This window comes from Spea bombifrons, chromosome 6 (genome assembly GCF_027358695.1).
Source record: "Spea bombifrons isolate aSpeBom1 chromosome 6, aSpeBom1.2.pri, whole genome shotgun sequence".
Taxonomy (NCBI): domain Eukaryota; kingdom Metazoa; phylum Chordata; class Amphibia; order Anura; family Pelobatidae; genus Spea; species Spea bombifrons.
The window spans coordinates 27,765,932-27,910,110 of NC_071092.1; the positions used below are offsets into that span (position 1 = coordinate 27,765,932).

Here is a 144,179-nt window from a genome sequence, read left to right on the forward strand (position 1 = left end):
GAGAGTGATGGGTGTTATGCTGTACCATTTCCAATGTATTTTTCATTATATAATTATGCTCTAAAGTACATCATAACTCCCATCACTCTATACTGTTCCATACAGTGGCAGAGCTGGGAGACAGAGGCCTTGCACCCCCACCGCAGGACTCCTGAAAGGTAAGTGAACTTCAAAGAGGGAGAGGGTAGATAGTTAGGAGGGGTAGATAGGGAGAAGGGAGTGAGAAGGGGTAGATAGGGCAGAAGGGAGCGAGAAGGGGAAGATAGGGCAATCATACTCCTATCATGCCAAGTCTGCGAGTGCCTCCTGGAATCTGGGTATGCCTGGGTATGATAGGAATGTGATTGCTGTTAACAATTAACAATATATATATATATATATATATATATATATATATATATATGTATTGTTATTTAATTGTTTTGTCCTATTTTGGTGTGTTACTTACTTTAAATAAAAGTGTTCGATTTTTTTATGGTGTGTGTGTGTGGGGTCATATTCAGTTTCGGCCACGTAGTTTTAAAGTGTGTGTGTGGGGGGGGGTGCCACATACAGGATCTGCCCCGGGTGCCAAATACTCTAGGTATGCCCCTGCTGTCCCTCGCAAATTCTTTCAAGATTGTATGCTCCCCAAACATCCAACTTGTTTAAAATATGGCAACATCAAAGTACGTCAAACAAATTAACAATAAGTGGAATAGGATAGATGTTTTTAGTAGTTATGCTGTTTAAACCCCGATAATCCATACAGGGTCGTAGCGTACCATCCTTTTTTTTACTACAAATTTCGAGATCTGGCTCCCGTGAGTGAAGAAGGGCAACGGGAAAAAATCCCTGTGAATTCTCCTTGATATATTGATCCACAGCGTCAGTCTCTGGTGCAGATAAGTGGTAAACCTGCCCTGGGAGGGACAGTTCCGATCAAAAGTTCAAAGGGGCAATCACATTAACGGTGTGGTGGAGGTTGGTCAGCCTCCTACTCATTGACAACATCAGAAAACTTTTAAAGTAAAGGAATTTTGGAAATATCTATGGAAACCGTGGCCACAGTCCTATTAGAAACAGAAGGATAGTGGGCACTACATTTGCACAGCCAGGCAGCAATCTCCTGAGAGTGCCAATTAATAATGGGATTATGTAGCTGAAGTCAAGAATACCCCAACACCACAGGTGATCACAGGGAGGATATAACATTCAAAACCAAATGTTTGGTATGAACTACCCGACTAATAAAAGCAAATGACAAATTCAGAATAGTTGTTAACCATAGGTACGTTTTGCTCCCAGAATGATGATGCCCAGGCAGCTCAGTCAGGGAGTATATATATATAATATATACCACTCGAGCACAGCTAGACACAAATAAATGCAGAGTCATCTCGAAATGAGTAGAGCATTGGCTCGGGAAGCCTCTACAGCCGGAAGGATGTAACAAAGTGTCAGGGTTAAGCAAAGAGACTGGGACACCAATGTGTCCTGCAGCACGGAATTTGATGGCACTATTTAAAACAATAAATAATAATAATAATGGTATCGGTGTTTGGGCCAAACTGGATCAGTCCTAGCGAGTACGTTTGCGCAAATTGATCCATCCGGTAATTCAAACTTTCTAGGAATCCAGGTACATCAGGAAGAATTTACAGAAGGGGTTTATTCGCTGCATTATGTCAATCATTTAAGCTGCATATCTATAAGAAAAGTCTATCCTATTCTGCTTATTAGTAAACTATTGACAGGCTTTGAGGTTGAACTTGTGAGGGATGTGAACAGAAGATGGCACCTAACATGCATTCCAGCCACTTTTGGCAATTTGATTCTTTCCTTTGACCTCTCTTCTCTACTGGAGTAGACTGTCACAACTGGAATCCTTGTGGTTGCGCAATATTGAACGCGGGAACAGACGATGTCATCAGGCTTTCTGACCCAGCGTGACCCCAGGTGACCTCATTTTCATCCAGAATCCCCATGTTAGCATGGAGCCTTCGGTTGGATGCATTACATCTGACACAGTAACCCGCAGCTCTGTGAACAGGCCTGGAGTTATTATCACTCAGTTAAGAACAATTATTTCAGATTACCAAATAGTGATTATCACTCCACCTACGAACAATCATCTCGGGCAACCCACAAGTAATTATCACTCCGCCCTGCGATAGAATGACGCTGATGTAGGTGTATGAATTGGCAGGAACTGTAATACTAATCTATGCTCCTTAATTATAAATGACGCATCGCAGGTTTTACGATACCTTCATCCGTGTTATTAGTCTTAAAGAATGAGCTCAAGACGGCGTGATCCCAACAACCTCATTATTTATTGTTTTGTATAGCGCCATCATGCTCCATAGCGCTGTACAATGTGCATAACAAGTACTGTATAAAATAACAGGCGAGGAGGGCCCTGCTCAAAGGAACTTACAATCTAGAAATAAGGTAGCAGGTTGTCACTTAGGAAGTATGCTTAGAGCCACCCTGAGATTTCACGGACTCCCTCAGGGCAAGCGTCAGGCTGTGACGGAGGTCATCCCCATCGTACAGGGTCGACTTTTTCGTCACCCGCTTGTCTTTATTGTCGGGCTGGCAGAAGCGGATTTAAAATGCCTCAAGGAGTCGCTGCGCGTGTTTATAACGAGCAATTCCAATACAAAGCTGCGTGCAGAAGAACGCGGCCGAACATTCTACCGGTTACCCCACGTTATGAACTTCGCCTCAGAACCATTCCCTTTCTACAAGGCCCAGCGTCCCCTCACGGTGAGACGCGCTAACGCTTTACACGTTAACACCTAGGGCCAGGCCTACTCCACAAACACAACTCTCAGCCGAGAACCCGTCCCCGCCAATGACAGCGTCGCGTCCCCAGCTCGCGCTCTCCCCATTGGCCATTCCAAATGTCGCGCCTTCCCCTTCGTTCTATTTTGACTGTGCAGAGGGTGAGGTGGCGGTTAGAGTTTGAAATGGGCAGGACGGGTGGGCGCGGATTAGCGGGTGGGTGTGGCCTTCGGGATAGAACCAGAGCGGAGTACAGTACGGTGCTTGCCGAGGGTACCGGGGCCACCGGACAGAAGAGGCGGCGGGCCGGCGTGACGTTAGGGAGTGAGTATTTGTTTACTTGTACTTTCTTACGTCTTCGGCTTCGCCTCTCAAAGGTTGCTGCGCTCCTGGCTGGGCAGGGGTTAACTCTCTGGACTCTTACCCTACTTTGTCACTTGGAGTGGGTGGGCTCGGGAGGCCGTGTAACCCCCTCAGTGCCGGTGCCTTTCGTGATGCGCAAAACAATGACACACGAGTAATGAGAACTTCCTACACGATCAGCGTTATACCGACACCGAAACTCTGCAGGTGAAACAGAAATCACGGGCTGACACGGGTTAATAATTCCGCCAGTGCTGAAGGGGTGCGCAAAGGTAGTTAATGGTGTCACGGGGGATTAACTCTTTAAGGCCCGGTGGGCATACCAGCATTCGGTCCTGTGTATTGATCTGCAGGCAGGCAGTGTTGGATTTCTGAACACTGCATGGAAACTTCTTAACCAAACCCGTCCTGAGATGTAATGCTCTTATTTATTTTGAAGCACTTTGATCTTAGATGTAAAGGGCTGGTTTGAAATACTTTTGTGGCGGAATGTAACCGTTACACATAATATTATGTGTAAATAAAAACAAAGACTAACTAGATCTCCGCGGTTCCCGACTTCTTAGACATTGCTGCTTTAGCACCCTTTCCCCCGCTCTATTGTATACATTTTAAAACAGGTGTCTGTACAGAGGTGATCATCTTCGTCATACTACCTGTATGTGAACAGATAATGTAATGTCAGTCTGTCTGTGCATTCCATCTGAAAAAGAGACCTCTGAGGTTCCAAAAGCTCATGTAACGTTATGTCATTTTCTATGATGGCCCAATACAAGTTATTCATTTGGACTAAATACTCTTTTCTGAGCATGGGAGACATCCCTTGAGGCCGTGCGACTTAAATGGTGCTCTGGAAGCCTGTAGATCTGCATGATGGAAGAGATCTGCTTGGGTATTGAAAAGGTTTAATGAACAATTCTTACCGGCGCAGTCAAAGTGTAAAAAGCTGGCCTGCAGCATGAAGAGTTTGTGTGTCTGCATTTAAATGGCCCTTGTGGACAACCCCTATTATGCGAGATTCAGAGAGGAGCTGTCCAGCTAGAGGGTAGATTTTTACTCTCTCTGATCCCCCATTCGTATTCTTATTACATTTAATTCAGAGATCCCGCATAAATACCAAAGTGCCGCTATGCTGAGGGACAATACAGAGTTAACAATATGAAATTTTGCGTGTCTGTGACACATATAACACGCCTGCGCAGGACACGGCACTGTTCTCGGGAGCTTACATAGAATATACAGCGCTGCTCTATAAAATAATAAATAATAATAATATAACAACGGATAAGGACCATTCAGCTCAACTAGTCTGCCCATTATCCCTGTTCTAAAATCCTCAAATTTAAGTCCTTGGTCGTATGCCCATCATTGTGTCAGCCTCTACCACTTCTGCTGGGAGGCTGCTCCGCTTCCCTTTGCCATCTATTAGGAAGTTAAAGGGAAATGAGACAGCATGTTATGGATTATATATAGAGCTAGTTGGAGGGTGCACATTTTTAATACGCATCTCCTAACCGGTGTAACTATTTTTTGGGAGCTCCTAAAATGCGTTATAATGTGTGTTTGTTTAACCCCTTTAACACCAGGGGTTTCTGAAACAAAAGATCATTTTTGTTAAATTTTTCTGACAATAAACCCTCTCTTTAATATTTAATGCACACACGCACATTATATACTGACTTTCAGGACGGAAAATTACATTTCTTTACATTTACACTAAATATAGTAATATATCTAATATTTTTTTCTCTATTAAGTTAAATTGTTGATTAGTCAGCTTTCATAATCTTCTGTATATCGTTACATGTTGTGCTTGAAGATGACATTACCTCTATCACAGAGAATGCCAGATGCCCGGAAACAAAATGATTAAAAAGTTCAAAAGCTGCCGGTAAATATGTTGACATCAGTAGATGACTTCATCAAGTTGATGCTATGAATACACACTTTTTTAACTAAAAACTAGCCAATTTTTTTTTTTTAAAGTTAGCTGTAATTTGATTATTAACAGAATACAGAAAAACTGTGGATTCTGATAATTCTGGTCCAAAGTGTCAAAAGTAGGGCAGTCACCATAGCAACCTATGGAATGTCCATAAGTTTACATCACTTTTCACCACCGGGCTTCATGTTTAACCCAGTAGTTCATACAGTTGTAATTGAATGTTCTCTGTGTTCTAGATGCCGATGGTAATATCAGGCTCATTATTGTTTGATCTGTCATCACAATTGACCATAGTTATGTCAACATAACGTCTAGACCATTGTGTTCAATGACTTCCTTTATCCATAAATACTAACGCCAATCTCCAGTTGTCATGGGACAATAGAGCCAATCCCTGTATATATTGGAGAAGACATGCAGGACTCAACATGCCGGCTGGTGGCATCTTTTTCGGGGTTCCTCAGACCTCGTTTTTTATTGGCTGACCTGTAGGCTTCATATACAGTAGCGTAAAAGTGAAAGGACATTTGTGTTCCTTCCGCTGGATTGAATCTTTTATTAGTGAAATCAGCCCTCTTAGACCAAACACCAATTGTGTTCTCCAAACCTCGGCAGATCCAGCATCCTCCCTCCGACTGATAACTACAGAAACTTTTACAAAAACTCTTTACGTTTCTGCCGCATCAGCCCCTCTCTTTGAGCCAGATGACAAAAACTAGCAATGATGTAACATTTTTCATGATAAAAAAAAAAAACCTTCAAATATATTTTGGCTACAATCCGACAACTAGCATTTTTCAGATACGCTTTTTTTATATGTGTAACCCAAGTTAGAAGGACATGCTGGAGTATTGCAAAATATTAATGCTATGTTTTTTTTCCCCTGAAATGTATCCGTTTTAGATTTAGAGAAGAGGAAAAATCATACTTCGGAAACAAGGACCTCGACGCGTCTCAAAAGGTCCTTCCTTGCAGTGTTTTGATGTGATGTGGATGTGTGCTGCTTAGAAGTAAGTAGCTATTATAATTTTTTTCCCCCATGAATGCGTATATAGCGCAAAGCCTGGGAAATGTCAATAAAAGTCTAGCTTTCCATAAAACTTCTTTCAAATTTTCATCACCATCTGCCATGCTTCCAGCATTCCTGCCATCCCTAAAATGCGTTATAATGTAAATATTAAGTACGCAGATCCATCCTTTCTTTTCATGTACCTACCCTTCTGATTTTGACACTTTGAAATCGAAGCTTTAGAAACCACCCCCTTCCCAGAGATAGGGGTTTTATCTGCTAACGAAAAAAGGAAGTCCACGCAAAATAGCACGAAATGTACGTAATTGCTATTCTGATTTGATTGTGGACAGATATCACAATAATTGCGACCCGGGATTTTGCAACTATAATCAATCACATCTAGTTGCTTTGGCTTTGCACGGCTTTTGTACATGGTCGGTGTTGGCGCTTCTTAATTCTACCCTGTTGATTTTGCTTGTTTGCTATTTTGGGGGGGGGATAATAACAATATTCAACAAAAAATGGAGAGAGAGAAATGTATAAAATTCTATTTGCTATTTTGTGATGCTTGTTGCAATCTATTTTGCTCCATGGGCTTCTATGCGGAATGCCTTTTAAGTTTAAGTGCAGAGGAGGCAGCTAGATCGGGCCTAAGGCATCCCAGAAGGTACATGCATTGCTAGCTAGCAAAGCATCGGCGTTCAGACAGCCCGCATGTAATTGGCTGATGCTACAGTAATCCATTTCAATAGAAGCTCAGCCCCAATTTGCTAGAATGGGAGTTCTTCCGAGCATGCGCGTGTATACCAATGAATGGTCCCGGCTTTCGGTAGCATTTTGCCTGCTGCCAAATCTCAAGCCCCTTAATGTTGTGTTATATTCAGTACTATCCTATGTATATCCCATTTAAAGTCAGTTACCCTTTCTGTATTGATATAGGGTGATCATATAGCTATGTATCATATAGCCAGTATTTAGTGTTCAGCAAAGAAAAAAAGAGACGCCGCAACCAAAGAGATGTTCTAGGCTTGAGGTTTTCTGTTGTTCTCTGAGCTACATTTCCTCATACTTTTATGTTTTAAACTATTTATAAATCTCGCAAAGAAAAGGCTTGGGTGTTTAAGACATAACTTGAAGAAAGCGACTTATTACACAATCACAATTGATTCAGAAACAGGTTTTTCTGCTTCTGTTGGCAGCGGGACACACACACTAATTCCATCGTCTGGTTTTACAAAGGACCGGACTAAAATAGATTAGATGCAAAAATTGAACTCCTTTTGTGTTAAAATCCCCCAAAACCAATAAAAAAAAATGCAGCATCATTGGAAACATGGGAAAAGTGCAAGGCGGCTATCGCTGCTCCTCCTCTGCGCTTATTAATACATGAGCTACAATGTAAGCTTAAAGTATAGCAATAGATTAATATTGTATGGGCAATTGATTTGATTGATAAGTTTGAGTTAAAGTAAAGGAAGGGATGAAAGCTGCTCCATAAAAAATAAAAATCATGTTGAGCATCTTGAACTATTTTACTACTTATGTGTCACTTTTGCTTGATCACACTACAGGCTGTAGTGTGAGCACGAGAGTGATCGAATTGGCATGGGCATTCTGTTGGTTGCTGTAGGTTTTGAGATCACACAGCTTTGCACCAGAATTTCTTTTTATACATTATGCCATTATTCCAATGAGCCCACCGTTTATTTATATGTGCCCCTTTAATCAGAGGCACATATAAAAAATATGTGCCTCTGATTAAAGGAACACCCCAATCATATGAAACAGAGTGTTGCCTTTCAAGTGCGTAGATGGACTCATCAGAATCCTCTCTATACGTTTGCCGCCTTTTCTTTTGGTATTTGCATTACAGGAGGTACATTCCGCGGAGTATACCTCCTGAGCAGTAGTGCGTATGTGCGCTTACTCAGTCAATGGGAACGCTTGTTTTGCAAGCGATTGGCTGCTTCAAGCAGCCAAGACTAGCAGGAAATGTGGACGGTGGAGGGGGTGCTGCGGTGCGGTGTTTTCACCAGTTAAGTGTATTTAGTAGACTAGTTACATAGGTTAGTTTGATCAGTTGGTTACCTGATCAGTCCAAACATATTATAGTAACCTGAGTAAGGGATACATAAGATGATCTACACTGTGTATCTGAGGATATATTATCAAATTACAGTCTTGGTGACTTACACATTGTGGATGCTTTGGAGGAAGTTAGTTCTGGATGATTATAAAAGGGAAGGAGAAAGGCCAACTAAAGAAAAGGAAGTATTTTAGAGATAAATTCTATGTAAACACTGTTGGAATGATAGCACGGACATGGTGTGTTTAAAGTGACAATAAAACCTCTTGGCAAAGAAATACTCTATTGCAGGATCTAGGCTTTTTCATTGTTTGGAGCAGAAGATAGTAAACAGAGCTACCTTATCAGGATATGGTGACGCCAAGAAAGAGTTGAAATCGTAGTGCATTGTTAGCCCAGGTCATCTGTACAGAAGAAAGTGGGCAAATTCAAAGAAAAAACCACAGGATCATATGCATCATATTTTATTGGCCATTTTAAGAACCTAGTACTGTAATACTCATTCCATTTAAAAAAAACTTAAATCATTCATATATTTTAATTTTTAAGGCTGGTTGGGCAGCACTCTGTCCCGTTGGTTGGTCTGGTGATTAAAATCCCCACCACAATTTCTCTTTTCAAATAGCCCACAATAAGTTTTAGACTTTGCAGTGCATATGAAATAAAGATTTGGTACCAGGCTAAATCTCTACTTAGCATTTCTTTGACGAGATCTCCTCACATTCTATTATAGTCACTTGCTTCATTCTTGACGGACACCATGGACAATAGTATTAGTAGTCATAATCACCTATCCATAGAGGCTTACTTAAGTGATCAGTTCATGGATGTCAGCTTACCAAGCTTTGAAATCCTTGGCTGTCAGGAATATTAGAAGCTGAAGTGTTGACGTAGGAAGGTTTGAAGCAAAGGCATATATGGCATTGAGTTTTGGACATGGTCGCGTGCTTGGCCTAGATCAGCAGTGGCCTGGATCATTGGTCTGCTATGGTATTGAAGCCAGGTCTGGCCTTACCATGTAGTTTATGTGGTCCCGTGCCCAGGGCACGCTACTGGTGGAATGTGCCATCCCGTGTTACCAACCAAATACCTTCAGAGGGAAATCACCAAAACATGGTTTGCCTAAGAAGTTGGGAACTCTAGCGCTTTCTTCTAGGTAATGATTTAACTTGTTTTCAGAATTTCCACTTTTGACTTTTTGTCAAATGACTTTAAAATGCATTTTAGCAGTAAGCTCCCTGGAGAATCAGTGAGTCGATGCGACAGATGGTAGTAGGTGACTAATAATAAATGTACGACTGTGAAATAGCTTTTAATTAGTCAAACCATTTATATATAAGTAGCAGTCTGTGGTGATATCAAACTGCTTGTAAATCTAATGTCCGGGAGACCAAAGTGCCTTCAGTTTAGTATGTTAGCCCTCCGTACCATCATCTTGCACGCGGTCCCTAATAAATCCAGTAGAGTGTAGAAAGTGGGTTCAATAGCCTAGTCACTGAAACACATTTCTATTGCAATCTATTCTGATGGTAGCTGTCTCTTGGCAAAAAGCAGCATTAAAGACAATTCTGCTCACTGTAAGCCAACAAGCAAACATAGAGAAAGCGAGTTTTAATAAATAACACCCCACTTTTTCCAAAGTCGGAAATGTAATGGTCATACAAAATATTTTATGTATTTTCTAAATCTGTTGCTTAATTGCAATGAAATCTGCTTGCTTTGGAATGCTTGCATGATGCGGATCTTTTGCTTTTGCACAGAATGACATCATTATTGATTGCGAAATTCAAAGGCTAAAGTGATTCTTTAGAGCTTCCGTGCAACGGCCCGCTTGTTGCCTTCACGGCCCGCTTGTTGCCTTCACAGCAGACGAATCCCTCTTTTCGTTTCCCAGAATCCTGCTTCCCGTAGTCACCATAGCTACAATACAACGCGTGTCTCCGTAAGTCATAGACTGCTCTGTCAGCATGGATCACTTTGCTTTTTCCACACCGAGGGCTGCTTTGGGCTGCTGACGGAAGAACAAAAGTGATACTTCATGCAAAGCCTCTTGTGTTCCCTCTGCAGAACGGCAACCGAATGGAGCCAGCATGCTTTCAAGAGCCAGGAGCCTGTATGCGTGGCATCTCACGTCTAGATAAATGAAGATTTAAATGAAGGAATAATAATAATACCAGCTCTAGAAAGCAGTGACTCGTTTTTGTCTTCTTTCTCTTGGAATCCCTCCATCCCGGAGGACACCTGTGGTCCTTTATAGAGTTTGTAAGAATTTTTCACCTACCTTTTAATGGTTCTGAGAATGCATCCCGATGGAGGGGACTGAAATTTTATTAAGCATGCGTGAGGACCCTAGTCTTCATGTGCGTTACAGGTAAGAATATTGTTGTGTTCTTTTTCAATGTTTTCTCCCACCAGCTCCTCTAGGTTGTTAGAACATTTATTAGATGCGGGTCCTTGAGTACCTTAAGTGGGACGGATTTAATGATGCTTGTTTTTTTTTCTTAGTTTTGTATAAAACTGTTGATTTTTGCTGAAAATATCTGGAAAGTGAACATTGTAAAATAGGTCTAATTAAATGTTGATTGCGTTTGTTAACCGCTTTCCCAAATCCTACACATTCAGTTCTGTTGGGTAACTAACCCAATACATTAGTGCTTTTAGATTAAAATAATGTGTAAGTATTAAATCCTGAGAATAGGAAATTCAGATACCTTTCCCGTGGTATATCGGTCTCAATTCCTTTTCTCGGGATCAGTTGATTATTCCACCCCTCTGTTGCTAATTTGCTAATTGATGCTGATTGGCTCTGACAGCCTTTAAAAACGTAGTTACTAAAAGTCCACAATGCATCACATACATCATTCATCACATAATGTTTCGGTATATATTTTTTATCACCATTGTAATGATTTATAATTTAAAAAGAACCCGCTACTTGGTATTTTGATCGGAAAACATATGGCCGGCTACTACATTATTTATCCCACTTTCCTTTGGTTCCTCTTCCTGGATTTGCATTGTGTGTCTTCATTAATGTATGAGCTTTTATACACCCGTTTTTACCGAAATATCCAGTCAGTGGAAAAAACTGTAGCAGCGGAGGATTGTTGTCGATGGGAGAACATCCCCCTCAATGTAGTAATTGTGATGGGAAATTTGAGTACATTTGAACCCTTGTCGAAATCACATTTGCTTTGGAGTTTCCAGAGAACCATAATTCTCTCTGTATGCTTCAGTAGCAAATGGTGCCACCATAAGGTGGGTGACACGTTGCACCCGTGCTAAAATACACGGACCCCCGCTCATCACAATCATTGGCTCATTTTTGATGTCTACTTTTTGTGACGCTTCATCTTATGAATGACATGATCATTTTTGTTTTATAAATAGTAAAGATAGTAAAGTTACCTTAGTTGGTTATCTAAAGCAAAAGCCCTACCTTTTTTTTTTATTACTGGGATCAGATTAAAGTATAATTATCGACAATATTAGGGGCTGCATAGTAGCCTTTAGTACGTGTTCTATCTCTATTTTCTTAACCCAAAAACTCTTATTCTACTGCCTGTGGTGAACAAATGACGCGTCGATAACCCATTGGACACTTTGACCAATAAAAGTCTATGGAGGTTCGGACTTCATTAGCATTGCTTTAAAGAATCAGCTCAGCGTGGTGTCTGATGAGGAAAGACACCCAAGATATCCCATGACTGACAAGAATGGCAGCCGGGTCTGCAGTTAAAGGAAGTCATAGTTTTATGATTACTATTGTTTTATATAGCGCCATCATATTCTGTAGCGCTCCACAATGGGTATTTGTTAAAGGTAGCCTACATTACTGCATACAGCACTATATTTAATGCTCGAGGATAGTTTTTCCATAGGAGTTCCACATTAAAGTATAAAAACAACTATTTTCCCCCACACTCATACAGAGGAATGCATTGAAGCACTCCCAGTGTATTCTCCCAGGGTTCAGGACTGAACTCTGCCAGGACTGTTCTGTGCCAAAGGCGTGCAAGTTAGTTATGCCCTCTAATGTGACATCAAGCAGAAAGGGTTTTAATATGAAAGAACATAAATGGCAATTCAATCACAAGAACATTCCTATACAACTAACCTATTCTACTGCATTGGGGTTAACCTGACTTCAGGTCCATTTGAGCACGGAAGATATATGGGGCAAGAACTTCTTCTGTTCTCAGGATTCCATGTTTATTCTTCCTCATTGGCTTTTCTCCATCTTTTTGTACCGAGGAACCCTAGGTCGGCTAGTGAAGTAAATTAAAAACAGATTTAAAAGATGCAGAATACTACGATGTTTCCCCCTTTAACTTTTTTCCCCCCTCAAACTTTTTATAGATATTCCAGAATACTATGACTCATGTTTGAATACATTTGTCGGATCCTTAAACGCCTTAAAATATTGTTCCAAGTTTAAAAAAAAAATTCTGGTCGCAAATTAGTGGAAATTTCCACCCCTATCTGTGATGTTGGAACGATTGGAAAGTTTTGTACGTGTGAATGACACTTCTTCTCCACTGGCTGGGCCAGAGTGTATTTAAGTAAAGGCGCATGAATTAGAACCCATAAAACTGTTTTATGCAGCTCAGCAAGTTGCTCTTCAAGCATGAGAACAAATCTAGGAGATGGCAGGGTGCGTTGGTAGCAGGCGTTCGAGGCTCGGTAGCTTTATAGTGGGATCGATGAGATTTGTGCAGCAGATGAAACATATCCTCTTTCACCCTGAGGAAGATAGATCCGTTTTGTTAGGAGCAGGGATCATCACCTTCACTCCCATACTAGACACCAGAAATGAGACATTTGACCCCAAAAATGAAGGATGGATATGTTTTGCATTCTAGGTACTCTAGGTGGATGGAATTAGATTTATAGATGTAAACCATGACTGTACTTGCTTGTTTTTTAATGACCGTTCTGACATTTATTCTCACGTTGTATTATAAGATGTTGTTGGGTGTGTCCACAATGTCTATATAGGTTACTTGTCCTGAATTGTCTACTCTGTACTTCATACTTAGTGTGCACCAGGTAGCATTGTGGTAACATGGAACCTTTGTGATAGCCATGTACACCATACTGTGCTAGAAACCAATGAACACGCTTCTGGTAGTGTATAGTTAGTATGTTATTACAGTCATGTAAGCCTGTAACGAAACACGACCCAGAGACAAAGCCACCTGCATACCAGCTGGATTGTAAACATGACCCGGCAAACGGTTCCTTATAAACACATTGCCGGCAGAGTCTTAAACCCATACACAGATCATGCTACAGAATTGTGAATTAAAACAAGCCATCGTATGCAACACCCACGAACAACTAGTATAAGTGTGTTCTCATTTATACATCACATCGAAGATGAACAAAAATCCTGTCCATTCATTGTAAGTAAATGAAGCAGTATCTGCCGAGGAGAGTCATCTTTTCATTACGAATCTGTTGTGGGTGCCTAGAAACGTTTTTGGTGTATCATGGGGTATGTTCTCAAACACATTACAGGGATATCGAAATATGTGTTAACAAGACGGCACTGCGAGTAGGTGTCTCACAGGTTAAGAAGACAAACCACTGAAATGGTGACACTAATTGGCTGTGTCAGTTAACATGCGGTGGCCAGGGCGGACAGCCTGGCAGGAGATTAGCCGAGATTACCCATGTTGTGTTTTTAATCTTAACCTAGTTCCCGACGGCAAAGCATATTTCCTAATGCAGTCCCTTTTCCATCTACATTACCTCCAAAACACAATGGAAGGTGTGATTGTCGTTTGATTGCATCCAGGATCCTTCGCTAAGATCACGGTTAGAATTGGAATGGATCATTCACTGGGGATCTTCTGTTATAGTGTTATTTATCCCTCTAAAGTGCATGCTGGGTTCCCGCGCTGAGAATGTCCATCATGACTTTCTGCTTGGGTTGTGGAAAATCTCCAAGGTAGTTAACATGGTCTGTTTCTTTCTTCTGTGTTGGACAACTTATTGTATTTTAGTGTATGGGGTATTGGAGGGAGTATCTTCATGTTTCCGGTCTCTTTAATACTAGTAATGGATGCTTTCTTTGTTTTAATACAATGAAAATGATACGACAAAACATCTATAGGTCACCCATACATTTTATGTAGACTAACAGGTGAAACCCTCACACAGGCAAGCATAACAGTAAAGCCGTATTATTTAATGAGTTTCGTAAAGCTATCTTAATTGCATAGTCTTATTCATTCATTGCTGGACTATAATTTCAATGGTCATGGAACTCAAATCAAATGGCTCATTATGGATGATAAATGTTGTGGGTTATGGCTTTGCTCATACATTAAGTAGCATTGGGCCTATAATTATAATGAAGGTGACATTCATGTCATAGATCTGCTGACGGGTTTGTATTTATCACACCTCTTGCCATCATCGGCAAGGTAGGTGAACATCAGGTTAATAACTATAGCGATATATTAAATGTCACCTAAAATAAGTGTGACAAGCACATGACCATATAGTGACTGGGTAATTTACAGACTGACATCATATTCTAATAAATGGACTGAACACATTGTATGGTGCAGATGTTAAAGTTTGGTACTAGAGATTATTCTTTAAGTCAATCTAATATACCTTCTCTGCATATTAATGTTGTTTTGTGCCGTTTCTGATGCTCTGTTCCACTTTCCACATTCTTGGTTGGTTGCTCTTCTCTCTGTTTATTAATTCATGAATTGAGACCTTCCCTGCGGTTTCGGAATTCAGACTTCGTGAATCATTCATGTTGCCAGAGAATTGCTGAATTACAGCGTCTCTAACAACGGCAGCGATATTTTCATGCAATCCAACCTATTTTATTGTGGAAATACAGATGCATCCGATTCCATTGTCGTCATAAAACATGTGTTTCCGATTTCAAACAATCTAATTAAAAACAATTCTGTATTTTAAGAATGGAGGCATCATGTCTAGAGCTGGCTCTGGAAGGTGAGCGTCTATGCAAGGCTGGAGATTGCCGCGCAGGAGTGTCCTTCTTCGAGGCCGCTGTGCAGGTGGGAACAGAAGATCTGAAAACCCTGAGCGCCATTTACAGCCAGCTGGGCAATGCCTACTTCTACCTTCACGAGTACAATAAAGCTCTGGAATACCACCACCATGACCTGACACTAGCAAGGTAACCTCGGGCCAAAGACCAATCATTGGCTCCTGCTACACAGACACGGGGTACATTCTCGGCCGTAAAAGCAATGTTTTTTTTTTGTTTTTTAAAAACCAAATAAATCTTAGAAAAAAAGATGGCCGCCTAATTCTGATTTCCTTCACTATCATTGGGTATGGAGTTTCTGTAATTCATCCTAAAGGCAAAAACCACCCACGATTATTCTGGCTTCTGCATATCACGCTGGCTGATACAGTTAAGCAGATTTATTTTAAAGAATTATTTTAGAAACAAAAGTAACCAGAAATAAATAATACTTAATCATTGTCTACTAAAGTTTTACAGTATCTGTAGAGTTTTTTTAAAATCCAAAAAGTCAATGCCTGACTTTCAAGCGACCGTAACAAATGTTTTTTTTTTTTTACTACGGTAGTCAATATACACACAAAGCTTCAGTGCATGCTCGGTTGTGTCACTACAGCTACCAATAAAGTCATTGTTAGATTATTCTTTGTCTTGAATATCTAAACTTTTCCAGTGATCAAACAGCAATCAAGACCACAGCTTCAAAGTCTTCTTAAGCAGGTTTATTTAGTAACAAAGTAATATACATACTGTGCTGGTTGATGAAACAGATGGTGGTTGTAGGTACTGTAGGCTCAGTATTCCTTCTAACCATGCATATTTATACCCCTTTACCCTCCGTTATAGTAACAATGTGTACCCTATATATGGGCAGTATATGAATTTAACAAATCCTATGGGAGCAGTCATATGATACACTGGCATTCTGCAGAAGACCCTCTAAGCTACGTCACGTAATTGATAACATATGTTCCTAACACTCAAATTGCATTCAGGCCTAAAATGTGTAGAACAGAATAAAAGTATAAAATAATTTCTTACACTCTTCTTTAGCCCTTTTTGGGGATCCACACACCCAAATCATAATAGTCATTGTTAAAGGGATACTTAACTGTCCCGGACTAAAGACGAATGCATTCTTTAAAAACCAAAAAGGAAAAACGAAGCACTTAGCGAGAAGCTGTAGCCCCCCATCTCCTCTGTTTTCCGACATTCTCACCCTGGCTGTTTGAAACAGGAAAGCATTCCTATTGAAAACAATTTTGAAATCTCCGCTATAATATTAATGTGCACATGATGGCTGGACTGTGTCTTTTTAAGGTAGGGTTGCAAAATACCAGCATTCGCTGATGGCCGATCTTCCAAGTATCAGTACTTTAGACATGGTATCTGTGGAAACTACCGAGTCAGCTGTGTTTGCATGTAAAGATGGCGGACAACAGTCAATGAATGATGTTTAAAAACCTTGGTGGTGTTGCATGTTTGATGTTCCTGTCATACTGATAGATATTTCTCGCACAGGACTATTGGAGACAGACTAGGGGAAGCCAAAGCCAGCGGTAACCTTGGAAATACGCTGAAGGTCTTGGGTAATTTTGACGAAGCAGTTCTTTGTTGCGAGCGGCACTTAGAAATTTCCCGGGAGCTGTATGATAAGGTATGTGCTGTGCATTTAGTTTTATTCACCATCGTGCCAGTAAAAGAAATGTCTTCCCTTGGTAGGGATAACTATTGTGAAGAGGAACATTAATTGATGTGAGCATATAATGTGACTTAGCTTTTTTATTTTCATTTTAGTTTATAGCACGAGACAAAGACAATCAGTGGTTTTATCTCCTAAGAGGCTTGTTTCCTCCATCAATTTGGAAAGCATATTCCTGATTACAAATATTTTAATCATTTATTCTCACATCTGTCTAGGTTGGGGAGGCAAGAGCACTGTACAATCTGGGAAATGTCTACCATTCAAAGGGCAAGAGCCTGGCCTGCACAGGGACACGAGACCCCGGCGAGTTCCCGGAGGAGGTCAAAGCATCTCTACAACGAGCTGTGGATTACTATGAGTACGTTGAACTAAACTGATCGGAGTCTTGCGAATGACAGCACACCAGCTAGAATGTTATGTCGGGGGGGGGGGAGCAGTTTCCTTACTTAAACACCCAAGGTTACATTTCCTTTCTCTCCATGAGGAAGGACTTTGACAAAGTTTCTAAAAACTAACTTTGTGGCAATTTATGCTATTTGAACACATTTTACACATCTGTGTTATGCTGTGTACTGTGTGTATGTATGTATGTATGTATGTATATATATATATATATATATATATATATATATATATATATATATATATATAATCTCTTATTTATTTAATGGTTTTGATGGAGGGGTATAGGCATGACATGAGCTATAGGCAAGAGGGTAACTGGGCAGAATTGGGATGGAGACTGGTTGAAATGCGCAGGGCATTGATGAGGAGCGTGTGTTACCATCTACCCATTCTCTTTGCCGCACATGGAAAACTAAAATGTGGCACATGGCTTGTCCATCTAATAGCAAATCTGGCTCTGCATTGATGATAACGCTCATTGCGTGTTTTGTTTGCAGAGCAAACCTATTAATCGTAACAGATTTGGGAGACCGAGCAGCCCAAGGACGTGCGTATGGAAACCTGGGAAATACACATTATTTACTTGGAAACTTCCGCAAGGCAGTCATGTCCCACGAGCAGGTACATCAACTTAATTTTACATTTTAGAAATGATTCAAACTCCATGTGGAGCAGCATTCTTAAGTTTTCAAGATCTGCATGATTATTCCTAAGCATGAAGTCATTGCTCCTCTGTTGTAAAGTTGCTGACTGTTGATGAGAAGGTGGAGTGAGAAGAGGGAATATAATTTCAGGATAGGGAATTTCCTTACCCGTTAGTTTAAAAATTAATATATATCCAAATATACACAATTACATGAATTATTGGCATGCAATCTCCTGATTTTTCAGTATGGACGGGGAACGATCTCATCTTTGGTGTTTCCTTCTCTTTGCTTAGATCCTAGCATTACTTGTCTCGGGTTCCTTGACTCCAACCCTGTTAATGTCATGTCCCAGAATGGTAGCACACATGCATGTGTATAAAATAAATCATTTTAGTAACAATATCAAATACATATACATATACATGATAAAACCATATTGAATAAACAAATAATAACAAAAAATAACATTTAGCACATGGATTCTAGTTATTAAGGGGATTTCCATATTTTAACACATGATTTAATCTTCACCATGGCATGCGTGTCTGTCCCTTCGCTGGACATTTAGGGTTAAGCTTCTACAATATCTTGCTTTTTCTGAAACTGTCCCTTTTCAGCCTGGTCTCTTTACTTTGTTTATAGCGTCTCTTAATTGCGCGAGAATTCGGTGACCGGTCGGCAGAAAGAAGAGCTTACAGTAACCTGGGAAATGCGTTTATCTTCCTCGGCGAATTTGAAATGGCAGCAGAATATTACAAGTAAGATGCTAACCTCTTCCAGCTACTTCCACCATGATTCATATGATGATGCATTTTATTGTATATATGATATTATGACGGAACTAGAATTGACAGATTAAGACAAACCTATACATTTAGTAATGCGGGCCCTGCCCTAGACTTTACCAAGCAGCTGCCCGTCGGTATCTGTGCAGGGATAACTCTGCTATATACACAAAATCTACCCCTGTAATAGCATTATTGGGCATTATTGAAACTTTCTAACTATAAATAGGGAAACGTTAATCCAGGATAATTCTAAATTTCACAAGATACCAAATCATACTGCTTTATACTACGAACATGTTGTACCTAATAATACTGTCTTGGCATGAACTCTTTGCTGGTCGCTAAGAGATGCCAAGATCTGTAATCAATGACGCTACAAGCTTGAATGCTTGATGCTCCAGTTATGTAATAGTTGTTGTGCTTGTTGCCTTCTTCTCAGATGTAACGTTGTCTCTGAAATAAACAAAAAATGCTAAATCATACCTGCTTCTTCCTTGCCTCAAGATATGCAAGGAGGTATTGCAATGTTTTGCATGCCTGTTCAGCTAAAGGGCTTTAATCGGCGTAAATGATGACGTTTAGGTTAATAGCAGTTTTGAGCAGTATATGCATTGTTTTATAACTATATAATTTGGTAAGTGCTGCCCTTTTGAACCAAGATGATCTAATGGATCTGCATTGCGTTCCTGTAGGAGGACACTGCAGCTGGCACGGCAGCTGAAGGATAGGGCTGTAGAGGCACAGAGCTGCTACAGCTTAGGAAATACGTACACTCTTCTTCAGGACTATGAAAAGGCGATTGATTATCATCTGAAGCATCTTGTCATTGCTCAGGAACTCAATGACCGGTGAGTGCTCAAATCGAGTTCTTTCATACTTTTGTTTTTAAAGTCTTCTAGCCCGATTCTTTGCCAAGAATTTCAGAATAGCGTGTATATGGTGTTCTTGCACCTGTTACCTAGAGGTGGCATTGGCACAGGTCCTTGGGTGCCTCTGTTGCCCAGATATAGACCATCAGATTTGTCTGCAGGAGGTCCTCCCTTCGTTATATCTGTGGACTTTAGGTTGATTTACTTGTAGCTCCAAGTTCTAGCAACCTTGTAAGGAATTTCACACAGACCCCCTATTAACATAAACAGCCAATCCCCACGACTGGTATACCCATATGAAATGTACTAGAGATGGCTATGCATACCGTATTATTCAGGACTTGTAATTAAAAAAAAAAAAAAGTCATATTAATGTCTCCCTCGTCTATTTAAATGCATAACTTTGCGTATTCTCAGTCATCTTAATGCATTAGTTATAGAGGAGAATCTGGCACTTCCAGCTGGTGATTCTTACTGGAACATCACAAGAATTTCACGAAATGCTGAATAAAAAAAAGTCTGTACCTTTTAGGTTTAAAGGGTTCAGGGATTCACTTGATGTTTGCAGAGAAGATGATGGATGGCTAAGTTCAGCTGAAAAACCCAACACTGTCTCTGTAGGCTCTGAGACTAAAAACAGGGACATATTGTGTGGTTAATCCCACCTTACTGGGCTGCAGCCATGATATTTGACAAAGGAGAATGATTTACCAGTGCCCGAATCAACCCTGCAAAGTTATAGATTTCAGAAACACGAGGCCGTGGAACTGTATTTTGTCCGGTCCTGTCGTTTTTTGATGAGTTATACTCTGCCACAGCAGCGACGAGGTTGCTGCGCCGTTATGTTGACCTTGCAAGATTAGTGTACTGGATTAATTACATAGATGCCATAGTTAAATCTGTAGAAGTTCTTGTACTGCTATGAATTACAGCAAATTTGGTAATTAGACATGCTTTTATTACAGAGTTGGAGAAGGCCGGGCCTGCTGGAGTTTGGGAAATGCATACACTGCCCTAGGAAACCACGACCAAGCTGTCCACTTTGCGGAGAAACACCTAGACATTTCAAGAGAGGTAATGTGTGTGTTTGTATTTGTAAACATGACAAGGTGGCACTCTGCCGATGGTGTTATTTTATAAACTGAGAGTAGTTCTTTCTGAAGTAACCAATAATGCAATGCATCCAGTCCGTCGTGATGGGTCAGAGAGCCTGGTTTGTCTGACAAACTTACTTGGCAAGGTTCATGTGCTTTGTAACTTGCTGTTACTGCATGGCATACAATATGTTTTCTATATCTGAGGACAGAGCTGGTTGAGGAGCGAAGGAGCCAAGCCATCTTAACAAGAGCCCAACCCAGATGCCTAGGCCTAGAGCCTAACTCAACTTGTGCCAAGCCACAGCCCGCTAACCCATTTTATGGCATTATCAGTGCGGTGTTATTTTTAAGCGATATATTGTAACGTGTTTCAGATAGATCCAAAGTAATATGTACTGTGCCTAACTTGTATTCTCCATATGAGCTTTTGGTAATTGGGAAGAAAGCTTAGCTGGCTGCAAACCAACGAGTTGGGGCTGTATACTTCTATGTGTATGTGGGAAAATAGCCGTTATATGGGATGATACTGAGCTTTTCTGGGCACTTTTTCATTTTCCAGTTGGGAGATCGTAACGGTGAACTTACAGCGCAATTGAACCTCTCAGACCTGCAGATGGTACTGGGACTCAGCTACAGCACCAATACATCCGTGCTCTCAGAAATCCAGGACACGGACGCCAGTGTGCATGGTAAGCGGCATATCCATTACCCCATCTTTATTTACTCCTTAAGCGCTAAGCCCTTCTGTTTTACATTTGTAGTTTGGTACTGCTTTGGCATACAGGGATTATATTTAACGATGCTATTTCTTGTACGTCCCGCTGTTTGCCCCTAGCTTACTCTATTTATACCTCTTTGGGTTACATGCCTGGCCTTCTTAAGAGTACATGCATTATTTTAATGGAACATCAACACAATATGTGCAATATCTATGTCTGAAAACTTCTGTACTTGCATTTATTTTTGTTTGTATTTATTTAAAAGGAGCCCGGCCCAGAATAAGCAGGCGTCACAGCATGGAGAACCTGGAACTTGTAAAGTTAACTCCAGAGAAGGTGATTGGACCTGTCTAAATAAATCTTCCATTATGTTAAGCATCCAAGACAATTTTTGTGTAATTGTAGACATGCCGTTTTATAGCTTTTTCTGAGATTTTTTAAATAATCTGTTAAACTCTAAGAGGAGCAGGCGGTGCTGGACTGCTTTTCATCTGTTAGTATTGGCTTGAATCTATTACATGTCTGGGATATAAATATCTCATTGTGTTACAGACGTTACAGCTATTCTTGCTATTTTGTAGGATAGGGAGTAGACACCGGGGCAATATATGCAAAATAGATTTTCATGCAAAGTTACAAAAGTATGGGGTCAGCAGGGACACTGTATAGGTTTCTAAGATGATGAAGCAACTTTGTAGATACGTAAGCCCCATTGTCCTTATACCGCTTCTCCGGTAGATAGTCCTTCTACCACCGAAGATCGATTCAATAAGATCCATTCTGAACATCAAGCCACTTCATATTACAGCGTTCAAAGTACATGGGCATTATATGGTGTGTTCATAAGAACGCTATAGTATAGGCAAAGGGTCGCAGAAACAGTATAGGGATATGCACTCTGCTTTGTATTTTTACATTTGGTCATATTCCCTTATTTATATACATATTTATTTCTTTTTTTAGGTACAGAACTGGAACAGCGAGATTCTCACAAAACAGAAAGCACTTCTCTCAAAGCCATCTGCTAAGCTTATGTTCGTGAATAGACTGAAGGGCAAGAAGCTGAAGAATAGCACATCCAGTAAAGTGTTACAGGACGCGAGTAATTCTTCGGATGCTGGCAGAAAGATGACAAACTCCCAGCGTGTAAGTTTTACTGATGCTTTATTGCCATTGAACAGAGCAGCACGTACTCGCGCATGGAAGGCTGCGTACATTTTTATATGACAGATCATTTAAACCAGAGGCGTGACTTGATGAAACAAAATGCAGCAGAGGACACAAGAGCACAAGGCAACAATTTTATAATTTTTATTTCCACCAGGACTAATATATATTAAACGTATCATATTTCTTATGATCATAGCACCTGACCCAATCACTGTTAAATACTCTAGGCGATATACATTTAACCCGGTACCATAATGACTCCAGTAGTAAATTAGTAGTACATGCAGGAAATATTTCTGATTCATGTGGCCAGTAGTCAAACACATGACAGAGGCTTTAAGTTTAGTTAAAGTTAATATTTTTTTTTATATATGTGGCTTTCATGACTTACCGTATTTCCCCATGTATAAGACACACCTTTTTTTAGAAAAAATTGGGGTCTAAAAATTGGGTGCGTCTTATACAGTGGTGGTAGATTTTTTCTATTATTATTATAAAAAGGGGACCTGCTTACCTTGATCCGCCGCGGCTGCACAGGAACCCAGTGGAGTCACGTGAATGCACATCGCATCCACATGACTCCGCTCAGTTCCTGCTCAAGCAAGGCAGAGGGGAAATAGCGGCCCCCACGGAAGTTGGTGAGCGGCAGCAGATCTGCAGTTCAGGTAAGGTGTGTGTGTGTGTGTGTTAGCATGGATCAGTGTGTAGAGGGAACAGGGAGGCTGAAAGTGATGTGCATGTACTGGCTGCCTGAGCATGATAGAACTGCAATTGCTAGCAGCCAACATCAATCGCACTCATATCATGCCCAGGCAGCCAGTACAATAACTTTATGTAATATATTTTTTTTTATTTCGGCCCCCAAAAATAAGGGAGCGTCGTATACTTGGTTTTAACTACAAGCCCTTCTCAAAATACAGCGCTTTACAGAAATGTGGTTGTTCTGATCTCTGTGGATTCATAATAATGTGACCAGGCAGACAATTTTAGATGTAGATACACCATTGCAAAAAATGTAGCTGCCAGACACTCGCTACTTTAACACTGTCCCCATCATCCTTATATTTAAGGAAAATGCAGAATAACACTGAAAAAGTTATTAGTAATAGAGCATCTGGTATGGTTTTTCTTCTTGTCCTATTAATTGTTACATTAGAGACTGTGATTAATCTTTAGTAAAGGCATAATTGGCACAAAAAACTACATTTAAAATAATTGTCATCTTCCCTTTCAAAATAATCATTGTTATAATTTTTTGACAAATGGATCTTAGCTTTATGTACAGATTTTAAGTCCCCTTTTCCTAAATTGCTTCCATATGTGCAAAAATACAAAGTTTATGATAACAATATGAAACAACACATTTTTCTTCAATGCTACATAACTTTATACAACACTGTATTTACACCTGAATGGAAACTTCCCTATAGGAAATAACATTGTGGTTTGCCATGTAGTCTACCAAAGCCAGTACGATATGTACATATTTCCATTTATTATATCTCCTATGTCTGTTTATTTCTAAATATAAAGCAAGTATATAATTGCCCAAAGTAGTTTCATTGAAACATTTCTTTTTTTTTAAATAAACAAAAGTTGAACAGTACGTTTAAAGTCTTCTCAAGTAAGCGCATTTGCTAATAAAAATAAAATTAGAATAAAAAATGTAAGGGTAGCTGATTAATGCTTTAACAATGTACTGGGGGGAAAAAAAGTCAACAATAGGAATCTCATTGTAGGGCAAGAACCAAGACTGATTATGCAATCCTAATACGGGATACCTTTTCAAAGTGTCTGTAACCGTTCTGTACACGGCCGTACGGAACCCACCTCGTGTATAGCGAGTGGCTGCAAATTTGTTTGATCAGCACTTGTTGATGAGACTCAGAAGAGCAAGAGCGTTAGCACTGATTGACACTAAGGATTGACACTGTAGTTTTGCCACCTTTTGCCACAGATATTGGCTTCCTTTGTTAAACTTTAAAAAAAAACAAAACCCAATTAATTATTACCAAGACAAACGGAAAGCACACGCTACGGATTTTAACCCCTTAAGGACAATGCGTTGTCCTTAAACCCATTAGAAACAATGCATTGTGAGCCCATACATGTACAGGCCTTGTCAGGAAGGGGTTAATAAATGAATTAGGTGATGCTAAAAGCCGTGGATTGCATTTAAGGTGCCAAACGGCTTCCCCGGCAATCTTTTTTCTAATACTGATGAAATGTTACCTAAAATTAGCTGTAACTGTTTAGAAAGCATCTGAATTATGTTAACAGGGTCTCAGAATTCGTTAGAAATCCAATAAATGAGGTTAATAGGGCTAGGCAAGAATATCCGTCTCATTGACCGGTGCTTTAATGCCTGTAACGGTTCTTACAAATCATTTAATGAAACATCCTTCAAGATGTTGTTGTAAGGTTCTCTGTTTTAGTAAATATTAAATATATTGCAGCTACGTACACCTTATACAAAAGCTACCTAACGCTTTACATTTCAAAAAAAAAAAAATTGTACTGTTTGGCATAGGCTTGTCCTTTTTTCAGTAAATTAAGAAAAAAAAAGTTCATCTGAAGTGGTTCCTACATACAAGTAGTATATCATTTTTTAAGTTGATTTCATTGCAATTTCATATTGTTTTCTTTCAGAAAACTGCAGTCCAGGACAGTATTGGTGACGAAGGCTTCTTTGATCTCCTGAGCCGCTTTCAGAGCAACCGGATGGACGATCAGAGGTGCAGCTTACAGGAGAAGAACCACCTGAACATTCCCACGGCCTCGCCTTCAACCCCTCCTAAAACCATGAGAAAATGTAGGTTGACACAAAGGATGAACACCCAAAGTCTGCAGCGCTCGTTAATACTATTTCAATCAGTTCAGCCATTGTGCAAGACCGGAAAGCATGTTTATAGCTCAAGAGTAAACGGCCTTGAATTCATTCACATCATTTCTCATTCATAACCAATTGCCTATTTCTGATTGACACAAAGGAACATCTCACATAAGACAAGTACTACTGAAGGGTTAACTTTAAATGAGCACAGAGTGATAACTATTTAAAGTTCAGAAATCACAAGAAATCCACATCATAGTTCTGTGGCTTCCTTAAGCAACAGGATATATTTCATAAAAGTAGAGTTTTTTTAAAATAAGAATCCTCAAAAATCACATCCTCCATACATTGTTTTGAATCTTCAGGTCCAAGTTTCCAAACCATCACATATATCATGGAAGTAACTTATGTCGATGATACATTAACAAGAGTTTTAGGGCAAGCTACTTGGTTTGGTAAAAAACCCAAAACAAATGATATATATCACCACTTTATATCGTCCCTCTTCAGCATTGTCAACATCTGCGGTCTCCCCTCGCACCGACGAGTTCCTTGATCTTCTTGCAAGTTCCCAAAGTCGCAGACTCGATGATCAGAGGGCAAGCTTCAGTAACCTGCCTGGACTGCGAATTGACCAGCAGAACAACCACTCTGTACTGGGGCACTTAATGGCCAGTGAAAACAGGGAGCCAGATGAAGACTTCTTCGACATGCTGGTAAAATGCCAGGTAGGAACCGTCCTGTCTTCTGTTGGAAAAGGCTTGTAGGGTGAGGAAAGCCTCGCATTGGAATATATTTAACACTGGCCGTTGGTTTAGGCGATCAGGCCACTGACAGACCCACAGCATGCCCTCAAGTTGCCATCTTGGTAGTCCCAACCTTTAAACAATATTTGGTAGGAACAAGAACATTTTAAGGAACTGTACCTCAATGCTGCTAGTAGGTTCCAGAGTAAATGCGATGTACATCACTGTGACATCCCATTCACTCCCAAACAAGTGCACCAATACTAAATGTTGTGTTGCAAGAGCTGGGGGGGTGCAAATAGCTACACACAGTGTTCTAAGCATGATGCACATAGAGCTCTTTGTGATAGCACACATTTATTTTGCTTCACTTTCAAGGCATTTAAAGTAGGTCTGTCAGTTTTACTGTTAATGGCGCTTACACATTTAAATGTTAAATATACCCATTAGAAATCGGCGTCATTTCTATACCATGGCAGCAGTCACCCCGACTCCCTGTACACAGGGTCTGAACAGATCAGGACTGCATAGTCCATCCTACGCTTTTTGCAGTGACAGGTAGATTCTTTATACTGCTGCATGGTAGATCAGGCTCTCCTTACCTCGTTTCTGTAAGCCACATTGTACAGCTCTGCGGAGTATGACGGCTCTATGTAAAAATAATCATCCATCCCTCCCAGTATCCCTGGCTGCATACTTTTTGGAGGTGTGTAACATTCTCATCAAATGCAGACAACCAATTTAATCAAAGAATGGGTTCTCGTTACAAATAATGGGGTTGGCTTTTGTATGTCTGTTGTTGTTCTTTTTAACTTTGATCTTCCTCTATTTAGGGTTCCCGCTTGGATGACCAGCGCTGTGCCCCTCCTCCTCCCCCCCAGAAAGGTCCCACTGTTCCAGACGAGGACTTCTTCAGCCTTATACTGCGGTCGCAAGCTAAACGCATGGACGAACAGAGGGTCGCCCTCTCTGCACACTTAAAGAGACCAAACTCGAGCTAAAGCACAGCTGCTATGCTATAACCCTTCCTCCAAACAAAAACCCGGGATACCCCAACGTGCAAATAGCACTTGGGTATAGGGGACCCTCGCACAGCCATTCCTCATTTTACCAGGCAGTGCTCCAGGCGGAGTGCTGTTCATGTCAAACCATAAACTCAACAATGCAGCTGGGCTGTAAAGATTGACAAAGACATCCACCATGGAACATCTGCAATGATATTTGGTGGCGTAATAATATTACAGGGTAAGGGATCTAATGGCTGATAAGGTCCCTTTCTATAGATAGTATATTCAGGAATCATCCACAGTACTGTAACTTGACTCTTCCATTCTAAAAACTACTACTTGGGCATCTGCACCCAATTCTCAATGCTTTATAAACTGTATGTAAGCCATATCCTCAGCAAATTGTTTAACCACAAGTTGTGGATCTCCAGCCCTCAGGCTTCAGTCCATCATAAGGCGTAAATAATTCGGCAACTGCTAGTGAGCTATAGATCGAACCACTAATATTTCCGGACTAACAGCTTCCTTAACACCCTGGATCTGAAACTGCATATTATAATATGGCAAACGACCTACAAAGTTGCTGTTTTTAAGTAAAAGTTGTCCAGTAAGTAGAACTTTTGATGTACTTGTATGTATGTTTGTACATATGGCTTAGATTTATTGACATATCCCAAGCATGGATATAATTTTATTCAACCCAATGACTAAGTCTTCATAGTATTACAGATTATCTTCTCTAAGGTTTACAGATATTAAGGATATAGTGTATAGATCATATTGCTTCCGGTTTCGGTGCCTCGGATATGCATTCCACCATGTAGTGTACCCACTAGGATCCATTCATAAGATTTATTTGGGACCACGAGCACAGCCTGGGATTCATTTACTAAATTCCCTGGATGACACTGGCCTATAGAGACACAGATTAGATGATTTATTTGTCCTTTAGAAAGATCTATTGTTAAGGCAATCTCCACGCTGCAGTAGTTAATGTTGGCGATCTTTGTTCCTCAGCTAAACCTTACTTTGGAAAAGCAGAATTTCAATCTTTTTAGTTCTTTTATAACTCTAAGCCATTTGATCTGAAGCACTACAGATTTTTCTTACTTTTGTAAATAGTTTTTTTCTGTCTGCTTTTATTTTTACTTGACACTTGGACTGCTGCAGGCATTCAGGTTTTGCAGGTTAAAGGGGCCAAGAAGGTACGTTATTAGTTATTTTTAATGGATGCCAGGACTACTCCAAAAGGGCTTTTTGTTTGTGTTGCTTTTACGAAAAAAAAAAAATAATTTTAGAATTGTACATAGTGTTTGGAGAAAAGGTACTATTTGGTGTTATGTGGTTCTAACATGTCTGTTAATATAACCTGTTTTACAATAATGTAAAGTATTTTTTTTAAGATTTTCTGACCACTAACAGTGTTTTGTCTTTGGTTATTTTTTACCAGCTTTGTGAGGTGTGTTGAATAAACCTCAGGGTAAAACACAATTTTTAATATGCAAGTTTGAGTGAATTATTTTACTTATAGCAGCCAGTGACAAGAAAGTTTCGACTGAATGGATCGCACGCGGATTTGGGGTATGAATGGTCCCCCACCTTCCAGCGTTGGTCGTTCGAGCTGACAGGGGTACACATCTTTTGCGAAAAAAATAGCTGGGGGGAGCAAATCCATAAGGGAAATTCTACAAAACCCGCTACTATATTTGCAAGGGGGCCGCCATGGAAACTTTAAGGGATCATGCAGCTATAATATGCCTTAAAGTCCATATGATAGCTTTTTAATGTCCGTTAAAGGATTTCCTATATTGATATTAATTTATTTAAATACAAAGGTGAAAGGAAGGACATTATGACATTTCTGAACTTTATTATCATTTTATTATAATAAAAACAATATTGGAATGTATATTCTGTATTAAAAATAGTACCGAACAATATCTCTTCACCTTTAGGTAGAGGATTCCCACTTTGGTACACTACGACCATATATTAATCATCATGATCTCTACTTACACTGCTTATATTCTCAGCCACATCAGCTGTTGTCTGTAAATCCAGCCTGAGCAATGTGGGGTTTATATATTTGGTATCCTGGCTGTCCGAATTACATGCGACACTTCCCGATTCCGCATCTGATGAAGAATCATTTCTCCTTCTCTTCTCTTCATCTGTGGAATCATTTTCTTTTTGGGGGGATATTTTAGAACTTGATCCCTAAAGAACAAGCATATAAAAAAAACAGCCATAAATGCCAAAATATTTTGCCGGCCCCAAAACTGCAAATTCTAAATGGTGATCAAAAAATTGGGGGGTTTTTTCCCCCCATTTTCCAGTTTCATAAAGAATATCAAGCGGAACAAGAAATTGCAATGAATGGGGATACCAAGCAGAGATAATAATGGATTAGAACCATTTACCAAGGCATTTCCTTGTCGTAGTATGCATACATTCAATCACGTAATCTTTTAAAGCTCCCATTTGATTGATGCTTTAGAAAGGTTTGTTAAAGGGACAGTAAATCAATTCCTAGCAACTCTTGCATTTAAAGGTTTAGTCACCTTCACAAGTAATTTATGCCAACTGTGAAAAGCAATTTGCCTCAACAGACTAACACATGGAACTCTAGCAGTGTAAAGTTTCCATTAGTTAGTGTGCCCTCTGACCTTATTGGAGAAAGAAACCAAAACCAATTGTTACAGGACCTTCAGTTGATTTTCATTGAGGACGACGCATCAACCTGCTTTCGCTTCCTCTAACTTATAGCAAAGCTGTTAGACTAGCAGCATCATAGAGGATTAAAAGACACAACATTCATAAATACCAATTTTATGAAATTAGTCTTCTCCATGGCCATATAAAAAGTGCTATACCATAATCAAGTAGGTCGGCTAGAGAGTGCCGGTACTTTTTAATGATGTGGCTAGTGGTTGAAATCTGGAGGGCAATGCAATATTCTGAAATACATATATTATCAAAGATTAAAATGACAGCGGTGCCTCACCAGCAAAAAAAAAAAAAAAAAATGCATATTACAGTACTTTACATGGGGGGGGTTCTGCATAATCCCACGCCCCATTATTTAAAGGGACCAGTCAGCTATCATATGCATTATGTTCATACGAGCGCTGGAGTGTCCTTTTAAAGCACTGCATACAAAAACAAAAAACAAGATTACAGCCAGATACGTAGATAGGACGGCATTTCAACATCTCTATAGCAACAGTTCACCAATTCACAACTAAGCCATAGTTCTGGGAATAGCTCATATAGAATCACGAATATGGAAGCACCTCATCTGTTCCCCTAATAAGACTACAACCAACCAGGGAACTTTTTGTACTCTCTCTAGACAGGTTTGGAAAATAACAAAATTATGCAACCACGAGAAAATATAGGAAATCTGACTGCAAGGATGTAAAACGGAGCAATATCTGATGGGGTAGGAATCATGTAACACAACGTCATAACAGCCTACCAATTCTGTAAGGATACGGACGTCCAGATAGAAAAGGTGTACAAGTTATCTCTTTTCGTGACGTCCATGTGGACTTGAGTCTAAAGGGTTTATTTGCTAAGCCTTGAGTTGAGAGGCAGCATTTCATCTCATTGACTTGTTATGAAAGATCGTGCCGGGCAAGCTTCCCTGCTACAATATGGTAGCTCTACACGATACTTGCGGGGAGGAAAAAGTCCGTTACCTCGCAGACTTAAGCATAAAACGCGGTTCTAGATACAGTATCATACGTTGCTGTGGCTAATATGCTGCTGCCCCAGGAGATTATATTTTGCCACAAAACTAGAACTGTTTTAAACAGCACAGTACTTTTGAAAATGTGTCTTTAACCCCTTAATGACAAAGCCCGTACATGTATGTGCTCAAAATGCATTGTTTTCAATGGGTTTAGAGACCACCCATTGTCCTTAAGGAGTTAATCTGATACTGATAAGGAATTGGGTGGGAGTTCTTGGCAAGGAGTTCTTGGCAAGAATGCATCGCGACTGGCTAAGCTGGCCCTTCTAGTAAGACAAAATATTTCCTCTTACAGTTTAGAGAACAAACCCCTTCAGCCCCAGCTTTTCAGATCGGCATTACTTGTCTAGAACTTCACATTTAATACAGGAAGCTACTTACGGCGTGCCTCAACGTTTCCACATTGGCCTTCCTTCTTCTTAGTTCAGAGTCTGAGGTGGTGTTTAGGTCCCTCTGGCTTGGCTTTTTCTCATCTGCAGACTTTATTTGCACTGTTGGCTTCTCTTCTGGGTTGTTCACTTCATACTGTCTCTGTAGTCCACAGGAAACAACGTAAACATTTTGTGATACAAGTGTGAAAAATTAAATTATTGTAGCTTTCGCTTTTAATCCCCCATTAATAGCGGTGTTGGTACAAGGGAAGATGGCATCTTTAGGAGAGGATCATCACCTTTTTTTATACTGGGCTAATAAAAGGTAACACTGGGGACCACAGAGGTCTCTCCATTCGGTGTGAGGAGACTTCTGGGGTCCCCATAGCTGATGTGACTCTACGTCCAGGTGATAATTGGGCCTGCATAGAAAAAGTAATAAACACTCTATATTCTCTGAAAAAATGTAAATGGGTTTATCAAATTCAAAACAATATGCATCCTTAGAACAGACCCATCATTAAAGTTAAACTACATGTATGTCTGGTGCACACGTTTCTGAGGATACATATTTTGACATGGCTATGTCAACACAAAATATTTGTAGTAAGTTAAGATGGAGAGCATAAAAGTGTGTCATTCTACCAACATCTTTTGAATTACAGTGTAATTTGTGTACACCCAATTTGGTAGAGATTTAAATGTGGTAAATTTTCTGGTAACATCTCATGAACTTAAGAGATCCGCGAGGTGGGAACTCAGATACAGCCTGGAGGCTCCAGTAATCAGAATATATTACCAGGTCTTCAAGAGGGGGACTGTATTTGGTCCTGCTCTAGGGCTGCAACCAACGATTATTTTAATAATCGATTAGTTGGCCGATTATTTTTTCGATTAATCGATTAATCGGATAAAAAATGCAAATTTAAAATAATGTAATAAAAAACTTACAATTTACACTTTCATCTCTTTATCACAATGGCCTCCCTCTATTCACCTTCTTATTTTACTAACATAATAAAAGCTACAAGAACCCAAACACAGTGTTCCTCAAACTAGGTTTTAATACAAAGCTATTAGTAAATATAACTTCATATGTTAACTATTTTTCATATTTAATAAAAACTATGAGGAAAAAAGCCTTGTTTATATTTTCTTTTATTTACCAAGCTGCCCCCAGTTATCCACATCTGACCCCCAGCTTGCCACTCTGCCCCCAGATATGCCTTATACCTCTTATATGCCAGTGATATGCAACTGAGCCCCCTGATATACCTTTTACCCCCAGATATGTCTTATGCCCCCTGATATGCCTAATATTGATATGCCTTATACCCCCTATGTGCCACTGTGCCCCCTGATATGCCTTATAACTTCCAATATGCAACTCGCCCCCATTTATGCCTTTTATCGCCCTATATGCCACTGTGCACCCAGATATGCCACTGCCCCCCATAAATGCCCTGCACCACCCTGAAATTCATTATACGCCCTGATTCACCACTCTGCCTCCTCCAGATATGCCATTCTGAAATTCATTATACCCCCCCATACACTACTCTGCTACCCTGAAATTCATTATACCCCCCATACACCACTATAACTCACCCATACACCACTCTGCCTCCTCCCCCTCCCATTCACCACTCTGCCTCATCCCCCCTCCCATTCACCACTCTGCCTCCTCCCCCCTCCCATACATCACTCTGCCTCTCTCCCCCTTCCCATACATCACTCTGCCTCTCTCCCACCTCCCATACACCACTTTGCCTCCTGTCAGCAACAGAGGTTCACAAGACACCAGGGAGTCGGGTAGAGAGGCAGAGTGGTGTATCAGAGGGGGAGGAGCCAGAGTGGTGTATGGGAGGGTGGCTCCCATACACCGCTCTGCCTCCTCCCCCTCCCATACACCGCTCTGCCTCTCTCCCGACTCCCTGGTGTTTTGTGAACCTCCGTTGCTGACAGGCACTGTCACTGCAGCTTCATAGAAGCCCCAGCGGAAGTGAAGGGCAGTAACGGAGGCTGTCTGTGTGCATCGCGCAGACCCCCACCAGCTGACAGAGAGGATGATCCTCTGCAGGAGACCTCGATTCTCTGTCAGCAGGTTAGGGTCTGCACGATGTGCACAGACAGCCTCCGTTACTCCCCTTCACTTCTGCTGGGGCTTCTACATCATGTGATGCTGGCGCTGCATCGTAGGAGCCCCAGCGGAAGTGGAGGGGAGAGACAGAAGTTGTCTGTGCACAGTGCTGACAGTGAGGGGAATCCAGGTCCCCTGCAGCGTTGCGGGAGATCTGGATTCTAGTGTTATAATCCAATCTCTGTTTGAGGTCGGATTATATAAGGAGAGGAGTTTTTCAGAGCATTTGCTCTGAAAAAAAACAATTTTTAGGATCGATAAAAATCGATTCGACTAATCGATAATTATCGATTTTATTGATTAGTTGTTGCAGCCCTATCCTGCTCCATTACTGTCCTTAGGCTAGCTCCACCTCTTTGACCCTGACATATCCCTTCCTAATTCCAATAAAATGGAAGAGGGTTAGCCAATACTAACTATTTCATAGACATTTTGAAATTCCTGTTCATCATCAAAATAATACTAATATAATTGCCAATGGATACATCACAAGGCTGGTGGCTTAATCATAAAAGCTGCTCTTCGGGGGAGGTGGCACATGACAAAATGCCAACTTTGTTTATAACTCACAATGTCTTGCGGCCTTGGGTCAGGTCTGGTACCTATAGCATCCATTGCATCAAGAGTCTCTGGCTCCTGTAGGTAATGATGCTGCCTTTCAGTTGTCCCCCTGTCCCTCTGCTCTGTATTGTTGTGGTTTCCTCCTTGATAGTTGTCATTGGAGTTGGGATTCGCTTTAATAGACTGGGTGAAACCTGGTCTCTGAGGCTCCACAGCACGAGGCTCATCTCTGCCTGGACCCGCTATATGACGGATCCTGTTGATTTGACCAACTGATGAGCCAGTTCCGTAGCAGAAGGCCTATTAAAAAGTACAGTTCCATAAAACATATGAGCAAATTTAACAAAAAGGAGCCCGCTACGGAATAAGTGCAAACAAAGAGTTAGGGCAGCAAGCTAAAAGGCTTTATAGGAATACCTATGATAAGATAACGGTAGAATCTATGCGTCAACTGTTTCAAAGCCATAAAACATTTTTAAACAAGAAAAAAACAATAAAAAAATACGTTGGGGCACAAATACATCCAAAGCCCACATATTCGCCCTCACACCTAAGAGGCACAAAAGCTCAAGAGGTGAATTGACAATCTGGGGCATCGTTTCCAGCAAAGATATACGCACAGCAATCCAGAGGAACAAATTATTAGACAAAAGCAACTTTTTGTGCCAAAAAAGAGTGTCTTTAGTTAATAGCAAAAAAGGCTTTTTTCAAACCACATTTTGCGACGTAGGATTGTTCAATAGGGAAACGTTACATGACAAAGACAAAACCTATATACATATAGAAAGGAAAGAAAAAAATTAAAAAAATAAAAAAGAGCACTTACCAACAGAGCAACCGCCATGAAAATCAAAACCGGGACTTGTAAAATGATAGGGATTTCTGAAAGCAGGGCTCGTAGAAACTCGCCAATCCCCTTTCCCAAGTGCTTTAACGGTTCGGTTATAAAATCAGTGAATGTGAGAGCTATTGCCTAAAAAAAAAAGGAAAAGTATATTTCCAGAATGTGTTTTGTAATGGATAGGATGAGAGAAAACAAATCTCAAAGGACCTCTCAGCTACCATAAGCATTAAAATACGTATGCCCGCTGGACTGCCCCTTTAAAGTAAAACACATAATAATCCACAAAGCATTTCCTGCAGCCTGCGCTGCTCATTGCAGAGACACCAATGTTGGCATTTTAAAGTAAGGCTTATCCCTCAGCATCTCCTTCAAAGGGGCACCTAAAAGTTGCAGCAATATCATCGGAGCAGAAGGTGCCGCTTGCCAGGTTGGCAAGTATCATTATAGAGCAACACTTAAGAATTAACCAGCCCTAGAACTGAATGGTTAGTTAGAACCAGACTCCAAATTCTGGCCGGTATAAAGCCAGGGTGGTCACTCACATAAGCCTAAAGCTTAGAGAACTTCTTTGGTCCAAGTCATGGCGGTGGACCTGTTATGAGAACAGGCACACTAGTATGTTTATGCAGCCATTTCTAACACTGGCAATGCCAAAGTATCCCAGCTGTAAAAGTAGTGCCTCACTGCCATCCTTAAAGAACCATCATAGCATTCTCCCACCTTTGCCCCTTCTGGGTGTAGGAAATAATTAAATAATTGGGTACTATTTATTTTGTTGAAACTGAGTTGAGCCATCAACTCAACTTCATCTGAATGTCAAAGTACCTATAGTTTCCTTTCTAAAACATCTGGGGTCTCAGTCAACTTGAGCAACTCAAGACTTTTTTGTGATCTGGTATTTCATCTTACACTGCTGACTATGAGTTTAACATTTTGGACAAACTTGCATCTAGGGCTTTTGTTTTGTTCTGATATATTTGGTGTGTTTTTTTGTTTTATTTTTTTTTTTTACTTTTCTAACCTACACAGGAATGGGGTGATGCATAAAAAGGTGATTCTGTTTGGAAAGACTGAAAGGTGGTGAAAAAAAAAAAATTGTGATCCCAAAGGGTTTAATTTTAGGTTTAATGTTTCATCAGTAAGGGGTAGGTCTACTGCAGCTCTATTAAATCTTTTACAGAAGCTTAAAGTAATTACACACTAACAGGAGAGGTACTGTTGCCAACCTAAACCATTTTATGCTCATGTGTGTTACAAAAAGTAGTTTTGGCTACAACAACTCTGGGTTGTTGGCTGGATCAACCCCATAATAATAAAAAAAAGTATGTGTCCTGGATAATGCTCTTTCCTGCACATAAATAATTTGAAGACAATAAATAAATTATATATATGTATATATATATAAACTAATAGTGGAACTCACCTTAGTTATTGGGACCTTCAATGCTGGATTTATGTTGAGAGTTTTAAAATATTCCACACAAGGATCATTTCGAAAGGTGAAAGAAGACCTCAGCAAGTCTTCATCAGATGAGGAAAAAAAATAGAAACAGCAGAAATATAAAAATTAAAATGATACATTGATTAACAGCATTACAGAATTGTTTAAGCCACTAAAGGAACCTCATGTGTAGTTACTTCTTTCTGCATGTTTTGTAACTTCTAGGAGAGAAAGACCTTCTGATCGGGCGCACCTCCCTGAATGCTCATGGTTGGAGAGAAACACCTAGCAGAAGTGTGCTCCTCCTTGAACGCTAGTAGTAAGAGAGAAACATCTACCTAAAGAATGCCCTTCCTTGCTAAGATGCAGGCTTATGGTTCACTTTCAACAGATATGAGCTGGGTCTGGATAGTGTTAGTGTGCGTGAATGTCTGTTTTGAATTCTTGATCAAACCCCGAGAATGTCATGTAAGTCTGTTGGGTGTCCGTTATGTCGCTGTGAGACCTTCCGTCACCACAATAAAGCTAATACAAAGAGCAGTGAAATGATGCAGTCTGAATCCAAATCCATCCAAAAGGTAAGAATTGTCACAGTTCAAATCAGCAAAATAAACAAATCCATAGGTTACTATGACATTACTATGTCACTGATGTCATTTTTATATCATCGGTAGTTCATCGAAGAAGCACATGGGAAAGTGAACTTAAGTTCGAAGAACTTAATCTTGTATTTTGCGACTTTTGTGCAGAAATTAAGACCGGTATTAACAATAACTTTTTGCCAGTGATTATACAATAAGTTAAGATACATGTATCTTATCTGTTTTTCTGAAAATATATTTTATTTTAAAAGTGACTCTAGCCTCACCCCTGCTCTGCAGCCACTGCTGGTAGCCAGAGGAACGTCGTGTTAGCTGACACGAGTCGGCAGCACAAGCCTGATTCGTGAAACCTAGATTTTGACGGCAGATAAGAACCATTTGGCGCACCTAGCCTGCCCATTTTCCTGATGTAAAACTCGGGTCTTAATGAGTCCTTGTTCTTGTTATAGATTCAGGATTAAAATGTATTTTATCCTTATTTCATTACACAATTTGTCTTGTCATAATAATGTGTACAGCATGGGTCATCACACTAGCAAAGTGTGGTTATGGTTCAGTTTTCAAGAAAAAAACTGGGAGTCTGGGATAAAATTTGGAATAAACACTAGAGAGGAAAAGTATCTGCTGATTGCTTTAAACTCAGCACTTTGCTCCGTTATAGCTCTTAGGTATAAAAGGAACTTTTCGTAATATTTGATGGACTGTAGCAAATATTATACGGATAAGATTTTCTTAAGAACACATGACTGCTTATACCGTTTCCCATCTTTACTTCATTTGAGGTAGTCAGTGCCATCAGAATAGTGGCTTCAAGAAGTTACCAATCCTCCCATTAATCCAATGCCAAGATGGGCTGTACATAGATCGTGCAGCTTTACTCCAATCTCACTGAAATCTTACACCTGCGACATTCCCCCAAACCATACAACAGGGAATTCCACATGCTCCATATGTTTGGGATATATGTCAACCCACAATGACATCACAAACTTCAGCAATGTAATTCCAGCCAATCATATGCGGACCCACATTCAAACATTTGGATATAGGTGTCTCACCAACTAGGCCCTCCGTGAAGCTGCTCTTCTCGCTGCAGCTGTCATACTTTCCCAGCTTTGCCAACTCCGCCTGCTGTTCAGCATATTCCACCTGCAATATACACACGGTGGCTATTTAAATGAACAAAGATCTTTTAAAATGTCATACAAGTGCATACAGTGCCCTGTAGATCACTTTTTAGTTGTATTACATATGTCAGCTTATGATAATTGATTTTGAGGTTCCATGACTTTATACACAAAAATGTTTTTTTTTTTTTATCCTGAAAAAATAAATTACAGAAAACAGCAAAGCATCCAGACAAAATGCAAGACAATCTTGACAAAAACTGACCAATCAGTATTCACCTATAGGAGAAGTAGATTCTGTGTATTTAAACACACAGGACTCGATTGACAACCTGACTAAACCACAGAAACAGGGTAAAAAGCGTCAACATGTATGGGTGTTTGGCTTCTTGGTTCAAATGTGTTTGAGAGTTTATGTATGTATGTATGTATGAATGTATATATATTAGAGGCGCGTACATTGTGTAAATATATATATTATATATATATATATATTGTATATGAGGCAGGTACATTGTAATAATTTCAAAAGCAGGTATTCAAGTGATGCCAATTTCAAAACAAAAGGATGGTCCATTTTAAACAAATAGCAGAACAACAATGCTAACCTTGAATAAGTATAACCAGTTCCAGAAGAAGCTAATCACGATGCTAAGGATACAGATACGCTTTATCTGTGTAAACCATCCCACACGTGTCCAAAGCTCTGTAGCCACCACTGAAACAACGCACAGAAAGCAGAGAAGGATCTAAAAAAAATTTGAATAAATAATAATGTTACTTATTCATTCTTATTTCAGGTTAAGGAAATGAAGAATAAAACATTGGGGAGACAGACTTGTAAGAAAAGTATTCATTTAATAGATATGTAGAAAACATGTCACGTAGGACATCTTATAGCAAAAAGCTTAATGAATATCACAAGATATCCTGGACTGGCTACAACTGATATGCTTAGGTACAAAATCAAAACTCCTATAAAGCTATATGTTTGTTTCACATTCAGGACATTTGAGGTTTTTATTAAATTATAATAAATACAACAGAAGTAATGATATACATATTATTCAGCTAATAAAATATGTCAAACATACACCCCTAAATTTTTCAACACCTCCAGGTAAATTAAAACTTTTAGTTGAAGGGGGTCCTTCTTTTCCAGGCAGTACATTTTATTTGTTTTTACCATAAAGAGTGTGTATTCGTTGATTCCGATATAATCCTCTATTTTCCATGCCCAGTCTTCCTTATTGTGATGCTTGAAGTCTACCAGGGTTCTGCTTAGAGCATCATCCAGAGCCCCTGCATTCCAATCGGCGTCGTTCAGGAACTTCTGGATTTCCGCTAACATATGCCGTGTGAGGAATACTTGTGCATCGTAACGAATCTCTGGCTGAGACTCATCAGGCTGAAACAAAGAAGGGTCAAACCAGTGTAATAATATATATATATATATATATATATATATAAAAACCTTATACCATAAATGGACGTACAAGAAAATCTCCCGTAACACAAACTAGTGGGTAAAATTCTATGCAGTTCAAAGCTGTAGTCCATGCCGACCCTTTGCTAAGATTTTTTAACCTCCTGCCCCAGGCCCGGCCCGCTCTGTTCTATACTCACCAGACCTAAAGGTTCAACTCCACTCAAAATCTTGTTCAGGTAACGGCGGAAAATGGGGTTACTACTGGTCTGAGAAAATTTCTCTTTCTTCCTGTAGTTCTCTACCTACAAGAAAGAAAAAAAAATACCGTATGCTGGGGGAAAATTAGGTTTTCACAGTTTGTCCGAGTGGTTGGTTTTTTGTCTACCACAAATCTCATATCATTATTCAAAGAAATCACTTTTTTTATTCTTTAGTTACTGAAATTAGCAAAAGGCACAGCCATAATGCAATTTTGGCTTCACTTCTCATGATATCTCAGTGAAGACCTCACATGAGCCTCCAGTAAGCGTTCTACTGCGGGATCTAAAGATTCCAGACCATCCACGGCCTGCTAAGGGACCATTCTCTCACGGACAGTCTAGAGCAGTGGTTCTCAACCTTCCTAATGCTGTGACCCTTTAATACAGTTCCTCATGTTGTGCTGACCCCCAACCATAAAATTATGTAATTATATAGTGAAATATGTGTTTTCCGATGGTCTTAGGCAACCCCTGTGGAAGGGTCGTTCAACCTCCAAACCCACAGGTTGAGAACCGCTGGTCTAGAGGAAGGAGATAGTCTGACTTCAAACCCCTCATTTACCCAACCTCGTCTCAAGTACATACCCCACACCCACCAAACCATGTGCTTTGCCTCGAAATGTACTTGTAATCTACTATTACCGGATGTCTCATGAAATAAAAGCAAATTTGGAGTTATATTTATACACACAGACATTCCTCAGCAAACCAGGCAGGATCAGATCAATCAAATGTTGACATTTATATTTGCATATTAACACTACACAAAGTCAAAAGAAGACACATTAAATTAGTATCTTCTAAATAACGAATCATCCCCTCTGAGAAAATAGGTAGCCAAAGCCAAGTCTCACTTGGAGGCGCAGATGGTGCACATTGTTCTCACACGCTTTGAGCTCTGCCGGGCAGGCAGTCTGTTCTGTCGTCTGACAGATCTCTTTAATCGGGGTATCTTCTGTAACAATCTAAGAAGAGAGAAACAAATTGTCAAAACGTTACTGTAACCCAAACACACCCGGGGGTTTAGTCACTAAAAACAGTTCATACGCTTTTACGGGGCATTCTTGCGTAGGAACTTCTTAGTTACATGGCAGGGGCTTGCAATGTTGTAAATTGACTTCCAAGACCAACAAGATGCTGCCACGGCTAACGAGCGATGAGCTGGTAAGACCATGCAAACCACTGAGTGTGCCATTAACAATGCATTACCAAGGGCCACCATGATTCTCCTGCCCCAAGGGATGGCTGGATAATACCAAGCAAAACCGTGCATCACTGAATCACAGAACTGCTGCTAAACTCAAACCTGATACTGCTGTTTTATTATTTAGTTTTTCATATATTTCAAGTTTAAAATTTATATTAAGTTTCAAATTAAACATAACTGTATTTAACGTTTTTGGTTTTTCATAACAATTCTTCTAGAATAACGTTGAGAAGTTAAGGTAAATTTGATCTTGCCCACGATTTCCACGTATTTAGAACTAAATGCAGAATTGCAATTCCTAATACAGTTAAATCTCCAAACCTCTCTCATCAATAATTCATTATGGAAATTTTTTTCTTGATTTTTTTTTTTTTGTCAGGGACGCTTGTCATGTGACACAGAAGCATTCCTGATCACCTTCAGCCAAGCTGATATAAAACCCAGTGACCACTCTCAGCCAAACCTATACAAACTCAACTGACACACACACACTTATACTGCCCCCTTTGCGTGTTAAGTAGAATAGTGCCTGAACGAGCCAGTGCAGGGCTGTTCCCGCTGCCTGGTTAGGCCAGCTTGGCTATAGTGGGGAGCCAGAGGCAGCTTGACAGCTTCTTCCCTAGGAGGACTTGGGTATCTGGATCAGCTGCTGTGCGGTCTTTCGTAATTATACCGACCCCCGGGACATGGCAGCGACCGGGTACCTACCTGCGGCCGATTCCTCATCTTTCCTGACGCTGCATCATAGTTCAGCATGTCAGTTGGGTCAATCCACTCATCATCGTGGAAACTCCAGCAACGGGGGATCAGTATGATGGAGACAAGTACTACCAGTTTCATTGTACACACCTACGATAATCACAGCTTCGTCAATTTAGGAGAAAATGCATTAGACGCTGCGTACATTGTTGGTGCTATATAAATTAGTCCCAGGAGACGGGGGCAGTGTGTCCCACTATAAAAAGGAGAAGATAAAAGTACCGCCCAAAGCCAAAAACATTTTAAAACAAGAAGGTTTTCAGCAATTTCATTATGACTTTGTTGAAAAGGGATTTTCCTGCAGGATGTTATTGTGACACCAAAGGTACCCACACTCACCCCCCCCCAAATTTACATAAAATAAAAACACCAAAAAAAGCACATTTATATATAATTAGTTAGCATTTAAAATTTTTGGGGGCAGTTTGTATTATATTGGTAGGCGCTGGTCAGAGCACCCGCTACATTTAAACCCAGGACGTATATATACATCCGAATGGTCCTCAGGGACCATGTCTTTGTAGGACATATATATATATATATATATATATATATATATATATATATATATATATATATATATATATATATATATATATATATATATATATACTTTGTGGGTCAAGGGGTTAATGAAAGTGTAAGCTGTAAGGTTGTCACTTAAATGGAACTAGGGCTGCAACAACTAATCGATAAAATCGATAATAATCGATAATGAAATTCGTTGGCAACGAATTTCATTATCGATTAGTTGAATCGATTATTATCGATTATAAAATGAGGGTTTTTTCAGAGCAAACGCTCTGAAAAATCCCCCTCATTATATAATCCGTTTAGTCTGACTCACCGTCTCACAGCAGCAGCTCCTACTTACTCCCCCTCCCTGTAATCACTGTGACAACTGGCCCCGCCCCTTCCTTCTCCAGGCCAGAACCACATGGCTGTGACACTCATCTAACTGTAAGTATATGTACATTATATATATATATATATAATGTGTATGTGTGTGTGTGTATATATATATATATATATATATATATATATATATATATATATATATATATATATATATATATATATATGTGTGTGTGTGTATATATGTATGTAATATATATATATATATATATATATTTGGGCTACTGAAAGTTAGGGGAGGTGGGGGTTAATTTAGGGGCAGTTATGGTTAGTGGGGTGTTTAGGGTTAATTTAGGGGCAGTTATGGTTAATTGAGTGTTTAGGGTTAATTTAGGGGCAGTTATGTTAATAGGGTGTTTAGGGTTAATTTAGGAGCAGCTGTTGTTAATGGGGTGTTTGGGGTTAATTTGAGGCAGTTGTGGTTAATGGTGTGTTTAGGGTTAATTTAGGGGATGCTGTGGTTGATGGGGTCTTTAGGGTTAATTTAGGGGATGCTGTGGTTAAGGGGGTGTTAAGGGTTAATTTAGGGGCAGTTATGGTTAATGGGGAGTTTAGGGTTAATTTAGGGGAATCTAAATCCTGGGGGCAGTGAAGTGACATATCTGGGGGTATAAGGCATATACAGTATATAAGGCATATGTGGGGAGGGCAGTGTGGCATGTCTGGGGACGGAGTGGTGTATCAGGGTGTATAAGGCATATCTGGGGGTAGAGAAGTGGCATGTCTGGGAGGCAGGGTGGCATGTCTTGGGAGGATGGAGTGGGGTATCAGGGGATATAAGGCGATACGCTGCCTCCCTGCTGCCTCCCTGCTGATACAGGCACAGTGGCAGATGTGGGAGGCAGCGTGGAGTGGCAGATGTGGGAGGCAGCGTGGAGTGGCATATGTGGGGAGGGCAGGGTGGCATGTCTGGGGAGGATGGAGTGGTGTTTCAGGGGGTATAAGGCGTATCGGGCACAGTGGCATGTGGGGGGGGTAGAGTGGAGTGGCATATGTGGGAGGCAGCGTGGAGTGGCAGATGTGGGAGGCAGCGTGGCATATGTGGGAGGCATTGTGGAGTGGCAGATGTGGGAGGCAGCATGGCGTGGCATATGTGGGGAGGGCAGGGTGGCATGTCTGGGGAGGATGGAGTGGTGTTTCAGGGGGTATAAGGCGTATCAGGCACAGTGGCATGTGGGGGGTAGAGTGGAGTGGGCAGATGTGGGAGGCAGCGTGGCGTGGCAGATGTGGGAGGCAGCGTGGCGTGGCATATGTGGGAGGCAGCGTGGAGTGGCAGATGTGGGAGGCAGCGTGGAGTGGCAGATGTGGGAGGCAGCGTGGTGTGGCAGATGTGGGAGGCAGCGTGGTGTGGCAGATGTGGAGTGGCAGATGTGGGAGGCAGCGTGGAGTGGCAGATGTGGGAGGCAGCGTGGAGTGGCAGATGTGGGAGGCAGCGTGGTGTGGCAGATGTGGGAGGCAGCATGGTGTGGTATATGTGGGCAGCGTGGAGTGGCATATGTGGGAGGCAGCGTGGTGTGGTATATGTGGGAGGCAGCGTGGAGTGCTGTGGTAGGCAGCGTGGCATATGTGGGGGGGCAGCATGGCATGTCTGGGAGGCAGCGTAGCAAGCCTGGGCTCAAATGTGCATATATTGGGGGGCTGGTTGGGAAATAAAGACAAGAAATGTATTATCAAAGTTTTTTTATTCTGCTGTTTGTATTTAACATCATTTGTTTAGTAAATTATTTTAAATAAATGAAAAATTTACATTTTCATTTTTTTATCCGATTAATCGATTAATCGAAAAAATAATCGGCCAACTAATCGATTATTAAAATAATCGTTAGTTGCAGCCCTAAATGGAACTCTAGCAAAACTATGAAAATCATTGGGGTCTCCTCAGAGAAAGATGTGTCCTGATGTTAAGCACTCAGAGTCAAATGGCCAAAATGATCCAAATGAAACAAGTATGTTTTCCCTAACTTGGTTTTGCTTTTCTACTGCGGTATGTATCTTTACATTTAACTGATCACAACTTTTTCCTAGAACAATACCAACATTCTGCTAAAGGCTCCGGGGACGCATTGCCACTCAGCACTAAAGCAAGACTTTACAATTCTACCCTAGAGAACGTGATGAACGCAAAAGACTGGGTTGCTTAAGCCATGAAGACAAAGAGCTGGATATGACATCATATTCACACTCTCTACAGTGAGGAAGGTAGCCACAGAGGGGGCATCTGGGGTGAGGCCTAGGGCAGTGCCCAAGGTTAATACACCAATGGCTGTAAATACTGACATGGGGGGGGCAAAAGCCTTGCTAATTTGTATTGACTGGATGCTCTGCTATTTGCGCAGTTAACATTTTGTAACTCACCTTTATAGGCTTCATCATAAGGACATACTTTCATTTCCCAGATTACGTTACAGCTTCGGTTCAAACACCTTTCTCTGCGCAAACAGCCAACGGAGAAAGAAATATTAGGGATGCTAAAAGAAATGTAAAAACCGGCGATGCAAACGGGGAAACACAGCACAGAATGTAAGAGACGAGAGCAAAAACGACCAATAGCATTCAGGTCAGCTCATCGCGAAAATACAAATGTCTGCACACAGGTGAGAAAAATAGGTGACCAAAAAAAGAAACGCTCACGCGATCTGCAAGGGTTAAAACACACAGCGCTTTACTTTATCTATCAAAGCTTATAGCTATAAATGAAAGGTTTTCGTTAGATTATGACCCTGTTTTCTAACAACAACAAAAAGCAAAGGCTTAGATGTAAAGATATTTTACTTTGCTGAGAGAGCAGTAGATAAGCGGAACAGCATTCCAGCAGAAGTGGTAGACCGACCTATACCGTAACGTGTACTGTAGTCTTATACACCTCTACTAATTGCACCCCCTGCTATCCGTTCATCCCCAGTAACTTTTCACTTTCATTACGTCACATTGCCTTATGTGACGAGTCACTACTTGCTATGTCCCGTTTCCTCTTTGTACAACTCTACTTAATACGATGGCGCTACAAATCAATTAATAATAAGTGCACCTGTCCGCACTATGTAAATCACACAAATGAGAGTCTGGCAGGTTTTAGGGTCAGAACAATATAAGGCTGTAATTCTATGAGAAAATAAAGTGTCAATAAAAGTTTATTTCTATATATTATGCATTCATATATATATATATATAAAACTATATATAAATGCATACACAATATATATATATATATATATATATATATATATATATACCTAAATATTATACATAAACACATATCACCTGGGCCACAAGGGAAGGCCACCCAGCCTTCGTTTTCATAAACAGCCCAACGTTATTATGTCACAAAACTAATCCTGATTAATATCCGCGATCTAAGCATAACGCGGGGCTATGCATGCAGGCGACATCCATACCTTAGCGTTTTAACCCCATCAGGTTACAGCGCCTACGGAAAGAGGCAGGTCATGTGACTGCCTTGGTGACGTAGCAGCGAGCCTATAGAAGGGCCTGACAGGCTCCGGAACGGTTGCTGACGGGAAGTGGGGCGTTTTCCTCGATATTCCGACACGTGAAAGCGCGGGGGTTAACGCACTGTGTTGTGGACTGGAGGGCAAGTGACGGTGGCTTTAACCCTATTCAATGCCAGGGATCTGTAGCGAGTTGGATGGCATTACGTAATTCGGAGTGCTAAACACCGGACACGAGTACTCTAGCGCTATGTCGCCTCTTTCGGTCGCCGATGAGATGGCGCTGTGTATGGCGGCGGGGGGCTAGTTAATACACCGCAGGCACTCCTTGCTAGTATGGGGAAATCTTAGTGACGTTACTCTAATGAAAGTGAAACACTTGTGTAACTTATTCTCAAAACAATGTCTGGAATTATCGACTATTTTGTCAAAAACAAGGGTGCCCAGATACGAAGAGTCCCGCCCCTTAAATGAGACCCAACGGATCACATCCTGGCCCAAAAGATGTTTTAAACTGGGGTTGGCTCAGTGTGCCAACCCCAGCTCAGGTTTTAAGCATTTTGGTTTAAGTAACTTAGTTAATTATCCAGATTGCTTGCATCCTGGGGTTGGGTCAGGCTGGCATTAGATGGATTTTATCTAAACCTGTTAAAACATTCACAACGTTTACTATCATGGAAATGTGGCCCAAAAACCTATGATGATGGCATGAACTCATGGCAGTCCTCAGGGACCGCCGTTATTCTTCCCCAGGCTACCTGGAGCCCAGAAGTTCCCAAGTATGGACACGATCCAGGTGCGAAGCGTGAAAACTGGAAACCAACATAGCAACCAACAGTATGATTTAGTAAGAATGGAATATTCCATTGGTTGCTATGGTGATAAAACCACTTTTTAAAGTTTACAGTTCAGTCACATACCGTATAAGGCAAGGTTTTTTCAGGAAAAAAATCATCTGAAAGAAATGATTGTGTCATATAATGAAGATCGGCTTTTGTTTAGACCTTAGATCCATGGGACCGGTGCCTAGGGGCTTTCACAAGCTCTCTTTCAATGTCTCCCTACCTTCGTCTCTGTGCATTTCCATGTCCCGGTCTGCTTTGGTGCAGCTCCGCTTCTCCTCTTGCCTCGTTTTATTCTTCTGCCTTCTTTTGTTCATCTGCTTCTCCCCGGTATCCACTACGTCATCAAGGTGCTTGAACATTCTGGCCTCTTGAAAGTACTTCATAAAAAGGGCCATTCCTCCAATCCAGGGAGAGAGTGCATCGAGATGCCGCAATACCTGAAGGGCTGATATCGGGGACGAAGACAGAAGAACAAGAAGAGGCAAGAGCAGGCGCACAGGGACACTGTAGCGGCCGGTGACGAATATGTTGATAGTGTGAGAGCAAAAAGAGTTTCAATTTTTTCCCCAATAAGGCTGTCTTAGGTTCAGGCCTTTTTTTATTTTCTTTCATTAAGATCCAAAGCTTGAGGGGTTGTCTTCTAATCAAGCAAATAGAGTCCTCCTCCGTATGCTTGATGATGCAAGGATTCCCCCCTTTGATTTATTAATAGATATTCAGGGGACACCTCCGGGGGGGCTTAGAATTTCCAGGGAGTAAAGCATCAGAGGATTGTTCATTGAAAGCGGGCGCATCTGATGACCTCAAATGTAAACCATGCAGGAAAAACACCTTGACCACTCAGATACAGGCAGCTGTGAAGGCATGAGGGGTATATTAATAATAAGAGCACTTTATTATCCCATTCAGCCTCACCAGCAGAGAATGCATTACAACAAAGTACCGTATGTCTTTAATAAGCAAAAAAAAATTTTATCCTTAGGAGAAGCTGCAGCTCCCCCCGCCCCAGGAGTTCCGCTTTAGAATCACTCCATGCATTTGAAGAGGAAGAAAGTGAAAATCTAATGGTACCATTCATCTATCAAATGCATTCGATGGCTGGAGTCCCTTTAAGTTTTTAGATCCCCCCAGAGAACAAGAAAGATGGTGTCGCTTTCCAACATTTGTCATTGATCACCAGATCCAAACACTCTATAGTGAAGTGGTGCCAGAGTGTAATATTCATAATATATATATTTATTATAGTCTGCCCATCACTCACGCAACTGAATAAATGAATATTGGATGACTTTATTCATATCGTTGCACAGTTACACTTTTCATAATAACATGTTCACTATAAACGATAGGTAAAAATATCTGCATACAATGGACAGAGAATTTTGTATGTTAAAAGAACAAAAAATAATATTTCAACTTCATATCAAATAAATATTTTTTTCCAAAAGCATATTTAGGTTTTAAGTTAACAAAAATAAAAAAATATACAGTATGAACAGAACATTCTGGAAAAGGATTAGCATTTCTAGGTTAGTGGATACAGCTTGACAACTCTTGTTGTAACAATTAGAACACAAAAATAAATAGAAATAAAAGTGCAAGATATTAATATCCAGCTTCGACATCGCGAGGAGACACAAAATAACTCCCATGCATAATTCGAAGCGCCATGCGGGAATTTTGATTGCAATCTCTAAGTGGAGTTCTTGTTATATCTCCGTGAAATGGACAGACCGGCTCCAGCACTGGACGGGTTTTAGTAGTGTTTATTAAACTAGAATTTAGGAAGCATTGTGGAATTCTAGCAGCGTTTTACCCGCTTTGATGAATATGGGCACACGGTACTATAGGATAGCATTGAAGATTATTGTCCGGTTCTTACTGTAGAGCGTCAATATTGTGAAGCTTTAGATGGGGACAGGATCAGCCACGTGGACTATTGGTACAGATGGAGCAGGTAAGGTGGGGTTCATACAAAGATGGCGACCTGCACCAGACTGATGGGCCTTCAGCTTAGCAAAAATGGCTTTGATTTATTACAAACACACAACACTAAAAGGGCAAGATGCACTACATTGTCTGACGATGCCGTGTGTCCCTCTTACCATACATGTATAGTAATAACCAGGCCTCTGTCCTGCATAATGAGAATAAGTGAAGTTGGTGATAATTTCACAGCGGGATTTTATTTTATTAGTGTCTGTTCATTTCGGGAAGGGATCTGCAATGCAAAATATACCGCAGATTTCGCCTTTTTTGCCCCTTTTTAAAACATCCTCTTGTAAGCCTAGGAAAAACTGATATAAATAAATACACGTAACATCACACACGGTAAGTGCACACATGTACAGCAGGAGTTCCGCACTGTGAAGTGATTCAGCGAGAGGGGTGCAGGTGGAGCATAGTGTGCAATTGTAGCGGCGTAACGAATTTCGTGGGGTGGACACACATAAGATTGTGATTACACAAAACGGCAAACGACATAAACTTCGCCTTCCAGCGATTAATGTGGCTCCTATTAACCCCTCGATTGCCACGGGATGGCAATGCAGGAGACCAAACTGAAAAAGTTCAGTAAAGTGAATCAGACCTATGTATTTACAGTAAGCAGCGCACAGAGACCTCTGCATACTTCATGCTAGCGAAAATTACTAATATAACATTAACACCAAAAAGGTGGATTTTATATTCAGGCGCTCCACCAACTGACCTGGCCCAACATGCAAATTAATCATTAGAAGTGCCATCATTCATCTGCAGATGTGGGGAAGTCTATGATACCACAATGTATATACAATTTATATTCTACACATCCATCCTAAATGTACACTGAAAGACCTACAAACTTGTCAATAGCATTTGGGACTTGTTAGTTTGCCAATGTATACATCTTCCTCCGTGTCCATGTGGGGTCAGCATACAAACTTTTATCCTGTGGTTTGTGCAGCTTAAAAAGAAATGGATTCATAAAATACAAAATCTAAAATAATCTAGCAGTGAGAGCTTTGATTTATGGTGCTTTTTCATCTCGAGATTCACAATTAATGCCCCTCTGGGGTTTCTGCCGCCTGCCCCTTTTTCCTCATCGCTTGTTATATTTCCTAATGATGCGGAAACTAGAATAGACAGGCCAGCTAGAGATTTCAACCACTTGCAACCTCTTTGATTCATATGTTACAAAGCACAGTCACTATGAACAACCAACTTTGGATTTCCACAACTGCATGCTGTAGTTGAAGTATGGAGGCTGCCAAGTGATTGAGTTGCACTGCTGTCAGGGAGTACGGGGGTTAATCCAAAGCATCACAGCCACAGCAGCCTTATGGGAAATACCAAAACTAGCCTCTTGCAGAACGCCTGCGTGGCCCAAGTAAAGTTCCAGGCTACACATTGTAGGTCCAAAGTGATACAGTTCTATCTGCAGAAGAAGAAAGGAAGGACAGATCTTGCGTGTGCCATCTGCACTGGATCACCTTGTCCTTGTGCTCGCCTACTTCAATGATTGGAAGTGGCTTAGTGAGGTCTCCTTAAAGAAATAAAGAACAAACATGAGAATGTTAACATAGCAGACTGTTTCATAGCCCACACAGTGGAGACACTTACTAACCAGGAGACAGGCAAATCTTCCTCTATAAACCATTAAGCACTGGAAGCTCAGCATGGCTGGACTGACATTTTTTTGTGCCCTTCGACTACCACTTTTGTAGCCCGTTTAGACTGTTATTTAACCAAGGCTGTTTATATTGTTCTGCTTTGGGGACTACCATGATAGTATAGGACACACTTGTGTTTCTTTGAGGGGTAGGTATCTACAGTTTCTAACAAAAGCCACCCACCTTATACGTATTTGGTATCATGTATGCCTACGTTATCTAGAATAGCTTTTTGGCAACGTGAATCAATCCTTGCCCCTTTAAATCAAAGTGGAAATACGACTGAGCATTTGGTGCAGTAAATAAGGGGTTACCTTGCAAGTCAGTAACTTTGATCTTCATATCATATGAACCAGTGAGTAAGTAATGAGCTCCGGGAGAGAAGCGGACTGAACGCACATCGCTGGAGTGGGGGTGATAGCTCTGTACCATGCGGCCTCCTCTGATATCATACAGCATACAACTGGAGTCTTCCTGGCCTGTGGCAAGTAGCCGACCGCTGGGATCCACAGCTACAGAGGCCACGGCACTGCCTGCATTAAAAACCCAGTTTAAAGACACATTTTCACTAGCGGCAGGTGGTCTGTATTATTTCATGCACGTTTGGCAGTTGTTCACAAACCTATTGTTTTAGGACCAGATCTAACAATACAAACTAGATTCCTTCTCTGAACTCACCAGTGCCATGAAATGTGGTTCCGATCACCCGCACACAGCTAGGAACACGCAAGTCCCAAAATCGCACGGTCTTGTCCTGCGATCCTGACGCAATCATCCAGCCACTCCACGTGTAAAGTGCCAAGATATGCCCTGTAGGAAAAACAACATATATTGTAAAGTTAATGGGGAAAAGCTGGCATTTGGCAGAGTGAAGGCAAGAATTTATTTATGGAACATAAGAAACATATCAACACAAACTGGGTTTGGGACAAACTGTAATAGAACACAAAAAAGGCCTGGAAACGGACCACAGTTTTGGACATCTAGTGTGAGCGGGTACATCTTACCTAAACATTTACCAAACCATTTGTTTTCTGGCACAGATACAGAGGGTCCCAAAGCCTGGAATTCTAGATTGCTTCTCTACACAATACAAATAAAATGTCTTTAAGGTAATATTAGAACAAGAGCAAGCCTGGGAGACTTTATAGTGGCATCGGTGCAAAGAAGACCTTGTCAGGTGGCACAGTTCGTGAAGTGCGTGAAGACCCTGACCACGCTGGCAGAGCTCTTACCTGTGTGCCCACTAAGTGCGTGAAGACCCTGACCACGCTGGCAGTCGGTTGTATAGATGTTACAGTCTCCGGCACCAGCACTGATTAATATGGCACCTCCACTCTCTGGACCTTCCATGAACGCCAAGTCTCTTATGGTGCCATCGTGCATGCTGAACTCCAGGTCCGGGCCTGACAAAATACCATAACATATTTTGCAGTTATATAACAAATCCGACTTTGCCATTGAACTCATCTGTTTGGGTAATATACAACTACGAATGAATAAGTGTTTCTGGTAGAAAAGTGGTTTTAATACTATAGAAATCAACCAGTTATTGTTACTGGTTGATGACGGCTTTGTGCGTACTAATAGTTTACAGAACTTTCTCTAACACATCATATAATGGTGTTCACGGTTGTGTACATCAACATAACAGAATCCGGCACTTACCGGTTGCATTGCAGGTCTCGGCATTGAACGGTAACACTTTAACATATTTGTCATTGGAGCCTGTGGCAAGCAGCTGGCCGCATGGGCTCCAAGCCACACAATAGATCGATCCTTTGTGATGCTTGTTCCTCTTGAACCGAACAACGGGCTGCACAGGGCTGTTTGTAGGACTACAAGAAAACATAACCATGTGAGGTGTAAACATCTGTAATTGTATTTATAATTTCATCGGTATCGGTGCAGTTTCTGCATTTGCGATTTCCCCAGGTAGGGCGTTCTATTTTTTTTGAGCGCATACTTTACAAAGAGTAAGGTATATAATTGCCAATTAAGTGCTAGGTCGCTATAACTCGGTATCCCCTATCTTGGAGCAATTCCCCTTACCTGGGATCTAAAACATCTGGATAGGCACAGACTCTCAAGGTTTTGGAGTTGGAGCCAACAGCATAGAGCGACCCACTGGGATGGAAGGCCACAGCCCGAACTGCTTGTGTGTCTTCAAGGGTAGTGAGGCAGGTAAACTGCTGTTTCTGTTTGCAACCGTCCTGCAATATTAACCAAACATAATTAGAAAAGATTGTCTGTAATATGCATCTAGGCAAGTAGAGAAAGAAGGATCATGAAGGCAAAACTAAGGTCATGTATTGATTGTCAAATGTTGGAAAGTGTGCAAGCAATGCTTCTATAAATAAAGGATGAGTGAAAAGGGATCTAACACAGAAGCAAATCAGGCAAGGAGAACATGATTGGTTGAAATGAAGGACATTGAGTGGGACAGACGACATACCAGAAAGAGAAGAGAACTTCTAAGTGTTGAAATGACTAATGATGAAGAAAGGAGGGTGCAGAATGAAAAAAGGAAGTCGAGGACTGGGTACAGAGTGAAGAAAGGTGAAAAGTTTAGGGAAATGATTTAGTATTGATGAGAGCCTATTGAGAAAGTCACACTGAAGTTGAAGAATGGAGGAGGCAATTTAGATTGTGCTAAATGCGGAACAGAGGGAAAATGTGAAAACTCAACTAAACTAAAGGTATTTTTTTTGTATCACTATTAACCAATCACTTCTGGAAGAATGATTTTACATTTACCCAGAACTCCACATTCTGCTTTCTTGTGCTTTCTGTTGCATTGCTATTTCATTATAAATTATGGTTATTAATAATTACTATTTCATTTGCCCTAAACACACACCCTTCTTCTCGTAGCTCTTTTGTAAAGCTACTGCGATTTTTCAATTTGGCTCTAAGGGGTGGAATGTGTTAACAACGAGAAATAATAATGAAAATTAGGTCAAGATGGAGCATATGGGAAATCGGGTATTTCCAACATGTCTCACCTCAGAGCTTTTCCTGGCTCCAGCACCCACTGGATCTTCAAATGTTGGTTCTTTCTTTGCACTAAGTAAAAAAAAAAGTACATTAAAAAAACAGTAACCTAGAACCTTTTGTAGGAAAACTTGGCTGGGTTAGTCATTCATAATACATCGTTATTTTTAAATGCCCCATCTCACCTAAAACTCAGTATTCAGAAAATTACCCCCAGCCTGGCTTCCAGCTGACCAGGTAGACCTGTCAATTTCAATCCAACAGCAGCTATAATACCATCAGTATACCAGAACTACCAGTATACAAGTTCCTTTAAACTCTGACACATACTTTCCACTCCCAAAGACCGGAGACTCCTCAGGAAATGGGATGGTGCTGTTGCCTCCTTGTTTCCGAGGGGTGCTGGTATTAATGCTCTGACCATCAGGCTGCGGATTTCTCCTGTGCAGGGAAGACGTTTCTAGAGGGGAATGCCCATTAGTTGCGGCAATGCTGCCTTCTCTAGGGCCGTTGTGCTGTTTGGTCATTTCATTACTTTCTTCTCCAAGGGGATCCATCCCCACATTGAGCTCTCCTAACTTCTTAATAGACCTAAGGGAAAACCAAGTCCGAGTAATCAGTAAAGTAAGTCAAAGCTGGCCCAGGATAGTTTGCTGTAATCAATAATTTATTTAGATTTTTGATAAACCTTTTGCTGTTGGCAAAAGAGTCACTTTTATGTTATCATTACAGCCACCTTTGGGCAGAGTAACAAAAAACGTCACATTTGTCTCTCTATTAGTGTTACCTGCTGAGAAATTGTTCGGTGAGATTTTGGGGGTGCTCTGCCTCCTCTGGCTGGTTGACACCTCCTTCAAACAGCATTTGTTGGTAAAGCTGTCTCTGCTGTTCTTTCTGTTCCAGGTGCTGCTGATAGCGTAATTTCTGCCGATAATATTCCTCAAACTGTTCTGTGGAATCTCGAAGCTGTAAAATAAACATCGGGGGAAACCATAAGGGCTAAAGCAGGCACTGCATCCACCCTTTTTTAAATCATATATATCTTTATTCAATTCGATCACAATATAGAAAGTGGGGTAAGTGACCTCGTTCCTCTCCGGTTTACTCTGCTCTTCATTCGGTGGTGCAATACATTGGTCTTTTTTGGGGCTGGCGTCCTGACACAGGGTCTCGCTGCTACTTGGGATCTCCTTTTCCTGCGGGGTTTCACTCCTAATGGGACAAGAAAAGCAAACATATAAAAAGTAAATTATCTTCAATGTAAATGTATTTCCAGAAGAGCATGACAAAAAAAAATCCATAAAATTAAACCTAAACAGTGCATTCATAAAAACAAATGCATTATACATATAGAGATTACATACTTAAACTCGGTGTACATTAAGAATCTTTAGGGTAATGTATTCATATATACCGTACTTGTAGTCGGACCTCTATTTGAGGGCCGATTAAAAGACGGCCTCGAATATAAGTCAAGGTGTATATGTCCTGTCTTATATTCGAGGTAGTCTTATAATCGGCCCTCAAATAGAGGTCCGACTACAAGACTAAAATCCAGATCCCTTGCAGCGCTGCAAGGGACCTGGATCCTCCTCTCTGGCTCTTCTATGATGAAGCGCTGGCGTGACATGACCTTTCTGCGCTCCATCATAGAAGCCCAGCGGGCAACAGCGGAGGTTGTCTACCAGTATTGTGCAGACTTCCACCGGCTGCCCCCATAAGACACCAGGGAGTCTGCAGCATGGCAAGTGGCAAATAAAAGGAAATAAAACACATGAAATGCATTTTGTTCAATCATAGATTTTACTAAATATGAGAAAAATAATATTTACCAGTAAAACGTTTTTCATATAGGGTAGTCTTATATTCAGGCTTTCTTTCCCAAATTAACAATCAAATTTTGGGGGGTTCGTCTTATAATCGAGCAAATACGGTACTCATATGGATGGATTCTGCATTAAAGTGCATACAATGGCTGGAGTCTCCCTTTAACTTGGAAGCAGGACTGACGCCATTATTGAGTGGTTCTTGCAATTGTGAAACAAAAGGTTAGGTAGAACCTGAGTTTTACCTCAATGTTTACCGTACTCTTGAATGTACCTTACAGCCTTTAGACTGGATCCCATGCCTAGGAATACTGAAGGATCCAGATCTTAAAACCCGCTATGGGACACACTGTTCAGCTGCAAATGTCAGAATCTCATGGATAAAGTCAGAAAGGGACCCAGATTTGATGACAGAACAGTACACAGTAAGGGATAAGACATCTAGGTCTATATTTCCAAGGTATTACCAAGATTATGTGGGTTCTGGCAGCTGGTCTTCTAAATAAGTTCCACATGCTTTGTGGAAGAAGAACAGATCATTAGAAACTACTATTCCCCTATAGCAGGGGCGTCCAAAATGCGGCCCGCGGGCCGCACCTCGAGCCCTGCTACATCAAGAGCCCTGCTACTTACCTGTGGGAGGGTCTTTTGTACTGCACAGAGGAAGCGGAACCCAGCAGAGTTCACGTGACATCACATGACTCTGCTCTAGTCCTCCTTCCTCTGTGCAGTACCAGAGAAGGCAGAGGGAGGCCGCGGTGCAGGCAAGGGGGTGGGGAGGGTGTTTGAATCGGTATGCGTGAATGTGGGAATGAATCTGTGAATGAATGAGAGTGTGTGTGATAGCATGGATGTGTAAGTGCTGGAACCTAGGCATGATGGGACTGTGATTGCTGTTAGCAATCACACTCCTATCATGCCAAGTCAGCCAGTACATGCTGAAACCTAGCTAGCTGGCCCCTTGTGTATTGATGCTGCCAGCAGTATGGGGTCTGCACATCACTTACAGCCACCCTGTACCAGCATGTACTGGCTGACTTGGCATGATAGGAGTGTGATTGCTAACAGCAATCACAGTCCCATCATGCCTAGGTTCCAGCATTTACTAGTTGGATGTGTAAGTGCTGGAACCTAGGCATGATGGGACTGTGATTGCTGTTAGCAATCACACTCCTATCATGCCAAGTCAGCCAGTACATGCTGAAACCTAGCTAGCTGCCCCCTTGTGTATTGATGCTGCCAGCAGTATGGGGTCTGCGCATCACTTACAGCCACCCTGTACCAGCATGTACTGGCGGACTTGGCATGATAGGAGTGTGAGTAATCACACTCCTATCATGCCAAGTCATATTGCTATTTTTTTGTCCAGTTGTGGTATGTTACCTACTTTTATTAAAAATTTGAGTTTTTATTATCATTTTTAAAGGTGGGGGGTCATTTTCGGTTGAACCGTGAATGTTTTGGTCCAGAATTTCCATTTTGGTGCATCCCTAGAATAAATAGAACTATTTCGTTTTTAATTATCCTGAATCCTGAATTCGTAGTCACAAAACTTTCTATGCCCAGAAATCAGTGAGAGGAAAAATAAAGGTTGTGTTATTTACTTTATTTTAATCTGCATATTTTATTAAAGGATATATTTTCTCACAGTGAAAAATTAGTGCGGCCCGCGCACGTATACAATTCTGATAAAGTGGCCCACTGCAGAAAAAACTTGGACGCCCCTGCCCTATAGCATTCTGCATGGTATCATGGTATGGCGTACCCTTTACAGCCCTAGAAAGACTTTGCACAAAAAAATGTCATAACATATGGTACGGAGTAGGAAACATTCAGCTGAAGCACTGTGCTGATGACTGGAATTCTCTGCTATTTGCACCCAGCTGGAACGTACAGATTTTGGAATTCACGACAAATGTTTGTTTAGATACATGCATTTTGTGTTTTAGACATTTTAAAGAAGGGCATAACAACTCCAAGAATCAGACTTTATCCCTAGTAAAGGAATTGCTATATCATATTGCGTTCGGCCAAAATCCATAGAAGCCAGAAGTTTGGAGTCCTACCTTTCTGAAGACTCTTCATAGATACTGTGACAGTCAGAGCTTTCCATCATCAGACTGCGACTAAGGCTTTGTACACCAGGGTAGTGAAAGTTGGCAAAGGAGTGGGACATGGAAGACGTCTTGCTTCCTGGGTCAGCCGATCTTTTATCATGACCACTCAGCCCGCATGTCAGGCCATCAAGGGCTGGATTGAGAGAGCGTGACATGTAGGCATCAGCAGACTGTGGTCGTCTCATAGGCGAGGAAGGGTACGGAGATAGCTTACTAATGAGTGGAGTTAGGAGGTCTGCATAAGCAGCCTTGCTGGGTTTCATCAACTTGTCCACATGGATATTCAGTGTTTTCTGCTCAAAAGCACAGGAAAAAACACTGGGAGGCAAGTTCTGGAGCCAAGAAAGTAGACTCAAATCTAAGTCATCACAACCATTGCCGCAGAGAAGGTCTATTCCTAGGAGGACCTCACTTTCTGTGATCTCTTCCCCAGTGGCCTTGCTCTGGCAGAACTCCACGCAGCATTCATACAGCAAACCCTTCATGATGAGTTGGAACAGGCGGTTGTTACTGGCTTTGAAACCGGCCTCGCTCAGCTTCCGGTCAGCCGGGATGAATTCCGCCACCATGACACAGGCCTCCTCAAAGCAGTGCACCCGAGCCGTGCTGGGGTTCCAGTCCTTGAACTCTGCGTGGTTGGTGAGCCGTGGAAGAGTGAGCAAGAGACACAATTTGCTGTAATCCTCCTTGGAGGAGCAGTACTCTTCCAAGCTGTGGAGGCACTTCACAGCTTCCTGCATTGTAAACTCAAGCTGTAACGAAGGAAATACACAGTCGTTAAAATAAATATTTACTAATTATCATCGGTTTTCCTAACGTACTTCATTGATTTCACCTAATATACTATTTACAATACAATGTCAGATGTCAGATAAATGAAATATCAGGCAAAAACATTGTGCAGATAAGCGTCTAACTCCCCAAGTCCTTCCCGAGTTCAGCAACAGGAGAGAAATGTGGAGGCTTGCTTCCAGGGCCTGTACACAATACCCTTTAAATCACTTGGGCCCCTGTAGTGGAGGGCAGGTCTTAGAAATTGGCCCTAAGCTCCTGTTGTGGATCATTGAGCAAATGTAGAGTATTTGTTAATGTCCTGCTATCTTATATTTTGAGCAACATTGCAGTCATGTGCTCCAATATATTTAGATCCAAAACAGGATACATACATGACAAGTGGCCCCCTGAACATCATTTGGGGGGCGCTCAGGATTTTGTGTTACATGACTGGTCTACTGATATAAGTGGTAGATGTGTAAACATTTCTGTGCTTATGTCAGCCATAGTAGGAGAGGAGAGGGTGAGAGAGACTGGAAGAAAGGGGGATTAAACAAACAAAAGAAACAAGACACAGTCAATAGACTGGAGTATATCCGAGGGTCTCCAGGGAAACGTTCGGTGAAAACATACTGGAAAATTTCATCTTCAGCAATATAAAAATAGTACATGAAATCAACTCACAAAATATGGGATATTAATAGATTTCTGTACCGCTGAGAGATGGATCTGAGCAGCTTAGAAATCACTTTACATTTTTTTTTTTTTATATATTTCCGTATTTTGTAAAGTGTCATATTAACGGATTTAACATTTCCAGTAGGAAACTTTTAACCAGTATGAAGAAATGGAATAACACGAGTCCCAAAGGGCCATTTCCTGGACAAACACTGCTTGCTGGACAAAGCGGTAATTTTGGAACTTACGTGCTGCGGCTCCTCTTCTGCTGACATTGCATTATTCACACACAGCGCCTCCAAAAACTTCTGCTTCAGTATAATATACCGAAACCTGTGCAAAAACAACACTGCAAATAAATGCCGAGTTTGCACCTAACCGCACAACAGCGGGTGCAGGACAGCAACTGCATATTGTGAGATATTCTAAAGAGAATATAAAACTTCTGAGACGTGACTGCTCTGCCTTTTATTGCAAGAAAGAAAAAAAAATGACTGTTAGAAGAATGAAATAGGGGAAAAAGGTGAATATCAGAAACTTTTCATCTAATCATAAATTAGCTGGAGTTTGAATCCTGGTCAGTGAATAGAAAATACACGGATGAGTTGAGGATAATCCCAGCCCCTGCCCTCGTTCTGCTATCAGATAAAACAGGTCAATGAAGAATCCCAAAAGCACAGCATTTAGCGGGATTTACGCATATATTTAACCAACCCCTAAACATAATCTTCATATTTGCTAATCCTGTAAAACATACGTCTCAATAGGGCAGTACCTTTTTCTGTCGAATTTGTCCATACATTCCAAAGGCTGGATAAACTGAAGGACTTCGTCCCACTGTCCATCTAGGATCAGCTGCCTAAAATTAAAACACAAGCACAGATTACACATAAATCAGATTACACATGCGGCCAGCTTTGGAGCACTTTACTGCTTTTTCAGGAAGATCACATGGAAAGGAGACTGAATCGCCTAAAATATGCTTGGTTAACCCTTTGAGTGCCATAGACAGGAGCAATGTATTTTCTTCCACTTCTCCAGGTCTAAATAAGCCTTGCCACCATAAGCACTTTAATGCATACGATAGCTGAGTGGTCTCTGTAAACGCCCATGATGTCGCCCTTTCAAATGCATGGAGGCGGGGGGGGGGAATTATGCAGAATCACCCATATGCATTTCCCTCTTTCCACACCCCATACTACGTGCCATATTGGAGATGTGGTCAGCCATATGTACGTAATATACTCGCCTCTAGTCTGTTCCAGCTCTAGTACAGCGCACACCGCGCACGGGGGGGGATCTGGGTGCACCCACAGAAAGTGATCCCATAAATTTCAATGGGCGCACTCCAGTCAGCGGCAGCAAACAGCTGATCAGTGTCGAGATGGCAGTCCAAGGGCTGCAGCGTCTAACTCAGGCGAGTCCTTATTGGCTTTTGAAAAATGCATAGAGTAATTAATATGCATTTTTCTTTAGTGGGACTGTCAGGCTTCAATACTACCAAAAGTGACACCATTAAAAACACATAACTCAATTCTCCCACAATCCAGTCTGTTCTGGCAAAGAATGCTATGGGGGGATGGTAACACCCAGCCAATCTGGCACTCAAACCTGGTCCAATTCATACTTACGGAAAGATGTATATAATGTATAAAAGGGATCTGGCAATCACAGTAATACCAACTTACTAGAGACACATAAGGTATTTATGTGCAGAATAGGAGAGAGAAAAAAGCTGTCTTATATGTTAAAATCAGACAGAAAGCAGACAATTGCTCCCTTGATGGCATCGACACCGCATGAAGCATTCTGCGTTCACAAAGCAAACCTGGCTGCCAATTTAGGGAAGTCGATTTGAGGATTTCTCTATTTGTCACGCGTACGACATCCCTAGAAAACGAGAATATCTAACCTAAATATATCCGCCACTCAACGAGAAGTAAACGTGCTGCACTAAGTAATAAAGTGTAACATCACTTGTAATAAAATATTCAGGTTCTCCATGAGCAGTATGATTGTCTTATGCAGACGGCACAAATTATACACAGATGGACAAAGGCATAAAATTATCTGTATCACTCATATTGGATGCGCTTTCACTGTAAGAAGTAGAGAATATCAACAGAATGAACAGATTTATAAAGAGAAAACATTAAGCAGTGCTGTACAGCAGGCAGACGGCTCCATATAATACATTTATTATGTGATGCAACTAACATACACGATACAAAAAGAGACAAATAAGTCTCACACACAACAATGATGAAATAGTAAATGCAGTAATACCTAAGCCCACCTCCTGCTTCTGGCGGGGGGCAAAACTGACTGACTGACTTCTGCATTTGAAGATGTTGGGAAAATCAGATCCATTAACCAACTGGTAAAATGTTTGTTCTACACGAGTTGTATTTGGAAAAGAATGAGGGTCAGTTCCAGTAAAAACTCCTGCGGCTGTCATTTACTTAGACCGTATTAGATTTAAAGGCTTTTATTATATTTAAAGGCATTCCGATCTTTTACGCAAAAATATCAGAGCGCTTTGTATCATGTTAGGCAAATAAACCTTAGCAGATCTTAAATCACACAAAACGTTTTAGAGACTTTTTCCGGTTTCTATGGTAACAAAACCATAATTTTTTGCTTTTGTGTCACATGGCAATTATATGTTCCTGGCAAAATTATGAACGATAGAATAATTATTTCTGGAAAAAGTTGGGGCATTCTAGAGACTACGTTCCCAATGATGCAAACCAGCAGAAAGCTAACTGATATGTGGAACTCGCTCTGATGGTTGCTATACGTGCAAAGCCTACCTCAAAACACCAATATTTAGCATTTAAACTTAATAATAATTGCTTTAAACCTTAAAGTGACTAGTTAATAGGTCATTACATAAATTGGGACCACAAGTACATCTTAGTAAACTACTTTTACATTACATATCCTCACTGATAATCCTCACTGATTGATCCGATGGAGTGTGTGTATGGACACTGCCTGATCCCATACTGTTAGAGAGGAAGAAGGCAGTGATCTGCAGTAAGATAAGTTACGTGGATTTTTTTTCTCTCAAATGATTAAGATAACGACGGTGCGGACTTTATTTTCGTAGAAGTAGAGATTGCTTAATCATTTTCTTAAGGGTGAGAAAAAAAATCCATAGCCCAGCCACGTTAAGATCTATGGTGTAAAAGGTATGGACATTGCGAACTGGTACTTGCCTGAGGAAAAGCATGTCGTCGGAGAATAGGCCGTTTATCACCCCGCTCTCTTTCTCTAGGGCCAGCATACTGATGTGCAGCTTCTTGCCATTGAGGAAGTCCAGAATCAGCTTTGTGATCTCTGCTTCTTTCACGTTGATTGTCTCCTCGGCTGTCATCGTGACGATCTTCAAGGGGAGAAACAAAGATTAAAAAGACAAATCTCAAGTATTTGTATTACTGGTTTAATAGTTTAGGAGCTAGCATTTAAAACAACTTATAATGCATTCATCAATCCGGACAACATGGTGACCAACAAACCTGCGTGGAAAACCCATACAAGGATCTATTTAGGGAAGCAGAAGTGGTATAAAGAGAAGAGGCTAAGTGATGTGTCTGAAAGGTACGCCAGACCCATCAATTAGGATAATATCTGGAGGAAAATGGGCATTTTGTTTCCATGAAGCAGTTGAAGAAGCAACCCTGTTCCATATGATTAAGTTTATTTAAGTCCCCGGGCTGCTGCTTGGACACGCCAACCAACAATCACTTGAAAGGAAACCTGAAGCATTATGCTGAACGCCGAAATCCTAGAACACACCCTACCACTGCCTCTCACAGAGAGTTTACAAAGCGTCTGCACCTTGGGCGTCAATAAAGAAAGTAGCAACTCCAGATACTCGTATAAAAAACATGACAGTAATTAATAGCGCTGAACGCATGACATAAGTACCACGGCAAGAGAGAGAGAGAAAGAGATCTTGTTGCTCTATTGCAGAGGCGTAAAGGGATATTCACTGCTTAACTTTCAATAAGCGTCTATTTCATCACCGATGCACAGGAATGCAGTATTTGAACAGTCCATTTTGGAATTCCGAACATTCACCAACAGACTGAAACATTTCTCTTGGTAATATGATACCCGGCTCATATACTAACACCCCAATCCGACACAATTATTACAAGGCTCTTACGACTACATTCAAAAATAAAAATGCATGTACGAAGCATGACATCATTTGTTAAAGAGAAAAGAAAGACCGCTTCTTGGGTTGTTTGTGTGAACTATGCACATAAATGATAATATGCATCAAACGCAACAGACTGAAAGCTGGGATAAAAACCGATTTAGATTTTACATGAAAAAGAGCCTCATAAACTCTGTATAAGTTAATCACGATCGGGAAAAATACCGGCGTATTCTCAATATATGAAATATACAAATCAGCAGATCGTCTGACTGTAGGTGAAGATGAAGACAGATTGTGATATGGTTAGGTTGCTAGGAAACCACACAGTGTATCGTTGGCACAGTGCTGAGGTATGTGTTAGATACATATCAGGAACAAAACAGCCGGAAAAGGATATTATACACACTTAAAATTCAGTCTTAAATACAAGACCGCCGCGTACCCTTGGCTCGTCTATCAAACCGTTCATTCAACGCAGATCTATACCAGAAACCCCACGACGAGCCAACCTTCCGGTAGAGAATACGTTCAACGGCGCTGTTAATGGAATCATTTTATTATTATCTGTTTTCAACACAGAATCGCTGGCTGCTTTGTAGATGGTGGCATAAATAATTCACGCTGCCTCTCCGTAGTAGGGGGGCACAATGGGTGGCGGGTGTAGCGGGTGAGCGGCGCCGCTGTCTTTTGTGTCACTTTGGAGGAATAAGGAAGCTGCGGCGGGTGGGCAGGATGACTCAGGCCTCAGCTGCTGCTCCCCCACTACAGCCACCGTAGAGGCGGTCTCGCTTTCTGGCAAACAGGCCCTCGTCCTTCTGCATCAGAACAAGAGATGAGGGGCTCTTTATTTAGCAGCCTGGACACTCCCTGCGTCCATTCAGACACCGGTGTGTCTGGCACGTGTGTTATTACGCCAACAGGCACAGGCAGCCATTCAACATATACGCAAGCGAAATAAACTGAAAGCATATACTGACATTAAAATGTCAAATAATATACCAAAGGACTAGGGTTAGCTAGAAAGAGAATAATGCCGTATAGGCTCATAGCGAACACAGAAAAACATGAAACATTTTCATTCCAAGATTAATTCAATTATTATTTATCTATCACCAGGCTAGTAAGGAAATGATGATGTACATGCATATGGCATATATATATATATATATATATATATATATATATATATATATATATATATATATATATATATATATATATATAGGAGTCATAGAATGATATATATAGATATATGTGTTTTATTAAGGGGGTAAGTGTTAAAGCCATAACACATACACTAAAGGATTTATCATATAGGTGCTCCATATATAGATGTAAAGCGACGCCCAGCACACAATATCGGACTGCCTCCTATGGTACCTAGTATTTTCCGCCGGTCCGGTAATCCCGAGCCCCGGCTGGTGACGCCCGGTCCGTGTTCACTCCCTGTGCGTTTCTTTTTCCGGTCCCCCCTGAGATGCGTGTTCCCCGCAAGCTCCGTATCCCGGTCCCCAGGCCGAGCCGCTCCGTCTGTGTTTCTCTGTCTCTCACGGGCTGCGGTTGTCAAGCGGATTCGCAGGCGACCAATCGGAAGCCGCGATTTGAGGACCCCCGCATGTAAAGCTGCCCTGCGATTTGCCGGTCGAAACGTAATGATGGAGGAAAGGGTGTATGGGAAGCATGAAGGAAAGGAGAGGTACAGAGAGGAAAGAATAGAAGATGGGAGAGCTGGCTGCGAGAGGGAGAGTGAAAGGACATATTCACTTAATTAGAAACGCAAACATTAACATAGTAATGACCGGGGACGACATATTATGGGTATAATATGGGTATCCAGGGCAACTGTAGTATGCCTCTTCTTCTATAAGAAGGTAGATCCAAGGCTGTGTTCCATCATCACTTTATTCTTGTTTCTTCTTCAGCCTATACTTATAGCTGCTTTGTTATGAGAGCGCTCATGTGATAACTGAGATCTTCGTGGTAAATTGAGGATGTCACCCATCGGAACTGAATGAGATCCCCTCTGACTAGTAGAGGTAGGAGGTAAGTAGGCATTATTGCCAAGAATAACTCCAAAAATAAGACCATCCTCCATTGTTATTCTCCAGATCCAAAGAATAAAAAAGGAATCCCAGCTTTCAATTGAACACTTATTATGACACATTCTTCTTGGAATCTATTCAAATGATTTCTCAGAAACTTATTCAAACTGTATCTGGTGGGCTACACAATCTTTGTAATATTTTTCTCTTGCACAAACCATTACAGATGACTTTAATAAAACCGGACAATTTGGCTTTCAGATGGTTATTTTGTCTTAGTGACTAAAGACATCCAAATGTAAGGAGGCGTCATGGAGCAGAGGCTGGATAGAGGAAGCATGATGGGAGCGCTGATGCCCAGCTAGAGAAGAAGCTTCCCAGAATCAGCATTGGATGGCCACATACTATAAGGTTGGGGTGATCCCCATTGTAGAGCACGGAGAAAGCAGGCACTTCTTGGATTGGTTGCTCATCACTATAGGCTAACATGGGTAGAGTAGGCACCCCTGTCATTGGTTGCCCTCTTCCAGATGGAGCAGTCAATCCTCCCATGTCCACCTTGATGCCATGCAATAATCTACCTCTCTTCAGATTATTTGTTCAGATGCCTAATTCAAATTTCAAAGTTACCTGCCTTTTTTAACAATTGTTCTGGACCACATAAAGACTTGGATAGGAAAAGCTAACGTCAAAGTAATTCTATGGAGCTATATTACCTTGTGCGCTGCTTCCCACAATGCTTCTGCCTCATAGAATCGTTTCCAAAGGGCCTGGGAAGGACATCATCAAGGTGGCCTAGGATCATGTTAAAGACCCCTGGTTTCCTTGACACATCCCAGTAACATGGAACGTTTGTACCCATTTCTCTGTATATCTACATTAAAAATGAGGCAACCAAAGCATACTTTAAGTACTTCTATACAATTCCCTCTAATTTTAGTAGTTGGTGTGACCAGAAATCTTATGTTGTGAAAAAAAATTCTGTTACAAAACTATGTGTGCACTGAATGCTTGTGAAAGTGTAAACCTGGAATTGTTTCAAAATAATTTTGGCACTGCCTCTCTATAAAACTATATTGCTGTGTTTTCATATAATACAAATATGAATGCAATGTATGAAGTTACCTATTAAGTTAAGATTTTATTCTGTACTTTTAACTACTTTGTTTTGTTCGTTGTTCCATGAAATAAAACATAAAGGTAGGTCCCCCATTTTTTATCAATTTGTGTATAAAATGAATGTGTAAGGCGTTAGAAGGGGTGTGTGTCTGCGCATATATGTGTAAGTGTTGGAGTGGTGTGTGTATGTAAATATAAGTGTATGGTGTTAGAGTGGCAGTGTGTGTATGCATGGATGTACACCGTTCAGCCATAATATTATGACCACCTGCCTAATATTGTGTAGGTCCCCCTGTGCTGTGGGTATCTGACACTAAGACATTAGGAGCAGATCCTTTAAGTCCTGTAAGTTGAGTGATGGGGCCTCCATGAATCAGACTTGTTTGTCCAGCACATGCCACAGATGCTTGATTAGATTGAGATATGAGGAATTTAGAGGCCAAGTCAACACCTTTGAAGGAGGATGACCACATTTTTTTCTGCCATTCAGGGACACACTATGAAGCGCATGAGATTACACACACACAGGTAAGTTAACTACAAAGGGGGTGGGGGGAGTAGATAGTGAGGAAGGGGGTAGTAAAAATATTGAAATAAATAATGATTGAAAATGAGTGAGAACATTAATGAATTAATGGGTGAATTGTCTGAATGAGGGAGAGTATGAAATAATGTGTGGATGAATTTGTGAGAATGCATTAATGAATATGTGTAAATTTTTGTGTGAATGAGAGAATAAATGATTGTGTGAATGAATTATGTGAATGAAAGTGAGAATTAGAGAGTGACTGTAAAAGTATTTGTACGTATCATAGATGTGTAATTAATTTGTAGAAAGGCAACAAGCAGGGTGTTTGAGCCTTGGGGACCAAGATAGCACAGGCAGGGTGTTTATGGGACAAAGATGGCATAGGACGGGTTGTTCGGGAACAAAGTTGACTAATGCTGGGCTGTTTAGGGAAAAAGATGGCAAGTCCTGTGTGTGTGTAATTTGGGTGCTGGTCAGGTTCTATGTGAGCAGTGTGGAAGCCAGGGCTGGATTTGGGGTGTGCAACCTGTGATTTATGCCTGCAATTTAGGGATCTATACCTTCTTCCATTGCTCTGCGGTCCACTTCTTATGCTCATATGCCCGTTGTATGCGCGTTCGGCAGCGGACAGGGGTCAGCATGGGGACCCTGACTGGTCTGCGGCTATGCATCCCCATACGCAACACACTGCGATGCACTGTGTGTTCTGACACCTTTCTATCAGAACCTGCATCAACTTTTTCAGCAATTTTATCTACAGAAGCTTGTTTGTTGGATTTGACCACACGGAGCAGCCTTTGCCCCCATGTGTATCAATGAGCCTTGGCCGCCCATGACCCTGTCGCCAGTTCAACACTTTTACTTATTTGGACGACTTTTGATAGGTACTGACCTGTGCAGACTGGGAACACCCCACAAGAGCTGCAGTTTTGGAGATGATTTGGCCCTTGTCAAAGTAGCTTAAATCTTCATGCTTGCCCATTTTTCCTGCTTCTAACACATCAACATCGAGGAAGAAATGGTCACTTGCTGCCTAATATATCCCACCCACTGACAGGTGCCATAACACAATTATCAGTGTTATTCACATCAACTGTCAGTGGTCAGTTGCTGATCAGCATATGTGTAAGTATATGTTGTAAGAGTGTGTACATGTATGTGTAAAGTGTTAGAGGGGATGTCTGTATGTACTTCTGCATTGGTAAGTGTATGATGTAAGAGTGGCTGCGTGCGTACGTATGTGTCAAGTGTTAGAGGGGATGTCTGTATGTATTGTTAAGTGTATGGTATTAAGAGTGAGCATGTGTATGTATGTGTAAATGTAGAGCTGCCTCTGACCATCATCATACCCCTACATCATAATTCATCCATAGCCTCCACCACAATCATTTTCCCCAACCAACAAAATGGCTATTGGCTTGTATAAAGAGAATCAGTCCTGAGAAATTGCCCTGCGGATGTGCCGTAGCATGTAGGCTTATTTGCCTATGTGAAAGTTGTTACTCCATCTACGACAAATTTAACTTGCATATTGGCATGATGATCAGCAGGCACTTGCAAGCATGTGAGTTGAATGCCCAGTTCATTATACAATATAATCAATGCATGCATATTTTACTTAAATAGGGCAATTTTCTTTGAAATTCTAGAACAACTATATTAACTTAGTCAGATTAGTGGAATTTGCATAGACAAATCTAGCTTTTTTTTTTGGGGCAGGAGATATTTTACACGATGATCAACGTTATTGGCACCCTTGATTATTTTGTACATCACTGAAAATTAGAGGTAGTTCCAATAGTTTGTTTGCGTTTTATGTCAGTACTTTAATATGTATTTTAAAAATACAGCAGGACCGCTAGAAAATGACCCAGTGGCCACGGCCAGTAGTTTAGAACGGGTGAGGTTTCATCTTCAGTGTGGAGGATGAATTGAGTATCTTGCAGCCCACATCATCGTCATTCATTCCAGCCATGAGCTGAGTAATCATGTTTCGGTCACAATTATAAAATGGTTGTGTTCTATGGGAATCAGATTATAATTAGATTATGTACTATGCAGCGATAGTTCCATTTTACCATCACACCTGGAAAGAAGTCAATCGTTTATTGCATAATACAATTTCACATCCACATTCTGTAATGTTTTTTTTAAACAAAAAGGTGACAACATTTTAAGTTCCCCATGACATGCTTTTATTCAATAAAATACCTACACTTTAACAAGATATTAGCAATGACCATATTTTACAGCTTAGAAAAAGAATAATAAAACCGTGGCATTGCTAAACTCAAGTTGAAATTCAAGCACACAATATAAAACAATCAACTTTACTCCATCTGAAATAGCGCCTTTCAGCTTTTAACAGCCAAATAATAAAATAACTGTAACAGTTATATTAAACATGTCATACGTTAAATAAAGGATCTTTAAAGAATAGTGTTGGTGAAATGTAGTTAAAATACACATTTTTTTTTTTCAAATTTAAACCATTGACAAAACAAAAAATATCATTTAGTGTTGGTTCCGCTCTGTTGAAAGCTACATTAATGAATAAAACATTCACAAAGAATAGGATTGCTGTATCTTTGCAATGGCACAAGTACGTGGTGGGCATTATTGTACATTATTGTATTCAGTTTTAAGTGCAATATCTCACAAATCACACATTAGAAATGACAATAGTTTCATAGACAGGTGGAAACATTTATGTTACATTCAACTTAGTAAGAGAAATAATTCTGCTGCTCAAAGGTGAAGGTAGACAATTAAATATGACTTGTACTTTTCAAAAAGTCAAATTCGATATAAATCAATCAACCCAGAGGAGCACAGTTATATATATATATATATATATATATATATATATATATATATATATATATATATATATATATATATATATATATATATAATTAGTCATTTCCTGCTGTGTTCTTAAATCATTACAGATAACTGGACCAAAATACAGTTTTTGAAGCAAAATAACATTGTGTGTTTAGTATGTATGTGTGATGAATTGTATATATTTCATCTATATTTACACAATATATCACACATAAGTGTATCTGCTTAGTGTTGATTGTGCTGACCGCTTGCTGCTGTATGTCAGTGGATGTTTATGTAGGGCACCAGAGCACTTAAACAGCTATGAATCACATCCATTGTGTATATCAATTGCCATCACCTATAGAAAGGTTATGTCCAGGTCCCATTGTTAATTAGTGAGGCAGCAGCCCAAAATCACACATAACGTTATCCCAAAACGATGGGGGTTGTTGGGGAGATGTTGGCTTGATCCTTTTAGTATTAATTTGGCATCTAGAAAACGCAGATAGTGTACTGAATTAGTCTTATATACGAGAACAAAAACTAAAACCCAAAACAACTGTGTGTTATTCTCTTTCTTGTACATGATACTGGTACCATCAAGTATAGAAAGAGATTGGAAAAGTGGTGCAATTTTGTGTGTTTTTTTTGTTTTTTTAAACAAACTGACAATTAAAATCACATTTTATTTAGCACATCTGTTGTGTCTATTTGCTGGGGCATTTCTCTGATAAACATGTGCAAATGCTATTTTTGGCAATTGTACTATTTAAGATAGAAGCATTTTTATACATCCCACCAATGATATCAAGTAAAAAGTGCAACTCAAATGTCGTTTTTCCCCCCCGAAGTGACAGCACGATATTTGTCAGATCCCTTCACCTAAATGGATTTCTCCAGGGGTGTATGTATACAACATACATTATACACAGATACCAAACACAGTACTCATACACTTACTCACTTCCAGACCCGCTCTACATGCAAACGGTATGACACAGATATACTCGGTTATAAGAAGGTTTTCCTTAGCTTATTCCTTCGCTACCATCTCTGGAACTCTTAATAGTTAACGTATGGCTGGATGACTTGTGCAAGGCATGCGCCATGTTGGGGAGACACCCCAAGTTAATTTACAAAAAAAAAAAAAAAAAAACACAACCTTTTTTTTAACTAAATAAACCAAGAAAATTGTAACACTGAAATTACATTAAAAGGTTTAGAGATTAAATGAACTCCTTGCAAATTAAAATGTTAGACTTTTTGACCTATATGGCCTAAAACTGTAAAGGATGGGTACCAGATGAAAAAGGGGAGGTTCAGTTCTGTAGTGTCATTCACTGATCAAGAATGCATATTTATATACTCTGTGGGTGCTTTAATATGAATACTTCCAAAAAAAAAAAAAAAAAAACGTGCTTGCCTAAGGTAGAAGCTGCACCTGCCCTCCTACATGGTACGACAATTCTTGCAGCTGATTGGCTACTTGAAGTGGCAGGAAAATGCTCCCATCACGGAGTCAGCTAACAGGCAGTGATCAAATTGCTTGCAGTAAGATGTGTTTGGCCATACGCATCTCCTGCATGGAAAGTAGCAGGGGGCAGGGAAACCTCAAACGTTTAAAGGGACTTCTCAGCTATGCATTAAAGTACATAGGGTGGCTGGAGTGTCCCCTTAACAAAAGGGTCAAATTGCATAGTTAAATTAAATTTCATCTCACTGACGTAACAGTTGTATTATATAGGACCCTCCGTGTAAGAAAGTCAGCGGCATAAAACATGCCCACTTAACTGCAATTTGCTGTTTAGTGAATAAATCCCCCTAGCATTATTTACTCTAATACAAACATCTCATGCATCAACTACCTGAACCTTCCCCTTGTATCTTTTTAGCTCACGTAACACGTAAGGTCTTAACTATTTAAAAATTTACAGCAGGAAAAAATAAAAATTTCAACAGATAATACATAAATACTTCCTTGCAATGATAACTCTAAATCAGGTGCAACGTGTTTGAAAGTAAACACAATACCACGACTTAAAATAATCTAAAACGCATTTGTAAGATGTAAAATGAATCCAAAAATAATACTGTATAGGACTTGCAATCCCTATAAAACTACAAAAGGCATGCGGAGCACCTTATGAGATCCATCACTATCCTAGTGTTAAAATAAAGGAAACAAGAGCAAAAGAAATAATGAAAATATATGTCAGGAAAGAGGTCCATCTATATAACAGACTAAAAACTCTTCCCAGATTTCATTATGGCCATCATGGGAACTCAAGGACAAGGATTGCAAGAATGCAAACTGGTACGTATAAAACATTTTACACCATAAATGGTTAACACCAGAATATCAAGCATAAAAATGTCTAAATGAACTGTCTAGATCAGGGCTACTCAACTCTGGCCCTTTAAGGTCTCAAACAGGCCACACTTGGAGATTCCATCTTGAGCACAGGCACCTCTATTAAATTACTTGCCTTCAGGCAGGATACAACGAATTCCCTGCCTGTTTGCGGCCCTCGTGGACGAGAATTGTACAGCCATTATTCAAATGTACAAGCAGTAATGTCTACTTGATGTCGAAAGCCGAAATCATTCCAGAATTTTCCGTACACGTACCACCACCATACTTTGAGGCCTAAGTTACTACATATACTAATTTACACAAAAACAAGTTACTTTTGGTGCTTTGTTTGCATTTGGAAACACTATAAATTACAAGATATGTAATCACCGCAAGTGATACAATATCAAAACACATTTATAAAAGCAAGAACGTAATATTTTTGCTATGGTAACCATTCTCCATTTAGAGTTGTTCTAACTTTCTGAATTTGACCTAAGAAAGTGGATTTGTCTAACATGGGAAGCTTTACGGAACTGGAAGGCAGTTTTGGACACCCCAGTAGGTTTTTATGCATTATTTAAGTGCTATAACGTTTAACACGTGTGTAAAGAAAAATATATGAAACTAACCAATTTAATAATGCTGCATAGTAATGTCAATATCTGCTTATCTTCCACACTTTTGACATGATCAAGCACAATGAAGGCCAACATATTATTTCTGCTCATAGTTCCTCTGCTGGGGACGCTAATGGTTTAATTTGCGACCTTTCTACATAGCGGCAACTACAAATGGCGACTATGTTAACAATTGTAATGTTCCCACACAGTTCACGTGGAATGCATTCCAGCTGCAGAAGTGACCTCCGAGGTCCCTAAAAGCTTAAGTACCTCTACAACCTCTTCTACGTTGGCCCAGTAAAAAGTTTCAACTTCAAGCAGAAATTATTTTTCTTAATAAAGAAGAAAAATGAAGCCAGACATTATGCAAATGACCTATCTACTTTGACTGTGGCTTGATGGTCCTACATGGTACTCTCCAGGACTTCTGGGAAAAAAAACTTTAGTTACAGTTATTAAATCACAATTAGGTCTGCAATTACAAAGTAAGAAGGCTCACAGGTTTAACAGAGTTCAAATTTACGTTTGAGATGCCACTGGAATCTGTAACATTGCCATACATGCCTAGTAGTGTCAGGTGATACAACTTGTTCTAAATCTATGTAACAGGTCTACCTGCTCACCTTCTGGATTACCGCTGCCTGGAAAGCTTTCACAGGTATAATTTGTCCAGAAACTAAATTTAAATGTTCCAGAATGGATCCAGCAAGCCTTTTTATAACTAATTGCCAAATAAGTAAGAAATCAAAAGAATCAGATATTTCAGAATATGTTTGTTCTTCTCTGATAGATTGTGTCTATCATGATTCTTTTCCTAGACTTTGTCAAATATTTATAACGTTGATTGAAGTAATACATTAGAAAATGAAATTTTTATGATAAAAAAAACACAAAAAACATGTTTACATGTATATATAGATAAAAAATCTTAAAGGTGAAAAAACATCACTAAAAAAAATATTTTGTCTCATCCCCATTCTCATAACATGTCACATGGCTATGAAACAAAGTACAATACACCGCTTCAATAAAAACAGCCATCCATAAAGTCAGATTTCAATACCAAGCACGCTTTCCTTTCACTCTAGAAAAGTGCATGCTACCTTAAGCCAGAGACAATACGGCCCGTAGCAGTAGCGTTCCACCCCATCCCGGATTCTTGCAATTTAACACTGATTCTTTATTTTTGCATTGGCAGTAATATTGGAATGCCAGGGCCACTGGGTTTTGTGCTGGTCAAACAACAGTATAAAAAGGTAGAATAAAGTGTCAGCGGAAAACGGTTAAGACATCTGTTAGGCCACAAAAAAAAAAAAAAAAGAGCGCAATAAAAATGTCATTAAATGAGCATTAAACAAAAACACACAGCAATGAGGCGATTATGAAAGTAACAAAAATGCAAAAAAGTTACACTAACACTGGAAGCTTTTTACTACAAGCTTCGAATTCGGAGGATAAAGTGGCACAAAGACGCTTTGCTTTCCGGGAATGTCGGGCTAAAGTGAGCACTTAATTGCTCAGATTACACTTTTCCAAACGGTTTTCGGCATACATTTAAAAGAATCGGCTAATAAAAATATTAGTGAGGGAAGCATTCGCTTGCGTACTGGCTTTCTGTTTCTGAGGTAAGCTGGAGTGTTTCTCTTACAACACTTAGTTCCTACAACACATTTTAAGGAAACGTGCTCCAAACAGACTGCTGAACAGTGAATCTGTGTACAGTAACACTTCCTCCGCTTAAAAAACTAAAATAATAACTGTCACGTAATCACACAAACGCGGCATGACAAAATAATACATAAGGCAAGAGATGTCAAGTCATTCCACTCACCAGAAGATGGACACGTATCAGTGCTTCAAAGTCTGACCAAAAACGCACGTGCTCCTAGATTTAAACATACAACTACCCCGTCCCCTTTAAGTGATTCAAAAAAAGTCTTGTGATAAATAACCCCCCCAACCCCCCCACCCGTTCCTCTTCCACATTCCCACATCATCCCCCAATAACACTGTCCTACATTCCAGTTGTGTTTGAAGACAGCAGTTAGAAGTGTCAAGTCTCACGGTATGAAAGTTTCATTGGCAACGAGAAATCTCTAGTTTATTAGAACAGCCGCAGCTACGCCTTGGGAGAGAGGAGTTTTTTGGGCGTCTGAGGTCTCTTGGTCTGCCACAGGTGGCCATGAATGGTCACAGCATCAACGCTGGCCGACATGGTTTTGGCTGGGATTTGGCTGAACTGCTTCCGATCGGAGTTGTACTTGTAGAGGCTCTCGATCATCTTACGCGATATGGAACGCGGGCCGATGCCTATTAGCTTGGTAATCTCCTCCGTCTCGGGACAGTGAGTGTACACAGATCTGAACATGCATCCAGAGTCACGGAAGAGGATTAGAAAGTTGTTGGCATTGGATTTTTCCATTTCCTTGGAAAAGAAAAAAGAAGGGATAAAGGGAAAGGTCAAGTAAAAGTTTCAATAACCATTACTTTCTGCTTTACACGAGATTCCAAAATAAGTGTATATGTCTATATATGCACACCCTATGCTCCAGAAATAGCAAACGACCTTCCTCACATGAGGCAAAGTTAACTAGAATAGAGCAAACATCAAAAAAGAAAACATATTCTAACAGCTTTATAATACATTCTGTGCCCAACCCAATTGTTCTAAAAGTGGAGATACTGACATCTAGAATCTTGTTCTTCTGGCCTTCGTTAACTCTTCCGGCCAAACAGCAATGAGTAAGGGCATTCTGAATGATATATTTGTTGGATTTAGCACTCGGCTCTTTGTACAACTTTGGTCCTGTAAGCAGAGAAGAGTATTTCAGATGATTGTGTGGCACAGGGAGAAAAAGTTACTTCGAGAGGATCAGCAGTGAAGTGATATATGGAATACAGTATATAGTAAAACCAAAATCAACGTGTTATTGAGATCAGCAAGGTAACCCACAGGTTCACTATATCACCTGTATACTCTGTTGCAGATGCCACTGAAGAAGTAGTAGAGGCGTTTTCCCAATCCTTATCCCCATTGCGACTGCCAGAGCCACCTGGGGTCAAAAATCCTTCTGCCGATTCTGCCCTAAAAGGACTGAATAAAATCACAGGTCAGATCAAACTGCTTGTAAAAGTCAGAACCGACACCTCTCATTTATGCAACGAGCACAACTATGGAACCATGTAGCTTTCTGATGTTTTAAGAACACACTGTAACGTTATTGCGATATCAGCAGTTTCACCGAAATGCACATTGCACATGAAGGTCACCATGTGCAATTAGAGACCTAAATGGGATGGATTGTGACAAAATAAGGCCAAGGCCTTAAATAGCTACTGGGCCTGTAACCCTCTGATTGTATCCCTGCTAGCAGGTGTCCCTGAGATAAAACTGCCACGAGTGGAAGGAGGTGAAGTCAAGAGAAAGCTCCAATACTAAAAACTCAGCAACTAAATTGGAGACATCCTGATGTTACAACATCGCCAAGTATCTTCACCAGGATCAGCGTCTACTTTGGGAGACATCAGATTAGCTCCTAATCTCTATAATAAGATAGACTTGGGTAACCGAGTAATGCAGTATATGTCATCACATTGTTTTCAAACATAAGAGCTTATTAACAGCTTTAAGGGCTTTTTAACCCCTTCAGGACCGGGATTTTGATACTAACGTGTCGCTAAAGGACCGGAGCCGTTTTTGTGTTTTTGCCATGTCTTTCTTCAACTGTAATTTCTCTCTTATTAATTGGTGCACCCACACAAATCATATATTGTTTTTTTTAGGACAAGTAGGGCTTTCATTTGAAACCATATTAAGCTGGGTAGTACATTGTTTTGTTTGAAATAAACTGGAAAAAGTGGTGAAAAAATGAAAAAAACGCATTTTTTTACAGTTTTGTATACATACAAATTGTACACACATTGAACCAATGGGAAAAAATTATCCCAAATATATTCATTGAGTTGTCCTGATTTGGAAACCACCCAACATGGCCAGGATTTTCATCTATTTTGACCAGTATAGGGCAAATATTGCTAGGCATGCATCGTGTTTTTGAAATGTAATTTTTTGCAAATTTGGCATGGTAGTCTAATAACTGCAATAGTTGTCACAGATACTGATTATCCCCCCAAAATTATATGTTTATGAAAAGTAGATAAGTCAAGGTGTACAACTAGGGTCATTTTGACACTTTTCAAACAGGGATTTTATCGCCAGTTGCTGCCAAATTTTGAGGTATTTTTATATTTTTTTGGGTTTTTTTGCATATGTTGCAATGTTGCTTTAGATTTTATATTATATTTTGTATAGAATTTGTGCAACTGCAGAAAAAAACACCAAATTGTGTTCACCAACATCCCCCGGTTCCAACAAGGCCTCACATGCATGGTTCATGCATTTTTTGAGGAAGCTATGAGGGCAAAACTGGAACATGCGCATTTTCGTTTTCACATTTGGAATTTTCAGAAATTGGTTTCCTGGGCCCATATCCCATTTGGGACATTTTGGAAGCCCCCCACTGTAAATTACCCCATAAAAGTATATATTTATGAACAGTAGACAAGTCAAGGTGTTCAACTAGGGTAGTTTTGACAGTTTTCAGCTAGCCATTTCTTCACTCGTTTCTGCCAAACTTCACAGGGAAATTATTTTATTGCGTTTTTAACGCATACATTTCAATGTTGCACTGAATTTCTTGCACACCATAAGTGCAACAGTGGAAGAAAACACCACATTTTGTTCACCAACATCCCATGATTCCAACAAGACCTCACATGCATGGTTCATGCATTTTTTGAGGAAGCTATGAGGGCAAAACTGGAACATGTGCATTTACATTTTTTTAAATATTTTTTTTATCAGATTGCTTGTAAGTGACAGGTTTAGGCCGCTGACATCAATCAGGGAGACCGATCAATAATCAGCGACTTAAAATGTCACCGACAAGTGATCAGGTAATAATTATGATTATTTCATTTATTAATAATTTGTGTTTTTTCATAATTACCCTAGATGACCCCTCTCTCTTTGTAGAGCAGGGTCATCCGTGGGCTGCCATAATGATCCGATCACTCCTATTGGCCAGGAGCGATCTGATCAGCCCAGCATTTGACCTGGAAGCACCCTGGACTTTCAGGTCAGTGCTGGTATTTTTTTTATTATTATTTTTATTATTTTTTTATTATTTTTTTTATTTATTATTTTATTAGTATTTTTTTTAAAAAAATTATTTTTTTATTTTTTTTTTAACTCTTTCAATGCTGATGCTCCATTGAAGCACAGCATTGATTGATATTTAGTCCCCACAAGCTTGTGGGGACTAATATTAACCCCTGCAATGCTGCGATGGGGGTCATAAACAATCGCAGCATTGAAGGGGTTAATTGAGGAAGAGGGGGGGTAGGGGTTAACTATGGGGGGTGGGGGTGGGGGGGCTGGTCTCCACACTAATGTGGAGACCAAAGAGCCCTGTCTCCCTGTCCCTGAAGCTGCCTCTGGCAGCTGGGACACAATCTCCAGTGGACTGGAGATTGTGGGAGAGGAGTCTCTCTGATCAGCCCTACAGGGCTGATCAGAGGACTTCTGGGGGTTCGTTTTTGCTGCTGGAGGTCTGCCTGGGCTTCCAGGCAGACCACCAGTAGCAGAACCCCCTAAAAAACGGGAATTAACCCCTTCAATGCCGCGATCGCGGCATTGAATGCAGCGATCGCGGCATTGAAGGGGTTAACGCTGCACTGATGCTCTCATGGAGCGATCAGGCAGCAGGGGGGTGTTGGATCAGGCCCCCACACTTGTGTGGGGACCCATTCAACACCCCCACCCCTTCCCTGAAGCTGCCTGTGGCAGCTGAAACAGCGATTGCAGATTTTTCTGCAATCGCTGTTTCTGCCTAGAGAATCACTCCGTGGGAGTGATCGTAGGCTTGGGGGAGGGCTTAGACAGGCTGTGTTGTCTGCCCAGGACTCCTGGGCAGACGGCAGCAGCAGCGCCCCCGCGATCACCGCGATTGTGGTGATGTGGGGGCGTTTTTTGGAGGAGACGTACCTGGTACGTCCCGGTCTACCGGTGACTGTTAACCAGGAAGTACCAGGTACGTCCCGGTACGGAAGGGGTTAAAGCTAAATTAAACAGCAAAAACACCCACTTTGAGCCTTTTAGGGTATTATTAAAGAAGCCCGTGTATCGTCTGTACAGTATGTCAGTTTCTCTAGGTGAAAATTCTTCATACTCTCATTCAGGGTTGCTTGGTAAACTCAAGTAAAACAGTTTATACCCCAAATGTTGTTTACAAAGAGATTTTTGGTGTGCAAGAATTATCATCCCGTCCACTGTGTCCATGGTAAGAACATGACAATCTTCTTCATACTCCCATCCTTTACTTCATCTTTGAACTCAATAATCACCCATTACTAACTGATAAGTGGAGCTTTCTCCACAGTGCATTATAATAATAAAAAAATAGCTATGTATACATTTTGGTAAAAAGTTCCTGTTTCAGTTACCTTGGTGTTCTTTTCCCAGAATGCACACTGTCGTTGTCAGCTGTGCTCAGTGATGCCAAGGAAAGGCTAGGAGCTGAGAACATAACAACATAAAACCCAATGAACAATTAGAATATCTTGTACACACCTTACATGCGGGGATGTTTAGGATTTAGAAAATCAAGTAATCAATTGAAAAAAAAAAGGGTAATCCAACCATACACATTTTAATATTGTGTTTATACCTCCTCTGGAAATAAATGGTTAAGTTTTACTGAACAAGAGTAAGGATTGGAAAGAGTCTATTTGGATAAAATGCCAGGTTCTTGTGATGTTCAAGAATGAGACAAAGATAAATCATATCAGAATTTTTTTCACCTTTAATGTGACCTATAACATGAACAATTTAATTGCAAAACAGACTGAAATCTTTGGGGGGGGGGCTGGTTGCATAAATGTGCACATCCTTTGTTCCAGCTGAAGAAAAACAGCCCCAAAGCATGATGCTGCCACCACCATGCTTCACGGTCTGTATGCTGTTCTTTGGGTGATGTTGTTGATGGTGCAGTGTTGTTTTTGCACCAAACATATCATTTGGAATTATGGCCAAAAAGTTCCATCTTGGTTTCATCTGACCATAACACATTTTCCCACATGCTTTGGGGGGACTTGATGTTTGTTTTTACAAACTTCAGCTGGGCTTGGATGTATTTCTTTGTAAGAAAAGGCTTCCTTCTTGCCACCCTACCCCATAGCCCATTCATATGAAGAATACAGGAGATTGTTGTCACATGTAGCACACAGCCAGTACTTGCCAGAAATCCCTGCAGTTCCTTTAATGTTGCAGAAGGCATCTTGTAAAACTCCCTGACCAGTTTTCTTCTCATCTTTTCATAAATTTTGGAGGGACGTCCAGTTCTTGGTAATGTCTCTGTTGGGCCATATTTTCTCCATTTGATGATGACGGTCTTCACTCTGTTCCATGGTATATCTAATGCTTTGGAAATTCTTTTGTACCCTTCTCCTGACTGATATATTTCAACAATAAGATCCCTCTGATGCGTTGGAAGCTCTCTGCGGACCATGGCTTTTGCTCTGAGATGCAACTAAGCAAACGTCAGGTAAATCCTACTAGATGCTGAACTTTATTTGTGATTAATCAGAGCCACTTTAAATTGTTTGATTTTTTCCCCCTTCAAAGATTTGTTTTCCAAGTGAATTGTTCACGTTATAGGTCACATTAAAGGTGGAAAAGGTTCTGATATGATTTATCTTTGTCTCATTCTTTAACATCACAAGAACCTGGCATTTTAACAGGGGTGTGTAGACTTTTTATATCCAATGTATCTTCTTATTTGCATGGTGTAATACCTTTATACATCTAACATGGGTGACCTGAATTGTGGAATGGTGGAGTTTCTGCATATGACCAAGATGGGAAATACACTGCAGGCATCACCAAGTGGTGTTTTAAAATAAAATTTCAGGGAGGGTGAAGATTTAACAAAGTGAACAAGAGCTATCAGCATCTTTACAAATTCTTCTAATGCATAAAATGAAATTTAGTGTTCTGCTCCTCCCAGCCGCAGTAAACCATTCACAGATATAATACCTGGGGGGCCACCAGTTGGCGTTTTAGGGGACTCGATCGGCTGATCCCTGTGAATGGATTTGGGTCTGGGTTTCTTAGGTTTGTTGGGGTTTGTCCGGGGCTTTATAACAGAATCCATATCCTCCATTAACTTGAGCTGTTTCCTACGCATATACTCTTGTTTGATGAATTCTCTTCGTGCCTTTTCATCCTCTTTTTTAGTGCGTTCCTCTTCAGACTTTCGCCTGCAAGGGTAAGACAAAAATGTTAAATGACAAATCAACTCAGCTTGAAACAGCCAATCAGTGGTTTAAAAAAGTCTTATCAAGAAGGAAGAAGGCAGCTTCGGCAACATGGATGCTCTATTTTTACGTATATTAATGTACACACAATGCATTGTATGCATACAAGAACATGTTTATGCAAGACAACACCCTAATGCTAAATCTGCCTCTAAAGACATTGTAAGATAATTTATAAAAGGGTATGAGGATTCCAGCAATTTAGAAGCCTAATTCTTTTTAAGTGTTTTGGAAAATTAATGGTTCAAGTCACAGTTTGGTCAAACCCACTATGACCAAATTGTAAGGAAAAAGAGGAACACCCCGTACCTGGCTTCCTCTTTCAATTGCTCCTGCTCTAACTCGAGCTCCTGCTTCCGCTGCTGATTTTCCCTCTCCCTCCGCAGTCTTTTCTCCAGCAGGGCTGCTCGTTTGGCCGCCATGTCATTTTCCTCTTTGTGATCATCCTTTGAGAGCAGACAAAACAAGAATTGACTTATGTGACATGGCATGATGCTATTTTTTGCAATTAAATGGTGATTACACCAGTGATTACACTTTAAGGGTCACTACAGCTCTAACAAGCACTTCAATGCAAATGATGGCTGTGTGGCCCATTTAAATATCCGTGTGTCCATTTTGCTAAATGTCACTTATCCAAGTGTCATGCAGATGTTCATTAGACAAAACACATATCCCTGCATGTTCTATACCGGCCAACAATTGGTTCAGTGGGGCAAGAATCTGTTCAGACCTCTGTGTGCATGTATGGAAGATGCTACCATTGATCTCATGACTAGTCGGTCCATGGAGGGCAGCTGCTGCAGCAAAGCTTCCTCTTGTGTGTACTCTTGCAGAGTACTTTAACATGCATTCTTCTTTAGAGGGGGTGTGAAGGATAATAAAGTGTCCCTTTAAATTCTTACTTCTATATCCTTCGCACCGAATATTTTAAAAAGTACGAACAACACACATTGAAAATGAAGCCATTTCTGTATTGTATTAATGTACTGTAAAACTTCTCCAAAACCTTGAGGTACTGAAAATATTTACTTTGTGTCATATCAGTACTTTTATATTTTTACCACGGCACTAAAATCTCCTCTGCCGAATAAATTTGTAAATTATTACATATTAGCCTACATTTAACATGGGTTTTCTTTTACCTTGAAGAAAAAGCCACAGCAAACTTTTTGGTCCTCACTGATTAGCTCCTTCTCGACTTCCACTTCACCTCTCTCTGCAGCCAAATCAGGGGGCTGCAGTTTGGAGAGAGGTACTTCAATCAGATTCCCACTTTTGGATGCCGAAAAGCTTCGACTGTTTAACTTCTCATCATTGGGAGTGAGACAAACTGTTTCTACTATAGGCTGAGTCAGCACTTCAGAGACGTTTGATTCAATGGGTCTTGCTTCCGTCTTTTTCTCAGGAAATACAGTCTTTCCATTGCTTGGAGACTCGCCTGGAGAAGATACAGATGCCACGTCTTGACTGTCTGCCGCAGGTTTCCGGTCATCTCCAAAACAAACAAATGATCTTGTCTGAGTTTGGCTAGGTGAAAACCTCCGCAGACGTGGAAGGCTATCGACAGACTGCGGAGGAGTCAAGGTGCGGTTCAAGGGCGCTATTTTCAGGTCATTAGGACGAGGGATCTTTTGGAGCTTTGAATTGAAGGACGGGGTTTTTTTAATAGATGTCTGCGGTGATCTGTGAGCAGGCCGAGGAGACTCAGTTATGAAGCATGGAGTTGGAGACCACGTCACTGATGGTTTTGTTGCTGGTTTAGATTCTCGCTGCATTTGCTTCTGCGGAGAAGGTTGCGGTGGAGCAATAACCCAGGCTTGTTTCTCCCTCATTTGCATCAGCATGTCTTGCTGCAGAGCCAAACGCTGCATTTCTTGCTGGAGGAAATTTAGAGATGAATTTAGCTTTTCTATGGATTTTGTATATTCTGTAATATCTCCATCGCTCTGGTTTTCTTCACTGGGACTAGGCAGACTCCAGCGCTTTACACCCTCTATGGGTGTGGTTGGAGATTTGAGCCATTTGGAAGAAGCTTGATCTATGTTAATCTTTGTGTTTTCATTGGTTCTGATGTTATCACTGGCATTCAAATGTATCACACCATCACTTTCTTGTACCACTTTCTCGTTATCTATCCCTGTTGCTTCTTCTCTCAGAGGAGAGATACCATCACCTTTCCTTTTTACAACCGTAAGAAATGCAGTTCGCCCCATTTTCTGCCGCTGCCGAGTAAACGCAGCCTCTACTTTCTTCTTCTGAGCCTCAATTGCTCTTCTTTTCTCCTCTAGTTTCATCCTCAACTGGACCACCTCCGATGCCAACAACTGTGTTGTGTCCCTGTTCTGTGGAGCAGACCCTTCTTCTTCTATCTGTCCAAAAGCCACCATGTGAGGGATATTTAGCTCTGACCCCTCTGGGGTAGTCTTTTGGGAACTGCTACCACTGCTTTTACTGTCTCCGTGATTCAGCTTCCGAAACTTCTGCTCTGCAAAACTGGTCATTTTGATGCCAGAGCTGGAGGATGCAGTACTTCCCGTTTGTGACTTGCCACTCATTGAGCTGGGACAAGGGCTGACTGGATCTCTTAGATTGGAAGCATGTACCCCATACTCTTGATGGAGCTTAAGAGGATCATCCAAGTCAGAATCTAAGCTTACGGTATAGTCTTTCAAGGAAGAATCCTCATCCATGGTTTCTGGGATATCTTCTGATGGTACATGAATTCCAGTGTCCACCTCAGTGGTGTCACTGACTGGGCTCTGGGCTTCTTTCAACTCCACTGAAGGGTCAGCGTTGGGCTCCGTAAAAGGAGATGGGGATATCTGCAGAGCTAAATTTGTATCCTGGTTATGTAAAAAGAATCCATTATTCACTTGGTCACCAACAATGGATGTTTTCTCGGGATTATGGATTATTTTCAAGGCTTCCTCAATACTTGGAGCATCTATCTGGCAGTCTAATTCATCAACACTAAGCCTATTTTCAAGTGGACCATTGGATTTTTTATATTGGTCTCCTTCATCAGAGTCCCACTGGTCATTGGGGGTAAAGACAGCATCCTGGTTTAATGCCTTCTGGTTCAATTCCTCATCAATACTCTCAGACTGGCTTTGTCCATTAATTGGCTGGAATGACAAATTTTTGCGTATATGTTTGGGAGCACGAGCCACATTGAAGGAGAATCCATCATTGCTGACGGATCTCTGGATTGGTCTGCTTGGAGTTGTAACTCTGATTCCATCTTCTTTATCAAAAGAAATGTCGAAGGAAACACCATGTGCTGATGATCTGCAACCAAATCATTTTCCAAAGATATTTTAAAAGAAAAAAAAAATCAGCATATATAAATACAGCCTTATCATACGGTACTTCCTTGTACATCCTTAGAACAGAACTCCATATAAGTCTACAAATTAACAGGTTCTATGCATTCTAATAAAAATATTTCTAGATTGATTTAGGCAGTAGTGTTCTTACTGTATTGAAGTTCTTTAACAATATCCTTTTACAATAGCTTAATTTCCTCACCTCTTCTCTTTGGGCCATGTCCCCATTTGTCCATCTACATAGGACATTGATGATGACCTCCGAATTGCAGCTGAAAAAGTAATTTCAAAAATCAGCTGAATTATGAGACTTAACATACATATCAAAAATAGATTTTTATTTCAAATCAATACTTTAATTTTAAATTTCAAACTAAAGGAACACCATCACCACTGGAAAGTCATAATTAAGGAGCAGAATTCCCTTTGGCTTGGACACATCACCCATGGTGAATACGGTTCCAGAAGCTCATAGTTGTTGAATAAGTTTGGGGAAAGTATGGGAAGAAACTGTTCTGATTCTAGAGTCATGTGATTCTATATGGAAAGCATAAACAGCAGTAATGTTTATTGCTGTTAACTGTAGTTTAAGGTCTAGTCAAATGGCTTACCTGGATTATGCGATGCAGATATCTGCGGTAGGTTCCTTCAATGTAAACGGGAAACATTAGCCACCATAACAGAACATTCTATATACAGTGTAACAATCATTCTGCATTTTCCCCGTAGCACAGGTGTTCTAAGAACTCATATTTAGATAAAGCCCACAACAGAACAAAATGGTTATTTCCCATGTGCATGTTTGTCCTGAATACCTTAACAGATATACATACAACATATCTAACTTTATTTTTACTGGGGTGGTCATGCATATGTTTGCTTTTTAATTTATCTGGCTGGAGACAGGGATACCGAAGGAGAGTGATACGGAGAGTGAGAGAGAGCGATTTGAAGAGAGAGAGAGAGCGATTCGAAGAGAGAGTGGGGGGGATAGAGAGAGTGAGAGAGAGCGAGAGATACAGAGAGAGAGAGAGAAAGAGAGAGAGAAAGAGAGAGAGAGAGAGAGAGAGAAAGAGAGAAAGAGAAAGAGAGAAAGAGAAAGAGAGAGAAAGAGAGAGTGAGAGATAAGTATCTGTCTATCTATGTCATGTGTGTTTAATCCGAGATATTTACACTCTTATACAAATACTAGTAATAAGTGTTTGTGGAGTTGAGCATTCAGTTTACCTGGCATTACTGGAACCCCCCATGGTGTTCCTTCTCTGAGGGATTTTTCTAGGGGACCGCATGGGACCTGCAAGCAAATTCCCAATATTAGGACCGTAAGCTTCTTTATCATTTTATATAAATTTAAGTAACTGGAAGCTATAATTTCTGTAACACAATTCTATAGTACTGTATTACTGTTCCTGGCGCCTTTCAAAACATAAACGTTACCATAGTCTCCAAGTGGTTATCAATACTACTAACACAACAGGCTGAAAATACAATTTACAACCATATGTTTAACTTTACATAGGAATGCTTTTTGTGGCACCGTTCTAAACCTTATAAAGACTTTATCACAAACAATACAACACAGAGTTCTGACGGATGTATCATTACCTTGTGTATCGATTACTCTGGGGCTCACGAATGAGGGCTTCACTACTTCAAACCACCAGAAGAGCTCTGCCATAAACACCAAGTAATTAGCCTGCACAAAATAGCAAGTCCGTTAGTGACTGTGAAATATGTTTGATATAGAATATTAGGAATGGCGTTATGTTTAAATACCGAATCTGATATGAAGTTTGAAAGTGGTCTTATTACCATAGCATCCAATAGAACAGTCCAAACCTCTAAAGTTAAAAGGACACTCCAGTGCCCCTATAAAGGGTGATTGAATCTTCTGCAAGCCAAGGGGCTGAAGGTAAGAAGTCAATTGCATAGCTGAAGGAGAGATTCTTCTGAATCACTCCATCCAATTGCAAGGGGGAGAAGTGTTGGGTCGAAAGGGACACTCAGCTATGAGATGCGTTAAAGAGCATATGATTGATGGATTGTCCCGTTAATAGTGTTTTAGATGAAAAGATGCACTATGATTTGAGGATGACTATGGTGCATACTGACCTTGACAGAGGACGATGCATACAACATGTCTTCCAGAGTGAAATGACAACACCCATTGAGATACTCCTGGCAAAAGTCTTGGATCAATTGCAGGTTGTAAAGGCTATCAGCCAGAGACATGGACTCCTTGAAGCAAATATCTAGAACAGAGGATCAAGAATGCAATTTATCTTAGTTTTAAATTACATTATCAAAACTGATGCTGCCGCAGTATGTCTGATCTGGTGGATGACCCCAAGTGAACAACCATTACTGGCAAGGAAGAAAGATCGAGAAGATGTACGAGATGGTCTAAGGTCTAGACAAGACTGCTCCACCAATATTTTTTTCTCAGCTCAGTAGTACATGTTTTTAGCACATGGTCTTCACATGGAACCACTGTGACCATGATCTATCCTGGGAGAATGTTTATGGACCATTTATTTGGCTTCTCCAGACAAAGAATGTCTAGAATTGAATAACTAATGTTTGCATTGTCTCTCTTTATTTGAAGCTGCTCTTGTTTTCAATACGTTCTCCCTCTTGGTTGTAATGCAGTGTATGACAGTGTACCTATTTATAAGCTGGGTAAATAAGTTAATATTACCGTGGGAAGGCAGACAACTGTTCTGAAAACAGGCAAATGCATATCGTTCTATACAGTTCTATTTGAAATTCAAAGAATAATCAACAGCAATCTCACCCTCCAGTCTGATGACATCAGGGCAGTAAAAGTGAATGAGGGCAGATAACGCACAGCCATCAGTGCCATCCTTCAATAGGTTTTCCACGAGTGGGATGCAGGGGAGATGCTTGTACAGGTTTGGTTCTTTTCTATATCGAGCCTGTAATGATAAAAGAGGAGGTCGTTTTGTTGGTAAGGTTGTGTGAGTTGGTGCCAGACTTAACTACTTAATGCTAATGAAATGACTGATGGGTTATATTTGAATGGAATGGATGCTGAAGCATGTCCAAGACTCCTCTTTCCTAGCTCATCCCCACAATCTTAATTTACCTGTACTCCTCACACAACATAAATAACTAAACACACTACTTTCCTATGGCATAGTCAGTTTCATTTAGCAGACAAAGCAATATTGTGAGTGCAGACATTTTGTGGTTACCAATCAAATAATATTGCCTGATTGATAACCTTTAATTTATATCTATAATCAAAAGTAACCAAATGTTTAGGATCAGCTGTGATTCAGCAAAAAATTTTTTTTTTTACAAGATATGATTTTGATCGTTCAATATATAGTGAAGACTGCAGGAAGGGGCAGGTTCCACAAAACACAATAACCCATTCTTACCCCCATAAGCTCTTTGCCTGGGTAGGCTCTATAGTTACATGGCATGTCTGCAGTAATGACTGTTACTATCTACTGAATGTGAATAGTAAATAAATCAAATGCCCACCAAGTATATATAATATAATATCAATTTATAGTCACAAAATACATCAAAACTGATCTACTTGAAGCAACAGTCAGCCTAACCATCACCACTCGACATCTGTGGTTTTAAGTAATACTTTAGTTGAATTCTTCTTTGCTTTATTACAAAGCTGGTTCAGGACAACAAACATTTTCCTAAATGCACGCATACACACACGCTCGCGCTCGGCAAGGAAATGTCTTTCTACTTCACATAAACAATGTTTTCTGTAAATTTAAGTAAAAATAAATACAATCTAATGCTTGCCATTTATAAGTAAAATAATGTTTCCTTCTCCCCTTCCACTTGCTCTGAAGGATGAAACATACAATGCTTGTGCATGGAGATGGAGCTTCCCCAAGCATTTAAATCAATGTGGTGGAAAAAACCTACAGTCTGCAATTTCTTCCGAGCTTGAGCTCTTATGATAATCAGCCTAAAGGTGATCTTCAGTTGGCTTAAATGGGGGGGGGGCAGGTTAAATCCCAGTTGAACTTCTAACAAAACACATATAAATGGGGGGCCATAAGCTTTTGGGACCTGAGAGGTCTATTCCTCCATCTTAAGAAGAGACCTCACAGATCACAAAAGCGTATGTAGCTTTATGCCTTTTTCTATGTTGTCCCAATAAAAGGTATCGACTTCAGCTGAAGACTCCTTTCTATGGGGCAAGTACGACTATATCCATTTTCATTAATAAAAATGAAATACAACAGGTCAACTAGCATGGTTTACCAAGCAAAAAAGCGGAATAGCGTCTTACAAACAAGATACAATGTCCTTCCATACAGAGGAAAGCTGGCATCTCATGTGGCTCCATGGGCCCCTATGATTCCTTGTATTATCACTAATTGTTTTCTATCACTAAGTATTATTCATTATTTTAACCCCTTAATGACAAGGCTCAAAATGCATTGTTTTCAATGGGTTTAGGGATCGCCCATTGTCCTTAAGGGGTTAAGAAGTATGGACAGGTTAAAAATACAAACATAAGAATCACTTGGCTAATCTAGTTTAGATGAAAAGACGGAAACCCTGTTCAGTCCTTGGTCTTGTCTTATAGTCAGGATAGTTTTCGTCGTATCTAATGCATGTTTAAATCCCCTCACTGTATTACACTCCACCTCGTCTGCTGGGAGGCTGTGTATTCATCTACTACCATCACGGGTTAACTAGCACATGTATAATCTGGGCCATCTAACAATCTTCAATGCCCATAAACTGAAACTATCAATAAGTTCAAAAAGGTGGGGTATGTGGATGAGAATAAATTGAAGGTAAGATGAAATAGTGAGAACAGGCAGCATGATATGGTGAAGCAGGTGCTGCATCTATTAGACCACAGATCAAAATAGCAAAGCAGGACTTACAGGGACCAGTTTCCAAAACCATTTGGAAGAAGACTTCAAAGGGAGCAGCAGGTGTTACAGAGAAAGCAAGGGAAAGAAAAAGCAAACACACAGAGAATGAATCAAAATGTGCTTCATGGAGCAGCAGCAGCAGCTACGAGATTTGACAACATTAGCCAATAGCAGGTTACACTCATACAAAAAGCATCGGAAATTGCTGATGGTTTCCACAATAATGAAAATTATAATCAGAGAATTACTAACATATAGACTTAATGTGATGTTAATAAGACAGCCAATAAGGTCTCCCTGACTTAACCAGTCTCAGTCTTTTCCCATTACAGTATATGCATATATAAATGTTTTGAGTTTAACAATTCTATCTACAGACTGGATTTTGTCCACTAGAGATTGGACAAGCCATGCACATGTTTGAAATGCATTCTAAACATTGTTCTTGCATCTGATATAGCTTAATGCTTAGAGTCCAATGAGATAAATGAGATATGGTCAGGTCCCCCAAGTGATAAAGCATGCCTCTCACTTGTAAGTCAAGTAAAAGGCATTCTCTCTTTTGCATTTTTCTTTTTGTTTCTACCAAATGACTAGTTCAGAAAAATGAATGATTGACAGGAGCACCGCTTACCTTTTGCACAGTGTTTGGTTCCACGTTCTGCTGCTCCTTCATTCGTTGTTCGTGTTCAAGAATACTCTTTAAATGGCCATTCACCTAAAACAGAGTTTACACATGTTTCAAGAGGCCCAGATAAAGTAACAAAACATATTTCCTTGACAAGCAAGGATATCACCGTCTTCTGTCCTGAAAGACCTTTTCGGGAAAGGGTAATACTAATTCACGTCCTATTATATTAGGGCAGAAGGTGATCCACAAAACTGTGCAGTCAGATCTGATCTTTAGGAAACAATGTTTGGTTCTACTAAATAAATGTAGATTTTAGTCCAGGTGGTTACCCTTTATTGGCCCAACATAAGTTTTTGGGACCTCAAAGTTCTCTTCTTGAGATCTATGGTGGCCCAATAACAGGCATCAACTAACTGGAAGGATCAAAACAATTACTCTCCTGGTCAAAACGTGAAAGACCCCAAAGAATCAGGCAGCAATAAAGAGTCAGTGGTAGAACAAAATGAGAACTCCTGTCCCCTCCAACATGTAGACAAACCTTGACCTCATTCTGCAGGCATAGATCTTGTATACTAAACACCACGCACAGGACATTATTTTGATCCGTCGTTCACGGTGTAATTTTAAATTATTTTTAAATGTTATAACAGAAGCAGGGAAGGAGAACCAGGACGAAAAAACACTTTAGAATGTTTTATCCAATTTGCTATTTATTACCCAATCTATATGTGTTAGAGATCTTGGTCTACTTGTAAAAATGGAACAGGGCTAGAAGCTCACATAGTACGTCAGCTACAGCAACGAGAAGTGTTCCACTTACACAAAATATTACGCTTTTTAATATGTTAAACAAATAACCCATGGCAAATCTGTAATTTTTTCATCTGAAAGTTTGATTTCACAAAAAACAAAAACAAAAAACCTTAAGAAGCTTTTTCAGTTTATATGGCAACAACCTATCAGTGCCTGCTGTCACAGGACAATTTTACCAAGCCAAAAGCCAGAATTAGAAAAAAAAAAAATTAAAGAATGACTTCTGAGAAGGGTTTAGACATTCCTGGGTACTAGGAATGACATGTCTAATGATATATTAAGTCTACATGTGTGTTACACTCGGGGAGCAGCAGTTTTTACATGTAGAGTCTAGTCACGTTCTAGTTCTTTATTCAGTCACAGGCATGGGGCATAAAATACTACTGACTGGGTACCTTGAGCATGGGCTATAGTAAATTCTTGGGGAGAATGACCTACCCCTGTGGAGATATCCCACCTTATTAATCCAGTACATGACAGCATCCTCGATGTCATAAGGCATGTCGGCAGCCTGAAAGAAGGGCAGGTATTTGTGGACGCAAGCAATGACTTTCTCGATGCTGACCATCTCCACGGTGTATGCCATCATCAGGGTGTCAATCATAGCAAGGTGAGCGCTCTGCACACAAATACAAAAACATCATCAGTACCAGCCTCTTAAAACACATTTAATCTAAAGGATCCTATCAAAGTAATGGACAGGTGTATTTAGAAATGTTTACCATTTAAAACATCTAAAAAAACACAGAGACAGGAAAGGGACAAATTTCTTAAGTTTAAGCAAGCAGCTTTTATTTTTTTTTATAACATGGTGATGGAATGTTCCAGAACTTAATGAAATCTGCCTTTATATGGCCTATCACAACAAATAAAAAAATAATAATAAAAAAAAAGAAATCATGATGTAGCAAGACAAAATTCCAGCCTTTATATAAGGTGTGATTTGTATGATCTGGATCTTAAAAGGGACAGATGATTAGTTCAGTTTTCCCATAGAAATTAAAGCTCTGTGATATGTAATGACCACTAACCTAGGTCAATGTGACCGACTTGTACACATATCGGCAAGAAAGGATTAAGGCTTTATAATCTCACTAATGCTCTTGTTAGGGTTTTAGCAATGTCGAAAATGCACCAAATTAAACTATCTGCAGCATCCTTCTCACCTCCGACTAATCCCTTCAAATGACTGCAGCACCGAGTACTTTACTTAAAGGGACAGTCTAATGCCCCACCAATAAATAATGCATTTTCAAATATTTTAAGATGGAGATGCTGCAACAGGCACATTTTTACGCTTGCTTTAGCTTGAAACGGAAAGTGTGTCTGTTAGTCATTAAAGCGTATACGATTGCTTTAGCATTAAACCTTCTCAGGACATTGTTTTGTCACACCGTGAAAGGGTTAAATTATGCCAACAATGGGATTAGGTGTACTGACTTTTGTTGCCAAGGTTTAGACATTAATGGCTGTCTGTTGAGTTATTTTGAGGGGACAGCAAATTTACACTGTTATACAGGCCGTACACTCACTACTTTACATTGTAGCAGTGTCATTTCTTCAGTGTTGTCACATTAAAACATATAATAAAATATTTACAAAAAGGTGAGGGGTACACTCACTTTTGTGAGATACTGTATATACAGTATTAGGCATGTGTTTTGGGCACTTTTTTCTCTACCTCTCTAGTTTGTCTTTTTCAATCTCTTTATATTTTCCTTTATTCACACAACACTATGCAGCAGCCCCTCATTACCTTCGCACAACACCCTGCCCAGCAGCCGCTCCTCATCCTGCATAACACACTGCCCAGCAGACACCCCCTCTGCGCAACACACTGTCCATCAGATACTTACCATGCAAGTCGCAGGCAGTCCTCCCACATACCATATGTATGTCATATGTATGTCTGACCCCCTCCTCTGTTTTTGCTGCATGGACAGAGATACAGCAGCTACACCTCGTTACCTTTCTGCCTGCCTCACAGTCAGCATTCCATTACCCCATTCCTTCCTACAAGGAACAGCGACAGGACCTGTCTGTGGCACCCTACAGTAGTTCTAATCTGTCAAGGCTGAAGAACTGTAACTTAGAGGAGCTTCTGTAAGCAGCTGGTGCCATTGATTTGCTCTTCACAAGATATGTTAAATGTGCAGCAGGAAGACCCCTGGAATGCTGCCCCCTCGTTCAACATTATTTTATAGACATAAGTATTATTTTAAGATCCTGATTGGACACAACCTCTACGAACTATTCCACCTCTCCACGCTGACCACTTCTAAAGCTTCAGCACAGATAGATCACATCACTCTAGGAATTGTTGATGACGCTAAGTGTGACGCTGGCCAATGACTGGGCATTCTCACAGCCCCGACCAATGTGAAAGACCATTCTCAGGGTGACATGGCTATACATTAGATATACCAGCTCTTTATTTAACAATGGAGAGCAGTCTTCAGCAAGGTGCTGAGTATCATATTTTGGTGATTACCAGTTGGCCTGCGTCCAAGTGCATTTCTTTTCCATACATGTTTGGTATATTAAAGTTTTGACTTTAATTATTTTGTGGCGTGGTTTAATTGCTGTGCTGCCAAATTAACTAGCTGCCTGCCTCATACAATTAGAGCTTTGAGCAGAGTTGCAGAGTAATTCTAGTTATTAGAAAGGACGTAATCATTCCAGTCAATAAAACAATGATAATATCACGTCTGGTGGATTCATGTGGTTATCGCAAGTTGCAAAAGCCAGACGTGTAATCACAAATTACATGCTGTTCAACCTAGATTATTTGGAAGACGTATGATTTATTCACTATACCAAAAGCAATATATCTATCAGGCTCTACTTTAAGAGAAGCTCTGACATATCTTCTGGGACATTTATTAAAAGCACATATATTTTTTGTATTGGAGATATGGTAAGGCCAAGAGAAGCTTCATTTTCAGAATCAAATATGATCATTCAATGAAGCTTTGTATTCGATTAGCTTTAAACCGGAGTATTTGTAACTCTGAACTGGCCGATATCAAGCTAAATGAATAGGAAGAGAAGAATGGGATACTGGTGGGTGGCCACTTTAGCGCGACACGTAGCATCTCCCACCCTTCGCACCATATTGAAGGAGCTCGGTAGGTGGTGGTTGTTCTGGATGTAGGAAGTAGGAAGTGACCATTCAGAAAGTCCTATATGATTATACTGAAGTTTGCATGGTATTTTAATATATAAACATGCCAATTATCCCCATGTTGGGGTGCCATGACAGTTGCTATCAATCATAAAAATGAAATACTAACAGATGATTCATAGAATTACACCTACATGCATCAGGCCTCGCAGCATCTCATGAGGTGCTTCAAGACAACACAAGTATTGGGGCACAGTGATATAGGCAAGCATTCAGATATATTTTGACAAACTACAAGACCCCTTTTTGTGAAAGCGTACACCCCTCTGGGGTTTGACGTTGAGATCCGGAGCAATATTGTCTATCATTTTGTAATAGTTAAAGTAAAAGAGTAAAAGGGGAACCCCAGGATACTTTTAGAGACAGAAACAATAAGTCCTAGCAACATTAACCCAACGGTGCAGGTTAGTAAACGCTGACACTTTTGAGATTCCATTTTGTGGTCTTGGATGGTAACAGTTCCTGTCGGAGGACTTCTTTTCTTTGTCAAGAGCAGACAAAGAAGGAAACATTTAGAAAAACAAAAACATCGAATATGAGGTTTACCAAATATCCAATATACTAATCCAATATACCAAATATATGTTTCTATTTTGTAATTAGAACTATACAATGTAACAACACTGTAGAAATATTTGGGGAAAAAAATGTAATTTAAAAGGCAAAGTATAATTTCCTATACAACCTTGCCAATGAAGAATATGCATTCTATACTTTCCAAGGGGGGGACCAGAGCTGGAGGCATTGCCCCTTATACCATCTGACTTTCGCGCCAGTTCGAGGCAGCAAATCGTCAGGAATGTGTGCGCCAATCAGAATCAAGGGATTGAAACGAAAAGGCGTCCGCAATCTTTCCGGGCATACCACCTGATATTTAAAAGCCCCCTTAAGCTGTTGTACCGCAAACTTAAAGCTGTCAATTTAACCCCTTCAGTGCTCGTTTGTAAAGCCTCTTCTTGCACTGATAGGAAATTGTCCTCCAGGACCCTGTCGGCGACTGTAATTTAACTCTGTAAAGGCTTTTTGATAAATTGGAGTTTGCATATCTTACAACCGTCAACACTAGATCTCTAATGTGCAATTTCCACTCTAAACTCCATGTTCCCCTTTTAACATTTGCCAGGATCATATCCAATAAGTCATCTCCTGAGCAGGTCAGAAAAATATGTATAAAAACTACTTGATTTATGTTGCTTTGTTTGAAAGCAGAATAGCTGATCTTGTGTATTCTTGCTCCCTTGATCGTGTAAATTCTTGCTGTGCCGAGTGTTCCCCCTGAGGCTGTAAATAGCTGTTACTCTAAATTCTCAGCACTCCTTATCTGCACAAAGCGCAGGAACTGTATGCCCAGACCAGGCCTTTTTTTTTTTTGGGGGGGGGGCAGATTAGACAAATTACCCATATTTTTTATGTCAAAATGAGAAGCCTAAACATTAAAAGGTAATTTATAATAAAAATATATTTTTTTTTCAAAATGTTTCAATAAATTTAAACTAGTAACAATTGGAGAATTTGAGTTTTTGTTGTCTCCAGTTGTTACCAACTTAAAATTATTGAAACATTTTGGAAAAAAAAGTTTATACTTTTTATTAACACTAGCCTTCCGAAATTGAACAATAAAGCTACGTAAGCCATCACTTTATTTGCGTTTAATTAGTTTTTTGGGGCATATGAATTAGTTTTATGGTTTAATATAGTCACACCATAGCACTTAAGTCAAATATATACAATACGCCATTATTATTATTAATTATAGCAATACATCCCAAAAGTTTACCCAATCAATACACATTCCGGGGTATGATAACCTTAAATCAACAGATACAAAAGGGCAAGTTCACAAATGACAGTCACTTTTTTAACGAAATATTTAATTCGTAAATAGTATTATTCTATAGCACTACATAATCAATCAGGTGTTATTGCCTAAAACATATGGGGATGCCTATAAAAAACCTCAGACCCCCTCCATCCCAATCCCCACCCTGTTTTCTCTGAAAGAGAAAAAAAAAAAAGAATATCCAGTTTCCATGGCAACAGGGCCGATTGTGGAATCCTGTGAAAGGCCTGTGTTTTGGGCACTGTGATCTGTGTTCTCATAACGTACACACACAGATGGCATTCCTGCAGCCCTCAACAGTTAAAGTGCAAGAACAGAACTGTTTCACTTGTGAACATTGTTTTTTAATCTTTATTCATTAAGAAAGAACAATATAGACGAAAACAATGTATACAAATATAAAAAGAAATAAAGATTACAATACAACCCCCCTCCCCCCACAAAAAAAGCTGATTCATCAAGCAGTTCAATAGAGGGGGGGGGAGAATATATATATATTTCTAAACATTCTTATACACAAGGGTTATCTGTACAACCCCCTGCCCCCCCACCCACGGAGTTTTTTTTGTAGGTACTCCATGTTTAAAATGTTATATCGGATGTAGTGTTAATCCAGTTTACCCCTTTTTTCCCATATTAAATTAGAAAACAGATTTTTTTTAGTGCTCAAGTAAACTTTTAATCTTGTTTACATACTTTGGCAATTAGAATCTCTGTATCAAATCAATTAACAGTTATAACCATATTGAGGTTTATTTAAAGAAGGCTAATCAAGGTTTCCTATCCCAAATGATATTGTCCAGTTTTTCTCAATAAATCAGAGGGCATACCCAGATGGCATTCCTAACACCGCAGCGCTCAACAGATAAAGTGAGGGAACGGACCTCTTTCAATTGCGAACATTATGCTTTACAAAATAAAAGTTGAGATTGTCCCTAATCATGTCACACCCAATAACTACTCATAAGATCATCCCACGTCTTCCCATTATACTAAGTTAACCCTCTATAGACACCCTATAAACTATCTGCATTCATAAGCAACAGCTTATATCAACAAATGCTAATATAACGCGTTATCCGATAACTGGAGTCCGTGAGTGCAGACTCAAAGGTGTACCATTAAACAGCAATTAATTCAATTAATTAAAGTTACATACAGAATGCAGTAGCAACTGGTGGATGAATTGAGGAAATTTAGACAAATTTCTACTTTGAAAAGATGACATCATGCAGGTTGCCTTGAGCAAATAGTATTTTAGGTTTTACATTTGTCATTCACAAGCCTTAACTCGGGAGAGTGTAATATGGTGCCCTTACTTCTTACCCAAGGCACTGCTGCCTTTTGTCTCAATGACCTCTTCTGAAAGCGACCCTGTTTTATGTCTCAGCCACTGGCTCGCTGGCTAACATCTGGATTACCATAACAGCTGGCGGTCGTGTATAAAATGGACAGTGCAAACGTTCAAATGGGGGGATTTGACTGTGTAATCTGCGCACAGCTTCACAATTATTACATACCAGCCAAAAATGTTAGGAGCCAGGTTCTTTTTTCTTCCCCAATCATGTTTTTATTTTCATATATTACCCAACCTGGCGCCCGGAGGTTTGTGGGGCCTTGCCATACACTAACAAACACCAACACACTCTAACACCATACGGTAACAGACACGCTAACATCTTACACTCACAAACGCTAACACACACTAACATTCTATGCTCATGCACACACACGCCAACACTAAATGATGATACACACTCATGCTAATATAACAAACACCAGCATATACGCTAGCACCATGCTTTTATGCACATTCACACACATGACAAACACAGAAAATAATTAGTAAAGCACAGACAGCAAAGACTTGGTAAGCCCATGAAATCTTTATAGAAACCTCCATAAAGGTTGAATAGAATATTTAGGACAGCACATAGCTTCCAGTGCTTTCTGAGCCTAAATTACTTTGTAGAAACCAGGGATCGAGAGGAACTCAAGTCTTCACATTTCTACGGCAAATCATCTGGTTTGACAAACAAAATTGTGGCAAATCTTTAATGCATAGATTTCTGCCCTGCCTTACAGGGGTGGGACGAGCTACTTTAACCATGTCTTACCTATCCCTTGGATTATGGCAGAAGAACAGGGACAAATTTCAGTGAAATCACATTATTTAAGACTGAAATATATATATAATATATATTGTGATAAGAGCAGAAGTTTAGGTTCTATCAGATACCTAGAAAGGGGAGTTCCAAAAGGGAAAGGTCCGGGAAAGGAGTATGTAGGACCCAGCACTATGTAGAGCTATTTAAGCAGTTGGGGGGGGTATTCACTAATTATTTTCACCAAATTCCAAACTTGAATTTATTATTCAGATGAACAGTAACCCTTATCTGGAAAGCATTGCTATTTATCATTCACACACGCAAACAAATAATCTAGTTAACAGAGATGCTGTAAGGCCGAGTGGCTACAGCTCATTAACTATATTGCCGTTTGGGTTGCTACGCAATATGGGAAGAAGAAAAGAAGGCTTTTTTATTTTTCTAGCGTCATCGGTCACGCAGCCTGTCCTCACTGTGCCAGCAGGCGGCTAAATTCAGAGGTTTCCCAGTGAGCAGTCACAATGACAGATGCCAGCTTTTCCTCGCAGTGCTGAAAGCTGCCTTTGTAACTGCGGCTGCCTCATCATACTTTCCGGCCTTGGAGATAAAATGGCAGCCCCCTCCCTGCATTAACGTAAACAGCACCGCCTGTCAAAAGCACAAAGTGATCCTGTGTCAGTGGATTCAGAAACATCAGCCCCCATTCACACCAAGGTATGACGAAAGTGTACAAAACAGGCCTATTTTTGTACCTAACGTTGTGAGTGCCAGCGGGAGAAAACGGCACTTTGGAAAGATTTCTGCTATTTCAATGGAAAGCAAAACGGGATAATCTACTAAAACTCTCAGCAGCCCTAACCAGATAGAAGTTTAATGAAAGAATGCAAATTAATTTATTAGAACTCAGACTTCTAAATGCATCAAAACTGGTTCTTCAGCCAAAATAAAAATATATTTTTATGACGACAGATCTCAATACAGTAATGTTTATTATGGATGGGATATTGTCATTTCTAGAATTATCTGGAATGTTGTAAAAATAAGTCTGACGTATGGGGGCTATGTGCGTAATGAAACATCACTTGCCATCTGGTTGTCTTTCAAAGTTAGATGTTTTACACATGTGGCCAAATGCCACCCATCGCACCTAGAATGCCACATCAAAACATATAGCTTGGTAGGAGCATCAAGACTCAAGTAATTTAACTGGGGGGGGATGCTCTGCCCCATTATACTGAATTGGGTAAACAGCAAAGAGCGTACAGATAATGTATCTCACCGGCTGTCTTAGAAATCTAGATTTTCTTTGACATTCCACTAAATGAGGTTTGCACAACTAGAAAATCCCCAGATCACTGAGAACGTTCTTACTTGAGACGATCAGCAGAAAACGGCCTTCTTTAATGGCTGAACACAACCACAAGACAGCTTCCAACTGCTTTGGAGCTGAATAAGTAGCCTTAAGGTATACTTGGGAGACACAAACTGCAAGCACAGTGTAAGGGCAAACAATCATTAAGAATCGCTTTTATTCTACACTTTAAATAAATAAATAAAAAAATTAATAAAATGTATGACCATGTAGTAGTTTCACAGGATTTTTGCATCATCCTCCATTGAAATCAGATTACACATGATAGGGTACGTTCACCATATCCTGTGCGATTGCTGGTTAATTCATCTGGAATGCCTGCATGTCAGGACGAAAATCAGGAACTTCTGCTTCCCTACACCTCATCAGAGAAAAGGGAGTAGATAGTGTCTGGTGATAATGGCTCAGTGAGTGTTTATATTTCCTGGCATTTTAACAAATATGTTTAGCGATGACTGTTAGAGGGCACTGCTGCCCTATATCTATATCTATCTATCAAGCAACAATGCTGAGGGCACAAGTAGGGCATGCTACATTTAAAAAGTCCACAACTATTCTTAAGAGGATCAGTAATGCTGCCCATGAATCTGTGAAGGGTTATAAGGCCATTTCCAAACAAGAAGTCCATCATGTTAAATGTTAAAGTTCATGACAGTACAATTAGAAAAAGACTGAACAAGTATGGTTATGTGGAAGCGTTGCCGGGAGAAAGCCTATTCTATCTAAAATGAACATGGCAGCACAGCTTAGGAACAATGTCCTTTGGACAGATGAGACCAAAGTGGAGATGTTTGGTGAAAATCAAACACACCATATCAGCACAAACACCTCACACCAACTGGCAAGCACAGTGATGGTGGTGGTGGAGGGGTGGTGGTGGGGATGTGGTAATCTTGGGCTTTCCAGCCACAGGAACTGGGAACCTTGCAATCATTTAGTTGACCATGAACTCCTCTGTGTACCAAAGTATTATAGAGCCAAATGTGAGGCTGTCACACAGCAAAAGCCTGGCCATAATTGGGTCATGCAACAGGACAATGACCCCAAGTACCACCAGCAAATCTACAACACAATGGCTGAAAGAGAAAAGAATCAAGGTGTTACGAATGCCAAGTCAAAGTCCAGACCTAAGCCTGATTTAAATGCTGTGATGGGACCTTAAGAGAGCTGAGCATAAACCTAAATGAATTGAAGCAACGTTGTAAAGAAGAGTGGGCCACAATTCCTCCACAAAGATGTGAGAGATTGATAAAGTCATACAGAAAACAATTACTTTAAGTTATTTCTGCTAAAGGTGGTCCTACAAGCTATTGAATCATAAGGTGTACTTAGTTTTTCACACATGGATTCTCCATTTTGGCTTCAGTTTTGTTGAATAAATCATGAAACTGTAATATGTCATGTGTTGTTGTTCATCTGAGGGTCTATTTACCTAAGTTTTAGCCCTGCTAAGGAACAGATGATTGTTATTATTTCCTGATATGTAAAACCATAGAATTCAAAGAGGATGTATTTGCTTTTTCACATGACTGTATACACATATATCTACACACACCATATTGACTGAACATCTTTATGCCAGTAACACTGCAGCTCTTACCATTTGAATGGGCTTCTTCCTCAGGTCCCGCTCGGTCACCAGCTTTTCACGGTCAGTGACATAAAGCCCACGCTGAGCCAGGGCTTGGATGACCGCATCATGTCCTAGAAGGGGTTTGGCCGTATCACTTTTTAGGATCAGGCTCCCAGCCCGACAGTACAAGTCAGCAGATAGGAGGAGGTTCGCAACAGGAGGTTTCATATGTTCTTGGTCATACTGGTCTGTGTAGAAGGGCTCCTGGAGTTCTTCTGGAATATTCTCTGCAGGTGACAGAAACAAACAGCAGGTCAACATAAGATTATATGTCTTATGTGCTTTTTTTACGGTACTTTACTTTCCCTATTGTAAAAGTACAGCTGTCACTTATTTGCCAATAGGCTGCCTGTGGGGGACTTCAAATTTTACAGAACAAAATATAATGTAAAGAAACCTTTACATGACTTAATTTGAGAGGCCAATTGAAATTGATAAAAAAAAAAAAATCACTGAATAATATTTCCCCTCAAGACAGCATGTAATATCAAGATATTTCCCCTCAAGACAGCATGAAATATTAAGTGTAGTGCTGTACATAAGCTAAGGGTAGCTTCAGCTGGAAACGTACAGGACTGTTGGAGTGGAGCCATGAAAAAGTAAATACATTTTACCAAACTTGGGGTACTTTGATGTAGTGGCGGGCTAAGCGATATACCATATAGTGTGACGGAATACCCAATATCCATGACATAGGTGTTTTTTGAATGGTACCTATCCTTGGGATCTTGAGCCCCCCCCCCCATGTTAGTCATAGAATAAAATAAACATTTAAGTTTACATCCGAAGAAGGGACCTCTAAAGTCTTGAACACCGACTTGACTTTCTATTTTCCTATATTCCTGTTGGTACTTAAAAGCATCAACACTTTGGATTAGAGAAACATTGAAATCCAAACTACAGATTACCCTTGTTGTTCTTTAATTTCTTAATTATCTTGAACTTGAAAGGGGAGGAATAACCATACAGAACCTCAATTACATTGGTTTATTTTGTGTACCGAACAGCAAACAAGATTTGAGACAAGTCCTAGATCTGCTGTAAAGGTTTTCACTTGTGTTTCCTTCATCCAATACCTTAGTTTATTACACTCCCACCAACAAGCATATATCAGCATATAAAGCACTGCATTCCACGTGGACACCAAATGAGGTTAAGAATTAATTACAGACAATTGTTCGCATCTGGAAATCCAGAAATGTTTTATTTCTCAAAAATTAAAATAAATCCGATTAGGAGCGAGGCTTCCCTGGTTTAAATGTTCATGGTAATGACATGGATCTGTCAGAGCAGATTAAGCGGAGGCTGAGAGCCATTACAACTCTCCTGGCTGTAAAACGCTTCGGTGACTCATACACCGCAGAAGAATCTCAACACATATTTTCCTTGCCTTGGCTCATATTCCAGCTCCCAGAAAAAAAAAAACAGGCATACCAAGTAGATTGTTGTTAAAACAACACATCAACGGATCTGCTGTCACCACTGGTGTTGGGCAACCTCCGACTTGCCAGCTCTGTGGACAACTCTCATCATGAGAATTGTAGAGTGCTGAACCGTCATGTTACCATAAACGTGTTCATGATACATACATACATAAAAGTACATTTTTGATTAGTTTATAGGGGAGTATGGGTGATTTTTATTTCATTTGATCCATATCTCAAAGATTAAAGAAATGTGTAACCTTTGTAGGTAAAGTCATTTTAATCTTCAAACCCAGTGCGTTTCATTTGATTACCTGAGAGAAAATAGGTTTTTATCCGAGTGCATCCAGCGTACAAGTAAATGGATAAAATTGCTGATTTCACACCTACAACATTTCTCAAGGACAACCGCAGAGGCAGTAAAACGGGCCGTTATCCATTACACTGCAAGTTACGAGGAGCCGACGTGAAGCAGCTTTTTGCTTAATTAAATCTTAATCTGTAGTGATATTTCAAGCTCCCTAATGTACCATGCCATCCAACTAACCAGCAACTCTGCTTAACCCGAGAAAGTTTGTAGGTGTATATAATGTATCCTTAAAATCAATGCCTTGCTGAATCCATAATACTATAAACACGTCCTTAAAATTAACATGCTTAACTCCTCTAGGCTGCAGTCATTGGATGCAAGGAAAAGGCATGGATTGGTTGAAAAGCTCTGTTGCCATGACAGTAAAAGAAGCCCAACAGTATTTTCCCAAGCAAATCTGAATTTCTGGCAACAGTGCAAACTCTCCATGGGTCACAGATGGGTCCTTAGTAAATGACCAGTCAACTGGATGTCTTATTTGCGCTTAAAAGATCGATAGGGGCTTCCTTAAACAAACGTTTAAACCTGCTTGGGATATTTGGTTGGGGTGTTGAGACAATGTCCTACAAGGCCCTAAATCAGGGTAAATAAACCTTAATTTACATCAACAAATATATCTATGCATTTAATAAGGACACGGATTCCTTGTTTTGTTGTATACAAAATAACATAGTCGTATCGCTTATCTGAGATACTGGGGTCATAGTAGCAGAGAAAACAATATATAGCAACAATTAACTTAATGATCAGTATCTTATCCAATATACTGTAGGTAAAAAAAGTGCAAATACAGATACAATTTAAAATGCAGTTTAGTACGGCAACACTAAACTAAAAGCACTTAAAAAAATCCAGACAAAAGTGCAAGGATTCCAATGTGGTCTAGAAATTATAGGAGAGACATGCAAATAATTATATATGTACGTTTTTTTGTGAATTAAATAAACCGGTTAACTTAAAGGGTTGTCTATGGCCCCATACAGCCTCACCAAAATCGAACACAGTGCTCTGGAAGTACTTTAAACAAACAAAAAAAAAGAGAAAAAAAGAAAAAAGCAAAACAAAAAAGCACACACTTTCCAGCTGAAAACTGTAGTATTATACCTCCTCTGCTATCACCAGTACTAAAAAAAATTAGTTAAAAGTAACTTTAGGCTACCTTGAAATCTGGTGTACACCAGCGATGGAGCTTTATGTCATTAATTACCTTCTGCTTACACAGTGCTGAGCAGGAGATGTGGCAGGGAAAGTGACCAAGTGTATAGAAAGGGTTCTCTATACGCATTGGATAAATACTAAAGATTAGACGGTCACACTCAAGCTTGTTTAAGAACGGGGCAAAGAACTGAAGAATAGTAAGATTCCACAAACTTCCTAAAAGGAAGTATACTTTTGTTATAACCAATGTTACATTTAGGTCATTAACCCATTAAAGGAACACTGTAACCATGCACTGTGATGCATATAACAACTTTGCACTGGAAAAACATTAATGCAAAGGTGATGCTAACACGTAGGGATGCATTATAGCCTCCTTGTATGCATTTGTACTGCGCCCCTGCTTTCAGCTCACTTACAAGTGAGTATGGGCAGTATATTCATCACTAGCCAGCTCCAGCTCACATGGGAGTTACTGGGGGCCTAAACAGACCCCCACTCAGTGCATGTATAGAAATGGACGCATTTGTGAGCCAGTGAACTGGTGTGACTCGTGGAGAGCATCTTCTTGAAAGTTTTGTGTGTTTTTCCCCTTATATTGATGTAATAAATATACATTTGTCAAGGAAGACACTAAACCATCTCTTTAAAATCACACACAGACTTAATAAAAGACGTAATGTTTTTCCATTCTTGAGTAAGAAGGAAGTACCCATGATTAATATATTGCAGATAATGCCCCATTATAAGTAAATATTGCATTGCATAGAAAATTAGTGGTATATTAAGATTACAAGACAAAGCAAGAATAAACAAAACTGAACTCCAAAGCCTCAACAAGAATGTTGCTCCATCCAAGATTCCATACTGAAGGACCAGCAAATACTACCGTCTGTAAACATGGGTAATGAATGCATCAAAGTCCTAAGACATCTGGTAAAAGGCTCTATTCAAAATAGGACCAAAGACCGTAGTCGGGAGGAAAGCTGGCCAAACAGTTAAGACGTACAATAAGTTACACGGTTACAGGCGTTTGGGGAGTTTAGTGGCCCCAACAATCCACTAACCTACTTGATTGACTCTGGGAGTTGGGGCATCGACAGAGATCTATACAAAATGTTAGCTTCTATACAATCAGGTTTAGATGTCACCGGCTCTTGGGGTTTGTACATCGAGAAGGAACCTGTATCATCTTGCTGTACGAACAGCCCTGAGCATATTTTAACACAAAAAGTTTGAGCAGTGAATAATATCTGGTAAGACGTAATCTCTCTTACTTGCAGGTGATATACGTGGAGAAACAAAGAGCATACCACCGGAGGTGAATGGTTTGAAGAAGGTCAATAGACAAAGGCATAGAGGGCACAGCCATGCTTTGAGTTTGACGCTAAAGAGGTTTCACCTTCACAATGGAATTTACTGCTTAGTAAAACTTTGTATAGTAAATACCTTCAAGAATCGTCTGGCACTGTGCTGCAAAACGTGGTATAAATATACCGATAGGATAGCCATAAAATCTTCAATACGATGCCTATGCTTATTTTGGTAACTTGGGGTATGTATACTATACACACCTATATAACATAGGCAGCTCAGGTTCTACATCCAGAATTTAGCATAGTAAGCAACAGCATGAATAAATCTGCAAGAATAGGTTAAACGTTCATACGGATCATGTGTCCAGTTGATACGTGAACCAAATAAGTGAGAAGAGAGATCAGATATGTCAGACTGTAAGCCCTATAATGTCTTCTGTAAACGTCTTCTGGGTTAATCTTGTTGGAAGATTGTATATCATCACTTTTAATTACCGGTATATTCATTCTCACTGCCTGCCATGGAATTGTGGGGGTTCTTCCCGGTTTCCGCACCCGGAAGAGTTGCTGGAGTATACAGGGAGGAGAAAATATGGGTGTGTGTATGATACGGGGTTGACAAATTTGAGAAGCATTTTGGAGACAACATGAACAAGGGTATCCATAGCCGTCTACACTAAATAATTAATAAGGTTAGGAACTTGCAGTAACACGTTAAAGAGCCACCGCTTCGGGGGGGTATATATGTGGATTTACATTTTTCATTGATATATTACATGATTATGTTATGTACTATCACAGTTCAGTGTACACGAAGAGATCCCCTAATCAGGACTGTACATTAAAACAAGTAGTGTATTTTTTTTTCACTTTCGGAGGCCTATTTCATCATAAAATACATCTATTTAAAAGGGAGATTGAAATAAGGAATACAATTACAACACATGAACCATCATTAATCATACCCCCAATACTTTTAATGGTGCCACATGTTCAATAATGGGTACTATCTGAAATTATCATTTGACCTCCCTTTTGCTTTTTTTAAGCTTTTGAGCCAAAGGATTCACCAGCGGATACCAAAGGCAACCAAAACAGACAAATCTGAATAAATACTAAACATTGGAGATTGTTCTGGAAACCTATTGAATTGAATTGTGCCAGACACACATCACCCTATGGATACTAGGAATGGTAGTTAAACGGTTTCTGTGAATTGATATTTGACCAACAGTGGACTGGGAAGCTGAACCATTGAGTTTCCATGGCAACCCACTTAAAAAGGGAAGATAGGAAATTCTCACTTCCTATTGGAATCCCAGCAATTCCTGTAGGGAATGTGCGTAAAAAGGCATTATCTGATTCTTTTTTTAACTTTTCTATATATAAACTACCAAGAGAAAAATAATGCTATAGTTAAGTAGTTAGGACCTGCAGCATAATTCATTCAGGCCAGGAAGGAATATCCCTAGCACATGTAACCCCTTACTATTTTATAACCGAGAATGTAATAATTTATGTAAAAGTTCCAATAAACTACAAGTTCACATATATGATTAACCCTAACGCATGAATTCCACACATCATAAAGAAATGTATACACAAAATACAAAAAAAACAAAACAAAAAAAAAAAAAACACAAAAACTCACCTGCCCCATAGGCTTTGGCCACCAACCAGGCCAAATTACTGGCCACCTTTGCCCTGTTAAAGTCATAATGGTCAAAGGGTTTGATGGCGGGAACAATAAATGTCTTCTTTACCTCCTGGCCACTTGCTGATACGTCCACCATGGTTGGTTGAGGTTGGTCCTTCAATTTACATGATTTGCAGCATAAATCCAAACCTAGTCAGTTTATCATCTTGGAAGAGGTCAGATTTTTTAACACTAAATTAATTCTAATTGGACCATTTAATGGGTCAGAAAGCACAGTTTAGTAGTCTTGAAACAGTCTTTTTGATACACCGTTGGGTGTTTTTATGCAGGTTGACAAATGACCAATGCTTGGGGTTTAGATCATTCAAACGTCAATTAACTCAAATTAAGTATATGCAATCCCAGCAGGTTGAGTAATATTTAGTGTTCCTGGTTACATCACTGATCATGTAGTGTGACCAAATCAACAGGTGGAGGTAATTCTTAAAAAAAAATTAAATCAATAAAAAATATTTAATTAATATCCTCCTAAAATGCTTGGGATTAAAAACCTTAAAAAAAATGTTAAAAAAAAAAAAAAAAAAAAATCAGCGATGCTTCCTGACCCTGCAACACTGATCTCTCATATCTTATTAAAAACCGACACTATATGCATGACTAACATCAATGAATGTAATACTTTGTATCCATCTTTTCTGGTCACAGCAAATATTTAGGGATCCAGGGTGATCCAGCCCACAAACAGCAGAGCTATAGAATTGTTTATTGCTTAATAACTTGATGGTGTCTTGATCGTAGCAGGAAAAGAAATCCGATGGGTGCCCAGGGATCCTTGAATCTCTGCAACAATGGATCTGCCAGATTCCGAACAGCTGGGAGAGGGTGGGATCCCGTTGGTATGGTGGCTTTGTCAATCCTCAATGATCATATACACACTGGCTCCTCAACATCTGCAGCCCGGAGAAATGACAGCAGATCCCCAGTAACCTCCCAGGGATCCAGTGACTAAGGCCACCAATGAATCAGGATCCCATTCAGCCAGAGCAGCACTCCCATCACATGTACTGGCAGGAGCAGTGATCCCATGCGTGGCCTCGTAAGTAGGAAAGGAAAAAAAAGATGTCACTTCCAGACTTGCTTTACTGGACCCGCCAGTGAAGGGGGGATCTCGTCAATCCAGCGATGCCCAGCACGGGATTACGGCAACTCAGTTGGCTGTCATGATGCGAGGTATCTTTATATTCCAGGCCCTCGCTGCCATGTAATTCTTGATCCGCCGCTTAATTCATAGAACATCTACCCCTCCTCCTACGACACTATTGCTCTCTATTTTCTTTATTCCTCCCCGTTTCCTCCACTCCCCGCCCGCTCGCCGTCGCTGCGGGTTTTCCTGCCGCACTGGATTGAGGACAGCCGCTACCACTGCGCATGCGGAATCCGCAAGAGGAGGTGAAGTGCGCAGGCGCATTAGGGGCTACACGTCTTTCTGTAGTCTTCCCTTTACACATGCGCAGTAGGCACCAATCAGCCGGTATTGCTGACATACCCAGCACATATCTGCACTTGCTAGTGCTAGTATGATGGCATCCCACTTATAGCTTGTCACTGCAGCAGGGATCACACAAGGCCATGGTTATAGTGTTTGTAATAAAAGTGTATTAAACTCAGCACAGCTTTTACCAATATATCTATTTAGTTACAACAATCAGAACACTGAAACATTCCTTTACCCAGTAGCATGGTTAATAATGTCTACTCCTTAGAACTGTTTGGTCAGATGATGTCAAATCTGTCTGTACCCAACATGTGGGTGGAAAATTGCCATTTGTTAGGGGTTCTGAAAAAATGCATGTATGTAGAGAGTACTCAGCACACGCTGACATGTCAGCAGGCAGTATGTTCTCCCCCAGCCCCCCTTTACAACCTTTAGGCAGTTGGGATAGGGCCTTATTCACAAATATACATTTTACCTATAAGTGAAACAAACTGACTCCGCAAAAATATCAGAAGAATGCATTTTCAGAATCCGAACGTATCTGAATGTAACGCTATTGCAAAGGCTGGAAATGTTCCCGAGACCATCCCTCCCATCGGTTTCCCTTTTCCTGTTCTCACATCCTCCTCTTTCAGGCCACACTAGGGTTAGCTGAACCTAATAGCCATTAGAAACATTTCAATGTATAACCACTACAAGCTCATCCAAATAATCTTTTCTGTTACTCATCAGAGCAGCAGTAGCGATGACATTTTGATGTTCAAGATTGTCAGCTTGCGAGCCAAGCCTCTCCACCTAATGTATCGGTTTGTCTTAGTCTGTCAATCCCTTGAATATATGTATTGTATGAAGCGCTGCGTAAACTGTTGGAGCTATATAAATAAAAAATAATAATAATACAAATCCTCCCTTTAACAAGCAAGTCATTGATTGTCTGCCAGAGGCTGATATGCCTTTATGTGTTTTAATTAGCAGTCAATACAATTTAATTTTATATTTTTAATGAGAGCTAGCTATCCCAAATAAAAACAGGCATGATACGGAACCGGATAGATGAGCTAAAAAGTTATTCTGATAAGTAAAGGCAAAATGTGAAAAAATCTGCTGGATTTGGAGCATTCAGCAGAAAAACTTTAACTACTGGGTCTAAGTTCTTTCCACTAGATGTTTTTTTGGTGTTACTGAATGCCTCGATATCGAGACATCGCAGCAACATCGGCTGAGAGACGAAAGAGATCGTTACGAAGGGGTTAATAGCATCACATGACATTTTTTTAAAACGTTGTTTTTCCTTTTTTTAAAAACAGTTCTAGTTTTGGAATTTAGATACAAAATATATTGAAACGCATAATACCTATCAAATAATCTACATGTAAAAATGCTGTATATTGATGTTTGAAAAATTAAAACACATTTTATTAACTACTGAGCTGCTGAACTGTATTTAGCTAATTGTCTTCTTATGACTGCCTTACTACTGCATCCTACAGAACATTGCAATTTAGTCGTGTCTAATGGCCTCAGAAAGGACTGTGAGCGGCTGATCTGTTTAGCATTTCCATCCTTAAAGAACAAATTGGAAAACGTTAGTGGGACATGAAAAAGGGATGTGTTCCAAGTTCCCTCTGGTTATAGTTGCTTGTGTGATGATTCATGCATAAGGCTGTCTCTAGCCTGGCGGTCTTTGATCTGGAGCTATTTTGGTTTAGCTGTGTGGCTTGCTTCCCCCTAGTGGGAATATTCGGATATGTTTGTGCTCTCATCTATTATTTATTCTTGTCAGGACTAAAGAAAGATCATGATCATGCCCCAATATTCATTTAGCAACATCTATCTCATGTTGATTCTTTCTTCCTTATGTTCCGTTCACAAAACACTCGTTAACTCAGCTGAAGTCCAAGTCAACTTGACTGCCAACATGCAACAAGTCACATTGCATTTATTTATAGCACAATAGTGGGGCAGTGAATATTAATAACATAAAAAATGACAATATACAAAACCGGCAATAAGTTGAACACACATTAAGATATACAGGTACAGTGACAGAAATGGGCCCTGCTCTCACAAACTTAAAATCTGTTGGGGGCTTTGTTGGAATTTGACACAAAGTGAGGGACTCCTTAAAGAAAGTTGATTTGATTGTTAGCACAGGTGACGAGGAGAAGTAAGTGGCATGGAGATCTTGAAGATGGGATGATGTACTGTATGCTTCCTTCAAGATGCAGGTTGAGGGTATTAGTAGGGTAGGTTGTATGCTTCTCTGAATAGTTGGATTTTTAGCGAGTATTTAAAGTTATATTCTAATTCTAGATGAGGCAGGGAAATCCAAAGAAAAGGAACAGCACAAATAAAATCCTGAAACCCGTAATAGGAAGAAGTGATAAAGGTTACATAGTTACCTTTATCACTTGTTTTTACATTTTATTTTTAGATTTTTATTATTTTTTACATTTTATTGGAACAGGATGGCTCCCCTTATGATGTCATGGTGATATTACTGGAGTCTTTATTATTTTAACTGCTGTTACATTTTTATTTGTTCTTTTAGATTTTTATTATTATTATTTCAATATTTGTGTTATTTTATAACAAAATGCTCCACTTCCCTGACTTGTTGAACACAGTGCCTGTAACCAACCTGCAGGTCCTAGGAGGGTCAATTGTCACTAACTGACAAGTCAATTGTTGTGAAGGGCTTAAGAGCATTACATTACATTTTTCCTTTTTTTAAAACACTTTACATTTTTGCATAATATAGATACAAAATATATTGAAACACACAGAGTCAACATGGAAAAATATACCAATGTTTGAGAAAATAAAAAAACATTTTAATACTATGCTACTATAACTAAGTCTTAATTTTTGAAACTCAAAAAACAATGTTGGTTGCTACTGAACTGTATTACACTGGCAGACATAAACTGACTTATTTCTGTGCAGAACCACCAACGCTGTTCTATCCGCCTTGCATCCTGAATTATTTATGCTTTATGAACCAGAAGATTTTTCTTGGGCTAATGAGCAATATGTGTTACTTGTTAAGGCACCCATGAGAGTGCAACATTTCTTTAATTAAATAGGACAAGCCACAAACGCTAAACAGAAATTCAGTGTCCTACACTGGATGCTTCAATGTTATATCATATCCTCAATAGTGAGCTTCCGAGTAAGGGCAGTTATGTAATTTGCTAATAGTAGAGAGCTCCTGGATGCCTCTTCTTTGCTGCTATGTCTTTGTCTCCCTAAAAGTGAAAAAGTGGACCTCCATGACCGGCAGGGCAGATCTTTTCTAGAAAAAAGCTGCACAATTGCTCCCATGAGAGCAATTGTGGACCTTTTAACTAGAGGCTGCAAATCCCCTTGGGGAGTGCAGCCCCAGCAGATGAAGACTGGGGGCTCCACTGTGGCCTACACTGTTTGGATCACTGTTCACCTTATTTTCACTTGGCACGGTAGTAGAAGAGCACAATTCCTCCGGCTCTCAAAAATATAAACAAAATAAACTTTACAATCACCACTTTACCTGTAATTTAAACCCAGCTGCCATTGTAAGCTTTAGGGACTTAAAGCATCATTAATGCATACATTTTCAGTATCTTGGGTGGGGGTTAGCCCTAACATAGAAACATAGAAACATAGAAAGTGACGGCAGATAAGAGCCAGAAGGCCCATCCAGTCTGCCCAACCTCTGAGTACTCTCCTTTAGTACTTGCCCTTATCCTATATCTAGCTTGGCATTATGCCTATCCCATGCTTGCTTAAATGACTTTACTGTATTAACATCTACCACTTCCACTGGGACGCTATTCCATGCGTCCACTACCCTTTCCGTAAAGTAATATTTTCTGATGTTACCATTAAACCTTTGCCCCTCTAGTTTATGCTTGTGTCCTCTTGTTGTGGTTTTATTTCTTCTTTTAAATAAACTTTCTTCCTTTACTTTGTTGATTCCCTTTAAGTATTTAAATGTTTCTATCATATCCCCCCTGTCCCGTCTTTTTTCCAGGCTATATAGGTTAAGATCCTTTAACCTGTCCTGGTAAGGTTTATTTTGTAATCCATAAACCATTTTAGTAGCCCTTCTCTGCACTTTCTCCAACATATCTATATCCTTCTGGAGATACGGTCTCCAGTACTGTACACAATACTCCAAGTGAGGTCTCACCAGTGATCTGTACAGCGGCATGAGCACTTCCCTCTTTCTACTGCTAATACCTCTCGCTATACAACCAAGCATTCTGCTAGCATTACCTGCTGCTCTACTGCATTGTCTACCTACCTTTAAATCCTCAGAAATAATTACCCCTAAATCCCTTTCCTCACACGTTGAGGTTAGGACAGTACCAAATAGTCTATACTCTGCCCTTGGGTTTTTATGCCCCAGGTGCATTACTTTGCATTTATCCACATTAAATGCCAATTGCCACAGCTCTGACCATTTTTCCAGCTTACCTAGATCGTTTGCCATTTGGCTTCTTCCTCCAGGAACATCAACCCTGTTGCAAATTTTTGTGTCGTCGGCAAATAAACATACCTTTCCATCAACACCATCTGCAATATCACTAATGAAAATATTAAAGAGAATGGGTCCAAGTACAGATCCCTGAGGTATCCCACTGGTAACAAGACCTTGTTCTGAATATACGCCATTGACTACAACCCTCTGTTTTCTGTCACTCAGCCACTCCTTAATCCATTCAACAACATTGGGATCTAAACCCAGAGATTGCAGTTTATTTATAAGTCTTCTATGTGGGACAGTGTCAAAGGCCTTACTGAAATCCAGATACGCAATGTCTACTGCACCACCTTGATCAATTACTTTAGTCACCCAATCAAAAAAATCAATAAGATTTGTTTGGCAAGATCTTCCTGAGGAAAACCCATGTTGTTTTTGATCTTGAAAGCCATGTGACTTCAGATGTTCAACAATCCTTTCCTTTAACATTGTTTCCATTAATTTTCCCACTACAGATGTAAGACTAACTGGCCTGTAGTTGCCCGACTCCTCCCTACTGCCTTTTTTGTGTATAGGCACAACATTCGCTACTTTCCAATCCCCAGGGACAACTCCCGTTACCAATGATTCGTTAAATATATCAGTTAACGGTTTTGCTAGTACACCCCCAAGCTCTTTTAATAACTTGGGGTGTATCCCATCAGGCCCCATCGACTTATTTGTCTTTACCTTAGACAACTGAAGTAAAACCTCCGCCTCGATAAACTCACATATTTCAAATGATTCAGTCTTTTTTCCCAACTGAGGTCCCATTCCATCATTCTCATCTGTAAAAACTGAACAGAAATATTCGTTGAGGCAGTCAGCTAAACCTTCATCCTCTTCTACATATATGCCTTTTGTTTTTAGTCTAACTAATCCTTGTTTAACTTTCCTTTTCTCATTTATATATCTAAAAAATGTTTTATCTCCATTTTTTACTGATAGGGCAATTCGCTCTTCTGCCTGTGATTTGGCAGTTTTTATAACTTTCTTTGCCTCTTTCTGCCTAATTTTATAGATCTGTCTATCTTCCTCACTTTGGGTATTTTTGTATCTACTAAAGGCTAACTTCTTGTCTTTCACGATGACTAACCTCATCCTGCTGCACAATCACTACATGCATTTAGTTGTCAGACAAATGGCCTCACATTTGACTCTAGAATACTTTGGTATACAGAGGAGATCATGGTAGACTCAATGACTGCAAGGTTCCCAGGTCCAGTGGTCGCAAAAAAGCCCAAACCATCACCCTTCCACCACCGTGCTTGACAGCTGGAATGAGGGGTTTGTGCTGATATACTGTGTTCTGTTTTCGCCAAGCATGGCTCTGTGCATTATGCTAAACATCTCCTTGTCTGTCCAAAGGACATTGTTCCAGAAGTCTTGTGGTTTAGTCAGATGCAACTTTGCAAACCTAAGCTGTGCTGCCATGTTCTTTTTAGAGAGAAGAGGCTTTTTCCAAGCAACCCTTGCAAACAAACCATACTTGTTCAGTATTTTTCTATTTGTACGGTCATGAACTTTAACATGCTGACTGAGGCCAGGGTTGCACGCACGGTCTGACCTTGGGGTGAATTTGCAGGGACATCCACTCTTGGGAAGATTGGCAACTCTATTGAATGTTTTCCACTTTTTTAATAATGTTTCTCACTGTAGAATGACTGACTTTAAATTTTTTAAATGGCCATATAACCCTTCCCAGATTAATGGGCAGCAACAATTGCTTCTCTGAGATAATTGCTGATGTCTTTACGTGGCATTGTGTTAACACACACTTCAATGCTCCAGACCAGCAAACTGCTAAAACACAGTTTTTCACACATGGCTTCTCCAGTTTGGCTTAATTTTTGTTGAATAAATCATGATACTGTGTAATATGTCATGTGTTGTTCATCTGAGGTTGTATTTACCTAATTTTTAGACCTGCTAAGGAACAGATGATTGTTGTGTGTGTGTGTATATATATATATAATATACATTAAATAAATGTGGATATTTCACATTATTATTTAGCTTTGTTAGAAATAGCACACTAGATCATACATTATTAGCACACTGTACACCAAAGGAGCTTGCCTCACAAAGCAAGCTGTAATGTATAGGATGCTCATGGTTGTATAATAGGTTGCACAGCATCTAGTGAGGGGGAGAATCAAGTGAATTTAAAATAATGTGTGGGTGTGATATGCCCGTCTTGCAATTTGGCTGACAAGAGTTGAGTTTGGCAAGATGTAGTGCACAGTATAATAGGAGTAGTACCATAAACATGCACCAAGAACCGTTTCTTAAAAAATATGATATTATTAAAAGAAATACCCATTGTATAGTGCTGTGGAATATGATGCCGCTATTCAAAACAATAAATAATAATAATAAATGGGTACAGCGACAACTTATATATGTTTCCGGCTAACCTCAGCCGTTCCCCCCTGGTCAGCTGGAAGAGTTTGTCGCGGCATCTGTTGTGGCATGTTGGGCCATGAGGAGAAAAGCTTTTTAGATAAATAGCAAGTATATCACACTAGTAAAATCTATAATAGCTATGTGGATGTCAAATTGTATGGGTGACTAAAGCATTAAATATAACTCAGAACTAATATAAGCCAAAATACATTTAGCGACTGCGCTACTAAAGCACATGGTTTCAGTCAACTTGATTCTGTTAAGTGCAATATAGATATTTGCAAAGTCTGTATCTATAACACAGGTATAAGAAATTGTGAAAAAAATGTTTTCCTAGAAACTTGAAACCTCTGGAAGTATTATGCAGCTCACATCATCACAAATAGAAATTCTAGGATTACTTTTTTTTTTTTTTTTTTAAATAAACTGAATTTTTTTAAGTAATGGAGTTTTGACTGAATTTCCCAAATGGACCTCCAATATCCATCAGTGAAATTGTGTCCATGTAAGAGAATTTGGCATTTTCTATCCAGAAGGTATTCATTTCTGTCTCTAAAAAGGTTTACTGTCTCTGTTTAACCAGAGAAGCATGGGAATCATAGCCACAGAGAGCTAATACTCTTAATTAATTTGAAGGCTTATGCACAAAGGCAGTTCATACCTATACAGAAATGATGTTTGCTGTTGTGAATAATCAAGAGCAAAACACATTCTATATAACAGACAAAGATATGTATTAACAGCTTAGTAATTGTCTGTTTAACCTCTTCAGTCGCAGTGGTACCTCAAGTATTCAATGTATTTAAAATGAATTGCCCAGTCTTGATCACTGTTGATAGCTTGTTTGCATATTAATAAGAAGATGGGAGTCTTTGGCAGAAAGGGGTACCTTTTACTGGCCATATACAAAAATATGTAGTGTCACATAAGCTTTCAGGACCTCAAGGGCTCTTCATCAGATGGAATGTACATGCGGAGAGGAAAGGTCCAAAGGGACAACAGTCCTCCCGCTGCAAAACTAAAGAGGCAGGTAAATAAATTGCTGGCTGTATATTATAATTGCTATAAAGTCATTAAATTTCCTCACCCCCCTGCTGAAGTCTTGCATGCTTAATTGGACAAACAAGACTTCAGATGAAAGATTAGAATGTACAAGTAAATGTGGAGTCTTCTAACAGTAAAGAAAATGTAAAAAAAAAAAAAAAGTAAAATGCGGCAACACACTGTAAGCTTATATATTGTCAGTATATCAGTGGGATAGTAAGGAAAAAAAACAACAGTCTAATACCTGAAACGTGGAGGGATCAGTCACTGTGGTGTCACAGGTGCCACTCCGCTCTGTAAATGACCTTGTAAATGTAAAAAAATGTCAAATCATGAAATATTAATTTCCATTTTTAATTTAGGTTTATTTTGGAACTAAATCACTTTGGTCACGGAAGACTGTGCTCTAGGCCCCGGGAGGGGCCTGTGTGCCAGCCTCCTTCCTACATGCTATTGGCCCTGGCCTTGGAAAGGGTTCGGTTTTTGGGGAGGTGGGTACAGGGGGTCCATTAGAACTACTTCTTCCCCCTGGTACAGATTGCCAGGTTTCCCCAAATACCAGAGACTCTAAAGAATGTGGAGCTTGGACGCATGCTTGAGGCACCTGTATTTTGGGTGGGGGTTTATGTGTGGTGTTTTACTATCCATTGATTCAGGACATACAGGACAGAAAGTTCCATGGCCACCAGGATCTGATATCCAGCAGGTTGCAGCCAGGGAACCGCCCGTGTTTACCATCTTCCCCACAGACTACAATAGCAACCCCTACTGGGCTGAGTGCAAATACTGAGCAGTGTGCAATGGAGAGCCTGACGGTAAACTATGTGTGGTTTGCTGTTTCTACTGTATGTAAATTACCCCCTTGCACTGTTTAAATACTGGTAGCTTCCAAATTAACTGAGCCCTATTTTCACCTCAGCACTGGTGATCTCCACCACCGGGATCTATCTCCAGGAAAGGGAATGAGAGTAAGGTATGCAGACCTGCCAGATCCATCATGAGTCTGCCAGGAGGCTCTCCGACGCTTGTCCTGGTACGGGACCAACCCCCCAGTGGTGGTGATCCGTGCAGTGATTGCAGAGGTGGATCGGATCCAGATTACGGTGTTTAAATGGTATGCACAGGGGCTGTTCGATCACGGAAAACAACCTGTCCTAGAGACTGCGCTAGTAGATGGGATAGCAGTCTACACTGGCACCGACCCAGCAGAAGTGCTGGCATCAATGCAGGAGCACCAGGGAGGGGATGCAGGCGTCATCACTCCCCAATGGCTGAGTGAGTGCCTGGGAGATGGCAAAGCTGGCCCATCTCCCCCACGGCAGCAGGGGCACCAGGGAGGGGATGCAGGTGGCATCACTCCCCTGTGGCTGAGTGAGGCCAAGGGAGAGCAGGAGGGCCCATCTCCCCAGCGGCAGAGTGAATATAAGGGAGGGGGTTAAGACGGCATCTCCCCAGCAGCAATGGCACACAGCAAAGATGGAGGAGAGTTTTGGAGTTGGGTGACTTACTCCAGACCAGTTGGAGGTCTGGTACCTGGTTAATCTATGTTTTTTTTTGGGGGGGGGGATGTCACAGAAGGCCCTGGGCTCCTGGAGGGGGCCAGCCTCCTCCCTACATAAGCCCTGGCTCCCCTTGGAAAGGGTTCTGTTTTAGGGGATGTGGGTACAGGGGTCCATTAGGAATTCTTCTTCACCCTGATACAGAGTGCCAGAGGGACAGAGAGTTCCATTGGCCAATATTTGAAAATACTGAGTAGTGTGCGAAAGAGGGCTGATGGAGAACTATGTGTGGTTTGCTCTTTCTATTGTATGTACCATATTTGATTGATAATAAGACGACCCCCCAAAATCTGAATTTTAATTTAGGAAAAAAAGAAAAAGCCTGAATGTAAGATGACCCTATAGGAAAAAACTTTTACTAAATGTTAATTTATGTAAACTATGTAAACTATTTTTCTTTTAATAAAAGCTATGATTGAGAATTTTATTTTCCAACCTGCCCCCCAGTTATGCACATCTGCCCCCAGGCTTGCCACTCTGCCCCATAAATGCCTTTTAACCCCCTATATGCCAATGTGCCCCATGATATGCCTTTTAACCCTCTAAATGCCACTGTGCCCCATGATATGCCATTTAACCCCCTACGTGCCGCATATAATCGAGCAAATATGGTACATTACCCCTTTGTGCTGCTTAAATACTGGTGTGTTTCCAAATAAAATGAGTCCTGTTTGGGTTGGGATGCTCTATTACCTCAGTGTCTTTTTCAGGACAGTACGTGCACTGAATAAGCTAAGCTATGGCTAGCCACAGTGCCAACGCGGCTCCGATGCAGCGGCATCTCCCTTCTCTCTACAATACGGGTTCTGTCTTGCGCTGAAGGGGTTAACTGCTGGTGGTGGAATCCTAGTTTGGTGGGAGTACCCAGTCGGGGTACAGGGCTTCCCGTCATAATCTTCTTATGCTTAACTTGGTTATATTATTTACCTATATTTAATGTGTGTATAATCTTTATGAATAATATATGAGCATCTATGGAATAAGAGCATACAGGGGTTTAAAATATTTAGTTAGTTATTAGATAGAGGTGTACGTTATATACCCTCTCTTCTGCCACATGCTCCTAAGAAAGAAGGACAGTAACTTAACAGAAGGGGAGGAATCACTGAAAAGGGGTAACACACCCAGTGCTGGTCCTAGATCAAGTGGCACCCCAGACAAGAATATTCTCTTGTGTCTCACCACTACTACTGACACCCTACACTGCAGAGAACCTTGCACACATAACACATAACATACATAACACTCAAAACTCTGTTTATTGACACTAACTCATGCATGCCAATTCTAAAAGCCCACATACCACCTCTGGCAAGGTTTTCAACAATATTTTGTAGTCTGTCTGTAGGAATTTGTGCCCATTCACTGATGTTAGTCATGAAGGTCTATCTTGCAATACGCATTCCCATTCATCCAAAAGGCGTTCAGTGGGTTTAAGATTAGGGCTCTGTGCAGGCAACTCAAGTTTCACAATTGCCCCAAACAGCATGTCAGCGCCATCTTTGGCACCAAAAACCTTGTTATTGCTTCTGTGCCATATGTGCCTCTAAACAGCTTGTCAGTGCCATCTTTACCCTCAAACAAGCTGCTGTGCTCTGTACACACCACATACCTTCAAGAGTGGGGTGTCTTTTTTCCTTCATGCTGTCTGCAGACTGATCCTGCATGCAAGAAGTGGATGTGTTGCCACTTCTCTCACCGTCTGTCCCTGAACGCTGTGTCTGACTGATCCAGCATGCAAGGAGAGTGTGCGGGCGGTCATCCGATTGGATGATCTTTACACTCTTTGTGATGCAAGCTGCACCTAGCAGCTTTAAAGGGATGGAAAAAAATATTAAGATAATAATACACGTAAACAAATCTAAGAGACTAAACAAACTTTATTAATAAATCAACATCTGCAAACAGAAGCAGGATTTAAAACAAATTGCCACCTCTGGACTCACAAAGAGTCAGTCTTCAGCACGCAGGAGAGGAAAACCCCTGTGGGGGAAACCTCTGGGGAACCATGTCTGAAGAATCGCCCTTCCCTCTGGGCACTAAGAGGCTGACAGATAACATGTAGAATGTTTTAGAAGTCAATTGTACTTTTACATTCTCAGTGTTAATATTTATCTCTGTATGCTCCAAACTTCTAAAGCTGGTGAGATTGCTTGCATTCCATCATTTTGACTAGGACTTGAGAGTAAGAAATGATGGCAGTAAAAGGTTGTCCCTCGGCCTTGGAGTGATCCCTGTTGATTTCCTGCAGATGACAGAGAACATAAGGAGAAGACAATATGCATGCTCACAGACACCCTCCCCACCATCGCTTTTTGTCAGTTACACATACACACTAAGGTTAGTTGCAAATAGAAACACACATATCGGCCGATTGCACAAACAGACACCAGCGTCACCTTCGTTCTGTTTCAAATACACCCCCAGTTGTGCAGAAAAACCACTGTCCCCTTAAAACTGGCTGCTCAGGGACAATACTGTTTCCTTCGACCAGTCTCACATACACCACCACCACATTCGACTTAGACTGGTTGTGCCAAAAGACCCCGCAATCACCTTCGGCCAGTATCACATACACCCATATCATGGAAGCCTTAGAACAGTTGTGCCAACAGACACCAATGGCGACTTCAGACAGTCTCATGTACATTCACACCACTGTTGCTGTAATCAACGGTGCTAACAGACACCACCATCAACTTCGGTCTCTCTGACATACACCTACACCACTGTCGCCTTAGGCAGGATGCGCCAAGAGACACCACAGTTGCCTTCTGCCAATTTCACAAACACCCATATCATGGAAATCTTAAGACGGACGTGCCAACAAACACCACCGTCACCCTCGGCCTGTCTCATATGCACACACACCACGGTCGTCATAGGCTGGATGTGCCAGATTTACCCCTATTACAGTCTTAGGTTGGTTAAGACAACAGACACCACTATTGCCTTCGGCCAATCTCCCATACACTCATATCACCGTTGACATGGTTGACATAGGCTGGACATGCCAACATACATCCCTAGGCCAATTCCGTCAAGGCACACCACCGTCGCCTACGGCCAGTCTCGCATACATCTCATGGTCTCCTTAGGCCGGATATGCCAAAGGACACCCCGTTGCCTTTGGTTATTCTCACATACACCCCAGTCACAATTGCCTTAGGCCGGATGAGCCAACAGACAACACCATCGCCTTTGGCCAGTCTCACATACATCACTTCTACAGCCGCTTCATACCAGCTGCACCAACACACAATACCGTCACCTTCGGACAGTCTCGCATACACCCAGATCACGGTCGCCTTAGCCCGGATGTGCCACCAGACACCACTGTCGCCTTCAGCCAGTCTCGCATACACCTATATCACGGTCACCTTAGGCCAGATGTGCAAAAAGACTGCACCTTTGCCTTTGGTCATGCTCACATACACCCTTATCACAATTGCCTTAGGCCGGATGTGCCAACAGACACCACAGTCGCCATCGGCAAGTCTCCTATACACCCATATCACGGTAGCCTTAGGCCGGATATGCCAACAGACACCGTCGTCACATTTAGCCAGTATCACATACACCCATATTACAATCGCCTTAAGCCGGATGTGCCAATAGACGCCACTGTCGCCTTCTGCCAGTCTCACGTACACCCATATCACGGTAGCCTTAGGCCGGATGTGCCAACAGACACCACAGTCGCCTTCAGCCAGTCTCACATACACCTAGGGCTGCAACTAACGATTATTTTCATAATCGATTAGTTGGCCGATTATTTTTTCGATTAATCGATTGATCGAGTAAAAAAAAACAATATGGAAATTTTTCGTTTATTTAAAATAAAAACTTACAATGGCATTTTACGATTTGCCTTCTTATTTTACTGAGATAATAATTAAAGCTATATTTTAAAAGAACCCCAAAAATACCAAAAAAAGCTTTACAAGTAAATATTCTTGTAAACTATTTTTGTCCAGTTATGCACATCTCACCCCCAGCTTGCCTCTCTGTCCCAGAAATGCCTTATACCCCCTATATGCTACTCTGCCCCTATATATGCCTTATACCCTCCTATATGTCAGAGATGCCACTGTGCCCCCTTATACCTCCTATATGCCACTCTGTCCCCTGATATGCCTTATACCCCTCCTGATATACCTTATAGCCCCCTATATGCCACCCTGTCCCCTAATATGCCTTATACCCTCTATATGCCACTGTGCCCCCTGACATGCCTTTATAGACCCATATATATGCCACAGTGCCCCGATATGCCACTGTGCCCCCTATATGCCTTTTACCCTTGATATGCCACCATGCCCCCTGATATGCATTTTACCCTTGATATGCCACCATGCCCTATGATATGCCTTTTACCCCTATATGCCACTGAGATGCCACTGTGCCCCCTGATATGCCTTATAGCCCCTTTATGCCACTGTGCCCCCTGATACGCCTTATATCCCCTTTATGCCACTGTGCCCTCTGATACGCCTTATAGCCCCTTTATGCCACTGTGCCTCCTGATACGCCTTATAGCCCCTTTATGCCACTGCCCCCCCTGTTATGTCTTATGCCCCCCCGATATAAGAAAAAAAAAATTTCATTGAAATATTTTGGAGTTTATAAATAACTCATTTTTACCATAAATATGAAATAAATTTGCTTTATATTGAAATGGTTAGATAGTGGAAGTAAGACAATATAATTACTTTTTTTCTTTTTCTTTTTTTTTTTGTTAAAATTAAGATAATTCAATAATAATTTTGAATCAATAACACTATCTGAATATAACTAAGACAATTTAAAAATACATTTAAATTAATAAATTTTCTTAGGCACCAATATTAATATATATATTATACTAATTTCATAACTGTCCTTATATTTCCGTATGTTTTTCTTTCATATACATAATCTTGTGAATTTCTTTTATATGCGATGCTGCTGCGACGAGGCATTGCCTCCTACCTTGTGTCAAATAGACATAATCTTCGCATCTAAGAGGGGTAGTTTCCTCTTTGCTTTTGATGTGATGGTGGGTTCTGTGGAGGGTTATTGGAGCCCTTCCACAGATAGTGGAAGAGTTTGTCGGTCACAAATAGATATGACCATGTTGTTTGTTTTATATGTCATGGCGTGGGAGGAGATTGGGGAATTGTGTACCAGATATAATGGTTAAAATCATTTCAGCTAATGCACAAGGGTTGAATACAATTTTTAAGAGATCAATTCTCCATAACTATTTAAAAAAAGAACGAGTGGACATCTGTTTTTCACAAGAAACTCATTGGAGACCAACTGAAAAAATAAAAAAGATAGGAAATTCTTTTTTAAATATAGTCTCCTCTTCAGATCGCACTAAGAAAAAAAAAGGGTGTTGCTATAATTTTCTCTAATAATATACAAGTTAAAATCGATTATCAAAAAACGGATGAAGATGGTAGATATATAATTTTGATCTGTGAAATTAATAACAAAAAATTTACCCTTATTAATATATATCTACCTAATATTTCACCAGTAACTCTTCTTAATAAAATTCTTGAACAAGTAGAGAACATCAAAACGGGTAGTTGTCTGATTGCAGGTGACTTTAACTGTGTCTTGGATCCACATATAGATGAAAATTTACCTAAAGGCTGTACTATCCACCCTCAGGTGATAAAACAAGCAAAAGCTCTAAATAAGATCCTAAATTATAATAACTTATTTGATATTTGGAGGACTATGAATCCCCAAGTAAGAGAATATACCCATTTTTCACGAGTACATCTTTCTTACTCTAGGATCGACATGATATGGGGAGATGCAGAACTTATTAACAATATTGAAAAAATTAGTATAAAAGAAAACACGTGGTCAGATCACAATATTGTCTCTTAAAAACGAATTCTCTCTAAAAACAAATACTACCTGGAGAATGGAAGACTATATTCTAAAAAGCCAGAAAGAAAAAACTGCCCTTCAAAATACGATAGCAAATTACTTTAAAGATAATATCTCAAGTGATACCTCCTCAAGGAATAACTGGTGCGCTTTTAAAGCCGTAATTAGAGGACATTTTATCAAAATAAATATTAATCAAAAAAAAGCTCAGGGTAAAAGACTATCCGAACTTTATTGTCAGCTAAATATAATTTCAAGAAAAAACATATTAGCAACTTCACAATTACTAACACAAAAAATAAAAGATATTCAAGATCAAATAAACCAACGGCTAATTGAAAGAATCACTAGAAATATGGAAAAGCTGAAAATAAAATTTTACGCTAGAGGAAATAGGACTGATAAGATGCTGACTAATAAGTTAAAAAAGCAAAGAGCTAATAATAGAATTATAAAGTTAATAGATGGCAATCAGACATTAACGACCCCAAAAGATATTGGTAACTATTTTAATAGATATTATGGAAATCTGTATAATCTTCCAACATCTAGTTCAGATAAAGACCTAACTGAATACTTAGCACGAACAGAGTTACCTCACATTTCTAAAGCTCAAAGAGATGCACTTAATAGACCTATCACTGAAACAGAAGTAAAAAAGGAAATTATAAAACTTGCTAATTACAAGACACCGGGCCCAGATGGCTTTAGTAATTTGTTCTATAAGGTGTTTAGTATCCAAGTAGTTCCGCATTTAACAACTTTATTCAATGAAACAGTGGAGAAAGGCAGTTTTCCAATAGAAATGTTGAGAGCTAACGTTTTGCCAATTTTAAAAGAAGGTAAATCTTATTCGATTATCACAAATTACCGTCCGATTTCTTTAATAAATGCAGATGTAAAATTATTTTCGTCAATACTGGCAGTTAGAATGAAATCGATATTAGACAAGATAATCCACAGAGATCAAATAGGTTTTGTACCAGGCAGATCTTCTAGCTATAATGTAAGAAGAACTATAGACATTATAGATGCTTGTTCTAGATCTAAAACTTCTTTGTTACTGATGGCGGTCGATGCAGAAAAAGCCTTCGACCGGGTTAGCTGGAAATTTTTAAGCGGTGTATTACAAAAGAACGGTATCTCCGGTTGGATACATAGGGCAATCTTTTCTTTATATGCAGACCCATCAGCTAGGGTAGTGGGTCCAAATCTATGTTCCCCTTGGTTTCAATTAAAAAATGGTACGCGTCAGGACTGTCCCTTATCGCCCTTATTATACATAATATCTATGGAGCCCTTAGCTGCAAATATTCGATGCAATCATATGATCAAAGGATATCAAACTAATACAAATCATTTAAAACTGAATCTCTATGCAGACGACGTATTAATTACTCTTACCGAACCAGTTGAATCCTTGAAATATTTGATGACTGAAATAAAAGACTATAGTAAAATCTCAAATTATAAGCTCAATACAACTAAGACAATTTTATTAGGCAAGAATATAGTCAATAGCGTTAAAGAAGAAATTAAGATTTAAATATATAGAAGTCGACAGGACGTTATGATGTGAGACGCTAGGAGGGCGGAGCGTCGAAAGTTCGCGGGCAAACGGAGGCAACGGGTGCGTCGCTGGCGAAACGCTACGGCTACGGCATACTGCATACTGCAGCTGTGTACCGGGGGGAAAAAAAAAACCAACGATACGGCACACTGCAGGCTGCGTACTGGAAAAAAAATAAAAAACAAACAAATAACTGACGCCGGCTATAGACACTGGAGGTGCCCGGAGAGGTGAGGGGATGGAATCGGAGGGAGAGCTATGCTAGCCGTGTGACGCGGTAAACTTTGTAAGCTCCGTAAACTCCGTGACTCCCTCTACATACTTGAACTTGAACATACTTGAACGCAATAATCCCCCCCCCCGACGACGGAAAGGAAAAAAAAAAAAAAAAAATATGAGAAGAGAGAGAAGAAATCCTTATTTTTTGGCAACGCCACAAAAAAGGCGATTGGGAAGACCTTGATCCTGCCTCGTGGAAACGAGAGCTACGAAACGAACGGCCGGTTCTTAAGTGCTGGTGAGATTATAATACGTTTATTTATAATACGTTTATTTATTTGCTTGTGACTGTGAATGAAATGGTTCTCCTGCGGGGAGGGGATTGCTAGAGACTAACTGGTTAATGCTGTTCGAGTATGAAGTAATGAAAATTGTTCGGAGGGAAGTGAAGTATAAAATATAAATTGGATTATATGTGGATGCAGTTCCAACTCTAAAGAGAATTAAAAGGAAGCGATAAGGACTAAAGAATTTTACATTAAAGCAATATATTGATGAAACAATAAAATAAAGATGTCCCAAAGGAAAACAGCTGAGGAAAAGAAGAAAGAAAGAAAGAATGAACAAGAAAATAAGAAAGAAAAAAAAGCTGGTTGCTCTATTTTCACCAGTCCCCCAAAAGAAAAAAAATTTGGATCAGACCTCCGATGATTTAGACCAGAGTACTTTATTGCCAATAGCAGAACCAGTGGAAGAAATAGATGAGTCTATTAATAAAGAGAATACATTGAAAGCTAATACAAAACAAGAAGGATTAATTACCCAGGAATACCTGCAATCATGTATTCAAACCTGCGCGGAATATCAACTTAAACAAATAAAGTATGAATTGAAAAGTTATTTTTCAGATATAAAAACAGATATTGCAAGCATTGCTGAGCGCCTTACAGGCGTGGAAAAAAAGTATGAAGAAATTAATGTTTAACAAAATCAAATTACCGTATTTGCTCGATTATAAGACGACCCCGATTATAAGACGACCCCCCAAAATCTGAATATTAATTTAGGAAAAAAAGAAAAAGCCTGATTATAAGACGACCCCATAGGAAAAAAGTTTTACTAGTAAATAAATAATAATTCATGTAAACTATTTGTTTGTTTTTAATTTCCTTTTATTTACCAACCTGCCCTCCAGTTATGCACATCTGCCCCCAGGCATGCCTTATACCCTCCTATATGCCACTCTGTCCCATGATATGCCTTTTAACCCCCTATATGCCACTCTGGCATATAGGGGGTTAAAAGGCATATCATGGGACAGAGTGGCATATAGGGGGACACTTACATACTCAGACACTACCCACCCAGACACCTACCTACCCACCCACCCAGACACTTACCTACCCACTGAGACACTTACACTTCCCTACCCACCCAGACACTTACCTACCCACTGAGACACTTCCACTTCCCTACCCACCCAGACACTTACCTACCCACCCAGACACTTACACTTCCCTACCCACCCAGACACTTACCTACCCACCCAGACACTTACACTTACCTACCCACCCAGACACTTACACTTACCTACCCACCCAGACACTTACCTACCCACCCAGACACTTACACTTACCTACCCACTCAGACACTTACACTTACCTACCCACCCAGACACTTACCTACTCACTCAGAAACTTACACTTCCCTACCCACCCAGACACTTACCTACCCACTGAGACACTTACACTTACCTACCCACCCAGACACTTACCTACCCACTGAGACACTTACACTTACCTACCCACTCAGACACTTACACTTACCTACCCACCCAGACACTTACCTACCCACTGAGACACTTACACTTACCTACCCACCCAGACACTTACCTACCCACTGAGACACTTACACTTCCCTACCCACCCAGACACTTACCTACCCACTGAGACACTTACACTTCCCTACCCACCCAGACACTTACCTACCCACCCAGACACTTACACTTACCTACCCACCCAGACACTTACCTACCCACCCAGACACTTACACTTACCTACCCACCCAGACACTTACCTACTCACTCAGGCACTTCACTCACTGCGATGCCTCAGCGCTTGCTGCAGCTCCCGCGGGATTACAGCATGACGCTGTGTGACCCTGCTAGGCCCCGCCTCCTCCAGAAAATTGAAGAGGTCTGTGCAGGGACAGCGCAGTACCGCCGGGTTCCGGTCTTCTGGATGAATCTCCCCAACCGGCTCTGCTTCCCCACAGTGGACGGGCTATCCCGGGAAGGTATGCGCTTATGCAACCTCGGCTGCTGCCGGCACTTTCGCCGGCGCTCGGTGATAGACGCCGGCAGCAGCTGAGGTTACCGCACAGGAGGATCCAGGTCCCCTGCAGCGATGCGGGGGATCTGGATCTTAGTCTAATAGTCAGACCTCATTTGAGGTCTGATTAGAAGACGACCCCGATTACAAGACGAGGGTTATTTTTCAGAGCATTTGCTCTGAAAAAAACCTCGTCTTATAATCGAGCAAATACGGTATTATGACTACATTGGAAGATAAAATATCCCTTCTGGAAAATAAACTAGAAGAGGCTGAAAATAAATCCCGGAGCAATAATTTAAGAATCAGGGGACTATCCGAAAAAATAATGCCAAAAGATTTTCCAAGAGATGGGCCTGAAAGAAAAGCAATCTGACAAAGTGATAGATAAAGTATATAGGATACAGAAACCTAAATCTATCCCACCTGAAGATCCTAGAGATGTGATTATCCAATTTACAACTTTCAGAAGTCGACAATATATTTATTCAATATCAAGACAGTATAAATCTAAAGATGATCGATTCAAAAATCTAATTTTCTACCAAGATTTATCACGGAGAACCCGCCAGCAAAGAATTCAATATAGATATTACTAAGTTACTTAGAGATAATAACATACGATACACATGGTGTTTTCCAACAAAACTGAAGATATTTTTAGAAGGACAAATATATATTATGGACTCCCCTGAAAAAGCACAAGAATGGTAGAAAACTAAAAATATTTCTGCTAACACGAAGAGATCTTAATACCAAGGGAACTACGTAGATATATTTTATCAAGTCAAAGACATTTTCAGAAGGACAAAACATATAATATGGACTTCCCCAAACAAGTGTACGAAGGATGGAAAATTAAATTATTAGTCTTAAAATGTTAAATGAAAGGAATTTAACACTGGGGAAGTTGCGTAGATATATAATGACGCACCCATTTTTTTTTTGTTTTTTTTAACACAATTCACCATAGGACACAAAAAACATAAAAGATATTTTTGTTTAGGCTACACTGCCTCACTAGGCAAATCACATTTTCACGTTAAATTCAATAATTGTTGTATATACACTACTAATTATTTATTGGGACTATAGCCCAACATTAGACTGTATTATTACGCACTACACTTTTTAATACATTAATTATTATTATGTATTAACCCACTATTGTGGGATTTTGATTATTTTGTTATTCCAACACATATCCACTTAGTTGGAATTTTTTGTAAACATACATATTAGGTACAATTGCCCCATTAGGCATATACACATGATTTAAGTACTTTTCACGCGAAATTCACATATTTTTTTTTTTTTTTCTTTTCGATTGTTTTTATTTACACTACAAGCTAATCACTGGGATTACTGCCCAACAATAGGCTATTATTATTAAGTATCACATTCACTAATACACAAATTAACACTACATAATAGTTATTATTTTACATTGTCTCACTAGGTATATACACATGAGCTTAGCACATTTTTTAGTATAATTCTTTTCTTTTTTTTTTTTGTTTTGGTATCGTTGGCCCGCGAATCTTTTTAGTTCATCTTTATTGAGGTAATCCACATTAGTAAATGTGGTTCTATGTAAAAAGGTCCAGGATGATGGGTAGGACCTCTAGGTTCCACTCAGACAGGCTGTCTGAGTCGAACACAAAGAAGAACATAATGTATCTATGTTCTGATTGTATGTTTTTTATGTATATGGTGTTAGTTTTTTTTTCTTTTTTGATATTTTCTTGTCAGTTTGATGTTATATGTCGAAGCCCGGTACTCGTGCAGCCAAAATGTAAAATGAGATGGTACGTTTTTTAGCATTAAATCCACAAGGTTTAAACAGTCCATACAAAAGGGTGGGTTTACTAAAATTGATAAAGACAGAAAAAATCGATATCTGCTTTATACAAGAAACTCACTGGCTTAAATCAAAAGAAAATCATATCAAAGGTAAAAATATATCTAAGGTGATATCTGCCTCCTTAGCAGAAAAAAAAAGGGGTGTTGCGATATTGTTTACATCGAATATTAATGTAGATATTATATTCCAGGAGACTGATGAAGAAGCTAGATATATAATTATCGTGTGCGTAATACAGAATGAATTCTTCACTTTAATTAATTTGTATGCACCGAATAATAACCCAATGACTTTCTTGGAAAAATTAATCATTAAGATAGAGAAATATGCCAAGGGTACAATTATAATGGCAGGAGACTTTAATTGCATTCCTGACGTAACGATGGATAAGATGATAATGAGAGGTAAACCAGTCGATAATAGAGTGATTAAAACAGCCAAATTACTGACAAATTTTTTGAAAAAAAATCAATTATTTGATATATGGAGAATATTTAATCCATCGATTAAAGAGTTTACACATTTCTCTGCCCCGCAAGTATCATATGCACGCATTGATTTGATTGTGGGCAATAAGAGGAGAGAATGGAGATTAAATCCCACCCTTTTGAGACAGCAGAATCACCTAGAATATGTAAAAGAAATTACTAATTTGTATTTTCAAGAGAACGATGATAAACAAATATTACGCACAACTCTTTGGTGTGCATATAAATGTGTCATTAGGGGACACTTGATTAAAATAGGGGCGAGAGAAAATAAAAAAAGGGGTATGGATTTATCCTCTCTCTATATAAAATTAGAAGAATTGGAGACATTTAATAAAAGGTCACCAACTAAATTTAGATCCGTCAACATAAGTCAAGTAAAGAAAAGAATAAACGAATTGGAAATGGAGAAAACTAATAAAAATTTAGAAAGACTAAAACAAAATCTATACTTTACGAACAATAGAGTAGACAAAAGTCTATCAAACAGACTAAAAAAAAAATTAGCAAAAGAACGAATTTATAAAATAATAGAAAAAGAAAAAAAATTTATGACTCCAGAGGCTATTGGGAAGATATTCAATGAATATTATAAATCTTTATATAATCTAGAGACTAAGACAAGTTTGGAAGAGATGAAAAAATATTTACAAGAGCTACCCATTCCAAAGATTAATAAGGAACAACTTATAGTATTAAATAGATCTATTGAAGAAGCAGAGGTAGTAAAAGCTATACAAAAGCTTAAAAACCAAAAAAGCCCAGGACCTGACGGTTTTACTGGAGAATTTTATAAAAATTTGGTTGGCAATATTAGTAAGATACTAACTGAGATGTTTAATGAAATTAGTATACAAGGGACGGCCCCGGAAGAACTTCTAAGAGCTAATATACTCCCAATACTAAAGAATGATAAAAAAGAAGAGGATGTAAGAAGCTCCAGGCCCATTTCATTGATCAATGTTGACATGAAGATTTACGCTACTATCTGGGCAGAGAGATTAAAACCGATAATATCAATTATAATTCACCCGGATCAGATAGGTTTTATCTCTGAAAGACAGGCATATAATAATGTCAGGCGTACCATTGACACATTAGATTACGCAAATGTAGAGAAAATACCACTATGCCTACTAGCACTGGATGCTGAGAAGGCCTTCGACCGGGTAAATTGGGACTTCATGTTCCAATCGCTAAAGGCATACGGATTTAATGGCCAAGTAGTGTCTGCTATTCGGGCTTTATATTCGAATCTAACGGCAAGAACGATTGGCCAAAATATTAAAGCAGACTGGTTTGATCTTAAAAATGGGACTCGACAAGGTTGTCCTTTATCACCTCTGCTCTATATAATGAATATAGAGCTATTAGCTATAGCTATAAGATATAATGAAAAAATTAAAGGGCTCCGCTTTTTACAAGAAGAATTAAAAATATGTCTTTATGCTGATGATGTTCTCATAACAGTAGAAGAGCCCGATAAATCAATTAAGAATCTAATGCTCACAATAAAAAAATATTCAGCTGTCTCCTGAAAGAGAGAAAAGAGAGACGAAAAGAAGGATAGATCAGATAAAAGATTGTCTTTCTTCTCTCCCCAAACCTCTAAACCTGAAATGGAGAGACAAGATTTAGACCCTCTGTTGAACAGATCCAGTTCGGGGGAAGAGGAACAACATACTAGAAGTTCACCAGCTGTAGATCTTACATTTCAAATTCAAGAACATCTGAAAATAGCGCTTGATACACAATTTGAAAGAATAAAGCAAGAAATTCACACACAGATTCTAGATCTGAAATCCGACCTTCTAGCGGTGGCTACTCGCGTAAAATCCAATGAAGAAAAAATTGAAAATTTAATTATGATGGACTTAAATCATCAAGATAACATTAAACAGAATAACATAAAACTTCAAATATTAGAGCAAAAACTGGCAGACTTAGAAGATCACTCAAGAAATCGGAATCTAAGAATAAGGGGGATCACAGAATCGGCCTCTAAAGAAAATTTGGAAAAATACCTTAAAGAATACTTAGCAAGTATTGGAATAATACAAGAAGAACACGCTCCTATATGGGAACGCTGCTATAGGACAGCAAAAGCAGCCAATTTATCCTCAGAGATTCCCCGGGATGTCCTTATTCTTTGCAGAGATTTAAATATAAAAGAAAAAATTTTGAGAGCATATAGAGAAGTAACACCGCAAGAACAATTTAACAAAATAAAGATTTTTCCGGACCTATCATATTATACTCGAATGAAAAGACGGCAATTTGCGCAATCAACTGAAATTCTAAGACAAAATGGCATCCGGTATAGATGGACTTTCCCGGTGAAAATTATTTTGACTTATGAGTTTAAAACATGGACCTTTGAAACGCCTGAGATCTTGAGAAATTGGCTACAAGACCATAATATACAAAGAACTACTTCAAATTAGAACTGAGGTGGGGGGGGTTTCTTTTTTTTTTTTTTCTTCACACATTTAATTATTAGGTGATATTACTCACGGTAACACAGCACATATATACTTTTTTTTTTGTTTTTTTTTGTTTTTTTTTTTGGTTTTTACACACTATGCTTTGAATGATCAAATGATGGAAGAAACAGAAACATTTTAGGGACATTAATTTCACAATAATGTATCACCATTCAGGACATATGAGAATATTAACTCACTCCATGAGATTTAAAACATTTTTATTCTTCACATCAGACTTAATAAATCCTAATTAATAGGAATCACACTAATACTAATTATAGAACACATTTTTTTTAGTGTTAATTTACTATTAATAGAATCAAATTCACTCATAGTAATCACTTATAATCACAACGACAAAGAGAGACTTCACTAATGCTTAGATATCACTAAGATACCACACTTTTTTTTTTATTTTTTTTTTTTTTTCTCCCTCCCATTTGGGAATCTGCTCTGGGCTTCACACTGCCATTGATTGATGGCAAAACTATTCCACAATAATAGTATGGGGATCGATTGTGGAAGCAGGCAGAGTTATCCGGTGATACCCTACCTGCATGTATATGTTTTTTTTGTTATGTATGTTAATGTCTATTTTTATGTCGATTCTAAGTCTTCCTTATATATGCTAAACTCGATGTGTGATTTAGAGGATGATAGTTACAAAATTAAATGGGTCTGATTAAATTTGCCACAATTAATACCCAAGGCCTTAATTCTCCTCAAAAAAGGGCTTTATTATTCCATACATTATGGAAAGACAGGATAAATGTCTGCTTTTTACAAGAGACTCACTGGCGAACAATCGATAAAATTAATATATGTAACCAAAGATTTTCAGTATGTCTACAAGCTTCATTGAAATTACAAAAAAAAAGAGGAGTGGCTATATTATTTTCTAAAGACCTAGAAGTAAAATTCAAATATGAAGAATTAGATCCAGATGGTCGGTTCATTATAATTATTGCTGAAATAAATAATAAGACCTTTACTTTGCTTAATGTTTACGCACCCAACAATGGTTCAGCAACCTATTTAACAAAACTTTTGGAAAAAACGTTAAAAATAAAACAGGGCCCGCTGATTTGGATGGGGGATTTTAATTGTGTTTTAGACCCTCAGTTAGACAAAATGACATGTAAAAGATTGACTACTGACCGTAATATTCTCTCCCAAGCACGTCGATTGCAAGCATTATTAAAAAAGCACTCTCTCTATGACGTATGGAGAATCTTTCATACAACAGAGAGAGATTATACTTGTTTCTCAAAGACACACTTGGCATATTCAAGAATAGATTTAATTGTGGGAGATTGCAGTTTAGTATCCAAAGTGAAAAATGTTAAAATACATGATTTTACATGGTCAGATCATAATCTCATTACTATGGATATAGAACAAGGAGGAGAGAAATTAAGTAATGACTGGAGACTAAATCATAATTTGATAAAGAAATTGGTTGATATTAATCATATAAAAAGATTAACACAACTTTTTTTTGCAGAAAATGATGTGCAAGGAATGTCCGCATCAAATCTTTGGTGCACCTATAAAGCAGTGATAAGGGGGCATTTTATTAAATTAGGTGCAGAGACTAAAAGAAAAGCACAAGATAATCTTTCTGATTTGTACATTTCCTTATTTCAGTTAAATAAAATTAATAAACAGACTCCATCTAAAAGCAACACAGAGAAAATTGAGGCCTTAAGAATGAAGATAAACATTAAGCTTATTGAACAGACTAATAAAGCCCTAATGGCATTAAAGTCCAAAAGATATTATAAAGGAAATAAAGCCGATAAAATGTTAACGAATCAGTTAAAGAAAAAGAGAGAAAAGAAAAACATCTCTAAAATAATACATAATGGTAAGACCTACATGGCTCCAGATGAAATAGGCCAAGTATTTAATAATTCCTTTAGGACTTTATATAACTTACCAGATAATACAGTAGAGTCAGATTTACAGGACTATTTCTTAAACAGATCTTTCCCTAAACTTTCTAAAGAATCTTTAGTTAGCCTAAATAATAATATCTCTCTAGAGGAGATCCAGAATGAAATAAGAGGGTTAAAACAAAATAAATCTCCAGGGCCAAATGGCTTTGATGCCAGTTTTTATAATACCTTTATAGAGGAAATTTCCCCTTATTTAGTAAGAGTTTTTAATGAATGTATAGAAAAAGGAGCTTTACCAGAAGAACTGCTTCGAGGAAATATAATTCCAATTTTAAAAACAAACAAGAACCCAGAAGAACTAACTAGCTATAGGCCCATATCACTTCTCAATCTAGACGCTAAGATTTATGCTGGAATACTTGCGAAAAGACTGAGTGTAGTCCTCCCACAATTAATACATGTGGATCAAGTTGGTTTCATCAAGGGACGGTCAGCGGTTAGTCATGTGAGAACCTTAGCGGGTATTTTTGAAAAGAACCCGATAACAACCATACCCCAACTGACCCTGTCGTTAGATGCTGAGAAAGCCTTCGACAGGGTCAGCTGGAGGTTTATGGCTGAAACACTCAAGGCTTTTGGGTTTCATGGAAGAATTCATCAGGCAATTATGGCTTTGTATAATAAACCTATGGGTAAAGTGGTAGGTCCGGGTATTAAATCGTCATGGTTTCCCTTTACTAATGGCACACGCCAGGGTTGCCCTCTTTCCCCACTCCTTTATGTTTTATCCTTGGAGCCACTCGCAAGGGATATTAGAGCAGACCAAAGCATCAAGGGATGTGGAAAAGAGGGTACACAAAAAATAAAATTATATGCAGATGACATATTACTGACGGTTAAAGACCCAATAACATCAGTTAATCATATTATGAATTGGATAAACCAGTACAGCTATGTATCTAATTACAAGCTAAACATCGATAAATCGATTGCCCTTGCCTATAACCTTGACAGTACTCAAAAACAACAAATTGAATCATTGGGTTTTAAATGGGCCGAAGACTCCCTAACCTACTTAGGAATAAAAATTAATAAAACGCCAAAACTTTGTATGGAGATTAATCTCCTCCCTTTAATTAAAGACATGAACGTTTCCTTTAAAAATTGGCGAGGACTTTTTATTTCTTGGTGGGGCAGACTAAATGTAACTAACTCATATATTTTGCCTAAATTCTTATATATATTCAGGATGATCCCGCATATGGTTCCTGCAAGCTGGTTAGACTTAATTCAGCAACATATTAACAAGTTCATATGGGGATCAAAAAAACCTAGGTTAAAACAGCAAATAATGGCTAAAAAGAAGAATAATGGTGGTTTAGGACTCCCCCTTGTGAGAGAATATGCTCTAGCGGCCTTGCTTACACATGCGATGCAGACACAAAATAATAAAGCGCAACAGGAATTATGGTATAGAGAAGAATTTCCAAAGAAATACCCTCATAAAGAATTACAGTCTTTATTCTGGATCTCCTCTACGAAAGCTATTGAATATACCGAATCAGGAACTAGCCTAGCTCTTCAACATCTTGTAAGAAATTTTCATTGGGTTAAAGCCAAACTTGGACTTGCAAACCTGATAATAACTAGTCTCCCACTATCTATAATAGAACACACGAATGAAAATTTAAAGCTATCCAGTTGGAAACAAAAGGGCATAATATTAATAAGAGATATTATGCAGGGAGATACACTTAAGACCTTTAATCAACTTCAACAAGAATTTAATCTCCCAATAGAGGACTGTTTCAGGTATTTAAGGGTTAAGAGCTATCTTTTAGACTCCTTACCTCAAAATATGGATTTAACAGTATATAACTTGTTTAAACAAGTAGTAGAAGGAGAGGATAGCAGGAAACAACTGACAAAAGCCCTAAACCTGATTAGGCTATGCAAAAAAGAATGTATTCCTCCAGCACTAGCAAAATGGGAGAGATTTAGATATTAAAATTGAAGATTGGAACAAAGCGTTAAATACCACTTATAAAAATATACATTGTTTAAATTTAAACGAGTTACAATTTAAAATTATGAACAGGTGGTATCTGGTTCCTTTTGCCTTAGCAAAAATGTTCCCTACCAATCTCCCAAATTGTTGGCGTTGTGGTGCAGATAGGGGAGATATGGTTCACATTTGGTGGAATTGTAACCCAATTCTAAAACTTTGGCAACAGATTTCATATAAATTAGCCCATGTTTTTGGGAAACATTGGAAATTAACGCCCGAAAGAGCGTTACTCCATTTAAATCTGCCAAATAACGAGAAAAAAAATACAACATTCCTTCTCCATTTACTAACGGCAACTAAAATAGAGATCGCCAGAAATTGGAGATCTTCGGCCCCAATTTTGCGGACCAAAATAAAATCTCAGTTATTATATCAATGCCGTATGGAAAAAGTAATATTAGTTCAATCTCTTTGGAATCCTGAAAGGTATAAATCTTGGGAGGAATGGATAGACCTAGTGACTGATGGCAAACTAGATCCATAAAATGAAAATTACCTACTTAGATAACTCCCTAAAAATCACACTTTGAGCTCTTCTATTAAACTTAGTAAAGACAGATAGAATCAACTGTAAGTTTTGTATGTCTATGTGATGTAATATTTTTGTTGTCCACTATATGCAGAAGAGATAAATGTCTATTTTTCATATGTATAATATTTTTGATATTAAGCTGCTAAGATGATTAGATTTTAAATTGTTATGTATCATTCTGCATTTTATGTTTATAAAATAAAATAAAAAAAAAATAAAAAAATATTCAGCTGTCTCCAATTATAAAATAAATATAGAAAAATCTGTAATTCTTCCGTTAAATGTAAAAGCATATGTTAAAAAAATAATTCAACAAGATTATAATTTTAAATGGAAAGAATCAGATTTTAATTATTTAGGAGTAACTATCACAGCAAAAGTTGAGGATATGGTAGAAAAAAATTTCTATACTCTTTTATCCGAAACTAATCATTTACTAAAAGAATGGAGGAATATGACGCTATCATGGATAGGGAGAATAAATGTAATAAATGCATATATCCTCCCGAAATGGCTGTATTTCTTTAGACATGTACCCCTCAAAATTCCGAGATCTTGGATACATATGGTACAATTTAGTTTTGATAAATTTATTAACAATGGAAAACGACTTAGATTAGGAATAAAGTATTTGACAAAAAAAATGATTATGGGGGGTTTAAATTACCCCAGAGTAGAAAGTATATATGAGGCCTGCCTTATATTTCACATATATAATATGCAAGTTCAAAATATTGATCAACCTTGGGCTAAGTTAGAAAAATTTATGACAAATAATGATAACTTATGTTTATATATTTGGCATATTGAAAGAATGACGAAACATGATCCTAAGGACTCAAAAAATCATATAGTTAAAGATATTTTGGGAGAATGGAAACGAGTTAAAAAAAACTTAACCTTCGGGATACGATCCTTGATAATGCGGACCTTGATCTTATAGAGAATAATGTATCTAATATAAACCTCAAAAATTGGAGAGGCGCAGGAATTATAGGTATAGAAGATGTCCTATATAAAGAAAAAATTAAATCTTTTAACCAATTAGTTCTGGAATATAATTTACCCAATTCAGAAATATTTACGTATTTAAGAGTTAAATCGTTCTTGAGTCAAGTACGATTCAAGGGCGATAAATCCACTAAGAAGAAATTGGAAGATATATTTAACAAAGGTAGTATAAAAAAAGTTATGGCTAAAACCCTTGAATTGATTAGAACTATTGATGAAGGTGATCCCAAAAATTTCCTGGGAAAATGGTCAAGAGATTTAGGATTAGAGATACAACAGCAAGAGTGGCATAATGCAATAAAGTGTACGTATGATATTATACATTCTATAGCATTAAGGGAAAATTATTTTAAACTCATACACCGCTGGTACTTAACACCTACAAAATTGAGAACCATATATGTAACTGCATCGGATATCTGTTGGAGGTGCAATAAGGAAAAAGGGGATTATAAACACATTTGGTGGTGCTGTAAAGAAATAAGCTCCCTTTGGAAAGCTGCATATGAATTATTGGAAAAAATAGATAACATAAGAGTACAAAAAAATATGAAGACCGCTTTGCTTCATATACTTCCGCCAACTTTATCCTTGGAAAGAAAAATAATAATAATACATGTTTGCGGCTACAAAAATTTTAATTGCACGATCATGGAAAGATTGTAAATCTATAAATAAGGTATTATTAGAAAGACAATTATTGTTTCAGCTCCAAATGGAAAAAGGTATGAGTTGGATAAGCATAGCACATAAAAGAAAGTCAGATATATGTATGGACTGGATTAAAAAGCTACAGGTGATATGTAAAAACTGAACTGGAGGCTTGCCCCTTACCTGGCTTCTTCTTTTTTTTTTTTTTTTGTTTTATATATGTTTATGATTATACTTTGATGTCTGTATGGGTTATTGTAAATTATGTCTTGTTATGTTATATTGAAAACTGAATAAATACGAGTAAATATAAAAAAAAAAAAAAAAAAAAAAAAAGAAGAAATTAAACTAATATGTGGATTCACCTGGGCAACTCGAGATTTTAACTACCTTGGCATTTCCATCTCTGCAGATCTTAAGAGGATAATGCAAATAAACTTCCTAAATCTTCTGAAAGATACTAACCGTAAACTGAAAGAATGGCAATGTAAGGAACTGTCATGGTGGGGAAGAATAAATTCCATAAACGCATATATTATACCTAAGTGGTTATACCTTTTTCAGATGCTCCCACTAAAATCCTCGGACCAATGGCTTCTACTAATACAATCTAGTTTCTCAAATTTCATTTGGAGAGGAAAAAAACCAAGACTTAAACGAAATATATTGACCCAGAAACCGCAACGAGGAGGTATTACCTTTCCAAGTATAAAAAACCTGTATATGACTACGAGGATTCTACACATATACAGGATGCAACTAGCGTTAGATAAAAATGAGGGTTGGATGGAGATAGAGAAACAATTAAGTGGTAATTTAGAGTTAGATAACCTTATATGGAATATTTATGGCTTAAAACATATAAAAAAAATATCAAAGGTAGCATAATCCTCGAACAACTGATACCCACATGGGAGAATCAAAAACGACAATGGAAAATAGATAAGAAACTTCTTAACTTTCACCAAATTGAAACTCTTGCTGCCAATATAGAAGAACTTAATTTAACTCTTTGGAAACAAAAAGGTATTAACTGCATTAAAAATCTATTTTTAGATAGTAAAATAAGAACGTTCTCAGATTTACAAATAGAATTTCAACTTCCATCAGCTGAGATCTTCAAATACTTAAGAATAAAAAGTGCCCTCAGAGAGTTCTTTATCTATCCTACCCCTCAGACCGATTCCCTTGGTGAAATTTTTAATACCGATAGAGTACCCCGAGTGACATCTAAGATCATGAAACTGGTGCGGGAGTGGGAAGAAGCTCAAGATTCTCCCTATATAAAAACTTGGGAAAAAGATCTACACTGTAAAATTCATGCTACAGACTGGTTCCAAGCCCAAATAAATACAACTAAATCTATACATTCTATAACTTTATTGGAAACTCAATATAAAGTAGCCAATAGATGGTATCTTGTCCCGTCTAAGTTAAAACTAATGTATCCTAATGCTCTCTCCACTTGTTGGAGATGTAACAAAGCTGAGGGAACATACCTTCATTTTTGGTGGGAATGTAGAGAAATCAGAGACATATGGAATAAGATGTATGATTTATTGGACTACTTACTAAAAACAAAAATAAAAAGATCACCAGAGGCAGCTTTACTACACTCAAATTGGCCTTCCCTACAGAAAAAAAGATAAATTACTGCTAACACATTGCTTAGTAGCAATGAAAATTACGATCGCCAGTAATTGGAAATCCCTTGGCTCTCCTATATGGAAACACTTTACTAACCAGCTTTTTTTTCAAATAAAAATGGAAAGAGCAATTAGTTGGCCTTTTCTAAATTCATGGAAAGCCTTTCAGTGCTGGGACTTTTGGTACAAAATAGTTGATGAATTAGTAACAACCCTATAAGTGCATTTACCGACCTTAAGCTGACAATAATACAGCTTCCCATACCCCTCTTAACTACGCCATGACTGTTTTGTATATGTCTTAAGTGGATACTATTGAGACCCCCTGTTTCTGGTAATCATTCTGAAAATAAGCGGAATTAGTCTTAAATAAGGGAATCTTTGAACCTCTTATATTATATTTATCTTTGTATGTTATCCTCTTATATGTCAAGTCTTAAATGTTTGTAAATGTTTATATTTTCATAAAAAAAAAAAAAAAGAAAAACTGACATCGCTAAAATAGGTTTGTTTATTTATTAAATATAGAAAAAAAATAAATAAATACACAATACAATATAAATATACATAAATATATGGACAATAAAAATAATAAATCAAATATTACAGACATCAAACCAAGGGTTAATATATCAACAGAAGAAACACAGGGCAAAATGAGCATAAAAATAAAGATAATACTTACCCAGCGCTGCTTACTTGTCCTGTTTTTCTTCTGTTGATATATTAACCCCTGGTGGGGCAGGTGGAAGAAGTGGCAGTGAGATGAAGTAGTGAGGTTGCGAGGTTGCCAACAGACACCACCGTCGCCTTCAGCCAGCCTCGCATACACCAATATCACAGTGGCCTTAGGCTGGATGTGCCAATAGACACCACCGTCGCCTTTGGCCAGTCTCACATACACCAATTGTACAGTCGTTTCAGACCAGTTGCGCCAACACACACCACCGTCACCTTCGGCCAGTCGCCTTAGGCAGGATGTGCCAATAGACACCACCGTCGCCTTTCGCCAGTCTCACATACACCACTTCTACAGTCGCTTCAGACCAGCTGCGCCAACACACACCACCGTCACCTTCGGCCAATCTCGCATACACCAATATCACAGTAGCCTTAGGCTGGATGTGCCAATAGACACCACCTTTGGCCAGTCTCACATACACCACTTCTACAGTCGTTTCAGACCAGTTGTGCCAACAGACACCATCGTCGCCTTCGACCAGTCTAGCATACACCAATATCACAGTAGCCTTAGGCCGGATATGCCAATAGACACCACCGTCGCCTTCGGCCAGTCTCTCACACACCACTTCTACAGTTGCCTCAGACCAGTTGCGCCAACACACACCATCGTCACCTTCGGCAAGTCTCGTATACACCAATATCACAGTGGCCGTAGGCCGGATGTGTCAATAGACACCACCGTCGCCTGCGGCTAGTCTCACACACACCCATATCACGGTCGCATTAAGCTGGACGTGCCAACAGACACCACCACCGTCGCCTTTGGCCAGTCTCACATGCACCAATATCACGGTAGCCTTAGTCCGGTTATGCCAATAGACACCACTAGGGCTGCAACTAACGATTATTTTAATAATCGATTAGTTGGACGATTTTTTTTTTGATTAATTGATTAATCGGATAAAAAAATGCAATTTTTTTTTATTTAAAATAATGTAATAAAAAAACGTACAATTTACACTTTCATCTCTTTATCGCAATGGCCTCTCTCTATTCACCTTCTTATTTTACTGACATAATAATAAATGCTACAAGAACCCAAAAACTAGGTTTTAATACAGTTATTAGTAAATATTAATTCATATGATAACTATTTTTCATATTTAATAAAAACTATGAGAAAAAAGCCTTGTTTATATTTTCTTTTATTTACCAAACTGCCCCCAGTAATGCACATCTGACCCCCAGCTTGCCACTCTGCCCCCATATATGCCTTATACCTCCTATATGCCAGAGATTCCACTGTGCCCCCTGATATACCACTGTGCCCCCGATATGCCTTATACTCCTTAAATGCCAGTGATATGCAACTGAGCCCCCTGATATACCTTTTACCCCCAGATATGTCTTATGCCCCCCTGATATGCCTAATATCGATATGCCTTATACCCCCTATATGCCACTGTGCCCCCTGATATGCCTTATAACTTCCAATATGCCACTCGCCCCCACTTATGCCTTATACCTCCCTATATGCCACTGTGCACCCCGATATGCCACTCTGCCCCCCATAAATTCCCTGCACCACCCTGAAATTCATTATACTCCCTGATTCACCACTCTGCCTCCCCCAGATATGCCACTCGGAAATTCATTACACCCCCATACACCACTCTGCTACCCTGAAATTCATTATACCCCCCCATACACCACTACAACTCACCCATACACCACTCTGCCTCCTCCCCCTCCCATACACCACTCTGCCTCCTCCCCCTCCCATATCCCATACACCATTATGCCTCCTCCCCCCTCCCATACACCACTTTGCCTCCTCCCCCCTCCCATAAACCACTCTGCCTCCTTCTTCCTCCCATACACCACTCTGCCTCCTGTCAGCAACGGAGGCTCACAAGACACCAGAGAGCCGGGTAGAGAGGCAGAGGCAGAGGGGGAGGAGCCAGAGTGGTGTATGGGACGGTGGCTCCCATATACCCCTCTGACTACTCCCCCCTCCCATACACCACTCTGCCTCTCTCCCGACTCCCTGGTGTTTTGTGAACCTCCGTTGCTGACAGGCACTTTCACTGCAGCTTCATAGAAGCCTCAGCGGAAGTGAAGGGCAGTAACGGAGGCTATCTGTGCGCATCGCGCAGACCCCCACCAGCTGACAGAGAGGATGATCCTCTGTAGGAGACCTCGATTCTCTGTCAGCCAGACAGCCTCCGTTACTCACCTTCACTTCTGCTGGGGCTTCTACATCATGTGATGCTGCCACTGCATTGTAGGAGCGGAAGTGGAGGGGAGAGGCGGAAGTTGTCTGTGCGCATTGCACGGACACCCACCGGGCTGACAGTGAGGGGAATCCAGGTACCCTGCAGTGCTGCGGATTCTAGTGTTATAATCCTATCTCTGTTTGAGGTCGGATTATATAAGGAGAGGGGTTTTTCAGAGCATTTGCTCTAAAAAAAAAAAACCCCTCTTTTTATAATCGATAAAAATCGATTTGACTAATCGATAATGAAAATCGTTGTCAACGATTTTCATTATCAATTTTATCGATTAGTCTTTTCAGCCCTAGACACCGGTCTCACATACACCATTTCTACGGTCGCTTCAGACCAGTTGCGCCAACACACACCACCGTCACCTTCGTCAAGTCTCGTATACACCAATATCACAGTGGCCTTAGGCCGGATGTGCCAATAGACAGCCCCGTTGCCTTTGGTCATTGTTACGTACACCTCTTTCACAGTCGCTTTAGGCCGGATGTGCCAAAAGACACCACTGTTGCCTTCGGCAAGTCTCGCATACACCCATATCACGGTTGCCTTGAACCCGATGTGTCAACAGCCACCACCGTCACCTTCATCTAGTCTCACATACACCCATATTACAATCGCCTTAAGCCCGATGTGCCAACAGACGCCACAGTCGCCTTCGCCCAGACTCGCATACACCCATATCACAGTAGCCTTAGGCCGGATGTGCCAATAGACACCACCGTCGCTTATGGCCAGTCTCACATACACCACTACTACGGTCACTTCAGACCAATTGCGCCAACACACACCACCGTCACCTTCGGCAAGTCTCGTATACACCCATATCACAGTCGCCTTAGGCTGGATGTGCCAATAGACA

At 39.8% G+C, this 144,179-nt stretch overlaps 4 protein-coding genes across 9 annotated transcripts; 1 reads left to right on the forward strand and 3 right to left on the reverse strand.

Moving 5' to 3' along the window:
• Positions 1-2,986: 2,986 nt before the first annotated feature.
• On the forward strand, positions 2,987-27,631 carry GPSM2 (G protein signaling modulator 2). 6 transcript variants are annotated; one of them, XM_053469778.1, is made up of 16 exons: positions 2,987-3,093; positions 5,981-6,087; positions 10,243-10,546; positions 15,122-15,343; positions 16,715-16,850; positions 17,114-17,256; positions 17,801-17,924; positions 18,593-18,708; positions 19,431-19,586; positions 20,573-20,681; positions 21,264-21,393; positions 21,689-21,759; positions 22,387-22,569; positions 25,243-25,405; positions 25,937-26,154; positions 27,006-27,631. In XM_053469778.1, exons 3-16 carry the CDS (start codon positions 10,485-10,487, stop codon positions 27,171-27,173), a joined length of 2,001 nt encoding a protein of 666 aa, XP_053325753.1. In that variant the 5' UTR covers positions 2,987-3,093; positions 5,981-6,087; positions 10,243-10,484; the 3' UTR covers positions 27,174-27,631. The 6 variants fall into 6 exon arrangements, with proteins under 6 accessions (XP_053325753.1, XP_053325758.1, XP_053325757.1 ...); XM_053469783.1 differs by lacking the exon at positions 10,243-10,546; XM_053469782.1 differs by lacking the exon at positions 5,981-6,087.
• Positions 27,632-29,037: 1,406 nt separating this feature from the next.
• LOC128500595 (chloride channel CLIC-like protein 1) lies at positions 29,038-46,211 on the reverse strand. The gene is made up of 13 exons (XM_053469787.1): positions 45,985-46,211; positions 44,945-45,018; positions 41,624-41,764; positions 40,563-40,673; positions 39,646-39,750; positions 39,206-39,427; positions 38,628-38,768; positions 37,951-38,041; positions 36,273-36,370; positions 34,832-34,978; positions 34,015-34,305; positions 31,315-31,464; positions 29,038-29,396 (listed from the first exon to the last, which is right to left on the reverse strand). Exons 2-13 carry the CDS (start codon positions 44,960-44,962, stop codon positions 29,172-29,174), a joined length of 1,740 nt encoding a protein of 579 aa, XP_053325762.1. The 5' UTR covers positions 44,963-45,018; positions 45,985-46,211; the 3' UTR covers positions 29,038-29,171.
• A 2,855-nt stretch (positions 46,212-49,066) lies between these two features.
• Positions 49,067-64,651, reverse strand: WDR47 (WD repeat domain 47). Its single transcript, XM_053469777.1, has 15 exons — positions 64,477-64,651; positions 62,143-62,313; positions 59,701-59,780; positions 59,174-59,258; positions 57,423-58,225; positions 54,616-54,742; positions 54,318-54,496; positions 53,861-54,121; positions 53,542-53,602; positions 52,589-52,749; positions 52,205-52,374; positions 51,772-51,942; positions 51,215-51,346; positions 50,851-51,069; positions 49,067-50,409 (listed from the first exon to the last, which is right to left on the reverse strand). Exons 2-15 carry the CDS (start codon positions 62,302-62,304, stop codon positions 50,267-50,269), a joined length of 2,754 nt encoding a protein of 917 aa, XP_053325752.1. The 5' UTR covers positions 62,305-62,313; positions 64,477-64,651; the 3' UTR covers positions 49,067-50,266.
• Positions 64,652-73,397: 8,746 nt separating this feature from the next.
• Positions 73,398-106,907, reverse strand: CAMSAP2 (calmodulin regulated spectrin associated protein family member 2). The gene is made up of 18 exons (XM_053469776.1): positions 106,686-106,907; positions 100,734-100,993; positions 91,087-91,248; positions 89,820-89,903; positions 89,195-89,227; positions 87,091-87,232; positions 86,409-86,548; positions 85,902-85,992; positions 85,524-85,590; positions 84,908-84,942; positions 84,499-84,568; positions 82,113-84,258; positions 81,277-81,413; positions 80,687-80,910; positions 79,096-79,168; positions 75,561-75,685; positions 75,279-75,397; positions 73,398-75,016 (listed from the first exon to the last, which is right to left on the reverse strand). Exons 1-18 carry the CDS (start codon positions 106,825-106,827, stop codon positions 74,711-74,713), a joined length of 4,356 nt encoding a protein of 1,451 aa, XP_053325751.1. The 5' UTR covers positions 106,828-106,907; the 3' UTR covers positions 73,398-74,710.
• Between the last annotated feature and the right edge of the window lie 37,272 nt (positions 106,908-144,179).

Bases quoted from the DNA above. Each gene is read 5' to 3' on its own strand.
- GPSM2 (XM_053469778.1), top strand. From the start codon at position 10,485: ATGGAGGGGACTGAAATTTTATTAAGCATGCGTGAGGACCCTAGTCTT. The intron at 21,760-22,386 runs GTGATTGGACCT...TTCTTTTTTTAG, and splicing joins TAAAGTTAACTCCAGAGAAG to GTACAGAACTGGAACAGCGA. The intron at 22,570-25,242 runs GTAAGTTTTACT...GTTTTCTTTCAG, and splicing joins AGATGACAAACTCCCAGCGT to AAAACTGCAGTCCAGGACAG.
- LOC128500595 (XM_053469787.1), bottom strand. The intron at 36,371-37,950 runs GTGAGACACCTA...CATCTGATGAAG, and splicing joins CTTCACGGAGGGCCTAGTTG to ACTTGCTGAGGTCTTCTTTC. The intron at 34,306-34,831 runs GTAAGTGCTCTT...ACTTTTTAATAG, and splicing joins TCATGGCGGTTGCTCTGTTG to GCCTTCTGCTACGGAACTGG.
- WDR47 (XM_053469777.1), bottom strand. From the start codon at position 62,304: ATGACAGCCGAGGAGACAATCAACGTGAAAGAAGCAGAGATCACAAAG. The intron at 54,743-57,422 runs GTAGGACTCCAA...TTGTCCCATTAG, and splicing joins TATGAAGAGTCTTCAGAAAG to GAGTGAAACCCCGCAGGAAA. The intron at 52,375-52,588 runs GTAAGGGGAATT...GTTTTCTTGTAG, and splicing joins CCAGATGTTTTAGATCCCAG to TCCTACAAACAGCCCTGTGC.
- CAMSAP2 (XM_053469776.1), bottom strand. From the start codon at position 106,827: ATGGTGGACGTATCAGCAAGTGGCCAGGAGGTAAAGAAGACATTTATT. The intron at 91,249-100,733 runs GTAAGAGCTGCA...ATTTGTGTGCAG, and splicing joins GGAAGAAGCCCATTCAAATG to AGCGCTCACCTTGCTATGAT. The intron at 85,591-85,901 runs GTAATGATACAT...ATTTGCTTGCAG, and splicing joins CAGAGTAATCGATACACAAG to GTCCCATGCGGTCCCCTAGA.